At 42.8% G+C, this 144,179-nt stretch overlaps 2 protein-coding genes and 1 long non-coding RNA gene across 7 annotated transcripts; 1 reads left to right on the plus strand and 2 right to left on the minus strand.

The window, feature by feature from the left end:
* Positions 1 to 2,734: 2,734 nt before the first annotated feature.
* On the minus strand, positions 2,735 to 101,742 carry CAMK2A (calcium/calmodulin dependent protein kinase II alpha). 3 transcript variants are annotated; one of them, XM_007473866.3, is made up of 19 exons: positions 100,487 to 101,742; positions 83,519 to 83,613; positions 74,166 to 74,225; positions 65,310 to 65,364; positions 63,814 to 63,879; positions 63,370 to 63,442; positions 56,600 to 56,702; positions 55,262 to 55,345; positions 52,557 to 52,651; positions 46,569 to 46,691; positions 45,428 to 45,511; positions 43,868 to 43,910; positions 40,516 to 40,556; positions 35,830 to 35,862; positions 34,687 to 34,735; positions 24,086 to 24,161; positions 20,184 to 20,278; positions 17,365 to 17,593; positions 2,735 to 8,473 (listed from the first exon to the last, which is right to left on the minus strand). In XM_007473866.3, exons 1-19 carry the CDS (start codon positions 100,546 to 100,548, stop codon positions 8,470 to 8,472), a joined length of 1,470 nt encoding a protein of 489 aa, XP_007473928.2. In that variant the 5' UTR covers positions 100,549 to 101,742; the 3' UTR covers positions 2,735 to 8,469. The 3 variants fall into 3 exon arrangements, with proteins under 3 accessions (XP_007473928.2, XP_007473929.2, XP_016283681.2); XM_007473867.3 differs by lacking the exon at positions 35,830 to 35,862; XM_016428195.2 differs by lacking the exons at positions 2,735 to 8,473; positions 20,184 to 20,278 and having other exon boundaries at positions 17,375 to 17,593; positions 100,487 to 100,995.
* LOC103100240 (uncharacterized) lies at positions 36,831 to 38,916 on the plus strand. 2 transcript variants are annotated; one of them, XR_457757.3, is made up of 2 exons: positions 36,831 to 37,842; positions 38,672 to 38,916. It is a non-coding gene; the product is annotated as an uncharacterized LOC103100240 (long non-coding RNA). The 2 variants fall into 2 exon arrangements; XR_008915135.1 differs by having other exon boundaries at positions 37,072 to 37,153.
* An 8,133-nt stretch (positions 101,743 to 109,875) lies between the features above and the next one.
* On the minus strand, positions 109,876 to 121,985 carry ARSI (arylsulfatase family member I). 2 transcript variants are annotated; one of them, XM_007473869.3, is made up of 3 exons: positions 120,687 to 121,985; positions 113,077 to 114,440; positions 109,876 to 111,892 (listed from the first exon to the last, which is right to left on the minus strand). In XM_007473869.3, the coding sequence occupies exons 1-3, from the start codon at positions 121,016 to 121,018 to the stop codon at positions 111,843 to 111,845; spliced, it is 1,746 nt and encodes a 581-aa protein (XP_007473931.1). In that variant the 5' UTR covers positions 121,019 to 121,985; the 3' UTR covers positions 109,876 to 111,842. The 2 variants fall into 2 exon arrangements, with proteins under 2 accessions (XP_007473931.1, XP_001378869.1); XM_001378832.4 differs by having other exon boundaries at positions 109,876 to 114,440.
* Positions 121,986 to 144,179: the final 22,194 nt, after the last annotated feature.

The following is a 144,179-nucleotide window of genomic DNA, read 5'->3' on the forward strand; positions in this document are numbered from 1 at the left end:
TAGGTTGCGTTGGGAGAATAGAAACATGCATTCATAGCATGTACCAGTTAAAGGAGACCTTAGGCAGCATATAATGTGATCGTCTCATTTTACAGAGGGTAAAACTAAGGTCCAAAGTAATAGAAGCATTGGCCCAGAATAGGGAAGGTGGCCTTGGTCTGACCCTACCCAATGAACCATATTTGAGAAGCTAAGGCAGCTAGGTGGTGTAGTGGATAGAGCAGCCCACCTGGAATTAGGAAGATTTATCTTCCTGAATTCAAATCTCACCTCATACACTTACTAGCTGTGGGAAATGGCAAACCCTCCAGTCTCTCTGCCAAGAAAACCCCAAATGAAGTCGTGAAGAATCAGACACAACTGGATAACAATTGACAAGCTGTGGCCAGAGAAAGGTGAACAGAAAAGGTAGTGAGGGGGCTTTCTAAAACCATATGCTATGACAATCACTTGAATGAAATGAGTTAGCCCCAGAGAAGATCTAGGAGGGACATGATCACTACATGCAAGCATCAAATCATGTAGGGGAGGCTTAAGAGTTTTTCTGTGTGACCCCAGAGGGCAGCACTATGCTGCAAAAGTAATAGGGAGAGAGATTTCAGCTTGATAGAGAAGGAACAACTTCCCCAAAATTGGGACTGTCAAATGAAATGACCTGACCTGGGAAATAGTGAGATCCCCATTACTGGAGGTACTCAAATAGAGGCCATGATATCCCGGAAGAGATTCGATTCTACAACCTCTGAGGTTCCTTCCAACTCTAAGATTGCTCCAATGTTCCTTCAACTTGATAAGCTTTTACATATTTAAAGGCAGCCTTCAGCCTCTCTAGAGGAAGCAGCTAGATGACTCAGCATTGATCCTGGAGTCAGGAAGACCTGAGTTCAAACCCAGCCTTAGACGCTGATCCTGAGTGAGTCACTTAACCTGTTTGCTTTAATCCACTGGAAAAGGAAATGGCAAACCACTCCAATATCCTTTTCAAGAGGTTATAAAGAATTGTACACCACCGAATGACTGAACAACAAAAAAATCATTCCTTCCTTTTCCCTTTCCCCCAAGCTTTCTCTTCTCCAAGGTAAACACTCCGAGTTTGTTCCTCTAGCCACTTCTCATTATCCACAGTTTCTGAAAGATTACTCAAAGTAGTCTGAGAATCTTATTTCTACAAGTTTCTTCAAGGTCCTGGTAAATAATTCATGTGGGCCAAAAAACTGACTTCATTTTACAAAGCTAGATGAACCCTCCCTTGGCTCCGGTTCCCTTGGATGCCTCACTGTGGCAGGAGGGCAACCTTGGGTTCTCAAAGCCCCATTCCAGGGCTACAGAAATGGAACCGATGATTGGTCCAAGATCTAACCTACGTTCAGAGTTATTAGGTTAGCCACCAGATCATAAATTTGGGGATGGAGCAACTTATAAAACTATTAGCTAAGTCGTGGACAGACTCCTATATCATTAGTGGCAATACCCAAAATGATGAAATGACCAAGCTATAAAGGACTGAACTGTTGGAGTAAGACATGCCCTTATTGGCTGACCTCCTGTCTTAGTCTTGTTTCCTTCTGCCTCTCTCTATTGTAATCTTTTGTTGATTTTATCTATTCATTGACATGAATTATTTTTCTAAATTTCACAATACCTCTGGAAATCACTAGTGTTATATAATTAAAGCTCACAGCTCTGAAGCTCCAACTGGCCCCTTCCCTTTAGATGGCAGCTTGCAAAAATCTGGTCTCATGTTGCCACCTGCTGAAAGAAGCTTGGAATAGTCTCCGCATCAAAGCTGTAGGGAGCATTGAGCACAGAACAAGAGATATCAGAGTTGGAGGGGGACTTAGAACATAGAACAGAGACCCCTGGAGCTAGAAGGAGACTTAGAACAGAGAAGACAGAACGTCAGAGAAGGAAGAGGCCTAAAAACCAGAGAATATTATGGCTGGGACAGATTATTTATACATTAAGGCACTTTAGAAGTCTCAGAGAGGCAGCATGATACAATGTAAATTCTCTGGATTTCAGAGTTAAAGAACTTGACTTTGAATCCTGACTTTGCCACTTACTAGCTTTGAGTCTTTGAGTAAGACATTTAACCTATTTGAGTCTCAGTCTCTTTATCTGTAAAGAGGGGGTGGGTTAGATGGGCTCCAAGGCCCCAAGGTTCTAAATCTATAATACTAAAATCAACTAATTCAATCCCTTCATTTCTTGAATAAATGACTTGCTCAAGGTGACAGAGCTAAATAAGAGCTAGGATCTGAACTAAAGTTGTCTATCTCCAAATTCAGTGCACGTGCTCTCTCTGTCTCTCTGTCTCTGTCTGTCTGTCTCTTCCTCCCTCTCCCTCTTTTTCTCCCTCTCTTTCTCTCCATCTCTCTTTCCTTCTCTCTCTCTTTCCCCCTTTTTCCTCCATCTCTGTCTCTCTCTCATTCCCCCTCTCCCTCCCTCTCTGTCTCTCTCTGTCTCTGTCTCTCCCTCTCCCCCTCTTCTCCCCTCCCCCTAATTTCCTTCTAAGACATTCTTCAGTGTCTACCCCATTATTTCCCTACTCAGCTGCTTTTGGATGATATCTAACAGCTCTGAGAAGGCCAACAGGTCAGGTAGAGGTTCTCCCTTGCCAGATAATTCTCTAAATCATGATCTGGCATAGAGACTAGCTATCAAGATGATGGTGCCCTAGTTTCCCCCTCTCTCCATCTATTTAGATAACCAGCAAGACAGAGACAACCAAGGCTTGTCATGCACAGAAGTTAGTAGCTCTTTATTGCACTGGAAACATCAAGAATAAAACAGACAGCACCCTCACTTCCTCCCTCCCCACCAAACAACATAAAATTTAAACAGTGATTATTATTCAGATCACAACCACAAGTTCCCAACCCCACCCCCCAAAAACCCCAGTAACAATGCAGCAGGGCACACTGGCAAACATGTCCCAAATGAGGTCCCCTCAAGCCTTATCTAGACCAGAGAGAAGCAGGGGCCAGGCTTTGCTCCATGAGCAGGGAGGTGAGGGGGGGGGGACTTTAAATATATTTTAAAAAATATATCCTTGGATTTTTTTTTTTTTTTGCAATTACATGAGCTCTAGAGTCCCACATACAATGTTCGGGTGCTTGGGTTAGGGTTTGGGTCCTGCCCATTTGAGCAGAGATTATTATGCCTCTAAAATGTACAAGAGTTAGAAAAGAGAATGCCTATCCCATACCCCTTTGCCTTACCTCCCTTTGTCCCACCTTCACCAGCTGACTCCTCTTGAAGAGCAGAATGAGAGGCAAAGGGGTCTGTCTGGCACAAGAGTGCTAAGGATAGAGAAGGAAGCTCACCTTAAGAAGAGAGGGGCTGGATAAATGAATGGGCATTGAAGGAAAAGTAGTTGCTTGGTCATATGCTGATAGGATGTCAGAGCTGGAAGGAAGCTTAGAAATCTAGTTCAATATGCTCTAGTTTTAATCGTTGGAGAAACCGAGGCCAAGAAAGGTTAAGAAATTTGTCCAAAGTTCAGCTAAGTAGCACACAGCTGGGACTAAAAATTCAAGTTTTTGTGTTTCTGACCCCAGCTATGATTCTTCCTATTGTTACTCTGCATTGATGAATGGCTATGCTTCTAGGGGATGGCCAGAGAGCTCCATGGTCAGAGTAGGTAGGACTAACAGGGGTCAAGGGCTTCTACTGCCCTCAAGGAGCTTGAGTGAAGACTGCCCCGACACTCATCTGCTATGTGCCACTTCTCTTCCATCTCCAGGGAATTCCTGGTGTCACTTTATCTGAGCTAGCCACCAAGAAGGACCAAGATTCAAGGCTCTCCTCTAATCCCCAGTCAGGGAACTTTCCTCAACACATCAGTGAATGGGCTTGGGGATAGGGAGTGGGGCAGAGAAATGACCCCAACAGAAGAGAGTCAGGTTTCCTTGTCCCCACAAACTCTAACTTATCTATAGGGATTACAGCCTGAGCTGAGGGTGACCCAGAGGGGTGGGCCACCCCATTACCTGAGGGTGATTAATTGGGGGAGGGGGAAGGGATGATCCTCACATATGCAGACACAAACATACTCATACATGCCATTATTCCAATGACACTAGGATCTAGAATCACAGAATCTCAGAGCTAGAAGGTACATCAGAGACCTTCTAGTCCAACTCATACCTGAGAAGGAATTCCCTCTATAACATTCCTGACAATTGGTCATCTAATTTATACATAAGGGCCTCAGATGACAGATCTCATTGCCTCCCAAAGAAGCACATTCCGCATTTGGATGGCTCTAATTATTAGAATATTTCCCCCCTATAAAGCCAAAATATTCCTTTCTGCAACTCCTTTTCATTGTTCCTAGTTTTGTCCTCAAGAGCCAAATAGAATAATCCCTACAGATATGTGAAGACAGAAATCAGATATACCCCAAGCCTTCACCAAATTCAACTTGGCCAATTCCTTATAACCATCCTTACATAACAGGATTTTAAAAGGCATTCAAAAGACACAGGGGCACGTGTGAAGTTGGAAATGACATAGCCACCTGATTCCATTGTGAGCGGATTTTCCTGCCCATCTAACTGTTTTGGAAGTTACTATTTAAAGCAACTGCAGGGGGCAGGGAGAAGAGGGGTAGAGGACAACTAGTCCCCAAGCCTATAAGGCACTAAGGGGTGGGGTGACTTGGCTTTAGAGGGGGTAGATGGACAGGAGGATGGCTGTTCCTAGAGTTCTATTTGGAACAGACATGGGGACCATTCTTTAGTTTTCTCATCTAAAACTGAGGTGACCATTCCTGCCTCACCTCCTGCAAAAGGCAATTTGAAAGATAGAATCAGATAACAGATGTATAAACTCTTTGATAAAGTAACAGATCATCATTGGCAAGGGAATAAACATCCCTATGGCTCAGTTTGCTAATGTGGACTAGAACATTAGGACTGGAAGGAACCTTGAAGCTCATTTGGGCCAACTGCCTACTCTACCTTCATCTTACAAATGAGGTGATTAAGGCCCCCAAAGGTAAAGAAGCCAGATAGGGAGTCTTTCATTGAGCCAAAACTAGAATCCAAGTGGGAAGGGGGAGGAGGAAATCCAAAAAGATAAATCATAAAATTCCAGGTTTCCTTCCACTGTCAGGATACCAGGTAGTTGTTGGGATACCTAGAAAGGATTTGGGGTTGGAGGAAGGAAGGAAGGAAGGAAGGAAGGAAGGAAGGAAGGAAGGAAGGAAGGAAGGAAGGAAGGAAGGAACGAAGGAACGAAGGAACGAAGGAAGGAACGAAGGAAGGAACGAAGGCAGGAAGGAAGGAAGGGGGAATAAAAGAACCCCTCTTCTCTTCAGTATCTAAGAGGAGTCTAGAGTTTCTCTAGTGGACCCCTCCCAATCTGCTCAGGGTCCCCTGGGGGACCAGAGGTAGGAGATCATAAGCTTTAAAATAGTAAGGAACTTCAGAGATCATCTGATCCAACCCCATCATTTATAGACAGGGAAGCAAGCTTAGAGAAAGGAAGTGACAAGCTCCTGCAGCCTAATCCATTGGGTCGATGGGATGGTGAGCATTTATTCTGGGACAAGGGAAACAACATATGATTAAAAAGTTAGCCTGGGAATAGTGGGCCCTGAGTAAGCTTGAAGGAAAGCAGACTGAAAAAGTTCTGGTCAACTACAGAGCCCAAGAATACAGTCAGGGAGAACGGAAGAGCTTTCAAAAAGGGAAGAAAAAAAGGGGGGGACCATTGGTGAAAGACCATTTAGATTGCAAGAACTAATCTGGGGAGCCGAGTGAGAAACCAGAGACATTCTCTTACCTGAACTCCTGGAAGATATTCCCAATAAAACACTGGGATTTGGGACCAGTATCTGCTCACTGCCATAGTCAATGGTACCAAAGGTTGGCTAGACTCTGACTCTGACTAGTGCATTTATGTATTCCCTACCTATTTACCCCCTACCTCAGTGCCTTACAGAAGAGACCTGTAGAGCAAAAAAGGACCATGACTTAATGTGCTGGCCCAGTGATTTTGGGAATAACTCTTGTTTAGTCCTTCTTTCCTCTGTTTTCAGTGATCCAACTCATATCCCCAGGAGCTCTAGTTATCCTGCCTCTAGCTATAGCTGGTACCTTCTTCTACTTCCCCATCCTTGGTGACACAAAAGGACCCAATGAACCCAAAGGTGCTGAGGAAGGACCAGGGGATTGAACACTGTCTGTCATTCTGCAGATCTCACTCACATGGAAGTCAAGCAGGGAAGACTCAGAAAATGCCCAGACTGGAAATCATTTGATAGTCCTATGTCTACCCTCACTCCACATGCAGGACTCATGTGGAGGTCAGTGGGCTGGATGGGAGCCATCTCCCAGAGCTCAATCTTTGACCCCTCATTGGGGGGCCCTTCCTCTCCCAAGATACTCAGGAGAAATGATCTTTGCTCTGGCAAAACATGGCCACACAAAGTCTATGAGACACAAGAAAGGCAGCAACACAATTCCAAATGGAACATGAAGAATACAACCTTTTTTCTTTTTTCTTTTTTCCATTTTTCTTTTTTTTCTTGTCCAAAACACATGATTGTTTTTGTCAATAAATTTACTGCATATACAGTGTTAGGTCATGCAAGGAACACAGTGCAGACACAGCCCTGCTGGAAGGGCCAGGGCATCTTACGTCAGTCAATCCAGGGAGAAAGGGAAAAAAACCAAGGGAGAGTAAGAGCAAGAAAATGCAGGAAACTGAAGGGTGAAATAAACATTAGAAATACCATCAGACCCCATGGGGAAAGGCCACATAGCATCAGGCTATGTAGGGTCTCTCTGACCTCTCCCATCCACTGCTGGAATGCCCTGTTAAAGGTGAGGTCAAGAAGGGTCCACTGAGCCACATAGATGACTTGGCTCTTCATAAAGGTCCAGGGAAAACTTCTGGTGGGGATCCAGGAGGTCAAGACATTTCTCCATTTGGCCAAGTTCTCCCTTGTCATTTCTGACATCCTTCATGGCCAATTGTGGTCAGATGTAGCCAGCTGTTTCAATATTCACATCAGCATGCAACGCTTCTCCCAACTCCAACTATCTCAGCAAAACAGAAGGGAACCCAGGGGGGCTGATGCATAGGAGAGGGTAGAAAGGAGAGACTCCCCCAAGGATGAGAGGTAGTGCTCACCTATACCGCAGACACCCAGTCGTTACACATTTAGCTTCAGAAGTTAAGGGAAAAAGAGAGAAAGCGAGAGAAGTGAAAGAAACAACTACCCTACCCTAACCCACCCTTCCCCCAAAGTAATAAGATGTTTAGCTATTACATAAAGACCCATTTCAGCAAATACATGAAATCAATTTCCCAAATACACAGAAGTTTGGATATCAAAAGGCATGCGGTCAAAGTAGAAGAGATTCCTAAAAGTTGCTTTTAGCTTTTCTTTTTTCCCCCCAAAAGATGATCAGCTTTTCTCTCTCAAGTGTTACTAAACTCAATCTATGCTGGAAGAATGGGTTCAATGAAGTCAGTATTTGAAGCAAACGGCCCCATCAAATCAAAAGGAAACGACAAGTACCCTGATCTAGCACCAGTGTTCTTAACACTGCTTGTTTTCCCAAAAATAAAATAAATAAACAAATAAAGTACATTTCAATTTTCAGAGGGAAAAAAAAGGCAAAAAGAGAACAGCAGGAGAGGAGAATGACAACTCACTAAGGGAAGGAGAGAACACAGAAGGGAGTGATAAAGGCAGTACCTGTATTTGGATACCCAAGGCAAAGAATCTGGCTAATTCATGCTCACAGCCAGATTCCTCAGTTTCCCTTCTTTGCCATAAATGACCTTCTCTATTGGGTCAGCTGCCCTTCTCCTAAAAGTGCCTCAAAAGAGAGGCAGGAACAGAGAAAGCTCCTGAGACATCAGGAGGGCTGGCAAGCAAAGAACTGCTCACTATGCTAGCTAGCAAACAAGGTCTGGCATCACCATGGAACAAGCTTGATTTCCCATCTACCCATCTCTACAAAGAATGGTAGACTGTAGGAAATAAGCAACACATCCGGCAGAGAAGAGTGAGCACTTGGGAAATTATTAGCTCCCAAGCTTGGGGTGAGGAATATGGGTTGGAGATGGGGGTGGGGGGGAATGGTCCCTCCACATTATTCTCTGTCCCAAGTGTTGGGAGCAGCTGACCCAGGCAGAGGAATGCCAGTCTGGACCCCTGGGCCTGGCTCATGCACACAATCAAAAAATTAAATGACAAAGCAAAACAGAGAGAGAGAAAAGGGAAAAAGAAAAGTAAATAAGTAACTGTGGCCGTTTGTTCTCTGGTGCGTAATGGCTTGAGTCGGTTGGCAGATTTTCTTGGCTTTTGTGAAGAACTTGGTGGTGGTGGTGATGATGATGGTGGTGGTGGGAATTCCAGCACATGGTAGAACCAGCAGCCACATGCCACAGATGAAGAAAGATGGATCTCCGTGGTGCAGCCAGGGAGTATACAATCTGATCACAACTTCAACTGAAAAATAGAAGGTGAGGAATTAAGAGAGAAGAGAGAGGATGTTCAGGGTGATAATAATAGGTAATTTATGCTTAAGATTATAGACAGGAATATAAATTTATAGCTAAAAGAGACCTTAATGTCCTTAAAGTCTGACTCCCACACACATATTTTGTAGATGAGGAAACTGAGGCACAAAGAAGTATGTAGGTAATATGGTATTCACCAAGTCACACAAATCTTCCCTGTTTCTTTTTTTTTTAATAATATTTTATTTGATCATTTTCAAGCAGTATTCATTAAAGACAAAGATCATTTTCTTTTCCTCCCCCCCAAACCCCATAGCTGACGTGTGATTCCACTGGGTATCACATGTGTTCTTGATTCGAACCCATTGTCATGTTGTTAGTATTTGCATTAGAGTGTTCGTTTAGAGTCTCTCCTCTGTCATGTCCCCTCAACCGCTGTAGTTGGGCAATTGCTTTTCCTCGGTGTTTCTACTCCCACAGTTTGTCCTCTGCTTATGAATAGTGTTTTTTCTCCTAGATCCCTGCATATTGTTCAGGGACATTACACCGCTACTAATGGAGAAGTCCATTACGTTCGATTGTACCATAGTGTATTAGTCTCTGTGTACAATGTTCTCCTGGTTCTGCTCCTCTCGCTCTGCATCACTTCCTGGAGGTTGTTCCAGTCTCCATGGAATTCCTCCACTTTATTATTCCTTTTTGCACAATAGTATTCCATCACCAACATATACCACAATTTGTTCAGCCATTCCCCAATTGAAGGGCATCCCCTCGTTTTCCAATTTTTGGCCACCACAAAGAGTGCAGCTATGAATATTTTTGTACAAGTCTTTTTGTCCATTGTCTCTTTGGGGTACAGACCCAGCAGTGCTATGGCTGGGTCAAAGGGTAGACATTCTTTTATCGTCCTTTGGGCATAGTTCCAAATTGCCCTCCAGAATGGTTGGATCAGTTCACAACTCCACCAGCAATGAATTAATGTCCCTACTTTGCCACATCCCCTCCAGCATTCATTACTTTCCTTTGCTATCATGTTAGCCAATCTGCTAGGTGTGAGGTGATACCTCAGAGTTGTTTTTATTTGCATCTCTCTGATCATAAGAGATTTAGAACACTTCTTCATGTGCTTATTAATAGTTTTGATTTCTTTATCTGAGAACTGCCTATCCATGTCCCTTGCCCATTTATCAATTGGAGAATGGCTTGATTTTTTGTACACTTGATTTAGCTCTTTATAAATTTGAGTAATTAAATCTTTGTCAGAGGTTTCTATGAAGATTTCCCCCCAATTTGTTGTTTCCCTTCTGATTTTAGTTACATTGGTTTTATTTGTACAAAAGCTTTTTAATTTGATGTAGTCAAAATTATTTATTTTACATTTTGTGACTCTTTCTATGTCTTGCTTGGTTTTAAAGCCTTTCCCCTCCCAAAAGTCTGACATGTATACTATTCTGTGTTTACCCAATTTACTTATGGTTTCCTTCATTATGTTTAAGTCACTCACCCATTTTGAATTTATCTTGGTGTAGCGTGTGAGGTGTTGATCAATTCCTAATCTCTCCCACACTGTCTTCCAATTTTCCCAGCAGTTTTTATCAAATAGTGGATTTTTGTCCCAAAAGCTCGGATCTTTGGGTTTATCATATACTGTCTTGCTGAGGTCTCTTGCCCCCAGTCTATTCCACTGATCCTCCTTTCTGTCTCTTATCCAGTACCAAATTGTTTTGATGACTGCTGCTTTGTAATATAGTTTAAGGTCTGGGACTGCAAGGCCCCCATCATTTGTGTTTTTTTTTTCTTTATTTCCCTGGATATCCTTGATCTTTTGTTATTCCAAATGAACTTTGTTATGTTTTTTTTCTAAATCAGTAAGGAAATATTTTGGGAGTTCAATGGGTATGGCACTAAATAGATAAATAAGTTTGGGTAGGATGGTCATTTTTATTATATTGGCTCATCCTATCCATGGGCAGTTAATGTTTTTCCAATTGCTCAAGTCTAGTTTTAGTTGTGTGGAGAGTGTTTTGTAGTTGTGTTCATATAGTTCCTGTGTTTGTCTCAGGAGATAGATTCCTAGGTATTTTATTTTGTCTAAGGTGATTTTGAATGGGATTTTTCTTTCTAGTTTTTGCTGCTGAGCTGTGTTGGAGATATATAGAAATGCTGATGACTTATGTGGGTTTATTTTGTATCCTGCAACTTTGCTAAAGTTGTTGATTATTTCAATTAGCTTTTTGTTTGAATCTCTAGGATTCTTTAAGTAGACCATCATGTCATCTGCAAAGAGTGATAACTTGGTCTCCTCCTTGCCTATTTTGATGCCTTCAATTTCTTTTTCTTCTCTAATTGCTACTGCTAGTGTTTCTAGTACAATATCAAATAGTAGAGGTGATAATGGGCATCCTTGTTTCACTCCTGATCTTATTGGGAATGCATCTAGTTTATCCCCATTGCAGTTGGTATTAGCTGATGGTTTTAGATATATATACTGTTTATTATTTTTAGGAACGACCCTTCTATTCCTATGCTTTCTAGTGTTTTTAATAGGAATGGGTATTGTATTTTATCAAAGGCTTTTTCTGAGTCTATTGAGATAATCATGTGATTTTTGTTGGTTTGCTTGTTGATGTGGTCAATTATGTGGATGGTTTTCCTAATATTGAACCAGCCCTGCATCCCTGGTATAAATCCTACTTGATCATGGTGGATGACCCTTCTGATCACTTGCTGGAGTCTTTTTGCTAGTATCCTATTTAAGATTTTTGCATCTATATTCATTAGGGAGATTGGCCTATAGTTTTCTTTCTCTGTTTTTGACCTGCCTGGTTTTGTAATCAGTACCATGTTTGTGTCATAAAAGGAGTTTGGTAGAACTCCCTCTTTGCTTATTATGTCAAATAGTTTGTATAATATTGGGATTAACTGTTCTCTGAATGCTTGATAGAATTCACTGGTGAATCCATCAGGCCCTGGGGATTTTTTCTTAGGAAGTTCTTTGATGGCCTGTTGGATTTCATTTTCTGATATGGGATTATTTAAGAATTCTATTTCTTCTTCTGTTAGTCTAGGCAGTTTGTATTTTTGTATATATTCATCCATATCACCTAAATTGGTGTATTCATTGCCATATAATTGGGCAAAGTAATTTTTAATGATTGCCTTAATTTCCTCTTCATTAGAGGTGATGTCCCCCTTTTTGTCTTTGATGCTGTTAATTTGCCCTGTTTCTTTCTTTCAACGACTATTCTTTTTTATTTTTTAAACCCTTACCTCCGTCTTAAAATCTATGCCAAGGAAGACAGAAAAGCAGTAAAGAGCTAGGCAATTATGGCTAAGTGACTTGCCCAGGGCCACACAACTAGGAAGTATCTTAGGTCAAATTTGAATTCAGACCTCTCCCAACCTTGTCTCCCATTTCCCAGCCTGGCTCTCTCTCTACTGAGCCACTTAGCAGCTCCCTGACAAAGGCTATTCTTCCAAGTTTTCTGGTTCATAACCTAAGAGCCGTCCTTGACTCACTCTCACTAATCACCCATTTTTAACTAGTTGCTAAATCTTGCCATTCTATCTCCACAACATTTCTTGTATCTATCTTTCTTCTGTTCACACAATCACTACTTTAATTCAGCATCCTCTCACTCTGTCACCTGTTGCCTAGATACTGCAACATCCCCCTAATTGGCCCCCAACTCAAGTCCTTTCCCATTTTGGTCTATCCTCTCCTTAGTTGCCAAAGGAGTTTCCTTAAGCTCAGTTCTGATTAGGTTACCCAAATATACTCAAGTAGCTTCCTACTTGCTGATTCAGCTTCAATTTACCTTTCCAGCCTCACTGTCCAACTCAACTGGTCACTTTTCCTCACCCATGTCACTCTGTCCCATATCTGATTGGGTATAGGCTGTTCCCCAAGCTTGGAATGTATTCCTTCCTCACCTAACCAGCTCCAGGACCACCTTCTACCTCCTGATCCTCCCCAATGCTAGTGTCTTTCCATCCCACCTACCTTATGTTTATTCTATTTATTCTGTATATACTTGGCACATTTCAAAGGTCTCAGTGTAGCATTACACTTTAATAGCTAGGTGACAGAGTTGATAGTGCACTTAGCCTAGAATCAGGAAGACCTGAGTTCAAATTTGACTCAGGCAACTATGTGTGTGACTTTAACTGCTGTTTGTCTTGCTTTCCTCACCTGCAAAATGGGGATAATAACAGCACCTACCTTGCAGAGTTGTTGTGAGGATCAAATGATATAATATTTGCAAAAAAAACACTTAGTATAGCACCAAGCACATCATAGGAGCCATATAAATGCTTATTCCCCTCTCATTCCCTCCCTAAAGCACTTAGCATAGTGCCTGGCCTACACAACAGGCACATAATTAATGCTTGTTCCCTCCTCTCCCTCCCCAAATAGAATATAAATTCCTTCTGAATGGAGAATGTTTTATATTCCTTGTCTCTGTATCCCCAGGGCCCAGTACAAAGGCATTTAATAACAAGGTCTGATTGACAGGTTAAAGTGTATGAGGCAGAAGTTGAACCCAGGTACATACTGCTACAAGTCTTATCTTCCATGGCATTGTTATTGTTGTTCAGTCATTTTTCAGGCATGCTTGACTCTTTGTCACCCCATTTCGGGTTTTCTTGGCAAAGATACTGGGGTGGTTTGCCATTTCTTTCTCCAACTTACTTGACAGATGAAGAAACTGAGGCCAAGAGGGTTGAGTGACTTGTCCAAGGTCATACAGCTAATGTTTGGGACTGAATGTGAACTCAGGTCTTCCTGACTCCATGCTCAGCCAAGTATCCATTATACCACCTAGTAGCCCTATCTCCTGGGATCAATGATGGTGAACATTTTAGAGATGGAGTACCTAAATTGCAACCCTCACACCACATGTGAGATGCCCCCCCTTACCCAAGGCAGGGGAGGGAGGAAGTGCTCCCATTGGGCTGCTGGGCAGAGGGGAAGGTCATCAGAGAAATGTCCTCAGGCACAGTGAAGAGGAGGAAGGGAGCAGTCCCTTCTGGCACACATGCCATAGGTTTACCAACATGGTCCTACGGTATGCTGCCCCTCAAAAAGGCAGTGTTTAAAAGTTTGCAAAGTGCTTCTACCTAAATAATTTCCTTTGATCCTCACAATATTTCTTTGAGATTGATATTAAAAATATGTTATTTTCATTTTACAAATGAGGAAATTTAAGTTTTGAGGGGTTAAACTGCTTACTCAGAATTGCCCCAATAATAAGAGTCTAAGTTAGGATTTCAACCCAGGATCTGGGTCCAGCTCTTTCCATTGTGCCACAGCTTGTACCTTGGACAAGTTGATAAGGAAGGACATGGATATGCTTCACTCCTGTATGTATCTAAATTTGCATAAAAAACTCTGGATCTAAATTTGCATGAGTGACCCTAAATCCTACCTACCCAGTTATTTGCTGGAATGTTGGCCACAAAAGATTAGTTATAGGAGTAATAATGTTAGCTAGCATTTATATTATGTTTTTAGTTTTACAAAGCATTTTTACATGTTATCTTATTTTTTCTTCTTAGCAGCCTTCTGAGGTAGGTATTCTTATTATCCCCATTTTGTGGATAAGAAAACTGAGGCTTAAAGAAGCTAAGTGACTTGCTGGACTCCCACAGTTAATCTAGCAAGCTTCCATGTTCATAAAACCTCTGATGACTAAACCCCCTCCCCATTCCCCTTCCCTGGGGCTATGCGTAGAGTGCAAATGTTTGATTAAATGGTTACATTTATCCATTGTGGAAAAAAAAAAGGTCCATGTCTTTCTACCCACTAAGCTATAATACCAAGAAAAAAAAAAGATCACAATCAACATTTAACGAGCTTTCTTTCACATATATGGTTCCTATACCTCTTCCTAGATCCTGAATATAGTCATTCCCCCAACTTTCGGTGCTTGGTCCCCCTCTCTCTCTGTGGACAGTCTCCCTTGGCAATCTCACTCATTCCCACAACTTCACTTATGTTCTCCATACAATGATTCCAAAGTCTTTCTACCTCTTACTGACCTGCCTCCTGACTCTAGACCCATATCCTCAACTGCTATGGGACATTTGTATTTGCACATATCCACAGCCTGGTGCCATCCTGTCTCATTCTACTTTCTACTCTGTTTAAAATGGACAACTGGTCACTTCCTCTACATATCATCATATATTTTCCCAACTCAAAGCATGGGCCCATGTTATTCTCTAAACCTAAAAGGCCACTGCCTCCCAACCCGATAGATAAATTCCTTACCTATCAATATTAGAAAGCCCAAATCAAAAGCTGCCCCTTCCAGGATGATTTCCTTAAAATTAGAGTTGGTAATTACCTTTCAGACTTCACTCATTTAGCCATTTGAACCTCTCTAGTGAAAGCTATATATGTATATAACATATGTATACACACATATTTACAGTAGGACCTCATTTTATACAACTGATATAGTCTAAGACCCTTCACAAAAAATCAAAGCATAATAGCCAACCAGTTTCTTAACCAAACACACCTAGGCACTTCATGACTTTTCTTAGGCTTATCAGGGCTACCAGCATCACTACAATTGTACTCTTTGGGGCTGTTATTAATAACTATATAGTATTAAACAAAGAGAAGCACTCTCTGATGTGGACGCGACTTGTTAACGAAAGAACTCTGGAAAAAACAGATGTGGGAGCTAATGTTTGGAGCAGAACAATGCAATCCATTTTTAGAGCAAAAATGAATGTGTTTGGGTGAACTACTGTGAATTTTTAATTAAAATTTTCATTTTATATATTTTTGCCTTTTTTTTTGGATTGGCATGTATACTTCAATTTGAGTATGTAGACTTCAAGTAAAATGAAGTCCTACTGAGGCATGTTTTATTGAATTCTGTGTATATATTATGGCTACCTTCTAGCCTATGAGTTCTTATGAGGGGAGAAATCATACCTCATCTAATCTTCATGTCTCTAGGCAAGGATACAGCGGGCCTCTTAGTAGGAGGTCCTTAATAAATGTTCCTTTGAATATTGCCATTTAAAGGAATTGTATAGTGAACCCTTTTTGCATAGTGAAACAAGTTTTTTTATAAATTCAGCTACACTACTTAGTTGGGTCAGCTAGACAACCCAATGGATGGAGCTCTGGGTCTGGAGTCAGGAAGACTCATCCTCCTGAGTTCAAATCCCAGACATTTACAAGTTATGTGACCCTGGGCAAGTCACTTAACCTATTTGCCTCTGTTTCCTTATCTGTAAGATGAGCTAGAGAAGGAAATGGTGAACCCCTCCAGTATTTTTCCTGAGAAAACCCCAAATGAGTCAGACAAGCCCAAAAAAGGATAAAGCAACAACTCAGTAGCTCTGTGACCTTAAGGAAGTCATATCACCTTGTGGAGCCTGCTTTTCCTCAAATGTTAAATGGAGATAATGACTACACCACCTACATGACTGATTGTTGTGAAGCAACAAGTTGACATTTGTGTTCCTTAAAGGACTAAAAATGAAATGTGTGTTCATCATTATGTGTCTAGGTAGAGAGAGTACTTTACCAACATCAAGGCATTAAATTCTTGTGAATCGTTATTATTAGGTGGCTTGGGAGGAGGGGAAGGCGGAGATGTGGGGGAAGATAGGGGTGGGAAGGGGAGGGTATTGAAAAGCCACAGAAGTGTGACCTCTGAACATTTTTTGGAGGGAAATAAAAGACAACAATCGGAATAGTTCTACTATAGAAAACATGTTTGAAATGTAGAACAATTAGACATGTATTTTTAATGTCAACCGTATAATTATTTGGGCTAAACCAACAGGATTCATAAAAGATAAGGCAAATGCCTTTTTCTTTTTTAGCTGAGTTTGGGAGTATGAAGGAGTAAGGAAGGGTGGAGTGCAGCTTTTATAAATGTTCCTAAATTCTAGTTAGCTTTGAAAATCCTAAAATCCTGTGGGGGTTGGACTCTAAAACAGACTCCCCAACAAGGAGATGTGGGTTCACCTGGCTCTCCCACATATTGTATGACCTTTGACAAATCCCTCAAACCTCTGGGGTTCCCTACTTTGTAAAATGAGGGGATTAGAATGTCTAATCTCTTCCAGTTCTGAAATTCCGTGTCCCACGATCTGAAAAGCATCTGGGGTAGTAGAAGGAATACAGAAGACCCTGCTCTGGTGATCACTACCTGTGTGAGTCACTTGATCTCTTAGGGCCTTGGTCTCCCTAGTTGCAAAATGAGGGGATTGAATTCATAATCCCCTCTCAGGCCTTTTCTGCTTTAAGTCCTATGATCTCATGTCTAAGATCCCTTCTATCTCTAACATTCTTTGTCCTAGAGTCCCTTTCAGTTCCCACACTGTATTCTAAGGTCTCTTGCAGTATAGTGATTCAGTGTTCTGAGTTTCCTTCCAACTCTATAGATTCGTTTATATATTTATAATGTGAAATATTATATATAATATATATTTAAAATATATAAAATAACATCTTACAATATGGCTTATACTTCCTGTCTCACACAGAGTTGCTTCAAGGATCAGATGATATAGTGACTATAAAATTACTTATTAGCTACAGAGATCTAGAGAAATGTCAGCCATTACAGTGACTTCAATTATGATTATTTCTAATTATTAAAAATAATCTGAAGAATTATAGACTGTTTTGATACTGATGCATCCTAACCTAATTAGAATGACTGGGTCCAGGGAAAGTGGTTCTGTATTAGCAGAAGATTGCCTATCTGGGAGATAATGACCTAGATTTTGCTCCAATATCCAAGCAAACCACAGCTACCCTTCAAAATCCACCGCTGGGAAGTCTCAACATAAGGGGTAGCCTGACATGAAAGGAAGGAGGGGGAAGAAAAGAAGGGATCTTACTGTGGTAGGACTGAAGGTGCTCCTGATCTGTGGAAGTGGACGATCTGCCATTTGCCATCCCGGCGGTGCCAGATGCGGGTCTCCTCTGACTGAGCAGTGCGAGGGATCCCACCAGCATCCACGTACTGTGTGATGCGGATGTAGGCAATGCAGGCTGACTCATCACCCATCAGGTGAATGTGGGGGTTCAGGATGGTAGTATGGACAGGCTTGCTGTTCCTGGACCACACTGGAAATCAGGCAGCAGGGAGTAAAGGTGAAGAGAAAGAGAGACAAGGAGTAAAAGTGGAATGGAGCCATGGGATTGTACATGTATTGAAAGACCCTAAAGTTTTTCATCATTCTCTTTCTTTCACCAGCTCCCCCCCAAAAGCCCCTAACGGAGGAGACCCACTGCTTCCATTAGTCCAGAGTTGGAAACTCAACCATCAGGCCCTATCTTGCTCCTCAGACATCTGGGAATCAAGGAAAACTTTCTAGGGGACATAATACCCTCCCATTAGAGAAGTTTCAGGGAACTGAGACCACTTTATCCCCAGAATGCTCTTCATGAGTGTAGAGGGGGCAAAAAGTTTAGGAAGAATTACTACTGTAGAAAAATACTTTTCATGTCAAAGGAAAAGGTTTCTCTGCAACACATGAGGCAAGGAACACATCATCCCTGCTTCAACATCAGGCTGGTCTGGATGGCAATATTCACATAGATCCCCACAGCTCAAAACAATAGCATCTCACAGTTGGAAGGAACTTCAGGAAGCATCTAATTTAATCAACCCTTCACCCAGTGCATGATTCTATTCTACAGATAGATCCTTGACAGAAATCCACACAAAACTAGGAGGATCCTTAGAGATCAGCTACATCAATCCCTAATATTTTTCAGGTTATGACAACAATTCCCCTTTCCACTGCATTTTCTGGTTTGTAAAGCACTTTGCTCATAATCCCATGAAGCTGAAAGTTCAAGTACTCCCCATTTTAAAGAGAAGGCAGCTGAGAATCAAAGGAATAATTACTTGCTCAAGTTCCCATGGTGTGCTGCAGAGCCTAGACTGTAGGCTAGAACTTCTGACTCTCAGTTCAGTGATCTGCCTACTGTGTAACACTCTGACCCTTAAGGAACTAGGGGTTCCTGGAATTGTCCTTCCAGGGGCAGGACAGGACTAGAAAGGAGTGTTCAGGCAAATTAGCATAGAACCATCTATGAGAGGCCAAAAAATTGAACTTTAGGTAAGGTTGAACTTTAATAGCCCCAGAAAACCAAGTCCCAGAGGATCTCTTTGGCTTTCCACCAATGGCAGTATATATGAAAAAAACTAGAATCTTTTGCTATTAGGGTGAAAGATGGTTTTTATTTCTCTCTATTTTTTCATATGGCCATGATAGAATGAAGGCTTCCTGATTCACTTTCCTATGAAGAAGAGATAGCATGGGTTAGGGGGAAGGAAGAGGGGAAGATACTGAGATCAGAGAAAGATCATTAGCTCAGAAGCTGAGAGATGAGTTCTAACCTTGCCTGCCTCTCACTGGCTGGGGGTGGTTAGATAAATCACATATCTAAGTATGCTTCTTCTTTAAAATGTGGGTAACCATACTTATCCCACCTACCTCACAGGGTTGTTATGAATAAATCAAGCAATCATTTTTCATATTTGTTTATTTATATTTATTTAACAATTTCAAATATGATTTTATATTGCAATGATACAAAATATATGTTTATTAAGTACCTACAATATACTAGGTTCAGTACTTAGCACAGTGTCTGGCATATAGTAAGCACTTAATAAATGTATTCATTCATTGAGTGAAAGGGGATACAATGACAAATGTGGAATCAACCCTGTCCTGAAAAAGCTTCCATCTTTTTTTTTTTAATTCTTACCTTCTGTCTTAGAATCTATGCTAAGTATCCATTCTAAGGCAGAAGAGCAGAAAGGGGTAGGCAATCAGAAGGTCACAAAGCCAGGATGTTCCTGAGGTCACATTTGAATCCAGAACCCCCCATTGCTAGACCTAGATGACTCCAGGAGTTTCTATTCTGTAGGAAAACGCCCAGAACTCTCATGGCACTATAAAAATGTAAGCTGTTATTATCATCCTTATTTTCCCGGTGGTCCCTGGAAAAGTCCCTTCCCCACTCTGAGCTTCAGTGTTCTCATCTCTAAAAATGAGGTTGGGCTTCCTGACCCATTACGGTTCCTTCCAGCTCTGAGACTCCAGGAGGGCCCCTTAGGATGACATAGCCAGGGGAATTTTCAGAGCCAGTAACAGGGGGGAACAGGCAAAGGCAGAAACAGTCCTGCGGAAAGCCCCCGATCAGCCCCCACGTATCATGCCACCCCTGCTGGCGGAATGCACAGAACTAACAGACATGGAAAACAGAGACCCAGCCGCGTGGCACACAAACAGGGGCGGGGTACAGCAGTGTGAGTTCCTCCCTCGCTCTTGCCCACTTAACGAACCTCAACCTCCCCCCAAACGCCCAGCCAGCCGGCTTGGGAGATCAGGACCTCGCCTCTTCTGAGGGACCCTCGGGCGAAGGCTGTCCCTCTCGTGAGCCCCTAAGTCCCTGCCTCTAGCTAGTAACGGGGAGGGTTAAGGGAGCGCAGTTTGCCTGACCAAGGTTAGGAGAGGGGTCTGAGATGGTACCAACCCACGTTCCGCACGGGGCTTCCTGCAGGCTTCTCAGGGTCTTGAGTTGCCCGGGGGCCCTGTCTGTCACACTGCTATTCCCAGGAGGCTGAGACACGATGCCAGCGGGCAGGACAAGCAACGAGAGGAGACAACAGGCACCACGGAGGGAAGGAATTGCTCACGGTTTTCAAAGTAGAATCGATGGAAGTCCAGGCCTTCAACCAGGTTTCCCAGAGCCTCAGGTTCAAAGGCTGTCATCCCAGGGTCACACATCTTCCTGGAGAAAGTAAGAGCAAACAGGAACCTCCCTGGGCCTCAGTTTCTTCATCTGTGGAATGGGGATCCTGGGGCAGGGTTTACCTACATAATATCATCCCTGAAGGTCCCTTCCATGGATCCCTGATTGTCTCTTTTCTGAGATCCTTTCAAGCTCTGACATCCCATGTTTGATGTTCTGTTCTTCCAGCTTAGGGGTCTCCTCCCATCCTAGCATTTTATTTTTGTATTTTATTAGCTCATCGATTTAAATGGAGACATGGAGGACCCAAGAGTCCAAGGCAAGACATGCACCCCACAGGGGTACTCTTCCTTTCCTTCCTTCCCTCTGCTAAATGCTGGCAGAATCTTGGGATAGGCAGGCCATTTTGGCCCCTTGTACATTCACTTCAGGGGCTTCTTTTACGTACTCTGAGATATGCAGAGGTCCAAGTAAACACTGATATACTCACTGGATACATACACAAGCAGGCACACTTAGGGCTTCAAAGATCCTGTGCTCCATGGAAGCAAAAAGTATCCCCGCTGACTCCTAGGATCCTAACTGGATCCTTCTCCATAGTCGGCACATAAACTGGGATTTGCTCATTTGTTCTCTTTCCCCAGGAGAGAATGGCATGGAGACCACCCCAGGTAGTCTTTCCACCCTAGGGCTATTGAGAGCCAAAGCCCTGCACACAAGTAGCATCAACTCCTTCCCAGTGAACTCTGGGCTTTTAGCCCAGGAAATCCCATTCAGTAATACCAATACCTTCATCCAGCCCTACATTTGTCCCATCTAACTGACTGTTTTGTTGTCTTGACTCCCAGGGGCCATCAGCCAATCCCCAGCAGCAGAGTGGCAAAAGCAGAGTGGAGAGAGCCGTCCTTTCTCCTTCGGGGCCAAGGGCACACTTTCCCTGTCTTACAGGGATCCTGTGAGAGTCTGCCTGAGAGGAATCACCTTTGACGTAGCCCTAATCCCCCTAGCTGAGCAGCTGCCAAATATGAAGATGCTACCCCCACACAGTCTCCATCCTCACCACTACCCCATCAGTCCAGGCTTTATTTCTTCCCTGTGGCCAATTGGACTAGCTTCAATTGGTCTCTCTGCCTCTAGTCCCTGCACTATCCTTGATGCAGCTGCCAAATAAATCTCCCTCATTTGTGGTTCTAACCAGGTCACTCCCCTGGTCAAAAAAACCTTCAGAGCTCCACACAGTTTACAGGAGAGATGATAACTCCTTAGTCTAGCATTTAAAGCCCTCCTTAATCTGGCTCCCTTTTCCACCTTTCCAGATTTAATTCACACTGAATGCCTTCACATGGTGTCAATGCCCGACAAACCCAACTCATCATTGATGCCCAAGCTCCTCCTGTCTTCTCCTGAATTCATGCACTGATGAGGGCCATCTCTGTACCCAGAATAGGCTCCCTTCCTTCTCCTTCTTGTTTCAAATTCTCTCTCCCTTCAAGGCCCAACCCAGGTGCTGACTCTTCCATGAAGCCTTTTTGGATTCTTCCAGCTCAAAATGGATTTCTAATCTTATCTAGAATGTGTAAATCTCTGTTTTGCCTTTTTTGAATTCTGCTTTGCATTACACACACACACACACACACACACACCTGTTATTTCCATGTATCTTTCCACTCCCCCAGTGACTCATAAGCTCTGATGGCTTGGCATTTCATTTTGGTACCCCAGCATCAAGCACAGGGCCTTGCACACAGTAAGTAAATAGCTGCTTAATAACTATTTATTGAATTAAATGTGAGAACCCAGTCTAGGGCCTAAGCTGAACAAGGTGAAACCAGTAGGGAGTCCATTTAAAAAATGAAGATCATTTCACAACAGTAGTTCTCAAAAGTTTGGACTGTGGACCATGGTCTATTGGTCTGGGGTTCTTCCAAGTCAAAGCTATTTTCATCGTAATACTATGATGTCAATTGCTTATTAAAGTACTTTTCCCCTTTTCCAACTATCTGTGCAAGGCTAGATTTTCTTCTCACACTTCATTCAAAACAGCAGATTGAATACCGAAACATATGAGAAAATCTAGCTCTCTTCCATTTAGCCAAACATTTTTTAAAAGTACAAAAATATGTAAAACAGACCTGAGAAGAGTTACATGAACTGATGCAAAGTGAAGTGAGCAGAGCCAGAGATCACTGTACACAGGAACAGCAATATTGCACAATGATCAATTGTGAGTGACTTATTCTCAGAAAAACAATGATTCAGGGCAATTCCAAAGGACTCATGATGAAAAATACCATCTGCTTCCAGAAAAAATACCTGATGGAATCTGAATGAAGATTGAAGCATACTTTTTTTTTTACTTTGTTTTTCCTGGTTTTGGGGGTGGATTTCTTAAATTATGTTTTTATTTCACAACATGGTTAATATGGAAATAGGTTTTGCAAGATGACATACATATAATATAATCAAATTGCTTGCCTTCTCAAAGAAGGAGGACAAAAGAGAGTTGAGGAAGAGAATTTGGAACTCAAAAACCTTTTTAAAGAATGTTAAAAACTGGTTTTACATGTGATTGGAAAAAGTAAAATATAAAAAAATATGTAAAACAATGTCCCTTTTCTCATTACATTTTTTCTTTTGGAAAATAGTTATTTTTCATAGAAAGGTTATTTATGATAACATGTCAAACTGGTTTATTGTCATTTTCAATGAATTTGATATTACATAAATAAATGTTTTGTATGCTTTAAAAAGAACAAATATTTGTTAAATTGATTTTATCTTAATTTTATTAAGTTTTAAAATTTCAAATATGGTAAATGTTAATAGATATAACACACACAAACATAAGCTCTTTGAAGTCCTCGATCATTTTTAATAGTGTAAAGGAGGGGTAGCTAGGTAGCTCAGTAGCTTGAGAGTCAGACCAAGAGATGGGAGGTCCAAGATTCAAATATGGCCTCAGATACTGTCTAGTGTGTGGCCCTGGGCAAGTCACTTAACCCCAATTGACTAGCCCTTACTTCTCTTCTGTCTTAGAACAACACTTGGTATTGATTCTAAGACAGAAGGTAAGGGTTTTACTTTTTTTTTTAAGTGTAAAAGAATCCTGGGACCAAAAAGTTTGAGAACCACTACTTCACAGAATTCTCACCATTGACAGCAGCATGGGTGGAAAAACACATTATCGCTACCCTCCTCTCCAGGGATCATCCAGCTGCAACCCCTCTACCCCACAACACATACACACACCCACACACACAATCCCAGAGAGCCCAGGGAACTCAAGGAAGAAATAAAAACATTTTTTCCTTAGGGAAGTAAAGGACCATTTGGCAGCACAAAGGCAGAGTCCACAGGGAATGAGAGTTAGAAAGGCGTGGGGGAGGAGGCAGAAGAGAAACACACATCAAACTGCAGAGAGGAAAATTATAACCAAAAGAAAAAAGTTGAAAATGAGTTTAATCTAAATGCAAAAGAGGAGTTTGCATTGATCCATCCCTCCCCAGACCTGTGTAAATAAAAATGAGGCGAATATAGGGATAGGTTTGGGATTGGCCCTGTGATTTTGTTGGTTAAAGGGAACTCCCAGGTGAGGAAGCCCCTTTACCATTGTAGGTTGATCACTTCCCTGAAATTGATGATCTTAAGTCACCAAGAAATTAAATTGCTGGCCCAGGGTCCCACAGTCAGTATGGGTTAGAGATAAAACTTGAGCTCAGGTCTTTCTGACTCTGACACTGACTTCTCTCTGCATTATGCCGTGCTGGGATTGAATCATTACCACTTCATTTGGCCCCTTCCCTCCTCCTGTGCCCCATGATTCCCAAGAGCACCCATTGAACTCACGTGTAGGACTCAAAATCCCCATTGCTTATTGCTTCAATCAGCTGTTCTGTCACCTTAATGATTTCTTGCTTTCTCACTGTAGGGCAAAGAGAAAATACAAAGAAACACAAAACACAAAAGGCATTTGTAGCTTGACCTGGAGGAGTCATCAGCAATGGTCCCGGGAAGCCACAAAGTTGGGGGCCAATTTCCAATGGCCAAATGGTGAGCCCAAAGATCTTGGCTCTGGGCTAAATTTTAAGGAGTATCCACTTGACAGTGGCAAGACATGACCCTCAGAAAGAAGGAAGATGAAGCCTCTCTCAGTCCCAGAGCCCCTTGTCTACTAACTGATACCCTTTGCCTTCAGGCTCTACCCTCGCATTATAGCCCTCACACTGGTACCAAGAGAGTCTTCTAAGGCAGATGTCTCATCAGCCTCAGCTTCTGTTTCTTTTTCTGACCATCCCTACCAGGCCTGTACCTTTCAGCTAATGAGCTCTGCCCTCTCCTGTCTCTTTGCTACTGTTTTAGAATTCTCTGCTCATAGCTTCCCCTACCCTCCATCTATCCTAAGATTCACTTAAAGTCCCTTAAGGGTACTGAAGCTGGCATAGAGTAACAGGTGCATATAATTCCCACCCACATTGAGGGGAAAGGACATTTCCTATTAATAGTTCACATTTATACAGGTCTTAGAGCTAGAAGGGACCTGAGGGCTTCTCAGAGCTTCTTCACCTGGGTCCATGAACTCTTTAAAAAATTATATATCTATATAGATATAGATATAGATATGTAGATACACACACACACACGTACACACATATCCCTTCCACAACTCCGGGTTAGGGGAACAGTGTGTCAACGATCTAGAAAATCCATGTAAAGCATTTTAGCCCTCCCTTCATACCAGAGAAAAAGTCTGATTTTTTTTTCTTTTTCTTTTAAGGGGGTGTTTAGAGTGCCTTATTATAAAATTGGGGCTAAATATTTGGTCAGAGGCTCTTTTATGTCATTTACTGAACTTTGTGTGGCATCTGCAAAACTCAAAAAATTTCCATTTAATTTCTTATGCTGACCTGTGATATTTCGAAACCACAATGGGGATAGTTGCAGTGTGGTAAGGGATACCCGTATACATAACTGTATTTTGACATAATTTTTTCTTTATATTTTGTGCTTTAAAAACAAACTGAGGATAGCTCTTTGGCTTTTACCAGATAGTCAAAGAAGTCTCCAACAAAAAAAGGGGTAAATAATCCATGATCTAGACCAATTCTCTAACTTTACACATAAGGAAACTGAGGTCAGGAGAAGTGACTGAAAGGTGAAAGTTCTTATGAAATAATTCTTGTAAAAAATGCTTAATACCATGCCTGACACATTACTTAATAGGCAGCTGGTTGCAAAATGAAAAAAGCCCCCCAAAAGTCAGGAAGATCTGAATTCAAATCCAATCTCAAACACTAGTTGTGTGCCCCTGGACAAGTCAAGTAGCCTCAGTTTGCCTCATCATTTCCTCAACTATAAAATGGGAATAATAATAATACTTACCTAGAAGGGTTTTGGGGAGGATCAAATGAGATATTTGTAAAAAGAGCTTAGCAGAGTGCCTGTTATTTAGTAGACACTATATAAATGCTTATTCTCTTCCCTTCCCCAAGTGAAACAATGAATAAGTAAGAGTCAGGGCTTCAAACCCAGGCCTTCTGATTTCAAATCATGCCCTCTTTCTACTTCTCTACTTCTTTCTACTTCTCAGATAGCAGTTTGCCACTAACAATCCTTTGAGTGGTGTAGGATGAGAATTATTAGCTCCAATATACAAAGGAGGTGAAATGACTTGCCCAGTGTTTACACAGCTGGTATAAAAAATTGGTCTGCAACCTAGGGCTCCTGACTGCAAGTCTAGAGCTCTTTCTGAGACCCCAACCCCCACAGAAGCACTGGGACTTCAGTGGCCAATCCCTTCTACATCTACAAGTGGTCATTACCACCTGTCAGAACCTTTAAGACAGTCAGAGGATAGTATCCCCCTGCTCTAAATTATGATCTAAGGGTGGGATACTTGGTTCTAAATAACAGCCAGAGATTGGAACCTGTCTTTAAATCACAAGCAGAGGATGGGCTCCTTAGGAAGTCTTGAGTGATGAAAAGGGAGAACCCAATATGAGTAATGAAGTCCCAGGAGCCAGCTGGCCTTCAGGCAGGGTCTTAAATATCTTGCCCTCAGCATTTTTCCACATGGAAGCCTGAAAGTGAGTCTGAAACCCTGGATGAAGATCTGGGACTGGAGCTGATGAAAGTTGTTCTGCCACCATCTTGTGCCCTCTACCCTACCTAGCCCATCAAGTCACTTGATTCTAGACATTCAGTTAGGCTAGGGTCATGCCTCTTATGGGTAGCATAAACTAGGGCCCCTGTGGACTACAATTATGATAGTTCATGTTCTTATAACTGTATCCTGTTGACCAAACACTTTCCTTAGAACAGCCCCCCTAAATATAAAAAGACAAAGTATTTTCTATTTTACAGATAAGGAAACTGAGACTCAAAGGGGTTATGGACCTTCTCCATATTCAATGTGGTTAATGTGAGACCAAGATTCCAACTCTAAGAAAAATCACAGGGTAAATGACTTAAATATAAAGAGGGAAATCATACTCAACAATCAGGACACTCCTGAAGGACTTATGGGAAAGAATGCTATCCACATTGAGAGAAAGAACTATGGGAGTAGAAATGCAAAAGCAAAACATATGACATCACTTGTCACATGTATATATGGGTATATGATTTGGGGTTTAGGTTTTAAAAAATCACTCTACAGCAAAAATGTATAATATGGAAATAGGTATCAAGTGATAACATTTGTACAACCCATTGGAATTGCTTATTGGCTCTGGGAGGGGGAAGAGGAAAAGAGGAGGGCAAGAAAAGGAAACATGGAAACATTTAAAAATTTAAATTTTTAAATTTTTAAAAGAAAAATAACAATATAACCTGAAAGAGAAGGGGGAAAGCATTTATTATATGCCTATTAGGTGCCAAGTACTGTGCTAAATGCTTTTACAAATATTATCTCATTTGATCCTCAAACAACCCTGGGGAGGTAGATGCTGTTATAATCCTCTTTTAATACTTGAGGAAACTGAGGCAGACAGTGATATGCACAGGATCAAGGAGTTAGAAAGCATCTTAGGACATAGTTTAACTCGTATCTTCCTGATTTCTGGCCTGGCACTCCTAGTGCCAGGTATACTGGTACTTCCTAGATGCCTCAAGTTATCACCTAGCTACCAGAAGGATGAATCATTTATGTAACAAAATAATAATATTATTAACATAACAGTTTTACAGTTTGCAAAGGATTTTAATCTATTATTTCAGCAACTTATTGGTCAGAACCCGTGATTTCATAGTTGTAAGGTGTTAACTTAGTTCCCAGTGAGGAACAACTTTTTTTTAAACTCTTATCTTCCATCTTAGAACTAATAGTTAGAAGAGCAATAAGGGCAAAGCAATGGGGATTAAATGACTTGACTACTTAGCCAGGAAGTATCTGGGACCAGATTTGAACCAAGAACCTACCATCTCTAGACCTGGCATTCATTTTCAGTGAGCCACCCAACTGCCCCCAAAGAACGTCTTTCTACCAAAGCATATCACCTGCTCTGTAACATATGACCTTAGAGAAGTGATGGTGAACATTTTAGAGACCAAGTACCCAAACTGAAACCTTCATACCACATGGAGTCATCTCCTTACCCAAGACAGGGAAGGAAGGAAGCACTCCCATTGGGCTGCTGGGCAGAGGGGTGGGTGATATGAAAAAGTGTTCTTAAGCTTGATGGAGAGGGAGAAGTGAGCAGCACCCTCCAGCACATGTGCTATAGGTTTGCCAACATTGCCTTAAAGAGTTTTACCTGGAGCACTGAGAATGACTTGCCAAGGACTGCATAGTCCATATGCATCAAATGTGTCATCCTGACTCCATTACAGCTCACAAGAATTCTGTGGCATAGGCTTTACAATCCCAATTTTACAGATGGAACAATTGAGTTTCAGAAAGATGAGTTACTTGCCTGAGTCAGTCACGTAAGTAAGCCTATGGCAAAGCTTAGCCTAGAACCTTGAGCTTAAAGATTCTAAATCCAGGGTTCTTTCCACTACTACGTCATATAATAATAATATCCTAGATCATTGGTTGTACATATTCTATTTGAAAACCTTTAGTGGCATCCCCATGTACTTAAGATAGGCCATTTCATTATTAGCTCCAATTGACTTTGACTTTTTTTTTTAAACCCTTGCCTTCAGTCTTAGAATCAATACTATGTCTTGGTTCTAAGGCAGAAGAGTGATAAGGGCTGGGCAGTGGGAGCTAAATGACTTGTCTATGAAGAGTCTGAGGCAGGATTTGTGCCCAGGACTTCCTATCTCCTGGCCTGGCTCTCTATCTATCCACTGAGCCATCTAGCTGCCCCCTCTATTTGACTTATTTTTGAGCCTCAGTCTACATATCAGTAGCTTCTGTCTATAGTTAGGGCAGCTAGGTTGGTGCAATGGAGAGAGTTCTGGACAGAAAGACTCATCTTCCAAAATTCAAATCTAGCCTCAGACACTAACTATCCTGATCCTGAGCAAGTCATTTAACTCTGTTTATCTCAGTTTCCTCCTCTGTCAAATGAGCTGGAGAAGGCAATGGCAAACCATTCCAGTATCTTTGCCAAGAAAATGCCAAACAGGATCACGAGGAGTCAAGATGTGGACTGAAATGATTAAACAACAAAGGTGTCCACCTACTGGTCTTCAGAATGTTCACCAGTGCCAAGCAAAAAATGTCTCCTCATTCCCCTATATGAGCAATCATCAAGAATTTATTAGGCTCTTAACTATGGGCTAGATACTGTGTTCAGTGCTGGAGATACAAAGACAAAGCAAAAACAATCTCAGTCCCTCAAGGAATTCTACACTCCATTCTATATTACATTAACCTAATAATGCGTATCAAGTGCCAAGCACTGGACTAGATACTGGGGCTATGAAAGCAAAAATGAAAGGGTCTACCCTCAAGGTACTTATGTATCTCCTGAAAATATGTGGAAGATAAATGGGAAGGAGAGCACTAGCAGCTAGAGGAATACGAAGAGGTGTCTCATCGATGTGGAGCCGAGTTTAAAAGGAAATTAATGGCTTTCCCTGTGTCACAGACTGTGTGTGTGTGTCAAAACTGAGACTCAGGCTTGAGTTGTCCTAATTTGTAGACCACCAGCTCTCTGTCTACTCTCCTACACTGCCCTTCTATGAACATCATTATATTCTCAGGTCCTTAAATCCTTTCTCAAACGGATTCCTATATCTTTTCAGAAACAAAAAACAAACTAACTTTGGGCTGCTTAAATGACTGCCCCAGGCTTGTCGACATCCCTCTGTCCAGTCCAAATATGTGGGAGTCCCTCCAGCAGCCTTTCAGAGGCAACAGGCCAGATCCTCACTTGGTTTCTGACATTTCACATGTATGGTTACCATCCTGACCTCCTGGGAGTACTCCTTTTCAGAGGGGAGGAGCATGAGGCACTAAGAGTTTAAGCAACTTTCTTAAGGTCAGATAGTGACAAGAGGGCCAAAAGAGGACTAAGTTCCCAGGTCAGTCTATTCCTGTTAAGGGCAGAGCTGCTACCTGGAGGGAGAAACCTAGATTCAGATGCTGGTTCCCACACTAAGCAGATTTCTGTGACTCTTGGCAAGACCCTTCACTCTCCTCACCTGTAAAATGGGGATCTTCGAAGGATCATAGCTCTTGCTCTAGAAGGGACTTCCAGCCTATTTGTCTACTCCTTCAATTTAGAATTAATTTAGAAATGAGGAAACAGACACAAATTAAAGAAGCTGCTCAGGTAATGATCCTTATATGCTCATGAACTTGTGGGGAAAGTCTGAGAAAGAGGAATTATTTTCATGGTCTCACCATGGTTTCACCACCACTCATACCCCCGTGGGCATCCCAGACACTCCTCAACCTAGTGTTCTTATTACATCAACCACTCCAAAAAAGATGAGTAGAGGGGATCAAGTAGGAAGACATATTAGTCTGTACTTTAAGAACTTCTGCACACACACACACAAACACACACACACACACACACACACACACACAAAGTACACACAAATCCATTTTGTATACTCTGTAAATTGGGAGTAGTAATCTCTTCCTTCCTATCCCCTGTGACTCCCTCTTGGGGCTGTCAAGATCATGAATGTAAGAATATTTTGAAGAGGAATAACTAAATGGCTCAGTGGATAGAGAGCCAGGCCTAGAGAGAGGAGGTCCTAAACTCAAATGTGACCTCAGACACTTCCTAGCTGTGTGACCCTGGGTAAGTCACTTAGCCTCCATTGCCTAATCCATATCCTTTTTCTGCCTCAAACTAATACTTAGTATCTATTCTAAGAGGTAAGGGTTTTAAAAAGTAACACTTTGACAAGTTAAAAATCATTATGCAAATATAGGAAAGGATGATAATCTGAGGGCTGCATTGTGCCCTTCCTACTCTAGTGATTGACCTTCTCAGCTTCAGGGGGGAAAAAAACACCCAAAGTTTGCCTTTTACCTTTGTTCATTTGCCTGCTATTATAGCCCCTTTTGTACCTAGAAGCCTCAGGTCTGGGAGGGACCAAAGGGATTACCTAATCCAACATCCCTCTCATTGTATACCTTTACCTTTCTTTGAATCCCCAAAGCTAAATACAGTGCTTGACATATAGCAGGTACCTTATAAATGTTTATTGACTAACTGAAACTCAGAGAGGATTAATTTTTCTCAAGGTTATACAAGAAATAAATTGGAATTCAAATCTGGCTCCTCTAATTCCAAATTCCTTATTTTTTTACTATCTAAATTTAAAAATATTTATATGTAAATGTGTAAAATCTAAGCAGCTAGGTGGCTCAATGGATAGAGTACCAGGCCTAGAGTCATGAAGATTTATCTTCCTGAATTCAAATGCAACCTCAGACATAAAATTAGTTACATGACCCTAGCCATGTCACTTTAACCCTATTGACATCAGTTTCCTCATCTGTAAAATGACCTAGAGAAGGAAATGGCAAACCACTCTAGGATCTTTGTCAAGAAAAATCAAATGGGATCAAAAAGAATAAGACATGACTGAAACCCAAATATATATATATGTATATATATATAGAAATATGTATATGTAGGTATAGAAATATGTATATTAAACATGAAATATTTATGTATAAATATTTACATGTAAATATATTAACATTTTTATATAGACAAAATATTTCTCAGTAAATTTATAAAAGAATATCATTTTATCAGTGGAAACGACAGTAAAGAAGAATTAAATATCTGCTTTTCCAGTGTATCCAGTGTACCTTCTCTATATGTTATCTCCCAAATCAGATATGGAATTCCATGAGAGCCAGAACCATCTTACTTTTTATTTGTATCTCTAGTGGTTTTCAAAGAGCAAGGACTTAATGCTTTATTCATTCATTCATTCATTCATTCATATACTGCCCTACCTCTTTGTCTGTTCTTTGCCCTGGGAAGCTAATATCATGGAACACCAAGGGACACAAATACAAACAGGAGTGACAATCAAGCGAAATCCCTCCTTCCTGCAATATGTGATGGCAGAGAGAGGACTGACTCTGGAAAAAGAGGATTCTATTTCAATTCTGCCTCTGATGCTATTATGCGACTTTAAACTAGTCACTGTATATCCTTGAAACTCAGTTTCCTCATCTGTAAAATAATGGAGTTGGCTTTTTGTGATGGAAAAGAATTGGAAATTGAGGGGATGTCCATCGATTGGGGGATGACTGAACAAATGTGTGCTATAAGTTGGTGATGGAACATTATTGTGCTATAAGAAATGATAAGCAAGATGGTTTCAGAAAGAGCTGGGAAGACCTGCAGGAAATGATGCAAAGTGAAATAAGCAGAACTGGGAGAACATTATATGCAGTAACAGCAATATTGTACAATGATCAATTGTGAAACCTTGGCTACACCTCCAAAGAAAGAACTGGTGGAGTCAGATGGATACAGATCAAAACACACTACCTTTCACATCAGTTTATTTTTGGTTTTATTTTGGAGTTTTTGTTTTCTATGAGTGTGCTCTTACAACAGTGACCAATATGGAAGTATGTTTTGCATGATAATATATGTATGGCCCAGAAAAAAAATAAAGGAAAATATAAAAAGAAAATAAGGGAGTTGGACCAGATATTCTCTGAGGTCCCTTCCACCTCTAAATCTATGATCTTATCAGCCCAGAAACAATTGCCCTCTCATCCCATCATACCTCTAAGAAGAGAGGCAGAGGTGGGAGTTTATGCCGAATAGAGAACCCTAGTCAGGAAGGGAAACTGGCCAGAAACTCCTAGGGCTCCTCTGTCTTCTCTGCTCTGCCTTGTTCTACCACTACTTGCCAGGATCTTATTTTGTTTGGGGCATCTTTCTTCAGAGGCCCTGGCCCCTTTCTCTTTCAAAGCTTGTGTCCTTTCTGGCCCCGTATCAAACCCCAAGATCAGAACTCTCTGATAGCTGCACCAAGGCACTATCCCAACTAACTAAATCATAGATTAGCTGCCTCATCAGAGAAGTATTTGCCAGAAGGACTTCCTCATTCATAATACCACACATTTAGAAACAAACACATACTTAAATTGTATAGTTAGCAAAAGGTCACCCAAATTAAAATCCCAGTTCAGCCATTTACTGCCTGGCTGACCTTGGACAAGTTACTTTAACAAAAGACTTCTCAAAAGGGGTTCTGAAAACCATTTATCTAACCCAACCACTTTATCTTACAAATAAGGAAACTGAAGGTAAGAGGTTCAATAACTTGTCTTTGGTCACACAGGTAATAATAAATGATAATAACTAACATTTATATGGACCACAAAGTTTGCAAAATATTTAATGTATATTAATGTCTTTGAAAATGAGGTAGCAAGAACTGGGATTGAAACCCAAGTCTTCTTTTTTTCCTGTATTATTTCCACTAGGTTACAACCATTCCAGCAATTCCCACCAATAGTAATAAAAGGAACTCTCTAGAGGATTGATAACCCTTAGGTTTTATCTGTTAAGTCTGTAGGAGCCAGAGAAGGCTCTCTTTCATCCTTGGGTCCAATAAGCCCTCCTACTAGCTGAAGAGAATCATACCACAACTTCATCCTCCTTTCTCTGCTTTTGAATAGATGTCATTGATAACCTTCTTGTTGGCCTCAGCCTCTCACACACACCCTGAGAAGGGTGGTACCTACCAGGGTGTCAGTCTTGGACCCAGGTTGGCAATTAAACCAATCAACTGTCCCAAATTTTTTTTCTTAGAAAGAAGTCACCTTATCTAAAGGTTCCGGTGGCTCAAACTGAGTGTTAGGACCTGACTTTTCTCTGACTTTCACTGTTAAGCCCTGTCCAGATGGTGACTGGGAGGAGTACAAATGCCAAAATGATTTGCTACTGTTTGCAGATCTGCCTCTTTAATCATTATGAGGATTTCCCAAATGGTACCAGATCCAAGATTAAGGCATTTAAAGGGATCATGGGAAATCAGTGGCATCACCTCAGCTGTTCAAGCTGCCAACTATAAAGAAACATGTTCTCTCTATAAATATTGAAGTATCTTGAGGCACTGAGAAAACCAATAGGATATCTCTTGGGACAAGGATGGTGGTACAGGGAGAGAGATCATGAGTAAGACACCAGGCCCAACTGTGGTTCAGTGATAAGAGTGGGAAGGTCTTTGAGCTTCAGAATGGGCAAGGCTAGGCACCAGAGATTAAGTAAGGCAGGAGGCAGATTAGAATGTGGCCCTTGAATTCTTGGTTAGTTGAGACTTTAAATCATGTCTCTAAAGTGAACCTTGGAAACTGACCTTGGGGGTGGGGAGGGTCTTCTCAATTCAGAAGGATGCCATTCTTGAATAGAGGAAAGCTGAATTTCTGGGCATTTATCCTAATAAAGTATACTGCCCTTTTCATGAAGGATCCAAATCCCAGTTCGACTCAGATCGGTTTATTCTTGTACATCTGTGGTTACTTATAATTTTCTCAAAAATATTTCTATCCCTCATTCTTCTCCTTGTGTATCTAGTTGAGTGAGTGTGTTGTGAGGGGCAAAGGAAAGAGAAGATACTAGGAGTAGTAAGTATCTTATGTATCATCAAGGGATAAATGGGGATCAAAGATGGAAAAGCAAAAAGCAGTGAATCTAGTATGCTCTCTTGTAGTTAAATCAAAGAGTGGCTTCTGCCCAGATAAGGATCTGAAGCCTGGGAATACAGATTAAAAAGCCCCCAATGACTACTACAATTTTGCTCCTTGAAACAGATCTGAAATTACTCCGTGGAATCAAGCACCTCAGTCCTATGGGATTTTCCTTATAGCAAAGAAACATACATCCAAATACTTAAAATACTTTTGTCCTGCTCTGATTAGACAATCCCTCTAGGCAGACATTAGCTTCAGCAAACAGATTCTCATTACAAAGGGACAGACTAAACTGAATCAGGCAAGGCTAGAAAGGTTCAAGCATAGAGTCTCCCAGAAGGGAAAATGGAATCATCCCTCCTACCTTTGGTGTCTTCATCTTCAATGGTGGTATTGGTACTCTCAGAGGATTCCTGGGCAAAGAACAGGGGAAAAAATAACAAGAAAGAAATGAACCCCAGGCTGACAGTTAAGGCTAAGGAACCTGCCCAACTGATGGCAAACATAACAGCTTTTACCAACCCTGATCATCAAAGAACTTGGCTGGTTGTCCTAGAGCCACATGGGCCCCGGAGCCCCGACAGAGCAGCTAAAACTCCACCTGACTTTCAAACTCAGGGGGCAATTAGGAGGAAGAGGAGAAACAGGAAAAGGAGGAGAAGGGAAGAAGGAGGGCTCAGTGGAGGGGCTGTGTCTGAGGTATCTTATGGGAATGGAGACATAGAGAACTCCCGCCTCTGCTGTGAGATGGGAAGAGGGTTTAGCCAGAAGAGAGTTGAAGGAGTTGTAGTGAGGAGCAGAGTGACACCAAGTTGAGTGTACAATTCAGGGAGGGGGAGAAATGGTACAAATTTATAGGGGAAATAAAAAGAGAAGAGGGAAAATTAGGATGAGGGAGTTGTGCAGAAGTAAGAGTGAACACATGAAACTACAGTCAGGAAAGAGATGCACAATCACACAAAGCGCATTTCTGAGTCCCAAATGCACCCACTGGTTACACTGACAGGCCCTTGGAGATGTCGAGGAAGGCCAGGGCTGAGGTTTGCTCTGCCCAATGCACACTGGGTGTCTCACTCCACAAAAGACCCTAGGTAGGGTCCCTACACTGCCACACCCACCAGCCTATCTCTACTCGCCACCGCTGTTTCATCAAATTTTTAAAAGTTGGGTTTTAGGGTAAAAGCTAAGGGCTTCAGGCTGGAGAATTCCAGGGAGAATGATTCAAGAGAATCAGGCTAGGAAAATATCCTGGGAAGTCGGACAAGGTCCATGTCAACCACTGCACACAATGGGTCAATATTGGTCTTATACTATGAAATGTATTGTTCCAGAAGGTATTAACATAAACACACAAACAACATACATGTTTGTCACGCAACACACACATACCACGCACACCCTTGGCCCCCTCTCCCCACCCCGCATTCCCAGTATAACCTCTAGGAGCAAGGCGGGAGTGCGCTGAGGCCCAGCATTACCGGCATTTGGGAAGACGGCAGACACTCACCATTAACTGAACACTGGAACTGGACTTTCTTTTCTGGAAAAACAAGGAGAAGAGATGGGACAGGAAGAGACACAGCGGCAAAACGGTAGAGAGTAGTGGGGAGAGGGAAGTAGAGAGGAAGGAGTGGCCCCTGGGCCAGGCTTGAGGGTACTTCAAAAGTGTTGAAATCTGGCACTCAGAGAAAGAGGGTAGTGCCCAAGGTATGGCATTGCCCATGAGCCTAAGCACACTTTCCCTACATACCATAACTCTGAAGACCAGCCAAGCTTGGGGCTTTACCTAACTTTGCTGGGCCTTATCTTTCAAATCCTCCTAACTCTGCCTAAGCCTTGCCCTTCAAATCCTCCAAATCCCAGTGCAAAGACCTTCCTGAACCAAAGCTACCCACTACGCCAAGCTTTGGTGAAATAGGGGGTATGGTGCCTTGGATACCAGTCACTCCCCAGCAGCCAGGTTGAGACTGTCACAATTTATTGGTCTTCAAATGAGAATTAGACTCCAGAGAATTGAGAATTGGTGCTCTCTGACCCACCTGGGGTTTATCAGAAAAGGCCCTCAGTTGCTAATAGTCTTAGGACTTTCTTAGCCTTCTAGAAAAAAGAGCAAGAAAAGCCTCAATGAAGTCTCAGAAAATTGGGATAAACTGGTTCCAGATGCCAGTCTCAAAGAGATTCCAAAGTATCTGAGAATGGCTATTAAGTGCCTCTTCATATTGTTTTTCCATTTTGCACTAATTGTAAATCAAATTTGATCTCCACTTTTTTTCTGACATCTTACAAATCTTCTGCAAAGAGCATAAGTCAACCCCATTTTATAGAGACATTGAAGCCTAGGAGAGTTAAATGACTTGCCCAAGGTCATCTAATGACTGCTATAGCCAAGATTAAAACATGGCTCTAGCCATTTGACTATTCCAACTCTCTGAAGCATCTGGGCTTTTTTGTTTCCTAATCCAAAGCCAAGAGTGGAAGGAGAAGAAGAGAGGAGAGGAAATTGGGGTGGGAGAAGAAGGAAGCAGAATGGGAAGATGGAGGAAGAGAAAGCACGGCTCCGAATGATTTTCTCTTTCTCTGACTGCTAAATCAGAAATCCAGATATGGACAAAGTCCCTTGTGTGCCTGAGTGAAGTGGCACTGAGATGTCTCAAAAAGCTAAAAAGGGATATCAGTGAGCCATGATATCATAATGCCAAAGCTCACTGATGACTCATGGAGTGTTGCCATCCTGGTGGGGTGAGTAAGAGCTTGGAAAGCAATTTCAAAAGCCCCAGTGTTCAGCTCTAACTCCATCCAGGGACACCTCAATCTTCTTCCCTAATGACTTGGTTAGCATTCCTTAATTGAAGAAAGTCTACTCTCCTGTGCCTGGCTGCCCCTTCACCAAGATCCCTTCTGGTCCAGGCTCCCCTTCCATGGCCACGGTCCTCTAGATGGCCTCCATGCCATGATGCAAGCCAGCAAATAGTGGGAACCAGAAGGCTTCTGGCAGGGGTGGGAGTCCAGTAGCTGTTCTGTCTTCAGCTATAACCCAAAAAGCCAGAGGGGCTGAGAGACTTGGCTTTACTCACTCAGGTCTGTCACATGGGGCAGACTTTTCAGACAAAAAACATGATGCAAACACAGAGCAGCGACTGTACTAGTTCTGGACGCACAGTAACAGGATGGGACACGGCGGGCAGTGAGGGGGCAGGGTGAGAGCACTTATCACAACAGGACAGGATGGGACACCACATGTTGGGGCAGTGAATGGCTTTGGAAGCCTCTTCGAGGCAGAAGGGTGGGGGTGGACAGGAGAGAGGCCTAACTTTCCTCCCTCCCTCACTGTTATGTATGCAGAAAGGAGGATCTGGAGGCTGAGGTGGAGCAGGAATCAGGAAACTCAGGCCCTCTGCCTAGATGAGCACAGGGTGTAAAGATAAGAAGTTTGCTGAATTGTCCTTAAGTGGATGCCTCTTAGGGACAGGAGGAAAAGAGACAGGAAGAGGAAGTCTTTCTCCCTGATGTCCCAAATCTAGTATGTAACCCTTCTGGAATTTGTCTATAAAGAAACAAAAGCTGGCATATGCTGGCAGTCCAAAGCCTGACTTCCTCTAATTTGGGAGATGGTTTTCATCACAGATTTTCATTCAAGAAAGGGAAGTCTAGGCTCGTGCAATCTGAGGACTCCAAAGACTGGCAAAGGCTCCTTGGGCATTCCTAGTCAAAGCTAGAGTCCTTTCATCAACCCATTCCCTCCTCCCCCTGAGACTGTCAGAACAGTGGAAAGGGTGGTTGAAGCACCATCAGAAGGTGAGGGTGGGGGGCCTTCACCTGACACAGCATCTCAGGATGTTGGCCTTCTTCTGCCTTCCTAATTGTCCAGGAGGCATAAGATGGTATCCCTAGTCTCTGTTCTGGAATAGGGTGAACAGGGCAGTATTTTGGTTTACCTGGGCAATGCCAGCTCTGCTGCCCATGAATGACAGACTCCAGATTCCATCTACTGCCCCTCCAGCACTGAGGCTCCTTTGTCTCTTGCTTCTCCATCGCTCTGACCTCACATACACAGAAGGTCCAACTTTTAAGCCAATTTACAAAAGCTATCTTGTGGCCTCAACCCTCAGGGGTGCAGGTAATGGCTGAGATTTGGTATGGGAGGTCCTAGTTATGAATCAAACTATCCCTCCCCACACAGCAGAATTCCTTGGAATTCCTCAGACTGAAGCACCTTTGTCCCAAAAGCACACCAAAATGACCAAGCCTGAGCTCTGCTCCCTCAATCCCTAAAGCAACTCCTCCTTAAAATCTGCCCAAAGCTCATCAAACTCCATTAGAACTTTCTGCTCTTTGTCTCCTATCTTCAGTACACAACCCAACTAGAGAACTTGGCTTTGGCCACCAATTCAACTTTGGGCCACCTCAACATCAGGCCTTTTCCAGGGAGGCCGTGCACCCAGCTCAACAACCAAGGACGATGGCCATGCATCCAAAGTCAGTAACCCCTACTTGAGTGGGTATTCCAACATAGCCAAATCTCAGTGTCCCAAGTGAACATTGAGAAGTGACAGCAGAGAAAATATATTATCATCTAGAGTCATCTCTAATTGAATATGGGGAGCAGTGTATGTGTGTTTGTTTTTTAGGGGTGGAGTTCTTTCATCTTATTAATTAGGTTTGACTCAGGCCAATAATAAAATGAATCTGGGTATCTATCACTATAATGATTGGGGCAGTCACTGGATTATCCAGAAAAGCCAGCCAATCTAACACTAGAAGCATGACAGACTAATCCATTTAGTTTGGATTATTGTAGACTTCCTATGAATCGCATTGTCTTACTCATTTAACATTCCATCATGGCACATAGCCCATGTGCTGGAAGAACTAAGTGTGGTAAGATGACAAGTCCTATCCAGAAACAGTGACCTTGTGGTGGAAGGAAGCCAAGGGCAGGGAGGAACCAGTATGTTTCCTAAAGGCACGAGCACCATTCACCAGAGAGAAGAGGAAAAGGAGAATAGAGAAAAGGGAAGAAGTGAAGATAAGGAAATATCATTGAGGGATTGGCAAACAGCATTGTAGAAGGGTAACGTGGAGGAGAAAGGCATTTTATGACCATTGTGTAGAGGGAGGAGGTCAAGCCTTCTTTCCCTTGTGAAGGGGACAGATATTCTTCAGGTTGGTTCCTTTAAGCCTTGGAACTCTTCCAGGGAAACATGATAGGCTGGGGATATAATAATTGATCAGGGAGCACCTTCACTAGGCCACTGACTCTGTCTTTGGGAGAAAAAAAAAACCAGGAAGGACCATTTAAAGCCTGGATATCCTACATTTCTGGTGAGTCCTTATCCAGTGGGGCCAGAGAATTATTCCAGACAAATGGCCCTAAGGGAAATGGAAGGACATCATTAACTACTTCAGTGGAATTGGGGAAAGAGGTGGAGGTCAAAGCCTATTTGTTCATCCTAATATATGAGGGAGTCTTCTCCCAGTGACCAAGACTTATAGACACCTACAAGTTTCTATGGAAAAGTATTTGTTCTTTCTCTTAATTCCTGAGCACTCACTCATCCTCTTTTTCTCCATCACTTTGAGTCACTGGGAGGATTAAACGCTTTCCCTTTTTTCTTGGCCTCTTTCTTTCCCCACATTCAGACTCTTTTGTTTTTGTATCTCCCTGACTTCTGCTCCCAACCATCCCTGTGCCCTCAAAGAAGAGCAGTGCCTGGAAAAAGGGGCACCCAATGGTGAGATGGGGAAGAAGAGAGGCCATTATTCCAAGGGACCCATTTCATCATAGAATAATCCATGTGACTTGATTCTCACCAATAGCCAGTTGGGGGTGCCCCAACGCTGGTACTGTCCTAGATGATCAGCCTTATGAATAAATCACCCAGAGGGGTAGGAGCTCCACCCATTATATACACACACACACATACACACACACACACACACACACACACACACACACACACACACACAGTCTGTTATCATAGCATCATAAATTTAGAATTGGTAGTAACCTTCATTTAATCCATCACTCTCATTTTATAGATGAGGGGATGAAAGGTCAGAGAACTTAAGTAAACTACCCATAGTCTTAAATAGTATGTAGCATTTGGGATTCAAATCCAGGTTCCCTCTGGTTCCAAATGCTGTGCTCTTTTCCACCACTCTGAGGCCCTTTCAGGCATCAAGGGGAGCTTACCTTCACACCATCATTCTTCTTGTTGCCCCCACTCTTCCCGCCTGTGATGGAAACAAAGTAGAGAGTTAATAGTACAAGACAGGGCACCAAGGCCCAAAGTGTGAGGAGGAGCAACATCCGAGAGCAGCGAGGCAGGGGATGAGAGGCTGGGGTAGAGGGGCACAGGGCAGACTGGATCCAGAATCTTTAAGAAAGACACCCTTCTCTTCCTCTTCTTCCTCCTTTTCCCCACACCAGCGTTGGCCCCCCCAGGGGAAGGAGGAGTTTTCCCCTCTCCTTGGGCCACAGGACACTCTGGCACTTCAAAGAAAGAGAACTCCTCCCCCAAGGGTCCTAGCCACAACACCACCACAGGGGTCCCCAGTCAGTCTTGGGGGATTTCCTCTGAGCCCCATTCAGTCCCAAGGCTAATCCCAGATTCTCAAACTCCTGGGACAGTGGCAGTTTGTACTCTCTCCCTGCCTCTGCCCCCTCTCTAATTTTAGCCCCATGCTGCCGTGGTCATGTGTCATCCGATCCTCCTCACTGGACAGCTGCAGGCCCCATTTTGGCAATGAGAAGAAGCAGATGCCCACCCACTGTTAAGGTCCTATCCCAGGCCCCCCTCCCAGGGCCAGACTAGTGCCTTCTAGCTATAATAGCCCATCCCTAGACTCTCAGCTCCGGAAACCATGCCCAGGGTGGGGGTTGGTTCCTCAGGCAGCAGCCAGAAAAGAGGTAAACAGCTGCCCTGGGACTCCTGCTCCAAAGGAAATTCCCAGAGGCCTCTACCTTTCTGTCATCTCCTTACCACACACCCCTCCTGGATACAGTGCTTATGTTTGGATACCAGCCAGAAAATGCCAGAATACCCATCCCAATTAACATTCTGACTGAACCTTTATCTAGGTGTCAGGGAGAGACAGAGAAGAAAGAAAGTGTGAGAGAAAGGAAGAAAGAGGAGAGAAAAAGAGAAAGAAGGAGAGAAAAGAGAGAAGGAGAGGAGGGAAGGAGAGAAAGAAAGAAAGAGAGAAAGAGAAAGGGGGGGGAGGGAGAGGGAGAGAGATAAACAAGAAAGAAAGAAAAGAAAGGAACAAAGAAAGAAAGAAACAGTCAGGAATTTAATCCTGACTACTCAAAACTGCTTTAATGAAGCATAGTGAGCCTAAAAGAGTGAACATCTGTCTCTACCTATCTTGGTCAATATTCAACCCTACCCCAAGGCCTACCTACAGCAGCTGTTGCAATCTTACCTGACTCTCTAGACCCTGTTCTCTCCCTAGATTCCCTAACCTATGCCATACTCTGCACACTTTCCCAGCTCAGACTCCCCGGGGCTAAGAGCTCCACAAGGTTCCTACTACACACCCTTGATACCCTTTTTTAATTGCATACCCATGATGCCTTGGAGCCTGGAATGAGAGGCACCATTTCATTCCTCATGTTAGTATTGTACTTTGTAGTTCCCAAAAGACCCTCACCTCTAGTATCCTACTTAGTCCTCACAAATCTGTAATATAAGTGGGGCAGGAATTATTATCTCAATTGTATTGAAGACTGGGGTTCAATAAGGGAAAATAAGTGTCATAGAGAGGAAGAGATCCATGGATTACCATCTCTTTCCACTATGCCTCTCAGTGTCCTGTCTTTGATTACTTACTATCAGTATCTTGTTTTCTAAGACTCTTAAAAGACACCAATATAGTCTTTTTTTAATAGGGAAGATGTTTCATAATCAATTTCTTGGCCCTTAAAGTCCTGTTTAGGGTCTCTAACAAAGGGAGTTCAACAAGTCATCAGACTAGAGAAGGCAGAGGATGTAAAGGAAATCCTGACAGCTGGCACGCTCCTAGCTTTGAGGGTGAACAGACAGGGTGGTGAATAGATAATAAGGCTTCATGGTTAGTGATAGAAAGAGTCATAGATTCATAGGGTCAGAGAGTTAGAGCTGGAAGGGAACTTCAAGGTCATCTAGTCCCAAGTCCTTCATCTTAAAGATGAGATAAGTCAAGCCCAGATATGAATAGATTGACCAAGTTTTCATGGGTAATTCTTACAATGGAAGAGCAAGGATGTGACCCCAGGTTCTCTAATTCTGAATCCAAGGCCCTTTCCATTGTACCACACAGCCTAGCTTGCTAGACAAAAGCATTTTGTCTGTCTCTAATTAGCAGCCTGAATAGTATGCCATATCCATGGTATGAGAAGGAAAGACACTCTTGGATGGGTCTGTTGGGGCCAAGAATGGTTCCTCTACTGATTGGGCCTCTGGCTACTGCCCAAGTTGGATAAGATTCCATGCTTCCTGGAAGTAGGGAAATGGGATGAACCTTCAGACCCAGAGCATACAGTATCCTTGCCTGGTGATAGGTGGGACCAGGAAAGAGAATTGAGCTTACACTACAATGCAGAATCACTCCAGAGACCCCACCGTTGGTATGAACTTTGCTGCCTGAATTCAGCTGTTTTTTTCAGTCCTCCCAAACACCTGGCATCAGCAGCTAGACTCTGGTAATGCTATCACTCATGTGCCCTTAGACAAGGGTCACCTGTTAAATTCAAGTTCCTGTCCCTTCCCCCTTCTCTCCCCACCCCTCCACTTAATTGGGAACTTCCTACTCACCCTCACAGGAAGTCCCTGGAACTTCTGTAGGCATCTCCCACTACTTCTTCCCTCCTAACTATCCTCCTTTGGACCAACTGAGGAAAGCTCTAATCTAGGCCTCGACAGCTCCTTATGTGAGTCTGCTTTTAATATCAGGGCTGATGCTGCCTCTACTCCCAGCCCAGGAACCATTCTCACACATGGCACAGAGAAGAATGATCAAAAGACTATTTTACATTCTTAGAAGCCTTTTAGAGCTTACAAAGTACTTTCCTCACAACCACCTCGAATATAGTGTTATCCCCATTTTACAGGTGAGGAAAGTAAGGCTTCCAGAGGTTTAAATGACTTGCCCAGGGTCGTACAGCTAATTAAGTGCCAGAGTCTTGAACCCAGGTCTTCTGTCCAGAATACAAGTTTGTGGCTTTAGCCAATGGGCAGCTTGTTTAGGGACCAACATCCGTCAAGTCCATGGGATTTTTCAGCACTTGGTCAGCACCCTATGTTCCTCTTCCCCCTCCACCCACCCCTCAGCTGTCACCCCAAGTCTTGCCAAAGGACTAGCTGCCTCCGTGTATGTGTATGCTGAGCAGGCAGTGATGGCAGTGGGTGGGGACCAGAGAATAAGTTCCTTGGGCAAGAAGAGCAGGAATGTTTTCACCCCTGCCCTCTCCTGCATCCTTAAAGTACCATGAGTACAAAAGCCTTCAATGCCAGGGCTGAATTGTGTATGACAAATCCTGAGTACCAAAGGGTCCCACCACCTACCAGAGAAGTTCCTGGTGGCCAGCATGGTGGTAAGGATAGCTCCCTGAAACAGACAAAAAAAGAACAACAAGAGAGGGGAGGGTAGGAAGAGACACCAGGGAAGAAAAAGGGAAGGAGGGAGGGATAAGAAAATGTGGAGAGTGGGTAGAGGGAGAGATTGTATTCTGAGACCAAGCCTCCCATTCTCCCCCATCCCTCTGTCCATCTGTCTTTAGCAATCCCAAGAAAAAAAGAGATTGGCTGGGAAGGGTGTTAGGTGGGCACAACTCCAGGGACAAGATTGTGTTGGACAAGAGTATTAATAGGCAGCTCCAACCTAAGCCAGGGTTGCTGGCTAGACTCCAGAAGGCCTGCCAACTAGGTCTCCAAAAGGCCATGTAAATCTCCTGCCTGAGTCAGGGAGGTGGTCACTTTCTCAACCCTCCTTCCTCTTTCCTCCCCTGCTCTCAGCTTGAGTTAACCCTTTCCTTTTGGAGCATTCAGTGCTCTCTTTCCAGCCAGTCTATTATCTCACTAAGGAATCCCAGGCCATCAGAAAAACTTTCCATCCCCTCAAGTTCCACTTCAGTAAAGTGAAAGGATGGAAGAATGATTTCTAAAGCCTTTTCAGTTCAGATATCATCTTGTATGATAAGGTTTCTGGCTCCTGCTTCAATTTCTAAGATCCCTTTGGGCTCAACTATCCTCAAGATAAGTAGGGTCTTCTCCTGGGATTTCGCCAGCCCTTTGGTGCCAATATCCCTTAATTAATGTAGTCTTCTGCTCTTCCCCTCTACCTCCCATTATTGGAGGCTAGAAGACTCTTGGGAACAGTACATACGGGCAAAGAAAGAGATTACCAGTGAGCTCAGCATGTCTAAAATAAATCATGCCTCAGCTCCATGTAATCTTGGGGGCTCATAGTCCCATTTAACTGGGTAGGAAGCATACTTAACTCCTTCCTGTTCTGACACAACCCACACTGAGGGGCACAGGGTATTCAGGAGCTATTATTCTAAATAATAATAATATTTTTGTCCAGACTCTTGATTTCATCAATATAGAGAATTCTAGGTGAAGAAAATCTCTCTAAAGAAATAAATTGGCACCTGTTTTGCATCTTATAGTCTTAGAGAGTTTCCTTTAGAGTCATCCAGTCAAATGATGTCATTTTTATAGATAGGGCAGCTGAAGCCTAGACAGGCTGAAAGGAATTACTCTGTCATCAGCTAGTCATGCCTGAGGCAAGATCCAAACCTTTGTCTTTCCGACTCTAAGTTCCACTGCTTCATGACCCCCAGTCTAATGCCATTTAGACTCTAATTATGTGGTGTCTATGTCTCCGCTGCTTCCCACTGGAAGGATGGAGGAAGAGGTGGGCTTCCTCCCTAGTCAGCCACTCACATGCCTTTTCTACTCTCCTGTGGAGTGCACTGTTTGCTCATAGCCTAGACAAGGTCTGAGAATCTCCCAGGTCCCCACGGGGCTCGCACCCTGTCTTGTCTACTATTCCTCCTGACAGAAATGTGGACCATTCAAGAGCCCAGCAGTCTCAGAGAGGAAATCAGGCCAAGTCGTTACCTTCAGTTTCCTTCTGGCATTGAATTTCTTCAGGCAGTCCACGGTCTCCTGTCTGTGCATGCAGGAGGCCACTGTAGATCGGTGCTGGCAAGAGAAGAGAAGAAGGCCATGAACAGGAAGGATGAGGAGCTGGGGGTAGAACTTTTATCTCAGGAAAGTTTCACTTTCCAAACTTCTGGGGTGGGGGGCTCCCCTCTTGAAAACAGGCAAATAGGAGCAAAGGTGTGATGTTGCAAGGGCCAGCCTAACAAAATAGAATAAGCAATAAATCCCTATTGATGCAAGTTCAATAAGTTTGGAGACCTAATTTTAAAAGGGGAGGAAGCAGTAGAAAAGATGGAGCCACATTAGGGGGCTAGGGCTTCTCATGCTTGTTTGGTTTTTTACATTGTAATTTTACCTTACATTTACATTTTATATTGGTAAATTTTTACATTTTACATTGGAAAATTCATTTCCATGTTTTATAATTTACAGAGCATTTTCCTCACAACAACCCTGCCACATAAGCAATGCAAGCATTATTATACCTATTTATAAAGAAACTGGGGTTCAAAAAGGTTGAATAATTTGCCCAGTCACACAGCCAGTAAATGCTAGGTCCAGAAGCTAAACGCATCTTTTGACATAAAATCCATTGCTCTTTCTAGTACAACATGGATAGAAAACTGGATCTGGAATCAGGAAGAACTGAGTTCAAATCCTGATTCAGACACTTACTAGCTAGCTGTGTGATTCTGGACAAGTCACTTTGCTTCTCTTTGCCTCAGTTTCTTCAACTGTTAAATAAGGATAATGATAGCCCTACCTCACAGGGTTTTAAGGATCAAATGAGATGATTCTAAAGCACTTTACCAGTGCCCAATATAGAGTAAGTGCTACATGAATGTTAGTTATTATTATTAATTATTGACTTCCAATTCATTCCTCCTAACGAGTTTTTTCTGGGACAGGGACAAGGGCAAGGGGTATAATTTGCAAAGTAGTGTTGCATAATTTTCTAAACACTCACCCAGGAGCAATGAGAGTGCTGAATGTTCTTTGGTCCCTTGAGAAGCAAGCTATCCCCGCCATGTGACCCAAGTCTCTATGCACACCCCAACTCTGGCTATCAACCCCCCACACCCAAGGCATTACTTACAGAGATCCAGGGGTGCTTGAGGGCTTCTGCAGCTGTGATGCGCTTGGAAGGGTTGATGGTGAGCATTTTGTTAATCAGGTCCTTTGCTTCTGGGGTAACTGTGTCCCATTCCGGGGATGGGAACTGAAAGGGGCAAATGGGCCAGGTTTGGCTAGCCTGCCACAGGCCACCCCCTGCAATCAAAACAACTCCTGCCTGGCAGGGGAGCAGGCATAGGAGAGCCATGGCACAGAGAGCCTTCTTGTTTGGGTCTGCCAGAGATACAAACAGTGGCCACAGAGCCCTTCGCCTGCCTGAGCAAGGTCAGAGTTCCATCTCTCTCAGGGGGAGCACTGGGTACCAATGGGAGAGGGGCAGAGGGGTTAAGCCATCTCCTCTCTACATGAACCCTGACCTCTAGGATCCACACTTTAAGAGCTACCATAGTCTATCTGGCATCTGTCTAACTGAGGGTGATCAGAGCTGTGAGAAACACCAGGAACAATATGGCAGATTGATTGAAAGACCTGGGGATTTTGAGCTAAGAGAAGATCTGAGAATGACAGTCTTCAATGTTATTGTCTGTGATTTGGACAGATAACCAGATGATGGAATCAGGATATTATAATAACAATAACAATAATAGCTCACATTTCTATAGCATTGAAAACATCCAAAGAGGTTTGGGGAAATGGGCTGAATCAAATAATATGAAAATAAATAGAAAATCCTCCATTTGAGTCCATAAAATAAAAAGTACAATGTGAAGGGCACCTAAATGGCTCAGTGGATAGAACACCAGACCTGGAGTCAGGCAATCCTGGGTTCAAATGTGGCCTTAAACATTTCCTACTATGTAACCCTGGGCAAGTCAATTAACCCTGTTTGCCTAGCCCTTGCCCTTTTGTCTTAGATTTATTACTAAGGTAGAAAGTAAGGGTATTGTTTTTTTAAAGCACAACATGCATATGTAAAAGACCTAGGGGTTTTTGTGAACCAGAATCTTCATGCAAGTCAACAGTACATTATAACTGCCAAAGAACCTAATGGGATCTTAGGTTGAATGAATGCTATTTCCTTCTATTCAACAATAAAGATGTATCAGGTGCCTATTGTGCGTAAGGAAAGAGAAGTCCAGGGACTCCATCAGGGAAGGTGATGGTAGACAGCACCCCGAGCACTGTGAAGCATCACATATGAGGAGGAAAACTGACAAAAGAGAACGTGTCCGGATGATGAGGAAGATATGAGCATATAAGCAATACAAGCAATGATGGAAAGAATTAGGGTTGTTTAGCAGGAAAAAGAGAAGATATAGGGGAGACATGATGCATGGCTTCAAATGCTTGAAGGGCTATCATGAGGATGAGGGATTCAATTTATTCTATGTGATTCCTTTCCCTTCAACACAAGGAATAACTTTTCTAGGAAATCAATCTGTCTAATAATGGAATTGCTGCCTCCTGAGGAAGAAAACTCACCATCCCTGAAGCTATTCAAGCAAAAGATGGATAACATAAGGACAAAGTTTATCAATTGAAGGCTTCCTGCAAGATGTAGGAAATTGGGCTACTTGACTCCCGTGGTCGCTTACAATGCTAAAATTCAATGAGTCCAAGATCTGGGTATATTAGTCCTGGCTCTTACTCAGACTTAGCTTTGCTACCTGAGGCAAGCTATTTCTCTTTTCTGCACCAGGCCTGGAATCAGAAAGACTCCTCTTCCTGAATTCAAACCTGGTCTCACATATTTACTAGCTTTATGACCATGGGTAAGTCACTTAATTTTTTGCCTCAAGGTTCCTCATCTATACTATGAACTCGAGAAGGAAATGGCAAACCCCTCCAGTATCTCTGACAAAAAAACAACTCCAAATTGGATCATGGAGAGTTGTCCATGACTGAAAAATGACTGAACAATAAAAGATGAACTCAGAGGATTATAGAATTTCAGAACTGAAAGTCAGTACATCAAGTCAGTAAGCATTTATTAAGCACCTACTCTGGGTTAGCTAAGTAACACAGTAGATAGAAAATCAGACCTGGAATGAAGAGAACCTGGGATCAAATAAAGCCTCAGGAAGCAAGTACATGGCTCAGTAGATTGAGAGCCAGGTGTAAAGATAAGAAGTCCTGGGTTTAAATCTGACCTCAGACACTTCCAAGCTATGTGACTCTGGGCAAGTCACTTAATCCCCATTGCCTGGCCCTTACCACTCTTCTGTCTTGGAACCAATACTTAATATCAATTCTAAAACAGAAGGTAAGGGTTTAAAAAATTATTTTAAAAGTGCCAGGCACAATTCTAGAAGAAGGTGATACAAGGAAAGGCGAAACCAGTTCCTGTTTTCAAGAATATCCCAGTCTGATGGGAGAGACAACATGCCAACATCTATCTGCCAACGAGATCTATACAGAATAAACTGGAGGCAATCAGCAGACGCAAGAAGGCACTGGTATGGAAGAGAACCAGGAAAGGCTTCATGTAGAAAGTGAAATTTTAGCTAAGACCTGAAGGACTTCGGGGTTAAGCCAAGGAAGGAGGCAGAGATGAAGAGGGAGAGCATTCCAAACATGGGGAACAGCCAACAAAAATACCCAGAATTAGGAGGAGTGTTATGTTCAAGGAACAGCAGAGGCCCATATTAGTAGGTCACAGAGTAAGTACATGGAGAGGACAAAGATATAAGGAGACTGACATGGTAGGAAGGGGCCAGGTTATGAAGAGTTTTACACATTAAATAGAGCTTTATATTTGGCTGTGGAGGTGATAGGGAGCCATAGGAGTATCTTGAAGCAGGGAGAAGGGAGGTGGAGGTGATTTTCTCAGTCATACAACTAGTATGTGTCAGATGTGGACCTTGAATCCAGGTTCTCCTGATTCTGAAGCTAGGCTTTATATCTATTACACTACTCTACCATTCATAAGAGAAAAATATCAAAATATTAATAATGACAAGAGCTCTCACATTCCTACTGACAGATACTAGTTTTAATGGTTTCCAAAGTGCTTTTCCAGTAGAAGGTAAACACCCTGAAGACAGAGATGGCTTCACCTTTGTCTTTTTCTGTGTAGTGCTTGGCACATAGCAGGCACTGAATAAATTCTCCCTAGATTGAACTAATTTATTGAAATGGAAGGGCAAGGGTGCTTGGAGAAAAGGGAAGTATCTGGATTATCCTCTGGATGATCATCATCTTATCTCTAATACTCCCTCCATTTCTAAATTCTATATTATAGCTAGATGATCGCATTATTGTTCAGTTGTTTTCAGGCATATCTGATGGTGACACCATTTGAGCTTTTCTTGGCAAAGATATTAGCATGGTTTGCCATCTCCTAGTAATTGTCTAAGGCCAGATTTGAACTCAGGAAGACGATGACTCTTCCTGACTGCAGGCCCAGCACTATATCCACTGTGCCTAGCTGTCATTGCTGAATCTCAGGCTAGATTGATGACATGTGTGTGTACATAGGAAGGAAATTAAAGTCTCTTCCATATTGGATTGGTTCTGTGCAATGGAATTTACATGTAGCCAAAAGGGTTGATCTCTCTCTCCTTCTCCTCCCCCCCTCCTCTCTTCTGATGGTTTTAACTCTCATCTCTCTGCAGATGACTCACAGATCTCTCTATCTAGTCACAAACTCTCCCTAGCTCTAGTCTCACATCACCAACTAGATAGTCAAAACTGGGTTGTCCAAGAGACATGTCAAACTCAATGTAGCCAAAACAGAACACAATGTTTTTCTTTGATTTTAAAAAAATACACATTGCCTTGTGTCTTAGAATCAATACTAAGTATCAGTTCCAACACAAAAGAATAAGGGCTAGGCAGTTGGGGTTAAGTGACATGCCCAGGGTCACACAGCTAAAAAATATGAGGCCACATTTGAACCCAGAACCTCCCATCTCTGGGCCTGGTTCTCTATCTACCAAGTCACCCAACTGCCCCCAGAACACATTATCTTCACTCCACTTTCAAACCCATTCCAAACCTTCTTATTTTTTCCAATTGTACCATCATCTTCTAGTCTGCCACATTCATAACCTTAGCCTTATCCCTGACTCTTCACTCTCTCTTACCCCACAAATCCAATAAGCTGCTAAATACGTCTGACTCCACATCTCATCTCTTCCATCCTACCCTTTTTCTCTATTCAAATAGCTAGCACCTTAGTTCAAGTTCTCATCCCCTCTTACCCAGTTAACTACATTAGCCTCCTAACTGATCTCCTTGCTTCATTCATTGACGTGGGGAATTTCTGGATAAAAATTCTCTCTACCATTACATGCTGGCACTTTCTCTAAAACTCATAATCTTAGAGAGATCCTAGAAAGCAGAGGTTAAATGACTTGTCCCTGGGTACCAAGTCAGTATGGGTCAGAGGTAGGATTTGGACTCAAATCTTCCTGGCTTCAAGGCCAATGCTCTGTCCAGTCTCTATGCCAAAAAAAATATACAAAATAAAAACAAAAGGGAGTGGGGGCATAGGGGACACAAGCAGCAAGGGAACAAAGATATAGGAATCCTACTTGGAGACTCACATAACCAACCATGTCCCTTTTCTCCCTGACCCTCCTCCAGAACCTTGAAGGCAATGACCATGTGCCCCTTCTTCTCTTCTCCCAAATATTTCCATTCTTCCAATCCTTTCTTCTATGACTTAATGTCTATATTCTTTACATTCTGGGGGAATCAACTTTGGCTGGGATAGTCCTTTACTTGGGGGAGGACAATATTTTTCTGTGCTTGGGAGCTATGCATGATATAATGAAATTATTTTTCCCTTCCCATTAGTAAAAATGGTGTTCTTCCTTCTCCCTGTACTATTTAAATGCTTGCAGATTTATTAAAATGTGTTCCATTGAGCTTTAGAGATTCTGAAATTAAGAGAAGGAAGGGAGTGAAGTCCCAAAGAAAGTGGGGAGGGGGGGAAACTCATATTTAGTTAGTAAAACCAACAGTTGGTCCATTGTTCATAAGTTAGCTTAGCTTTGCAAATGAGCTAAGGTAGAAAAGGGGCAAGGCTGGAGAAGAAAAGACCAACTTTGCAATGAAAAAGAAGGCTGAGTTGAATTTAAGTGCTAGGGGAGATATTCATGTTTGGTTCCTGGCTGAGGGAACATTCCATATGGCTGCATGATGAGGTGAGGCCCAAATGCTTAATTTGATGAGAAGGGGAGAAACTAGATAGCCCTGGAAACTGTACCACCCAACAGGGTAGATTAGTCATATTTTAGAATGAGATTCCTGAATTCTCTTTTTCAACAGTTCCATGCTCTATGAACTAGTTTTGTTGTATGGGTCTTTCTCTTCGTTGCTAATAAAGTCCTCTTGAAAAGAAGAAAAAGGTAACCCCAGTCTTGAATGTACTAAGGGGAACAAGGAAGCACCCATACCAAGATCAGTAGAAGCTAATGGAAATCTGGACACCAGAGAGCAGGTGGAGATGGATAACACTAGAGAGAGGGCCTTCATCCCTTTCTTCCTTTTTTCCTCCCACATGGATCTGAAGGATGAACCATTAGAAAGAAGCCTCAGATGGGCCTGGATCTGATATTTGGATGTGAGGGCTGCACCCACCCTACTCCCAGTACAAATATTATTTACAAAGGGATACTAAATTCTTGCTATGGCCTTTCCCCCACAATCACATTAAGGTTGATGGTGAGATACCAGCCCTGGGTTTGTCAAGGGCCATTTTTATTTCGTTGGCATTTTTTTGAGCTTGTTATTATGTTACTTTGCTATTCTAACTTCTAAAATAACATGTGTCCACGACATATACTGTGTGCCTAGAGCCATAGCAGCCTTTAAGAACCAAGATATAGGAATCTCTGTGCAAAGGCTGAGTTGAGCATGGCAGAACTCCTGTCCATAAATCCTACTAAAGAGGACATTTTTGGTTGAGAAATAATAGAGAAAAAATAAGGAGGACCATCCAGGCCCAAAGTTCTAGGAGGGTCAGGAAGCAGCAGCAGCAGCAGAAGGATTAAGTAATACTCACATCATAGGCTCCAGCTTTGATCTGCTGGTATAGTCGGTGCTGGTCCTCATCCCAGAAAGGAGGATATCCCACCAACAAGATGTAGAGGATGACCCCTGGGGAAAAGGAACAAAGCCATGAGATGCTGATGTCAAGAAGACTAAGAAATGATGAGGATCACATTTATAGATGCAGTAACTGTGGAGGCAGCAATAAAGGAAAGCAAAGCTAATAACTTTATTACCAAATCCAGTGATATTATCTCAGTCTTCATCTTCTTTGACCTCTCAGCAGCAAAAGACATTCCTTCTGGATATTTTCTTGGTCATTAGTATACTACTTTCTCATAGTCCTCTTTATCCAAACTGTCTTTATCTTTTTTAATTCTTTCTCTTCTTGCCTCCTGAATACAGGTATACACCAAGGCTTTAGTCCCAAGCCAGCTTCTCTTCTTTCTTTCTTTACATTCTCTCTGTTGGTAATCTCTTCCATTGCCACAACCGCATAATCACTCAGAAGTGAAATGGAATGAGCCTTGAAACTGATATCAGAGGACCTAGGCAATCACATTCTTTCTATGGGCCTCACTTTACTCCTCTGTAAAATAGAGTAGACTAGATGGTAACTAAGGCCCCTACCAATTCTGTCTTATCTGTGATCTCAGCAAAGATGATTCTTCAAACTACATCTTCCAAGCCTGTAATTTTCTCACAAGCTTCAGATTCAAATATCCAAGTGCCCATAAGACATCTCTATCTGGATATCATTATGATCTCAAGTTCATTATCTTTAAAGTTGGATTCATTGCCTTCCTTCTATACTCCATTCTTCCTTTTTCTCTTTCTTATTTGTGGCAATAGCATTTCTATTCTCTAAGACAATCCTCAGCTCAAACGCTGAGTCATCTTTCATAATTTCTTCTTGGTCTCACAACCCAAATCAGTCTCCAAGACCTGTTGACTCCTCCTTCAAAATCTCTCATGTTTACCCTCTTTTTCCATTTCCACTGCTACCACTATGGTTTAGGACCCAATTACTTCATACTTGGGTTACCATAAGAGCTTCTTTACTAGTCTATCTGCTTCTAATCCTTTTTCATCCAATCCATTGATTATATTCTAACAAAATAATCTTCCTAAAGTTATCATAATGTCCTTGAAAATCTAGGTCTTGGTTCCTTCATCTGAAAAATAATGTGGATAGATCAAATGATTTCTGAGTTTCTTTTTGTTTCTAAATCCCATGATCCTATGTCATTTCTTTGCTCAAAAATCTTAAATGGTTCCCTATTGCTTACAGTTTCAAATCCAAATGCCCTTCCTACTCCCTCCATCTCCAGCTACCAAAATTCAGCCCCAAACACACTTCTTCCAAGAAGCTTGCCAGGTTACTCAAAGAAGATCTCCTCTCTTTCCTCCTCATCTGAATTCCTCTAGCACTGATTATCTGTAACATTCATTTTATTATTATTGTATCCTGCCTTCAACTACAGCTATTTGTATGTGTACATCTCCTTGACCAAAGCAAGTTCCAGATCATACCATACCCATTTATTTGTGTATCTCCCCCAGGCTTTAAGTGCTCTAGATGAATAAGGGAAAGGGAAACCATTCCAGTCAGCATCATTGCCAAGAAAATCCCAAAGGATCGTGAAGGGTCAGACACAACTGAAAAAAATGACTGAACAACAACATCTAAGCACTCAGGAAATGTTTATCGAATAAATGAATGAATGAAGATGGTAACAGTACTACAACAGAGATTTTTGGAAAAGAAATGATAGAGAAGGAACCTTTATCTGGCTGACATGGTAAGCAATGAAAAATGAAGGAAAGGGAATGAGGAGATTCTGGGGGATTCACTTTGTCTACTCAGGTCAGCTGACCTGGGCACATCTCCTTGTCACAGACACATGGACAACTAACAGGGTCTTTCAGGAAAAGAAATTTTTGTTACCCCCTGCCACCAACAGATCTCAAGGTCCTTGTATGGCAGCCCCTGGATCCCTGTGACCTAGAAAACTACAGTCATCCCACAAGATTGCTAATGCTGCTTCCTACCCACAGGGAGAGGGTTAAAACTGGTATATTAGGTGCATTTCCATGAATGCCTCCTCCATATACGCCCTCCCTAGGAGGTTGTGCCAGGCACAATAATGGCCCAGAAGGAAATGGAATGCCCACATGGCATGGTGTTCTCCTGGAATAGAGGCTTCTGAGAAAGCTAAGTGGATTAGTGGACCAGACATTGTAAAATCTAAGGCTGAATTTGAACTCTAGTAAATCTGACTTTAGACAAATCTTTGTAAAACAGGGACAATAATAGCACCTACTTCACAAGGCTGTTGTGAGGTTCAAATGGGATAATATTTGTAAAGTGCTTAGCCTAGTGCCTGGCACATGTTGGGTGCTTAATAACTACTGGCCATTATTTCTATTATTATGACTTCCCTCCAAATGGAGTTCTGACAAAAAGAATGGGTGGGAGACAGGGAGCTCACAAGAGTGTGTACCAAACAATACGGAAAGCTTATCTGGCTTAGTCTGGGTTACATAGATGATTCTTGTTGGCACCTGGAACCTTCTGAGGTACCTGGTAGTCTCTGCTGTCATAAGCCAGGATATAGTATTCGCTCACCTGATCCATCATAGGATAGCCAGAGAGCTCTGTTGTCATGATTTCTTCTACCTTTATTTATTGCTTTTGTCTCTGAAGGTCAAACTTACCACATGCCCAAAGATCCACAGGTTTTCCATAGGGGTCCTTTCGGAGAACTTCTGGGGAGAGGTACCCTGGTGTCCCTGCAAAGCCTGTTCCCCACAGACCAAAAAGAAAAGGAAAGGAAAAAAAAAAAGATGGGCAATGATTTGATCTTAGCATCTAGGAAATGTTCCTACTAAGACCATGAGGGATGAACTATCAATGACTTTTCTTTTCTATTCCAATGGTTACTACCCTCATTTATTCCCATTATTTAATATGTGGACAATTACAAAAACCTCTTTATTATTTTCCCTACCTTCGGACTCCTTCACCTTTCCATCCTGCACATTTCTAACATACACCTCTAATCTTTTTACTATCCCTGCTCAAAATCTTTCAATAGCTCCCTATTACTTATAAAATAATAGTCTCAAATAATTGATCTGGGAGACACCCTTTACTGAAGTTTACTCACACACACACACACACACACACACACACACACACACACACACACACACACTTCAGAAATATCCCCAGAGTTTGATATATGATAGTACAGTCTCTGAAAATTATAGTTGGGAAACTTTGATCTGTTCATGGACAATAGAATAGATTAGAGAAAGGAAACCCAAAGTAGAGAGAATTAGATCATTTCCACTCTGAATTTCTTTGTCCCATCTATGTTCTTGGAGATAATGAATATTATCATGGTAGGAGTATGGGGAAAAGAACCAGTGCAGAAGGGAAATCTACCAGAAGAGGAGACCCTTTGCCCCATCCATTCTTCAGTTTAGGAACAGAATTTGTCCTTGGTCTTAGTCAAAGGAAACTTCTAAACTGAGGCCTAGGCATCTGCCCTATTCCAAGTCTCCTATGACTCATACTATGGCACTGGGTTTCAATTCAGAAAATTGGGATTCTAGCCCCAGCTTTACCACCAACTCACTGTGCTGCCTTGGGTAAGTCTTTTTTCCTCTGCAAGCCTCTATTTCTTCCTCTACAAAATGAGGATAATCTTACTTGCATGACTTACCTCACAAGGGTATTGTGAGGATCACCTGAGACTAGTTATGAAAACACTCTGAAAAGAATAAAGTATTATGCCAATGGGAGGAATTATTACAAAGTTATTACAAAGCCCTCAGTAAGCTATTCTAAGCAACATGGGCTAGAGGAGATGTTAACAGCTGAGACAACTGAGTTGGTTGGGGTGCTGCATTTACTTCCTGGGCCCTGGCCAGATTGTGAGAGCCTTCCAGTCCTTTGCCATCCTTCCTTTTTCCATTTTCAGGGCAGGCAGAGGTGAGAAGGCCCTTCTAAACCACACCAACTCCATCCTCCCTCCAGCACCCACTCACCGAACCATGCCTGCTGCTCTCCCTCCACCTCGATGGCCAGGCCAAAATCAGCCAACTTCACTGCAGCACCCTTCAACTTGGATGCCAGGAGCAAGTTCTCTGGCTTCACGGGGGAGGGAATAAAGGGAGAGGCAGTCAGTCAAGAAGCATTTAATAAGCATTTGCTGTGTGCCACAGCATTTACTGTGCCAAGTTCTGGGGACATATAAAGAAAAGTAAAAGCAGGGGCATCTAGCACAGACTGCCAAGCCTGGAGTCAGGCAGATCTGAGTTCAAATTTGGTCTCTGACACTTCCTAGCTGTGTGACAAATCACTTCATCCCAAATGCTGAGCCCTCACCACTCTTCTGCCTTAGGACTGATATTTATATCAATTCTAAAATAGCAGGGAAGGAAGGAAGGAAGGAAGGAAGGAAGGAAGGAAGGAAGGAAGGAAGGAAGGAAGGAAGGAAGGAAGGAAGGAAGGAAGGAAGGAAGGAAGGAAGGAAGGAAGGAAGGAAGGAAGGAAGGAAGGAAGGAAGGAAGGAAGGAAGGAAGGAAGGAAGGAAGGAACAAAGGAAGGAACGAAGGAAGGAACGAAGGAAGGAACGAAGGAAGGAACGAAGGAAGGAATGAAGAAACAAGGGGAGGAACGAAGGGAGGGAGGAAGGAAAGAAAGGAGGGAGGGAAGGAGGAAGGAAGGAAAGAAGGGAAGAAGGAAGACAAAAACAGCCCCTTACCTCAAAGGAGCTTACAGTCTAAGGTGAGACAAACAACATGTAAGTAAATAACATGTATACCTAATGAGTAAGTAGATAGTAACCTTTGCGTAGAAAGGAAAGAGAGAGTAGGAGAAAGGACCAAAGAGAAAAAAATAGACTGAAATCACTATGGCCAGGACCAGTCAAGATCATGATTTCAAGCTGAAGACTAAAAGAAGGGGCATCTGGATAAGCAAAGCTAGAAGTACCTTCAGTGCCCCCTCCCCAAACACCAACAATGGCAGTTGATTTCTCCCTTAATCTTCAGCCTAGGAATTGTGATGCCATTCTCCTCCAAAAAGTTGCCCCTTATCACACTTAGGCAGCGAATGACCTTTCCCCTGAGATTTCACATAGGAGTTTGTTTAGTGACTTAAATATGTTTATTACATATCATTTCATATTCTCTATTTCACACTTATTCCCCCCTCCTACCCCTCTTGACTATGAACTTCATGAAGGTAGGGCCTGAGTATTATTTATTTGTTGAAAATTGGGGCTTTTAAAAATTCATTTAGCACCTAGCACAGTGTTTGGTACATAATAGATATTCAATAAATTTATTGGATACTTAATCTCTTTCTCCCAGTACTCAACACATTTCCCTGAATAGGCATTTAATAAGTTCTTGTTAGATTAAAGTTGTTCAGTGATATCACCCAAAAATAAATGGGTTCTAGGGTCCATATCCAGTCCTGATCCAGAGCTATAACTAGAAATTCTGGCACCCAGGGAAGGTTCAGGTTTTTTTGGAGGAGTTGGGGGTAGAGGCTAGAAAATCCATGCAATGACTAACAAATTATTTTTTCCTCCTTTCCAAATCTCTGTCACGTAGAGTTATAGGTTGATTAGGCAAAAACTTCCTTTACCCTACCACCACTTCCCAATCCTTCATCTCTGGCCTTCAGCCCTGCCCCTTCAGCATTCCCATACTGTTCTGTTTTCCACCTTTCAAATGCATTCCATTGCTGACAAACTTCCCATTGTTTTGTGTTTCTTCCACCTTCTCGCTCTTAAGGTAACCTGGCTTTTACCAGATGACACCATCCCTTGGTTGCCCTCTCCAGGGTTGAATGTACCTTCTCTTAAGCCCATTAACACAGAGAGCTAGAAGGAAGAGAAGTGGGAATATTCCTCACTCCTCTCTATCACTTTCAGACCTCTCCTCTATTGCCATCACTTAGCAACCTCTTGAAGTTTGCTCTATCCTTCTACATATCATTCTGTCTTGACCATGAACGTCATTGTTCAGTCGTTTCAGACTCTTCATGACCCCATTTGGGGTTTTATTGGCAAAGATATTGAAAAGGTTTATCATTTCCTTTTCCAGCTCATTTTACAGGAAACTTGGGCAGAGTTAAGGGATTTGCACAGGATCACCCAGCTAGTAAATATCTGAAGCCAGATTTGAACTCAGGAAGATGAGTCTTCCTGACTCCAGGCCCAATACTCTTTTCCTTGCACCTAGTTGTCCCCCAGACCATGGTTGCCCCCCCCAGACCAGTACCTTGAAAATCTATGAGTACCCAGGTTATTTTCCTTCCTTTGTCATGAAGTTCAGTGCCTGAAACCCTGTCTTCTCCACTTCTACCTCTGCTCTTATGCTTATAAATTTTAATAAACATGTTCCTTTAAATACCCCCACACTCTCCAGGAATTTGGCTTCTGGGAATATCCTCTCTCCATTCACAAAGACTGATTGTACTATAAATTGAGTCTACAGACCTCTCCTCTCTTTGGTCCTTCTATGGGCAATGGGACTGCTCTCTAGCATTACAGATGACAAAAATTGCAGAGCTGGAAGATACTTGAGAGATTCTCTAATCCAACCCCATTATTTTACAGTTTAGAGAAACCAAGGCCTACAGAAATGTAATTAACTTGGCTAATATCCCACAGCAATTCAGTAGTTATCAAAGATCACAATGGAGATTGTTTCCCAGCCAGAGAAATCTGTTGGAGGAGTCAGAAGGAAAATGACTGGATCCGTATCCATAGAGGAATCTAAGAGCTCTTGGCTCCTGGGATTCAACCCCTATGTAATTACTATTGGCTATAAGGAGTAGGATGGTGAGCGAGACCACTGGCCTCCAGAATTAATCATTCACATGATACCTGCAGCTTCCTAGGGTCATTACTGATGCAGGTGTCTTCTAATACATAAATAAGGTCAGCTGGCCCTTAGAAGTCCCTCTGTCATCACTGCTTTCATCATCAGTGACTCCATTAAGAATAGAGTTCTAGAGCTAGAATCAGGAAGATCCAACTTCAAATCCAGATTTGGAAACTCACTAGCTCTAGAACCTTGGAACAGTTAAGTGGTACCATAGCGCATAGGGTGCTGGACCTGGAATCAGGAAGACTCATCTTCAAGAGTTCAAATCTGGCCTTAGACACTTCTTAGCAGTGTGATCCTGGGCAAGTTGCTTACCCCTGTTTGCCTCAATTTCTTCATTTGAAAAAAAAATGAGCTGGAGAAGGAAATGGCAAACTGTCCCAGTATCTTTGCCAAGAAAGCCCTAAATGGGGTTATAAAGAGATAAACACAACTGAAACAACTAAACAACAGCTTTTCAACCATGGACAAATTGTTTGACCTTTCTAAGTCTCTGTTTTCTCATCTGTAAAATGGAGATCATAATACATGGAGTACCTACCTTAAGGAGATGTTGTGGAGTCCAAATCACATAGTACATAGTTCCTTTGTAAACTTTAGAGTACTAAATAAATGTCAGTTATTATAATTACATTGCCCCTACTTCACTGTCTTCATTATTACTTGCTCCATTCCATATCATCCCTGCCTCTATCATCATGGCCTCTATCACTACCTTCCCTAGCTTATTTGCATTTATCACAATTTCTATTATCACTATCTCTGCCATTCCTACTTCTGTCATCACTACTTCCATCATTACTATTTCTTTCATAATAATAGCCTTCATTTATATAACACTTAAATGGTTGCAAAGCCCTTTAGTCACAACCACCCTGCAAAATAGGTAGAGTGTTATTATTCCTACTTTCCAAATGAGGATACTGAGGCTTTTGCCACTATACTACATCATTTCATTCCTGTCTCCACCATTTCTGTCTTTGCCATTACTGTCCCCATCATTACTGCCTCCATATTCTCTGTGTGCACCATTACTAACCCCATCATCTCTGCCTTCATTCATCATTGCTATATCCATCATGACTGTATCCATCATTGCTGTCCCTATCATCTCTATCTCTTTCAGTACCATCCCTTACCATCCCCTTGTTTCTGCTCCTCAATCAGCCCCCAAATACAGGTCAACTGAAATGCCTGGAGGCTCTCTCTCCTGTAGGCACAGCTAGTACGTGTAGTTCCCTGTGGCCTAGCATACAACCACAGGTCTGCCAGATGTCACCTGGACTGTGAGTCCCTCTTTTCATTCATCAGCAGCTCTGGAATCTGGATGGGTAAATTAAGAGCCCCAGACCCTTAGGAGATGACATAAGCTGTCTTACTCAGTCCTGAGGCCTGAATGTTAGTCAGATCTTTCATTGAGACACTTTCCCCTTTTACTTTTGGAAATGGGTTTTTTTAAGCCCAGGTGGTTGATTTATAATTTTTCAGTGGTTGGTTTCTGATTTTGTCTTCTGAGTTTCTGAGTGGACCAAAGCCTGACCTTCCAGCTGCCCAAAGATAGACTGGCCTCAGCTAAATATAGTCCAGTCTGCTTCAACTCACTAATGGCTCATTCATTCTCCCAGGACAGTGTTCCCAGAGTCCCCACTCCTGGTGCCGGAGGTGCCCTGGTTTGATGAATGTGCCCCTAATTATCTCTCTGAAGTGGCCTAAATTTGAGCTGCCTTTTCTTCATTCCTTCTCCTGAGCAACAGGCTTAAAATACCAGGGGAATGGAACCAGTGGGAAGGCTGTTCTCAGTTCTCACTTGCTCAGCTTCCTGATCTGAGTTTTTTGAGGGGGACACCCAGGCCATAGGGCTGTCAGGGAAGCCCTAGGCTCAGTGGCAACAATCAACACCTTCTAGCACCTGCATTCTTAGCCAGTTCTAGGCACCACTTTTGAGAGCAATGGTGATAAGCTGTCACCCATGTTCCCACGGGACAGCAACTAGGAAGAGCAGAGAGATCTTTAAACCAAGATCACAGGATCAAACCTCTAGGGATGGAAGGGACCTCAGGGGCCATGTATTCCAACATTCATTTTGGAAAAACTAGAAAGCATGTGGACCAGCATCACACCCTGATACTAAGATTAGCTCCAACAATCTCATTTTACAGTTAAGTAAATTGAGGCCTATGGAGGTTAAATGATTAGCATGTGGTTGAACATATGAGTCAGAATTAGGAGCCATGCCCCTAATAAAATCAATGAAAAGGTCTAGCCGTAGCCTGGAGAAGAGAATACGTGGGGCATGGTGCAGGAAGGGATTAGAGAGAACATAAGCACAGTCTTTTAGTATATGTAAAGCTGTTATGTGATTAAACTTGGCTTGCTTAGCCCCCATGGGGAGAACTAGAACTAATGGGCAGAAGTTTCAGGTAGATAGAATGAAATTCAATATTTAAAACGAGCTTTCTAACACCAAGAGTTATGCAAAAATGGAACAGATTTCCTCAATGGGTAGTGAGCTAATTGTCATTGGAGGTATTCAAATAGATATTCTATAGAAGATAGACCTGCATGGAGGGAAAGATTGGACCAACTAATCTCTGAGGATGCTCCCAGCCTTAAGGAATCTGGGCTTCTGGAATTTTATGTTATAAGCCCCAGGAATTCAATATAAGCCCACTGAGAATTCAGAGTAGTGAGGCAGGATTGTAGAGTGGAAACAGTGCTGAGTATAGGTTCAGCAGATGTGGTCTTAAAACTCAGTTCTGACACTTATTACCCATGTGACTTTTTACAGAATAGTCACCTTCCTTGAGTCTTTATTCTCCTCACCTGTGAATGAAGGGGGTTGGACTAAGGAATTTTAAGGTCTCTTCAGGCTCTAAACCTATGTTCCATTAAATCCATCTCCTCTCTTTCTCCTGACATGCCAAGACCAACAACCCAGAAGGCACATCCCTGCAGATTTCTGCCTGGGCCAAGGGGATGGAGCTAGAATCAGTGGGGCAGAAGTTAGGGAGAAGACAGATCTCATCTAGATAGAAGAGAAAACTGGCCAAAATGTTGAGATCCTGAAGAGAAATGGGCTGCTACTAAAACTCTTCAGGAGGGAGCTAGGGGCAGCTGGGTGGCTCAGTGGATTTGAGAGCCAACCCTAGAGACAGAAGGTCCTGGGTTCAAATCATTGCCTAGCCCTTACCATTCTTCTCTTAGAACCAATACTTAATATTCTAAGACAGAAGGTGAGGGTTTTTAAAAAAAATGGAGGCTTGAGACCCCTTGGTGGGGATGCTATAGAAAGGAATGCTCCTCCTCAGGAAAGGGTTAAATTAGCTGTTGCCTCTGTCATAACTGCCTCTAATGTTCCTCCTTCCCATTCAGCCCTAGCAGTGCTGATCAACTGAGCCACTGGGAAGCTTTCTCACCACCAGGTACCTCCAGCATGTGTAGTTCTCTGTACACTAGCCCACAGCCACAGAGCCACCAGACGCTGCCTGACCTGGGAGGACCTCCATTCGGCTTTCAGACACTAGAAAGCTGTAAGACATCCTAGGCTTCGATGTCTAGGTCCCTGCCCTAACTGAGTTTCATGCACCACCATGTCTCCTTCATGTACCCCTCCAGGGAGGTGCCACTGGCAGCCAAGACTCCCATCAACCTGAATCAGAACTGTGGTCCTGGCCCCATGGAAGGATATCTCTGCTTGGATCCTTATCCCTATTTCTATGCAATGGATTGTGCCCAAGCTCCCTCAAGCCTCACTTTCCTCATCTATGACAACTATATTTCTGTGTGGTTTATGAGCTTTATTTCTTTTTTTATCAATGAACAAAAATTCACCATGCCTACCAAATGAAATCCTGTAGCCTAGGCTCGTGCCCAGGGCTCCCACCCCATACCACCCACCTTCTTCCTCATCTCACCTTCAGGTCTCGGTGTACCACTCCCATCTGGTGACAGTGCAGCACAGCCTCCAAAATTTGCTGGATACAATGACTAAGGAGAGCAAAGATAGATGGACAGATAAAAACTCTCTGACAAAGTCAGACAGGGAACACATTCTTGGGGTGGAGAGGGGGATCATTCATGCATGAAGGTCCTGAAGACCTGTTCAAGGCTATCTTCTTACTTGGAAAATACAGAGTGAATGACAGAAGACATTCAGAGCAGAGGCTTAGCTGGGCAGCATGGGCCCTGGGACACCAGCTCTAGTCACAACAAATGTAGGTAGGAGAGAACTTCTGGCAGCATGGACCAGCATGGACAGGAGACGAGCTTCCCACAAGACTTCAGAGGCTCCAGTCCCCTGAGATCAGGTAGGGTCCAGACAGTCTGGCAGGAGCCAAAACTACTTCCCTCAAGCTTACCTGGCATCAGCCTCACTGTAGTACTCTCTGGCCACAATGTCCTCAAATAGCTCCCCACCCGTGACCCTGAAAATGAGGAAGACCCAGAATCAGCCATCCACAATTTGCCCTCCTAAGCTCCACATACTAATGACAATGGCAATTTTAGCAAATCTGCACAAACCCAACCTTGAGTGCTCTCTCTCTCTCTCTCTCTCTCTCTCTCTCTCTCTCTCTCTCTCTCTCTCTCTCTCTCTCTCTCTCTCTCTCTCTCTCTCTCTCTCTCTCTCTCTCTCTCTCTCTCTCTCTCTCTCTTTCTCTCATCTCCTCCCCACCCCCTCCAGTACACCAACAAAGCGTACAAAAAAAAGGTATACAGCAAGAAAGCCAAGAATATATTCTCTCTCTCTCTGGCTCTTCATGCTATATGGTTCTCTGGAGCAGCAGAAATGTGTGGAGAGAGCTCCCCACTTGCAGCAGTGGCTACAGAGTCCCTTTTTCTTAAATACAGTCATGACCCAATGTAATATTTCAGCAATGTTTAGAAACATCAAGCTACCAGGGGACAGCTCTACTCCCTTCTCACCTCTGGGGCTCAATTCTTTTGCCTCTCCTGTGATAGTAATACCCTGGTGAACTGGCAGGGCAAACAAGGCTTGTATTTCCCAGGAAAAATATTTTTTCAAGCCTAAAGGAAATCATTTTTTCTTGAAACCAAAAAGAGTACAACCCCCTCCCTCCTTAGTACTGAATCTTCCCTGTATTCCTAGTCTCCTACTTAAATATATTTCAGGCTGCAGGTTTGTTCTTTTAATGAAAAACCATTCTCCAAACTTGCTAGCTGTGTGAGAGTGGGCAAGTCATATAACTCCTTTCTGCCTAGGCTCTCTCTTATCTATAAATGGTGGCGGTTGAACTCCACAACCCCTAAGGTCTCTTCCAGCTCTAAATTTAGGTATCCCTGAGCCTGGGAATTTCCCAGGTCTAAGAGATAAAGAGAAGGCCCTACAAGCATATCACACATACACACACACACACACACACACACACACACACACACACACACACCACCACCACCACCACCACCACCACCACCACCACCACCACCACCACCACCACCACCACCATACAGAAATAGAGAGGAGAGGAAGCTGGCCTGAAGCATGGAACGCAGAGACATACATCTAAACCACAATTAGCTCTTTAGTTCTTATTTTCCCAAGAAGCCCCAAACTGAACAAATCCACTTGCCCCAATAATTATTAGTTATTGACTATAGGCAAGTCACAAATTCTCTGATCCTCATTTCCTCATAAAAGAACCCCAAAACCCTTGGCTCTACTATCAGGAATACTTCTTAGGACTTCAAGGTCCTAGATGGATAAGAGCCCAGTTAAACACACTGTTTAGTTCTGTCACGTCCCTTTCTGTCTCTACTACCTGGCCTTGCCCAATGCCCTGTCTAGCCTAGGACTGATACCAGTGAACAACAGCAAAGAATTCTGGTTGGTACTTACAGGTCAAATATCAGGTAGTGATGCCCCTCCTCTGATATGCTGTCATGGAGTCGGACTGTAGAAAGAAGGAGAGAATGACCATTTAGTAAGCACTTAGTCCTGTGGACTAAGAACTTTACACATGGTTATGCATAACCTCATTCCTCTATCTCTCCTGCTTTGCCTTTCTCTCTTTTTTCCCTCAAATTAAAAATAAAAAAGCCTATAAACATTATTTAGCATAAATGTAGGACTGGGAAAGCAAGAAGGGATTGGATCAGGGTCTATCCACTGTAAAAACAGTCTGCTGTTGTGAAAAGTATGGTGGATCTACAGTCAAAGGAAGTGGTTTCAAATTTTCTTTGCTTCTTATTACTAGCTGTATGACCTTGAGTAAATCATTTCACCTGGGCATCAGGTTCTCATCTCTAAAATGAAGAGGGTTGCATTTGATGACCTCAAAGGTTCCTTCCAGATCTAAATCCATGAGTCTATGATTAAGGTCCCTTTAATCTCCCAATTCTATCTGTGATCCTATGTGGTGCTACCTTTCATGAATGAGGCTGGATAATTGCCCAGCGGGGGATGCTGAGAATTGAGTCTCCAATGTGGACTGAAATCAGGAAGCCTCACCTTTCTAAGTTCAAATACAGCCTCTGACGCTTACTAGAATGACCCTGGACAAGTCACTTAACCCCACTGGCCTCAGTTTCTTCATCTATAAAATGAGTTGGAGAGACTCATCCCCATAACCTCATTTGACCAAAACCGTCCTCCCTAGACACGGCTCCCTTATATGTGTTGTTTCCCACTATTAGAATATAAGCTTCTCAAGGGCAGGGACTGTTGCTTTCTGGATTTTATATCTACAGCATTTAGCATAGTATCTGACACATAATAGGTGCTTAATCAATACCTTTTCATTCAAAATAAAATAAAATGAGTTAGAGAAGGATATGGTAAACCACTCCAGTATCTGCCAAATGAGGTCATCAAGAGTCAGATACAATTGAAAAACAACTGAAAAACAATAACAAAATTACTCTTTGCCATCAACCCCCTTCTCACCATTAAAGCTATCATCTGTAGCCAAGGAGCAGGGCAAACCCACCTTGCTCCAAAGCTTACAAACTGTGTGAGCACAGACAAATCTCAACCTCACTAAGCCTTGGTTTCCTCCTCTCTACAATGTACCATCTACCTCACAAGATGATTGTGAGGGAAGTAGTATGTAAACTTTAAAGCATTATAATAAGGTCAACTATTATTGGTACTAGTCTCCCCTTGTCTTGCTGGTGCTCTATACCTCCACCTGTTAAAAAGCATCCACTGGGAATCCATGACCCAGCACCTCAGACTTTCAGGATTCTCAGGATCAAAGACAGCAGGGAGGAATTGTGGGCCTCCAAGGGGATCTGTGTACAGTCCCCTCAGCAGAAAAGGAGGAGCATGGAGAAGATACATACATACATACATACATACATACATGGGTACATAGATGCATACTTAGATACAGATAGATAGATAGATAGATAGATAGATAGATAGATAGATAGATAGATAGATAGATAGATGCAAAATAAAATGAGCTGGAGAAGGAAATGGCAAACCACTCCAGTATCTGCAATATATATATATATATATATATATATATATATATATATATATATATATATACATATATGGTTTTTTTAAGAGGAGGGATAATAGAACTGGCTTCCTCTCAGGGATGGAATTGGACTGGAGGAACTTGGGTTGGATAAGAACCTGACATCTGTTGTGGGTCCCCTTCTTCTAAGAAGGGTCAGGACTTCCAACTCAAAGAGTTCGCAGTATATATTCCCAGTATCCACTGAAAGCTTTGTGGAAGGCCTGGTTGGCAGCCCCCTAACCCTTCAGTAGCCCAGAGTGGGTTGAGAAGAGTCTAACACCACATTATTGAGAAAACCAAATCTTGTTCTCTTCTCTGAACAACCCTCAGAGTACCTGAGTACTCATTTGTACTAGATCAGATGGTTCCTTATTCTCTGGCATCAAAGGTATACTGTCTAGGTTCCTAAACGAAAAGCAAGAGATGAATGGAGGCCTGATTAGAAAAATATGTCTCACATGGGACACAGTCTGAGCTGGTTTGAAGCCTAATTTCATTTAGGTGTGAATAATTCCTCTCCTAGGATGTGTAAGGGCATTGGTTGAGCTGCGAAGATTTGGGAATATTAAGGGCTGTGGTGGCAGTAGCCCCCTTCTTGCCAGGGCAAGTCCCTAATAGGGCTTCAGTAAAGAGTCAGAAGATAGGGAATTTAAATCAAACTCTATTTACTTTCTTTGTGACCTTGGGAAGTTCACTTATGGGCCTCAGTTTCCATCTAAAAAACAAGGGAATTAGACTAGATGGCCTTCCAGCTTTAAATCTGTGACCCTATAGCCTTTTACCTTCATTAAAGCCCTCCTCAGATGCCTTATGGTGGCATAGTGGGAACCCTAGAGTCTCAAAGGCCATTCAATAGTCTTGCATAGCCATGAACATCATACTCTTTAGTGCTCAACTAGTCAAACCCCTTCATTTTATAGAGGAGGAAACTGGGGCCCAGAAAAATAAATTCAAATCCAGATCTTCTTATTCCAGTCAAGAGTGTTTTCCATGTGCCATGTATAAGGCAGAGGGAAAACAAACCAGAAAAATTTCAGATATTGTCCCTGGGCTGGATGGTGGGTCTCTTCTCCAGACACCAACCTTCAGCTAAGCTTGGTGAGGCTCAAGACCAGTGAACGGGGAAAATTCCACCAGCCCTTGGGGCTTTTTGTTTAAGTTACAGCAACTCCTAAACTGTTTACTCCTAAGCAGGGAGGGGTTTCAACCTACATCCATGGTGAACGCACCCACACTGGTGAAATCATGAAACTTAAGTATGATATTTATGGTATTATAAACCACCCAGATTCTTGCACGGGGTATGTGGGGGGAATAGAGATGTAGGAACTTGGGCTAGATGCCTTCTATGACTCCTTCCAACTCTAAGGCTCTAAAATTCAGAGGATTATGGATTCAGAATCCAAGGACCTTAGAATGAATCTAATCCAACCCTATCATTTTACTAATGAGGAAACGGAGGCCCAAGGAGCAACTTGCCTAAAGTTGCAAAGGTAGTAAGAAGAAGAGCTGGCATTTGAACCCATAGGATCATAGATTATTGCTGTAAAGAATCTTGGAAGCCATATGATCCAACTCTCATATATTACAGAAGAAGAAATTGAAGCCCAGGTAGGCTAAGTGATTTGTCCAAGGTCACAGAGGTAATAAGAAGCAGTGATAGGATTTGGACCCAGATCTCTGAATCCAAACCCACTGTACCACACTGTTGTGGAGATTCCCAATCGAAGGGAATTGTCTTTGGACCTAACCCTCCCACCTCCTCTTCTTCCCCACCTCTGCAGAATGCATGCTACCTTCTGAGTTGGTAAGAATAAGTATAGCTGGAAGCTCTGATCCTTTTCAGAACATCTGTCCAATTCTTCTTACCCAACCCAGTTCTCTCCAATCTAATTTCATCCCTGTTAAGAAACTAGCTCTATTTCCCTTCCCCCCAAGAAAATGTGTTCATGGACCTGGTCTCTTCCTTATTACCCCTTCTCTCCTGAGGTGGCTACCCACAGGTCTCCCTGGTGGCCTACAATTTCTCTCTATCTTCTTTGATCCATGCCCTGGCAACACAGCCTTGTCCATCAATGAATAATCAGGCTGTTTGTGCAGCTTCATTTAGCTGTCCTAGCTGTCCTCAGTCTCTAAGCAGCAGGGAAGGGGAGTGGGGGGGATGAAAGGAGGTGGAAGTGCATTCTGGGTATAAATAGCTGACAAGAATTGTCACCCTCAAACACTGAAACCCTTCTGGGCTCCATCTCCACGCCCCCAGTTACCCAGGCTCAAATAATACTCAGTCATATTTTTCTTCCTTTCCCCAAGCAATTCTATCTCCTCACTGTTGTTTTTTTTAATCTGTCCCTTTCTCTCCCTCCCTATCACTGCCTCAGTTGCCTCTTGCTCAGACTACAGAAATAACCTCCTAACTGAGCTTCCTGTCTCCTTTCCAACCTATCCAATCCATCCTGCAAAGTCTGCCAGATGAATCCTCTAAAGAGCCAGGTCTGACCCCATCTCTTCCCTAGTCAGAAATCATCAGGGTCTCCCTATCAGCTACTGACTAAAGCCAACTTCTCAACCTGGCCAATCAAAGCTTCAAATATCCTGGCCCCAACCAATCTTTCTAGCTTTGTGGCATATTATTCCTCCATATAGAGTATCCGCCAAATCTTAGCACACAAAGCTTTAAATTGCATTGAGACTTTGAGGATACCCTGTATCAGCTCTCCAGATAAATTCTACTATATACTTTGTCCCAAGCATCTGAGAATGTCCTTCCTATCTTTATCTTCACCTATTGACATTCTATCCATCCATTAAAGCCCAGCTCAAATGTATCTCCTACGAAAATGGCAGAGTGCCAGGCCCATAGTCAAAAAGACCCATGTTGAAATCCCATTTCAGGGGGCAGTTAGGTGTCTCAGTGGATTAAGAGCCAGACCTAGGGACAGGAGGTGCTGGATTCAAATCTCTCAGACACTTCCAAGGTGTGTGACCCTGGGCAAGTCACTTAACCTCCATTGCCTAGCCCTTACCACCCTTCTGCCTTAGAACTAATACAAAGTACTGATTCTAAGATGGAAGGTAAAGGTTTTATTTGAGAGAGACAGACAGACAGAGAGACAGAGACACAGAGAGTGAGGAAGGAATGGAGGGAGGGAAGGAGGAAAAGAAGGAAGGAAGGAATCCCACATCAGACACTTAGTAGCTGTGTGACTCTGGGCAAGCCACAACCTCTATCTGCCTCAGTTTCCTCAACTATGAAATGAGAATAATAATAGCTCCCCCATCTCACAGGGTTGTTTTGAGAATCAAATAAAATTTTTGCTTTTGCAAAGCATTTAGCACAGAGTCTAGTTTCTTCCTGTGTAAACTAGGGATAATAAAGGCAGCTACTTCATAGTCTTGATCAAATGACAATGCATGTAAAGCCTGATGTTCTCTATAAATTTAAGCTATCTTTATTTCCTGATTCCTCCAAACAGGTGTGATCTTTCAATCCCTAAATCCCTTTATATTCCTTTCATGCCTTTTTTCCATTCCAATTTGTAACCTAGTTATATGTTTTATCCAGGTAAATGCTTCAGCCTGCTCTAATGGACTTGTGAGAACCAGTTGTTAAATGGTCAACAGAAGCATTTATACCTCAGAAAATGGCTACCACTATAAATTAGGCTAGCTTTTTTTCTCTTTGTAAATTGTCCAGATTTAGGAAAATGAGAAGAAAATATTAATAATGTAGATTAAACTTAAAAACGTACATGCCTAGTTTTTTGGTTTTGTTTTCCTTCTGGAAAACCCAGTTATTAAACATTTATCCAACATTTACTCTGTATTGCTCCCTAAACATTGAGCTCTGCAGGAATACAGTAGAAAGTTCAGGGAATTCTTTTACTAGCAGACCGAAGGCCTGGTGACTGGAGGTTAATAACAATAATATGATAACGTTCATCTATATAGCATATCCATTACTTCATCCGAGCCTCACAACACTCCTGGCTTTGTCCTCCCAACATATTGGGAACTAGCTCACTGAGGAGAGATACTGTCTTATTCATTCTGGGCCCTTCCCCCACAACACCTTGCCCAGGGTCTCTTCCTACACCACACCCCCAGCCCCATAAATATCTTCTGAATGAGTGGCTAAAATTAGGAGAGTAGGAACAAGGATAGGAGAGAGGGAGACTGGGAGGAGCCAGGAAGGAGGCCAGCCAGCATAAGGGGAGCTATAGCTATGGCAACAACTTGCCAGGGCAGTGGGCATCGCTAGTAGACACCCCAAGACAACGTTGCCTGGAGCACTGGGACCTTAGCACCTAATGATAATAATAGCCTCACATTTATGTAGGCTTTAAAACCTGTAAAAAAACTCTATGTATGTTATTTCATTTAATCCTCAGACCAGCTCTGTAAGGTAGGTGCTATTATTATCCTGATTTTACCAAGGAGGAAACTGAGGCTAAGAGAAGCTAGGATTTGAATTCAGATCTTCCTGTGTACTACTCCAAGCACTGTACCAACTAGCTGGTGTTAAGCCTCCATAGGGAAATCTCAGAAAATTAGCCAGAGAAAGGCAATAAAGGATTGGGGGTGAGAGTAGAGAAGGAAGGCTGGCTCTTTCCTGTTCTTAGAAGCTCTTTTTTCATCCCTGGTCTTGGATAGCACCTTTCAGAGAGAGCAAGACTTTGTCCTGTAGGTCCCATATGTTGGTTGAGGCAGCAAGGTGGTAATAATACCCAGAGTGCTGAATTTGGAGCCAGGAACACTTGGGTTCAAATCCTGACAGTTACTTAGCTGTATAACCCTAGGCAAAATCACTTAGACTCAGTTTCCTCAACTATAAAACGGAGACAATAAGAGTACCTATCTCACAAGGTTGTTGTGAAGATCAAATGAGATTTTACATACATAAAGCTCTTTGTAAATCTTTTTTTCTTTTTCTTTTTTTTTAACCCTTAACTTCTGAATTAGAATCAATTTTGATTCTAAGGCAGAAGAGCAGTAAGGGCTAAGCAATTGGGGTTAAGAAACTTTTTAGGGTCACATATTTTATTCATTTTTAGGGCTAAGGTTTTGTCAGAGCTTTGGAGATCTTGGTACCACACGCCACAAGGACAGGGGTTTGGCTATGAGAGAAGGGAAATTGCATAGGCTGCTGCTTCTTCCTACTTAGCCCCTCCGTCTATCTCCACTTTCTCTTTTGTTCTGATCTGATGCATGGGAAATTCTTTGTATGCACCTATTTTCAATAAATAGGTTTTTTTAATTTTTATTTTTAAATATTTTTTCCATGTTTCCATGATCCATTTTCTTTCTCTCCTGTCTCCCCACCCCAGCCCCAGAGCCGACAAGAAATTCCACTGGGTTGTTCAAATGTTATCACTTGATATCTATGTCCATCATTAAATCGTTTTAATGGTCAAAAAAATAAAAATGAAATTTTTTTAAAAGCTAAGAAATATCTGAGGTCAAATTTGAACCCAGGTCCTCCTAACTCCAGACCTGGTACTCTATATACTATGCTAGCTAGCTGCCCCTGTACGATTTTTTTTTTAAAGCTTTACCGCCTATCTTAGGATCATTTCAATGATAGAAGAGCGGCCAGAGCTAGAAAATCAGGGTAAAGTGACTTGTCCAGTGTCTTATAGCTAGGAAGTGTCTGAGGCCACATTTGAACCCAGATCCTGCCAACTCCAGGCCAGGTGCTCTATCCATTGAGCTACCTAACTGCCACAATGCACTTTGTATATCTTAAAGCATCATAGAAGTGCTAGCTTTTGTCATTTTAAAATCTCATAGAGTCTTTGATTTAGAACTGGAAAGGACTTTATGGGCCATAGAATCCAATCCTCTCTTTTTACAAGTGGGTAAACTGAGGCACAAAGAAATTAACTTGTCTGAGTCCACACAGTTATTGTCAGAGGTAGTATTTGAACCCAGAAATTCTTGACTCCATGTCCAAGACATTACATACTACTCTACACCACCTCCCCCCTCCTCAGGGTTGCCTCAGATTTGGAGAACAAACAGGGGAGAAATTTGTGCAGGGAAAGGGTGAGCTGGGTAATAGGGAAATCCAGACAACTCAGGGCCAGAGAGGGAGCCTGTGTGAGACACCTTGTTTTGGGAGTTAAGAGCAGGTCATTGGCAGAGATGGGGAATTGACCTGAAGGAACAAATCAGGTGAAAAGATAAGACTGTCGAGGCTTCTTCTTTGCCTTCCTCCGGACCCACCTTAGTCATCCTGTTGTTAGCTTCGAGTGTTATGTGGGGGGCTCTCCAGCCCTACATTTATCCCTAACTTGATTATGTTGGTAGGAGTAGTGGAAAGAATATTCCATCTGGAGCAGGGAGACATGGGATTGAATGCTGCCTTTGCGGCTATGGGCAGACGTTCCCTGGTACTCTGTTGCCTTGGCTGTAGAATTAAGGGGTTTAGACTAGAGAGTCTAAACTGTCTCTCCTGGCTCTAAGAACTTGTGCCCCAAGGTCTAGGCAGACCAAAGTTCTCTCTCCAAGCCTGTCAACTTGAGATAAGGCCAGCAAGGACAGGTTGGGAGTTTTCATCCTTGAGTGTCCGACTTAAGAGGGTCCTATTCTTGTCAGGGGTCCCATTCCTGGTCTGAGAGGCCAGGACCTTCTGGGCACTTCAGGTAACATGACTTCCCCTGGATAGTGGCCACCCTACCTGCCATGATCTCCTCATACTCCCTCTTGGGGGCTGGGGTCTTGCTGCAGAGCTGGGATGAGGAGGGGTGCATGTGGGGGTGGGTGACAGATTGACTCAGCATCACTGTTGGTGGGTTTGTTGTGTGTGGGGGTAAAGGGGGGTACACTGGGAATTTTTCCCCATTGGGGACTATTTTAATCTTTCTCGGAGCTTCAGGAGTTTTCCTGAAACAGCTTTTCTGAAGGAGGCTGCCGGCAGGCGTAGGCTGGGCGGAAAAGGCCTTCTCTTACCCCCCCCCTCCCCACCCCCACCCCCAGCTGCTCCTTGAGGAATGTGGCTGCCCTCCACCCCCACCCAGTCCCCTCCCTTCCCCCCTCCAAAGTCCAAAATTACCTCCACACCCTACCCCGATCACTCTCTCTGGAAGTCACCACTCACAATACCAGGAGACACAGGGACCATCTTCACCACCCATCAGCACCCCATTCCTGATCCTCTTCCCCACAAGTGCAGCCCCTCTTTGTCATCCCTCCCTTGGTGGCCAGAGGGGAAGGGCAGATTCTCTTACCAATGTTCGGATGCTTTAGCAGGCGGCAGATGCGGGCCTCTCGCTCTAGCTTCTGATGATCTGAAACACAAGGATCTCCAGGTCAGAGATATATTGGGTTGGGCTGTGGGAATGGGAATGAAATGGTCCCCTCCATCTTCTCTCTGAACCCCCAAACTCTCTGCTTCCCTTGGGTGGGGTAGAGAGAGGAACCTGCCTCATCTGCAGAAAAGAGGGGCTCGCATTAGATCGTCTCTGCCGTCCCTTCTGAGGTCCCTTTCAGCTCTCACAGTCTCTATTCCAAGGTCCCTTCTTATCACAGCCTTCTTTGTTCTGAGGTTCTTTCCAGGTCCAAAACGATATATTCTACCTAATTCCCAGTCTACTTCCCCCAGTCTCTGTCCTAAGATCCTTCTAGCTCTCATGTTCTGTGTTCTGAGGGAACAGATATTCTGCAACAGTGTCAGGATTAATGTAACTAAAGACTGCAAAGGAAAGAGACCTTTTCTTTTCTTAAAACTCGACTGCAAACATATTGGCCAAGGCCTTCTCCGTTCTCTAACAGTCCTTGTCCCAGAGCTACTGAAGCACCTTCATTCTGGTAGGGCCAGCCATTAGCAGGCCATCTCCCAGTGGTGAGGCCTCGTCTGGGTTCTGGTTAGATGGAGCCAGGATCAGTAAGCCCAGGAAGCTACATAATCTCTATACCCAAATTAGGGAGGGTCTCGGATGAGATGTATCTCTGAGGCTAGGGCTGGGGGCCATAAAAAAGAGTGGGGTCAGGCCTACCTAGCTTTTTTAAAAGAAAAGCTCAAGGAAAATGGTTCTAGACTATAGCTTCAGAGCCTGTACCCCCTCCTACCTGAGAATATTTCAATATTTACTACCATTTTTGGAGGGCAAAGTTGATGACGTCAAAAACAAAGGCTTGGATCACAAAATGTGCTAGTTAATAAGACACAAAGCCACAGGTACCCAATTGATGAAAATGTGGCAGGCCCCAGACATCGGTACTTATAGCATCCTTACTCTCAACCGTAATCCTTTCTGGGGAGGGAAGGCTGGGATAGGGTGGGGAATTATGGTCGAATTCCTTTTTCTAGAGCTTCTAACTCCCACATGTCTAGCCTTAGCACAAAAGTGAGGATGGGGCTATTTCTCAATCCTGGATAATTACAAAGGGGAAAAATGATCTAGGAAATTGGAATGGGGGGGGGGGAATAGCTTTTATATGGGGGCAGAGGATAGGGAGCCTCAAAGTATTGGGGAAAGGAGATTTCAAAAAAGATGAAGCCAGGAACTGCAGGAACATTTCAGGTATAAGAAATAGTAGGCAGAGAAACCAAAGAGGGCAGGAGGACATGAGAGACAGTGGGTCTGGCTGGAATGTAGAAGGAAGAGGTAAGGAAAAGAGTAACATAAGTTTTTTCTTATCAACCCTTCAAAGCCAACTGTCCCCCCCACCCCCACCCTCAATTTCCAGTCCCACCTAGCAGCTCAGATCCCCCCCACCTACAACTCTCAGAATTCTGGAGGGCCATAAAGCAATACCAGTATGTCACTTTTCTATTAATCAGACAATAATAGTTGCTTCCCAGGTAAACTTTTCAGCTGCCAGGAGTGGCTATGTAGAAGGGGGGAAATCCTTGACCTTTCCCCATCCCCTTTTCCAAAGGAAATTACGTCTTAAAGAAGGGAAAAGGTTCTCAAGCAAAAAGATAGACCAACCCAAGAGCAGCTAAGAACCACAGGCCAAGTCCTACTGATAGAGAGATGGCATAATAAGCAAGGAATCTCTGAGAAGAAAAATCAATTTATTTATCTGCCTAGTACTTAAGGAAGGAGCTAGCTAGCTAGCTAGAAAAGATGTTTAGGAACAAGCTAAAGAGAGAGGAATGGGGAAAGAATTGGGGAAAGGAAGAAGTGAGGAAATCTGAATTCTACATTGTCAGAACATAATTGTCAAAAATTGCTTCTACATGTAACTGAAAAAATAAATTTTTGAAACAATTTTTAAAAATACTCTGTCCAGTCCTGGGTCCATTTTCCTTTCCATTTTTATGTAATGCCTACTGTTTGATATCTTTTAAACTCAAGCAGATTTCTTTCCATCTCTCGACCTAGTGACTTTGGCTAAATAGGAAATAGCTCTGCCAAGATTGCAAGAGATAATAATTTTATCTTTGAATCCATCCTTTGTTTCAAAGCATCATGGAGAGTGCTAGATTCGGAATGAGAAAGAACTGAATTCAAAACCAGTTTCCTACTCTTACTGGCTCTATAACTATGAGGGACATTGACCCTCTTGGAGTTTCAATGTTCCCTTCTGTAAAAGGGAGCTAGGAAGAGCTACTGTTCTAGCCTCCCAGGGTTGTCCTGAGGAAGGCACTACATTAACTTTAATTTGTTATATGAGCTATTTTACATTCACATTTCACTGGTGTTGGGAACTCCTCTCAGGGCAAGTCCCTTTACCAATGTAGATTTGGTGCCAGTTCAACAAAGGTGTCAGCAGAAGCATTAAAAGGTCAAGCAATTTGATTTGCCCAGTGTCGTACACAGGACTTCAACTCAGGTCTTTCTGACCCAAAGGGTGTTTTTCTATCTGCATACCTCTTTCCCCCTCCCTTGTTCAATTAATTACTAGAGCCACAGAATTAAAGGCTTCAGTATCATAAGAACTATCTAGTTCAATCCTCTCATTTTAAAAATGGGGAAACCGAGGCACTGAGAGAGGCAATGCCTTGCCTTTGATCGCACAGCAAATTGCCAGTAAGTCCCAGGACTAAAACCCAGGTATCCTGACTCCCAAGTTCTGCCCAGTCCATGTCCAACCAGAATAGAAAAATTCTAAGCATCTAAAACCCAGGGAGATATTCCCCAACTTATTTTACAAATGAGAAAACAGCCCGGTGACTTAAGAGTCAAAAGACCAGACAAGAATCTGGAAGCAGAGAAAAATATCCATTCTCACACCTCCATTTCCTTTTCTCCATCACTTCAAATGGACCCTACTTGTGTGCCACCATTAAAAAGTAACCACACTGGGGATACCTGAGTAGCCTGGTGGTTTGAGATCCAGGCCTTGAGATGGGAGGTTCTGTGTTCATACCTGGCTTCAGACACTTCCCGAATATGTGATCCTGGGTAAGCATGTAGCCCCCATTGCCTAGCTCTTACCACTCTTCTGCCTTGGAACCAATACACAGTATTGATTCTAAGATAGATGGTAAGAGTTCTTTTTTTTTAAGTAACCACACTAAGGCATTTGGGGATGCCTGAATCCCACTTGGAAGTCCCACTTTTGGGCTGCCACTTGAAAACTCTTTCCTCTGACCAGGAACTCACATTTTTTGATAAACTATAATTTATTTTTGGATCCCCATTAATATAACATTCTTGAATGTGACCTTCACAAAAGTGCAAAGAGAAAGGAAAAGAAGCGAAACCGGAGATGCTGAGCTGATAGGTTCCATGCTTGTTGAGACCTTGGATTTTGGTCACAGAGCTTTTCTTGTTCCCTAGAAGGGCTGAGTGCCAAGGGAACCACGCCTCCCCAACCCTGTTCCCAAACATAGATGAAAACCAGAAACCAGGAGCCAGGCACTACCACCATCACTACCACCTCCCACAATGACCCTGGAGCCTTCCAAGCCCCTTCCCCCCAGAAGGCCAAAGGCAAGAGACATGGTAGAAAAAGAGAAAGTACAGAAAACCTTGGTTCAAAACTTGGCTTTTCTGCTTATTTACTATATGATCTCAGGGGAAGCCTTTCCCACATTTAAGCCTTGGTTTCCTCATCTGTAAAATAAAGTCACTGAGTGAGATTTCTCAGGTTCCCTTCTACTCTGAACCTATAGGACTACTGTTCTGATTGAGCAGCCAGGAGCAGACTCCCCAGAGAACTATGGATGCCTGGAGTGATTCCAAATACTCTCTGGATGAAGAAGCAAGAAACTCTTGGGTTTGTTTGTTTGTTTGTTTGTTTTAATTTGTTGCCAGTAACTGAACGGTCAGCTGAGAAATCTCAGAGAAACTGTGTCAAACTCTAATGAGACTTGGAACCTTGAAGGTAGTAGGACTCAGTTCTAGATGATGCAATAGATAGAGTCTGGACTTGAGTTCAAATCAGCCTCTGACCTATCTTGGCTGTTTGACTCTGAAAGTCATTTAACCTTTCTTCATCTCAGTTTCCTCATCTATAAAATGCAGACATTGGAAAACAGTATGGGAGATATTAGGTTTAGATCAACATCTGACATCCTACACCAAGATAAACTCAGAATGGGTGAATGACTTGAATATAAAGAAGGAAACTATAAATAAATTAGGTGAACACAGAATAATATATTTGTCAGATCTTTGGGAAAGGAAAGACTTTAAAACCAAGCAAGAGCTAGAAAAAAATCACAAAATGTAAAATCAATAATTTTGATTACATCAAATTAAAAAGTTTTTTTACAAACAAAACTAATGCATCCAAAATTAGAAGGGAAGCAACAAAATGCCTCTTCAGATCCTAGAAGCAATCCACTGGGTTTTATGTCATCTATTGCTCCATCCAAGCCCAGAGAAAATAAAAGCTAAGCCACATACTGCAAGAGATGGGTAGGAAGAGAGTTCCAGCATCAATCTGAAAGTAATGGAATACTAGTAGCAATGTAATGATCCAGAACAATTTGGAGGGACCTATGAGAAAGAACACTATCCACATCCAGAGGAAGAACTGTGGGAGCAGAAATGCAGAAGAAAAACAACTGCTTGATCACATGGTCGATGGGGATATGATTGTCGATGTAGACTCTAAAAGATCACCCTAGTGCAAATATCAATAATATGGAAATAGGTCTTGATCAATGACTCATGTAAACCCAGTGGAATTGCATGTCAGCTATGGGAGTGGGGGGGGGGGAAGAACATGAATCATGTAACCATGAAAAAAATATTCTAAATTAACTAATTAAATAAAATTTAAAAATTAAAAAAAAAAATATATATATATATATATAATGGGGACAATAACAGCACCTAACTCCTAGTCTTGTTGAGAAGATCAAATGAGATTGTGAAGTACTTAGTATAGTTCCTGGCACATAGTAGGTGTTATATAAGTGTTAATAATTATTTTAAATGGCCAAAGGGCTAAGTGACATAACAGGAAGGATCCTTGGAGGTCATTTCACCCATTACCCTGCCTCTGGGCAAAGTTACCCCTGAGGAACCCTAGTTATTTAACTCTCTATCTGCATTATTCAGCAACCCCAAAATAAGAACAGAATGTCAGAGGCTCCTGACACATCTCCCCTGGCAGTGAAGGCGATGAATGAAATTTCTCCTCTTCTTTTGGGAAAGGCTAAGACATGTAGGGGAAATGAACTTATCCTGGCTCACACACTATGTCAATGACTAGAAACCTCCGTTACTGATGTGGGAGTTTAAAGTAAAGAGTGCCTGGATCTGAAATGAGGAAGATTTGAGTTCAAATCCTGTTTCAGACACTTACTAGTGTGTATGATCCTGGCCAAGTCCCTTAACCTCTCCATATGCCTCAATTTCATCATCTGCAAAATGAGGATAAGAATAGCACTTTCCTCACAGAGTTTTTGTGGAGACCCAATGAGATTTTATACATATACATATGTATGTAGGTATGTATGTCTATATACACATATATGTGTATACACATATGCATATAGTGATTAACGAACTTTAAAGCAATATGAAAATGTGACCTCTTCAGATCCTAGAAGCAATCCACTGGGTTTTATGTCATCTATTGCTCCATCCAAGCCCAGAGAAAATAAAAGCTAAGCCACATACTGCAAGAGATGGGTAGGAAGAGAGTTCCAGCATCAATCTGAAGACTTTTTTTATCTCTGAAGGACAGGGACAGAGAACTGCCCCCTTAACAAACAGGACTGCAAGGGAGTTGGGACAAGCATTGGGTAGAACAGGAATCTATGCTGAGCAGTGTCCTTTTCTGCCACTTGCCTCAGGCCTTGGACCACTCCTAGGAGGATGCTTCTAGTCATGTTAGTTCATTGGGGTTGTATAAAGCCCTGATCTACATTTTACTCATGATGTGTCAATGAACCGGGATGAGAAAAATTATTCTGTGATTACAGGAGGGTGGAACTAACAAACTGACAGACAGACACACAGAAATCCTTTTGCTGACCAGTGACAAAGTTTAATGATTTGGGGGTACATAGTTTATAGGAAAAATGACACAGGCTAAGGGATTAGGTAAACCTTTTGCAGGGACAATGGTTAGAAATGATTTGCAAGATAGAGACAATGAATTTAGATTACCTCAGTGGTTCTAAACAGAGTTTTCTATAGGTGATAATTCAATATGTCAATGTGTAACCATCTGGCTAAGTTTCTCATAGAATTTCTGCACCAGTGATTTCTTGGAAGAACATACAGTATTTGTGATAGGGAAAAGTTTGTTTTTCTCATACTTAGGAGCAGGCTACATGTTTGGCAATTCCTATACCATGGCTGTGATTTTTCTGGGTCTACTCTCACTGCTGGGGGCTACAGGGTTGGTCCTATTGGAGGAGCCCCATGCAGTGGGGAGACTCGTGAGTTTGTTGTTGTCATTTAGATGATTAGCCATGTTCAACTCTTCATAGCCCTATTTGGGATTTTCTTGGCAAAGATACTGGAGTGGTTTGCCATTTACTAACTAGTTTGACAAATGAGGAAACTGAGGCAAGCAGGTTTAAGTATCTCACCAAGTCTGAGGCCAGATTTGAACACAGATTGACTCCAGATACAGCACTCTTTCCACTGCGCCACCTCACTGCCTACAACAGGGTCATCTTCCCAACAACCATTTTTGGGCCAAGGGAAGAAGTTGAGATTTTTCAACAGACTTTTTAGGCATTTCAGATCCTGGGAGAAATGGGAAAGTTTCTGGGAAAGGGTAGAATAAAAACCTTGGTTCAAGTCAGGCCTGAATGTGTAGAGTACGGACCACCATGCTTTCAGCAGCATCTGGTGCCTGGTCCTGGTGAGATTCCACAGAGATGAGATCAAATTCAGAAACTGCCAAATGTCAATATTTCCAAGCCTCTAACAAAACACAGTCGTGCCATGCCTAATTCCTGCCAGTCCCAAACAGGTCTATGATGGTCAAAAGGGGGAGGAGGTAATTCCTCCAGATTCATTGGCACAGAGACCTTTAGGCTATTAGTATTAATCCCAGAAGAGTAAAGAAGAGTAAGAGGTACAGGAGACTGTCAGGCCTGCCCTAACTCAGAGAGGCACCCTAGAGGCTCCTAGGGAAAAGAAGGTGGGTCCTGGGGTCAGAAGAGACCCAGGCTTGAATCCCAACTCTGACCCAAGGGATGTGGCCCTCGGCACATCCCATGACCTCTCTGAGCCTCCATTTCTTCTCCTACAAAAAGTAGATAATAATAATAATAATAATAATATACCACCTACTTCACAGAGTTGTTAGGATGAAATGATTTCAAAAACTTAAACTACTATAGGAATACAAACACAAAATGCATCCCTTTAAGCAGACAGGACCCTCCATTCATGGAGAGGAAAGGCCAAAATCGAAGGAAGGCTCAGACTGGGGAGCACCAAGCCGCTGCAAATCTTCCTGGTACTCTAATCCTGTTTATATTCCAAAAAGTTGTCAAATCTTGTTGTCATTGTTCAGTAGCTTTTCAGTCATGTGCGACTCTTTGTGACCCCATATGGGTTTCTTGGCAAAGACACTGGAGTGGTTGGTTGGCTATTTCCTTCTCCAACAGATTAAGGCAAATAGAAGCTAAATGATTTTCCCTACACAGTGTCTGAGGGCAAATTTGAACTCAGATCTTCCTGAGTCCAGGCCCAGAGCTTTATCCGCTGAGCTACCCAGCTGCCTCCTTAAGTCAAATCTAATAGGATGAAGTACTCATCAATATGTTAAGGTCTCATTGGTGTGAGAAATCCCTCCAACAATGAGGATTTTAACTTGTTTATTAACTTAGAAGACAAATTCCAGTCACACTGTTTCCCACTCCTGGCATTCATTTCCTCTGTCTGCAGTTCTGCCCAAGTGGAATCTACTCCCTCCTGCCATCAGGATCCTTGACTTCCATCAAGACTGAGTTTCAGTGCCTCTTCCCACAGGAAGCCCTCCCTAATTCTGCTACTTTGTCCTTTTTCTCTCCATGGATGATCATGTATATTCTTGGTCCTAAACGTGGAAAAGTTCCCTTTCCCAAGAGAACATATGCCCCTTGGGGACGGGGAATAGTTTTAGTTTTGTCTTTATAGCCTAAGTGCCTAGCACAGTGCTTTGGGCATGGCAGGCACTTAATAAATGCTCATGAGATTAAATAAATATTAGGGGAGTGTTTGTGGCTCAGCAAGATGAAATGAAGTAGCCATTAAGTATGAAATGGAAGATTTGAATTCAGGATTTTTTGACTCTATATCAATTTATCCACTATGTCATGATAGCTCTAATCAAATTCACTAAGGATAGGGGCAGCTGGGTAGCTCAGTGGATAGAGAACCAGGCCTAGAGATGGGAGGTCCTAGGTTCAAATCTGGCCTCAGACACTTTCCCAGCTGTGTGACCCTGGGCAAGTCACTTGACCCCCATTGCCTAGCCCTTACCACTCTTCTGCCTTGGAGCCAATACACAGTATTGATTCTAAGATGGAAGGAAGGGTTTTATATAAGAAAAAAATTTTTGAAGAAAAGAAATTTAATAGGGATTTAGGCAGTAAGGTCCTGCCCTTAAAACTGGCTCAGGAAGTGGGGATGGGGAAATGAGGCAAAGAAGAAATGACCCTATTCTTTTCTTGGGCCTCTATGTACCTAGAAGGAAAAAGATGTACGCAAAGCCACTTTTTTTTTACCTGTAGCCTGGAGAAGAATAGAAGCAAATATTAGCCTAAAAAAACCCCACAGCAGGTCAGATAAACTGCAGCCTCTAGCATCCACATCCTTCAGAAAGAAGCAATGGTATGATTTCAAAGTGCAAGCAGAAATGTATCAAATCCTAGGATTTGGAACTGAAAAGAGCTTGAAAGAGGGACATACGATCTAAAATCCTTTTATAGAGGAGAAAGCTGAGGCTCAGAAAGGTTAGGTAATTTTCCCAAGGTCACACAGCTAGAAAGTAGCAAATAGCCAAAAATCAGACCCAGGTTCTCTGACTCCAAATTCGGGGCCAACCAATGAGCAAGGCACTAGAATCAAAGCAGTTCCCCATCCTCCCCCAACAACAACAACAACAAAAGCCTGCTCCACCCAAGTTCTTCTGAGGCCTGGCCATGACCAGAGCCCAGCTAATGGGATAGGACAGGGGAAAGAAGAATCCCAGGAGGGAAGGAGAAGTCCAAAGCCAAGTCACTTACCTCGAGCTGAGAGCTTCTTAGTGTTGATAATCTTGGCTGCATATTCTTGACCTGCTAAAACTTTCACACACCTTCTCACGATGGAAAAGGCACCCCTGGAGAGGAAGGGAAAAGAAACCAGAAGGAAATGAAGGTCCAGAAGCAGAGCCCTAGCCACAGGGATACCTGGAGGAGTGTCTCCCTCTGGGCCAGGAGGAAGGAGAAGAGGCCCTGCTAGGGACCAGGGCCACGGAGACCTTGGGGGGGGGGGGGAAGCTTAGGGACAAGGGCTCAGAACAGTAGAATTCTGGGACAAGACTTTAAAATGGGAGAGCTAAAAGCTCCCAGTTGAGGGCATTAGCTCTACTGCCTTCATATACATATGGGGAAACTGAGGTCTCCAGAAAGGAAAGGATTTGCCCAAGGCAACACAATGAGATCATACAGACATGAGATTATAACCCAGGGCTCCTGACAATGTAGCCCAGGACTTCTTCCAACCCACCATGCTGTCAAGCTGTAGTCCCCACAGTTGGGGAGTCTATAGCCTAATTTAGGTCATAGGGTCACAGGATTGGAGCTGGAAGGGTTTGCTTTATAAACTTTCAAGTGTTATATAAAGACTAGTTATTAATTCACAAGGCTTCCTCCCCTGGAATGTCTCCAGGGATATACTTTACAACTATAGGAGGAGTTAGTGGTCAGAGTGGTCTGGTACAATGGAAAAAATGCTGACTCTGTAATAAAAAGATCTGGGTTCCAATCCTGCCTCTGCCACTTGCTGCCTGTGTGTTATTAAGCAAAGTCTTGGAATCCAAGCTCTTCATGGGACTGGATGGCCTCTGAGATCCCTTGCAGTACTAAATCTGGGAAGGAAGGAGGGAGGGAGGGAAAGAGGGAGAGAGAGAGGGAAGGAAGGAAGGAATGAACAAACAAACGAAAGAACAAAAGGACAAATGAATGAAGGAGGAAGGACAGAAGGAAGGAAGGACGGAAGGAAGGAAGGAAGAAAGAAAGGAGGGAGGGAGGGAAAAAGGAAGGAGGGAGGGAGGGAAGAGGGAGAGAAGGAAGAAAGGTGAGAGGGAGGGAAGGAAGGAAGGAAGGAAGGAAGGAAGGAAGGAAGGAAGGAAGGAAGGAAGGAAGGAAGGAAGGAAGGAAGGAAGGAAGGAAGGAAGGAAGGAAGGAAGGAAGGAAGGAAGGAAGGAAGGAAGGAAGGAAGGAAGGAAGGAAGGAAGGAAGGAAGGAAGGAAGGAAGAAGAGAAGGAAGAAGAGAAGGAAGGAGGGAGGGACGGAAGAGGAAGGGAAGGAAGGAGGGAAGGAGGGCAGAAAAGGCAATGTGATATAGTAGAAAGACCATTAAATCCTAGGTCCTGGGTTCAAATTCTAGTTTTACTACTTAAGTCACAGAGAGTTAAATCTAGAAAGAAGCTTAGAGATCCTATCAATGAGTGCCTCATTTTGTTGATGAGAAAACCGAGGCTCATCGAGAAGTAGTAGAGATAAAGCTAGATTTCAAACTCAGGTCCTCCTCACATTTTTCATTTGTTTTTGTTGCTGCTTCAAAGGCACATTTACAGGATTATCTCCCAAGCAGCCTGAGAAGCAGCAGAAAAAAAAATCTCTGAAAACAGCACAGACAACTCACCCCTCCACCCTTGTATGGGGAAGGAGCAGATGGCTGGGGGTGTAGGAGAGAAGAAGGGTGGCTAGGGAGTGGGTGAAAGGACAGGACAGGGGCTGGGGGAAGGGGTAGATGTGGGGAGGTTCAAAGGGAAATATGAGGTTAGCAGAATGAGACCCTACTGAGGGAGGTAAGAGGGGGTGGCAGGTGTTAGAGAAAGAAGCCCAGATCTTGGCTCAGACTATATAATAATAATAGAATAATGTGGTGCTTTAAGGTTTACAAAGTGATTTCCCCACCTACATCAACCCCATGAAATAGGAATTATTATTCCCATTTTACAGATGAAGTAACTAAAGGTCAAGGAATTTTTCCATGACTTCCCCATGGTTACCCACTATAGGAGCCAGTATTCAAATCTGTGTCCCTGGACTCCAAGTCAGGCACTCTTTTAAGCTGCCCACTCAGACACAGCCACCTTCCTAATATTAGCTCACCATCCTATAGTTGGTTTACCAAGCACTTCCCCCTCAACAACCCTGTGAAAGAGAACGAAAGCACTAGGATCCCTATTTTACAGATGAGGAAACTGAGCATCAAAGAAATAAAGTGACTTCCTCAAGGCCACATGACTAGCATTGGAGCCAAGATGTGAGGGCCTGATTGTGCCACTGAAGGGCAGACTGTTCCTGGTGTCCACAGTATGGTGCCGGGGGGAGGAGGGGGGGAGGATATCATCCAATGTCACTGAGGCAAGGGAGAAGAACAGACTGAGATGCTTCCTTGCAGGGAGCAGATAAGACAAGAAAGAACAAGGAGTTCCTTTCATAGCTGGTCTCCATTCCCTTCCACTTGGCACCACCCAGATGGCCCTGGGTTCCCAGGAAGGAAGTAGGAGAAAGGAGAGGCGCAGACAGATGGGCTGGGAGCATGGGGCCCATCACTGAGAATGTGGAAAACTGTTAATGGCCTGTGAGAAGGAACATGGGCCTCGCCAGGACCTGGGCATCCAGGGAGTTATGCTGAGAAAATGACTTTCTCGCTGCCTGTTGAGTGTCCTCTTGGGAGCCAAGTGCAAAGCTTCCAGTTGGGAGATGCTAACAGCAAAGTTGCCTCAACTAGAGCCTTCTAGATTTCAATCTTATTAGTCATTACTCTGGGCTAACTCAACCTGGCTAACCTCACCCACCAGGAGCATTGTCTGTCCTGCCTCCCACCAGAAATGCTGCATGCGAAAACTTCCTAGTCTTGCACCTCTCGACTCTGGACTCTGGTTCAGCCAAGAAATGCAGATTGGGCTGTTATAGCCCAAAAGGCAGCGTAAAAAGAGCTTCAGTGTCAGGAGGCAAGGATACAAGTCCTGGTTCTGTGACTTTGGCAAGGTCATTTAAATTCTCTGGACCCCCTTTTGGTCATCTGTAAAATGAAGGGGCTGGACTCCCTCTCTAAGATGCCCTCCACCCAGGACCTTTGATCTTTATGGACTAAACGAAGTCAGACCCTTGGACTGTGACTCAGACCTGCACCCAGGACCTGTTCTCCTACAACTAGCAGCACTGAAGTTCTTGAGAGGTAGACTAGTAACATTCTACGTTTGCCAGACCTTTTTCATAATACTCCCAGAAGTCATCCATTATCTCTATCAGATTAGTTAATGAATTACTTTTCTAGGCTTATTAGGCATTCTTCCTGTTTGCATACTCTATGGTGTCTCCTTCTTACTGTTCCTCACACACCCTCCCATCTTAGAATCCTTGCTTTCCTTCAGAGCTGACCGGAAGCATCTCCACTGAGAGGAAGCCTTCTGATGCATCCGATGGCCAAGCCCCTCTCCCCACTACCTCAAAATTACTTTGTATTTTTTGTTGTTGTTCAGTCATTTCAGTCATGTCTGGCTCTTCATACCCCCATTTGGGGTTTACTTGGCAAAGAACCTAGCATGATTTGCCATTTCCTTCTCCGGTTCATTCTATAGATGAAGAAACTGAGGCAAACAGAGATTAAGGTACTTTCTCAGGGTCACACAACTAGTAAGTGTCTGAGGCCAGATTTGAACTCAGGAAGAAGAGTCTTCCTGACTCCAGGTCTTCTTTACTTTGTACTTTGAACATATATGCAGAGTATATGTTTTCTCCCTCAATAAAATGTAAACTCCTTGAAGGCATGAACTTTGTCATTCTTGCCTCTGTATCACATCCCTAGAACTTTTTTCTGGCAGATAAGTTGGTGCTTAATAAATGTTTCAGTGCTTGATTGTTTCTTAAATTTATTGTCAACACACAGGACCAGAAAACAAGGTAGACCGATAATCTCATGAGAGTAATGGAGAAATGGATAACCAAGCATGGAACCCACATGATAAATTGAAAGACCTCCAGCATGTTAGACAGTCCCTCAGAAAACTGTGGAAGAAAATCACATAGGATGAGAAGGCTTGGTTGGATTGCAATCTGCACTGGTGTCAGTCAATAACATTTCTGAAATGCCTGCTGTTTGCCAGGTACTACACCAAGTACTGGGAATGCAAAGAGAGGTAAAAAAAAAAGTCCCTGATCTCAAGGAGCTCCTACTCTAATGGGAGAAACAGCATACAAATAATTATGTCCAAAAAGCTGTGTACAATGTAATCCGAGTTAATCAACAGATGGAAGGCAGTAATACTAAGGAGGAAGTGAAAAGGTTTCCTGAAGACAGTGGGATTTTAGGTGAGATTTGGGGTAAGCCAGGAGAGGCAAATGAGGAGAGAGTGCATTCCATACATGGGGGAAAACAACCAGTAAAAATAACTGTAGCCAGGAAAACGATGTGATTTGGACAAAGAGCAGCAGGATGTCTGTTGTTCTTGGATTAAATAGTAGAGGGGAGGGAAATAACATAGAAGAAGACTAGAAAGGTGAAGGGAAAGGGATGATCATGTTATAAGGCACTTTGAATATCAATGGGGCAGCTAGGTGGTGCAGTGGAGAGAGTATTGGATGTGGAATCAGGAGGATTCATCCTGAGTTCAAATCCAGCCTCAGTCATTTACTAACTGTATGTCCCTGGACAAGCCACTTAACTCCATTTGCCTCAGTTTCTTCATCTGTAAAAAGAGTGGGAGAAGAAACTCCAGTACCTCTGCCAAGAAAATCCTAAATAGGGTCATGAAGAGTGGGACTCTAAAAATGACCAAATGATAATTGTCAAAGGATTTTATATTTAATCTTGAAGAGGATAGGAAGTTGCTGGAGTTTATTGGTTATTGACATGGTCAAAATTGTTCTTTTTTTTTTAACCCTCACTTTCTGTTTTAATATCAATTCTATAGCAGAAGAATGGCAAGGGCTAGGCAATGAGGGGTTGTGACTTACCCAGGTCAGACAGCTGGAAGAGTCTGAGGCCAGGTTTGAACTCCTGACTGTAGGCTGGGTGCTCTCTCTGTTGAGTCACCTAGCTGTCCCTAGATTTGCTCTTTAAAAAAACTAATTTGATAGCTGAGTGAAGGATAAACTGGAATGGGGAGAGACTTAAGGGCAAGGAGACTGACCAGTGGTCTATTGCAGAAGTCCAGGCATGGTTGATGAGGACCTGCTCCAAGGTGGAGGGAAGACTCATGCTGATGAGATCACAGATCTTTTGAAGTATAAAAGCAAAAAGGACAATATCAAACCTGGCTGACCAGGGTCTGATCAGAGACTAATGAGACCAGAGAGAGGAGTAATGTAGCAAAACTTTATTTGGAGAAAAGGAAGGGGCAGAGGAGGATAGGAGACCAATGGCAGTAGAAGTAGCAGTGGAAGTGGGGGGGGGGAGAAGAAGGAGAGTGGGGGGGAGCCCTAAACCTGTGGATGGCTAGAGGTCTCCCCCTGGGTGGGGAGGGGGCAATCTTTTATAAGGTGGTCTGGGATGAGGTAACCTGTGTTCAGTTTACTGGATGGCCCTAAGGGGGTTGGGAACCTCTGTCTCTGGGTTCGGAAGTTCCCAGACATGGTGGTCAGTGATTTGGGAGATCATTTTTCTAGACTTGACAGCAAAATCCTGATGTTCTGCCAGGTGCTACTGGGGCTTTGTTTCATGGTTTGGACAGGTGCTGGGGTTGGGCAGGACTATTGGTCTCAGTAGAAAAGGGAGGTTTTGGCCTCGGGATCTATCAGACAATAAATATTTTCTGAAGTCTGGACCTCTGTGTACTAAGGTTCCCCTGAGGCTTGAGACCAGCCACTATAATTTGCCTGGGGACCCTGAGAAATTAAGCGACTTATCCATGGTCACACACTTGTCCACAGTTGCACAGTCCATAGTTATACATGGTCAGAGGCAAAGCTTGAACCCAAATATTCCTGATTTCAAGTCTGGTCCTTATCCATTGTACCAAACTATTTCTCTCTAATAATCATAATTATACAATGTTGACATTCCATCGTTTCCAAACTCTCCATGACCCCATTTTGAAGTCTTCTTGGCAGATACTAGAGTGATTTGTCATTTCCTTCTGCAGTTCATTTTACACATGAGAAAACTGAGGCAAACAGAGTTAAACTCAGAGTCAAATAACAAGTAAGTATCTAAGGACAAATTTGAACTCAGGAAGATGAATCTTCCTGACTCTGTGCCCTGTGTTCTAGCCACCGGGATGCCAAGCTGCCTTTTAACAATAACAATAATCCCTTATGATTAAAGAATTATTTGTGCTTTTCAAAGCCTTTTGATATCCCATTGGATCTTCCCAAACTGCCCTGTAAGAGTCAGGACAGTAATTAATTAGGTTGCCCATTTTACAAGGGAGGAAACAGAGGTTTAAAGAGGTTAAGGTAGCTGCCCCAAATCACACAGACAGTAAAAAGCAGAACTGGTATTATAATCCAGGTCTCTTGACTCCCAGGGCAGGGCTTTTCCTTCCCCAGCCACCACAGAGCTTCGCAAGCCTGCTTGGCACTGCACCTCCCTCAGTCATGGAGGCCCTCTCTACCCCAATCCAGTATCCCTCTGGCAGATGCCACGGGGACATGATGTATTGGAACTGTCTCAGCCCGGAGCCCTGGCCCACACCAACGCAGCAGCAGCACAGAGGGTACACAGAAGGCCTGGGAAATAGAAGATTCTGTTTGCTGATGATGAACACTGAGCCAACAGAAGTTCCAACATATTCCTTGTTTTGGCTGCTCTTAGGTTTTTCTTGAATGGGTTATTAAGAGAGAGAGAGAGAGAGAGAGAGAGAGAGAGAGAGAGAGAGAGAGAGAGAGAGAGAGAGAGAGAGAGAGAGAGAGAGAGAGAGAGAGAGAGAGAGAGAAGACACAAAACAGAAAGATCCCTTCCAGCTCAAATGTTCTGATTGCTGATAATTGCTGCTCGGAGAAAGTCCCAAAGTCCTTCTGGGAGGGGTTGGGTCAGTGGTGAGCAGCACAGTGAAACCAGAGGAAGCCAGGAGGTTCCCCTTTTTGACCTCCCCTCTTGGAGACTATTTTGGCCTCACTAGATCTTACTTCTGTGAAGATCAGCAGCAAGAGTGCAGTTGGCTACTACTGCTGAATAGTGGAGTCAAATTGGAATCTGAGGGGCCAGGTTTGAGTCCTGACTGTCACTGACTAGCTTTATGACTTCAAGTAAGGTACTTAAGCTTCTCTGAACCTGTTTCCTCATCTGCAAAATGGGAATAATAATTATATTACCTAATGGTGTGACTTGATGATCAAATCAGATGATGTTGACAGTGTTCTTTGCACACCGATATATTCCATATAAATGTAAGCTATTACTAAGGTGCAGGAATCCTTTGGGCATAAGAAGGGATGGAAGAGCCAGAAGGGGCTGCATTTTAAAGGAGAACCTGAAAGTCATGCTTAATTTACAGAAAAGTCTTGTTAAGTAATGGTGGACTTTCTGGCACCAGGAAGGGCTATTTAGATGTGGAGGTCGGTCAGGGATTCTCTTCCTAGCATTTCTGAAATGCTTTTAGTTCACATATATAGATAGCCCTTTACAGTTGACATAGCACTTTAAAGTTGTTTACATAGCACTTTATATACATTATCTCATTTGAAACATACCATGGAGGGAGTCATCTATTCTTCCTACACACAATACTGCCTGTTCCTCCTTTTGGAGATTAAAAGATCATTTAGGTTATTTGGGGCTGTGGAAGGTTCATGTTGCCTAGGTGAGCAATGGCCCTCATGGGGGGGGGGGGGGTACTGTGGGTCTTTTAAGTACCAAATGGAATGAATGAATCAGAGGAAACCAGTAGCTATTTAGCTACATTCCTAGCCAGGATCTAGATCTGTTCTTGGACTGAGTGAAGGACACAGTAAGCCTTTGTAGAGAAAGACTAGAGTGTGTAGCTAGGAGAGTGGAGGAGAAGAGAAGCAGGTTGAAGGGGTAAGCTCTGGCTTTTGAAATCACAGAATTTCAGATCTGCAAAAGACCCCCAAATGCATCTGCTCCAATCTCTGTGTGAAGCAAGTATCCCTGGGTTTCTTTTTTTAATATTTCTATTAACGAGGAACTCATTACCTATTCAAACAACCCATTATAATTTTGAAGCCCTTAGAAGCAAAAGAGACTGAGCTTTCTAAGCAATCAGTCAATCAACAGCATTAAGAGCCTCCTATGGTGTAGCAGTTACATGACTCAGTGGATAGCAAGCCAGGTCTGCAGTCAGGAGATCCTGGGTTCAAATCTGGCCTTAGATACATCCTAGCTGTGTGGCCCTGGGCAAGTCACTTAACCCCCATTGCCTAACCCTTATTGCTCTTCTGCCTTGGAACAATACACAGAATTGATTTTAACAGAAAGTAAGAATTATTTTTTAAAGACTATTATCTGTCAGAAAACTCTGAAAAGTGCAAGAGATACAAAAAACAGTAAAAAAGCCTTGATGCCAAAGCACTCACAATTTAATGGGAAAGCCAATTTTAAAAAAATAAATATGTGCAAAAAATGCTATATACAGGATAAAAGAAATAAATCACAGAGAAAAGGAAATAGAATTCAGGGAGGTTGACTGGGAAAGGCTTCCTGGAGAAGATGGAATTTTAGCTGGGACTCACAGGAGTAGATGGAGAAGAGGAGGGAAAGAAAGGAAATGATTTAGCAAGATTAATGGACATACAGACAACCTCTTCCCCTTTTGCCCCTCTCTCCTCCCACCACTACTACTTCCAAAAACCATTGCTGCTTCCTCTTCCCTTTCTGGAAAGTCTATAAAGGACGTGTTCTTCGTTGAGATTTCAGGGTGATATCCCCATTAGGAAAAGACAAATGAAACTGCCTAACCCAGACCCCTCTTGTGGATTTAGGGGCTTAGGATTTTGAACTGGAAAGATCTGAGAAATTCTTTTGGCCAACTCCCTTATTTTAAAAAGAAAGAAAATGAGGCCCAGAAAAGGGCCATTATTTGGTCAAGGTAGTACAGACAAGTTTGGCAAATCTTGGATCTGAATGATGGTCATGAGCTCTCAATCCAACACTCAAACTCCCATTGGCATAGTGGGCTAGCGACAGTACTGGAGGGCTGAGAGGCTTTGGATTTAGAATGTTGTCCATAAACCAAGGTCCATATTCCCCCTCATGTACTAGACTTCCTCGGTTTACCCATTGAAGTCATTGTGATCACTTACATCTGTGACTATTTCATGATTAACAAAATGCACTCATTAAACTATGAGCTCCTTGAGAACAAGAACTGCCTTTTATCTTTCTTTGAATCCCCAACACTAGGCCCAGTGCCTGGCCCATAGCAGGTGTTTAATAAATGCTAACTGACTGACTCAATATCTGTAATCTCTTTGGGCCCTCCCAAGTCCCCTGCGAGAGAGGACAGAAATTATCCTCATTTTTCAGATGAGGAAACTGAGGCCTGTAGGGGGCAGGTGATTTTCCCAAGGGCACAGAATCTCAGAGTTCTATGAAAAACTCCAAAGTCATCTAATTCAGCCTCTTAGCTAGTGCAAGAATCCTTTCTACAACCCCTTCAATAAGCGGCCATCCCACCTCTCTGATGAGTAATTCAGTCTGGAAGCATCTCTTTCTCCCGTGGGGCAATGCTACTTGCTAGGACATTTTTCCTTAGAGGAGGCCAAAATCAGCCTCTCTCTAACTTCTCCCTGCCAGTCCCAAATCTGTCCTGTGTGAGGAGTGGAAACCAGAGAGATGATTCTCCTCGCTGATAACCCTTCAAATATTTACAGACCTCACACGTATGCCCTAAGTCATACTTTCCTAAATAGATCCAATTCTTCATTTGAATGTGGGACAAGGTTTCTAATGCCCTTCTTCACCATTCTAAGCTGACTGCATCCTCTGCAGGAACCCCACCCTAGTAAAACAGAAGCATTTATTCCAGAACACAGTTTAAGAAAGTTGCCTAGGTTCACTGTCCCATGGCCAGTACTCATCCAAAGTGGGATTTGAACACTCAACCCCGGGGCTGGATCTCTTCTCCACTACTCTCTGCTGTTTCTCTGGGCTGCCCTTCCTCCAACGTGGTGCCCAGGACTAGAAATGATCCTCTAGATATTCGAGGGCCAGTGGAGAGGGCAGTAGAAGTATAACTTCCTTTGCCCAGTTCATTAGGTTTCTATTTATGCAGCCTTAGACCTCATTAGCTTTTTCAGCAGCCCACATCTCCCCCATTGTATCTCAGCTGATTTTTCTTTTTAATTCAAGTGCAAGATTTTACATTTGTCTCTATTAGGTTCCACCTAATTAGATTAGGTCATCTGGCTAGTAAAGAGGAAGCGCAAGGATAAAGAGCATCAGGCCTCCAGGACCCTAGTCCAACTGCAGTCTTTTTCTTATCCCAGGTGACTTCTGCCCCCAGGCTATTGGGAACAGCCCCTCTTGGACGGAGAAACCCTCTTTGCTATAGTGCCTGGAGGATACAGAAGGTTTAGAACTAGAGGAACTTCAGGGACCATCAAATTCAGCTCCTACATTTGAAAGACTGAGGAAACTAAGCCCCAAAAAGGTTGTCATTTGCCTGAGGTGGGGCAAAAAGCCCTCAAAGGAGTAGACAATAGGGAAGTAGCACCCTGGTGGGTGGCTGGGTGCCTGTAGAAAGGTGGAGATGTTGGCACACTGTTATTTTTTGGTGGCTCTCCACAGGCCCCCTTTGTGAGTGTGTGTGTGTGAGAGTGAATGTGTGTGGATGTGTAAGTGTGGGGGAGTATGTGTATGAGTGTGTGTGGTGGGTGAGTGTGGGTGAGTGTGTGTATGAGTGTGATTATGTGCAATTGTGTGTAGGTGTGATTGTGTGTGTGCAATTGTGTGTTTGAGTGTGTGTGTGCCTAGCCTGGTGTGAAGGTTCTGGAACAGTATACTTATGGGCTTAGATCTCTGGAAAAGCAGTCTGTGAGTGTGTGCCTGTGTGTGTGTGTCCACTGGCTCTGGGCTGGGAATGTTGCATTTTGTGGAAAGCAAGCTCCCCCAGGGGGTGCTGCAAGAAGAGCTTGATGCAGGGGTTCGGGGAGAGGGCGTGCACTCGGCTTGCTCGAAGTCTGTGGGTCCCAGATTGCAGGGGGAGTTGGCAGGAGTGTCAGCTGTGTGTTGCCAGGGCTCTATCAATTGTCAGCGTATCTCAGCCTGTGTGGGGGTGGCTGAGGGGGCGCCCAAGCCATGCTGCATGCGCCAAAGCCCAGTCTGGGAGGAAACTTGACTTTCCTTCCCCTCTCTGGAAGGGTGGCTCAGACTGACAGAATCATAGAACCTGGAATGTCAGTTCTGAAGCAGACCTAAGGACGAGGAATGCCAGAGTTGGGGGGCAGAGGGGGGGGTACCTTAGAACAAAGAATGTCGGAGGTGGAAGGGACTTTAGGATGTAGAATGTCTGACCCAGAAGGGACCTCATAATGCTCAGGCAGTCTCGGGCCCTATCTGCACCCCTTTGCCCCATTCCCCTGTACCCCTCTGTCACCTCCCTCAGGGTTTTTTTACCCAGTGCTCACAAGCTGTTCCAGGAAGAAAGCTTCTTATACATTCTTGTTGGATGTAGTTGGAAATTGAGTGTGTTCTGCTTTCCCTCCCCCCAGGATTATTTGCATAGTTAAAGTGGAATCTTGGGATAATAATATTGAACTCAAAAGGGGGTGGGGTGGGGGTAAAAAAAGATCTAAAAGGGTTTTTGAAAGCCAAGAATTCAGAGCTGGATCTAGAAGGGAGGAGGGAAGAGGCTCTGCTATCCTTTCCATTAATGGAGATAAGCCCTGAGGACATTCATCAATGCCGTAGGCAGCCCTTAGCACCACCTCTCATATCACCAAGACCTTTCTATGAGAAAGATGGATTATTATCATGTACTGATTATTAAGTCCCATAATGTCATGAGACTGGTCTAAGGACTAAAAATAAAATATTAATGCCTTATTATTGCTTCATTTTATCATCAAAACATCTTTGTCAGGAAGATGTATTCTCATTCTTATTATCAATATTATATCCATTTTATAGATATAAAACCTCAGGCCCAGAGAATGCAAATTATATTAAAGGGCACACAGTAAATCAAAGGGAGAGGTGGGATCACATCCCAGGAAAAGGGAAGCTCCTTGAGGCTAGGAACTGGCTTCTTTTTTTAATCTTTGTACACAGAAGACACTTAAATGTTTCTTGAACTGAATTGAACCTAGATCTTCAGACTCTCAGGAACCTTCTAAAAGACCACACACACACCAGGGAAGCTGTCCACGCCATTCTGCTGAAGGTTTTTTCTGTGGGTTGAGGAAGGTGGGCAGTATGCAGGCTCTGAGTAAGAAGACACCTCCATAAGGAGCTAAAAGTCTTTGTTTTGCTCTTTCACACCTTCCCAGCTGAGGCAGCCCCTGCAAATATCCAGCTTGTTTTAACCCTCTTCCTCCCCCCAAGTCAGTCAATCTTCAATCTCATTTCCAGAAAGAAGTGGGTTGCATTCTCTCTCTCTCTCTCTCTCTCTCTCTCTCTCTCTCTCTCTCTCTCTCTCTCTCTCTCTCTCTCTCTCTCTCTCTCTCTCTCTCTCTCTCTCTCTCTCCCTCCCTCCCTCCCCCCCTTTTCTTCTTCCTTCTTCCTTCTCTTCTTGATGCATCTTTCCTCCCTTTGTCTTTTCCTCTCTCTCTCTTTCCTTTTTTCTCTCTCCCCTCCTCTTCCTCCTCCTCTTCTTTCCTTCCCTTCTCGATGCACCTCTCTCCTTTATTGTTCCCTCTTCGTCTCTGAATCTGTCTCCGTCTCCCTCTCCCCCCCCCCCCATTTTTCCCTCCCTCCCTCTCTCTCTCTCTCTTTCCCTTTCTCCTTCTCTAACAAAACCCACTTCTGAAGCTCTTTTTGAGCAATGCTGATGATTACACACTGCCTAAGGATAATTTCCTTCCTCCTTTCTATAACCTGTCATGAGGGTGGGATCTAAAGCCTCAGAGAATGTCAAAGCCACAAGGAGGCATCCCTGCTACCCTCCTCCTCCCTGGTAAGGAGTATGTGGTTCCCCATTCTCTTGGAGAGCCTAGCCACTCACTACACCAAGTAAGGTACAGCTCTTAACCTGTGGTTCTAGCTCAGACCCAGGCCCAAGCCCAAGCTATCCACTTGTCTCCTGGCTCCAATGAGGAGGCAGGACCCTTCACATCCTTTAGACCATGAGACTACTCTGGATTTCAGCTTCCCTGCCTTTCTACAGCTCTGCTCCAGGATCATCCCACTTCCCCTGACCAGACCCCAGGTTATTCCTGCTAGCTAATCATAGCCCCCATTTCTGCAATGCTTTGGAGTTGAGAAAGTACTTTCCCTGCCACAATCCTGCTAGGCATGGAGTGAAAGTTTTGTCACATAGCCAGTCTTGGCTTACTTGAACCCAGATCTCCAGCCTTTAATTACAGGCTCCACTGCAGAATTCTGCCTAGGGGTATGTGTGTGTGAGAGAGAGAGAGAAAGACAGAGAGAGACAGAGACAACCAAGGCAGAAGAGCTAGGGCTAGGCCACTGGGTTTTAGTGACTGGCCCAGGGTCATACAGCTAGGCTGTGTCTCATGCCATATTTTAACCTAGGACCTCTTGTCTCCAGGCCTGGTTCTCTATCCATTGAGCCACTTAGCTGCCTCAGGCATTTTCTTTTTGAGTCTTCCTTTTCTTACCCTAGAATGATCAGTAAATCAAGAGCTAATAATTCATCTAAATTTATTTAGGTCCACCTCACCTTGATGGATTCTAGTTATCTCCTTTCCTCTGGTCTAGTCCCCAAGACTGACCAGGAGAACTTTTGGCTCCACTACATCTAGGATTCAGCTCTGGCCACTTTGCCTGCCTCCCTGTTGATAGTCCCTCCCTAAGGACCACAAACCTAAGAGTCATCTCTTTTACCCAGGTTGGTGCCAGAGGATTCTAATGCCCATCCTTAGTCCTGCCTCTGGCTACCTAAGGATTCAAAGGATTTATATTTTGAAATCATCTAGTTCTACTCTAACCCATTTATAAGCCAAAGGAAGGGAAATGACTTGCTCAAGGTGACACAGCTTGTGTCATGAACCTTTGGACTTTCGTCTGGTTCTTTGGCAGAAGAAGCCCATACAGATCAAGCCCCTAAAGCTGGACAAGTGAAGCAATTAAAGCAATGCTCATAGAGAACTGCAGAGAGAATATGATCAGGTCAGGATGGAAGTCAGAAATGAGATGACTCTAATACTCTCACAGACCATTACTCTCTCCAGCCAGGACATTGGTTTTCTCTTGTATTTTGAGCCAGTTCCTAGAATGGCTTTCCCTCCCAGCTGCATGAGCACACACACACACACACACACACACACACACACACACACACACACACACTCTGTACCAATGTCCAGCCTCCTTGACCAAAGCTTAGCCTCCACATGCCACCCCATACCCCTTCCACAGCTTCCCCACTGTGGCAACACCCTGGCCCAGCAGCACCTTGCACCAGGGTACAGCACACCCTAAAAACCAGCAGCAGATATGTGCCTGTGAGTGCCAGGGGCCATGGAGGAGAAGTCTCTAGAAGGCAACATTCCCACAACACCCCCACAGATCCCCAAGATTCAATGATATCCTTCTCCTCTTGGGGCAAAGCATCACTTTTACTTTCACTTAGAATGACTGAGTCACCTCCCCCTTCCCTGACACTACTGATCCATCACCCAGCCTTACAGTCCCAGAGAAATGGAAAATGGGTGCACCAACACCACCGGCCAGCCAAGAGCAGCGAGGTACCAATACTTTCACTCCTGCCCAGCAGGATTGTGACAGGGAAAGTACTTTCTCAACCCTAGAGCAATGCAGAAATGGGGGCTGTGATTGGCTAGCAGGAATAGACTAGGGTCTGTTCAGGGGAAGTGGGATGATCCTGGGACAGAGCTGTAGAAACACAGGGAAGCTGAAATCCAGAGTAGCCTCATGGTCTAAGAATGTGAAGGGTCCTGCTGAGAGACCATGCCCTTGGCCAGCTGGATAGCTTGGGCCTGGGCCTGGACCCAGATTAGATGAAGGGGCCAGTGGCTAGAGTTAGAGCTAGTTAGAGGCAGCTGCTTACTATTAGCTGGAATTACCGAACCTCCTCAGTACTTTCAGGGGTAGCACAGACCCCTTGCACTCTCTGAGCAGAGGGGCCACATTCCCCAAGCTCCCCAGCTCTGTCCAACCCAGGGAAGAAAGGAAGTATTTCTCAGTCTCCCCTAGACCCACTTCAGATCAGAGCCCACCTTGAATATGTTTGGATACACAAATCTCTATGTCCCCTCCAGATATTCTCAGAGCCTTGTATTCTACATGGACCTGCTGTTATTGGTGCACACGTGTGTGTGTGCGCGCGCGCCCACACACACACACACACACACACAGTTTTCCTGCCCAAATGCACATAGCCAGCCTCCCACACATGTGCACCTCATACAGCCAGGTCCTGTGCACACACCCCATACCAGCATGCCTTCACCCAGACCCAACTTCCTCCCTTATACATGTACGCACATTCAGTAAGTCCTCATGGATGCACACAGCCTAGATTTTGACCCAGTCCATTGCAGGCACACACCAGCATGCCTTTACATATGCCCATACTCAGGCAGACACATGCATACATTCACACATGTTCATACATTCATACTCCCACACAATGCACATGCAGACACAACTCAACAGCCTCTCAGAGATTCACACAAAATGCATGTAGATGCACAGAGAGATGCACAATCCCCTACACACACACACACACACACACACACACACACACACACACACACACAGCTGGCTGGAACCCAGACTCTGAATGTCTAGTACCCTTCTGCCTTGCAAACACTAGCCATTGGCAGAAAATAGTATTAAATGCTAAAGGAGGCACTGTGGAATAGTGGAATGAATATTGGAGTCATAGCCAGATCATGAAGGTTCAAATCCTGCTTTACCCACTTAAAACTTACATGACCTTGGGAAAGTCACTTTGTCTCTGATGATCCGTTTTTTCATCTATAAAATGGGAGGCTTGAATTAGACAATTGCCAAGGTCCAATCCAACTCCAAACCCCAATCCAGACGCCTCCCAACCTACTTCCTATAAGTCATTAGGGTTCTAGGCCCCCTGAACATGGTGCCAGTGGAACACCTTATCCCTACAGCTTTTAAATACTGTGGGGAAAAAAACCAAACAGGAAAGTCAACTTGCCAACCTAATCCCAATTCCTTATCCTTCTGTCCTCTGCATTGACCAGCTGCAGTCAACATTCATAAAACCAGGTTAAATACCAGAATTTGGCATTAACCAGCCATACCAGGTACCTCTCTGTCTTCCCCTACCTTGTGAGCTATACAAGTTCACCCAGGACAGCTGGGCCTCAGATCCCATGGCTCTGCCCCTCCCTGTCCCTACAGACCCAAGTGCTCAAAGATGCTTTCTAAGCATCGTTCCCTACAACCTTCCCCCATCACCATAGGGCAACTGGACTTTAGCCCTGAATAGACCAGTCTAAGTACCAAATAAATGTTTATTTCCTTCTCTCCCTTGCTCACACCTGGTCCTCTGTGGTGCTAACTTTGGCTGGGAGGAGCTTCCTCAGAAAAGTTGGCCACTCTCCACGGTCCGGGCAGTGTGGGCATATGTGTGCTCACATTCTGGTATGTACATGAGGGTGCAAGGACATGTTGAGTGTTTGCATGCATTTATGAGCAGGGGTGAGCTCAGTAAATATGCATGGGTCATGTACCTGGATGCACGCACGCATACACACATACACACACACACACACACACACACACACACACACACACACACATACACACACCACAGATGAGATTCTTTGGGAGCCTAACCTGAAATACTCCTCCATCAAACCAATAAACTGCTTTGATCAGGCATCTTCTCCCTTTCCTACCTGGGAGGAAGAAATCAGCCTGCTTCCCACCCCTCCCCAATGGAAACTTACTTGCCCAGTTCTTCAAAGAGCTGATATTCCTCAGTGAAACGGGTGCAGGTGATTGTGGCCATGCTGCCCAGCAAGGCGAGGAGACAAAGCCAGGTAAGGAGAGCTGTGGAGCTAGAGAAGAGCCGGGCTGGAAGGCAGGCGACAGCTCACAGCTCACTGATGCCACTCCTCTACTCGGCTCCTCTGGGGGCTCCCAGCTGCTCGCTTTCCCGAGCAGAGGGAAATGAGGGAATGGGTTTGATTGGCAAGCTTGGAGATAATGATGAGGGCAATTTGTCTCCTCTAAGCCTCACAAGCCTTCGTCAGCATCCAGGTTCCCATGGCAACCACCTCTGAAACGCCCTGTTTCCGTTGCCCCAGCAACTGCCTTCCAAACACCTGCAGGCCATAGGGCCCAGGTCGGGGGCGGGGGAAGGGGAAGCCAGAACCCAGGGAGACTTGGAGGGGGGAAAGAAGAAAAAACTTACTCCCCAGATAAAATAAATAAATAATCTCCAGCACCACCCAGAACGCTGGGGTGATTGAAGCAGATGGGCTAGGATTAAGTGGGGCAAAAAAGGGTTGTCATGGCAACTACCCTTTCCACATTTCAGGAGGTCCCTGAAAAGACAGGATGCTGTTGCCCTAGCAACTACATCTTATCCTCCAGAAAAAACAGGTATTGCCCTGTTGCCCTGGCAACATTCAAGTTCCAAGATTTAGAGAGAAATGATGTCTAATTCATCCAGACCCACATATATCTCTTTCTCGTTTCCTTCTCCTTTCTCCCTGCTCATCTTTCTTCTCGTTCTTTACTCTAACTTCTCTCTCTTACCTCTATCATTTCTTTTATTCTCTCTCTCTTCCCTCTTACCTTTTTCTCCGCTCCAATCTTTATTTCCTTTCATCATTCACCTCTCACTTTTCTTTAATCTTCTCTTTCTTACTCATCTTTTTCTCTTCTCTCCTTTCTCATCTCTCCTTTCTCCCAAATATCTTCTCTCCCTACTCTCACTCCCCCTTCTCTACTTTCTCATCTCCCTTGTGAAGATTGGATTTGGCTCTCCCCTGATTGTAACAATGAAGGTACTTAGCTCTTCCCTGATTGTGATTTCCTTTCCTTTCATTTCTGCTCTCTCCCTTCTATTATGTCTCAATTACATCATCTTTTTTCTTCATTCTTCTTCCCTATCACTCATTCCCTCTCTTCTCTCTCTCTCTCTCCCTCTCTCTCTCTCTCTCTCTCTCTCTCTCTCTCTCTCTCTCTCTCTCTCTCTCTCTCATCTGTTTCCCCTCCCCCCACATTCAGGAACTATTAAGTTCCTGCTGTTGTACTGCTGCACACTAGAAGGAGTGCAGAGGAGAAGTCTCAGATAGGGTTGGGTTTGTTTTGGTTTTTTGGAGAGAGCCATCCCTTGTGACCCAAGACATGAGTTGATCCTCTCCCAAGGATCTTCAAGTGGACATTGGACTCTGCCCCTCTCAGCCCTCCTTCCTTAAAGGAATCACCAAGTTGCTCTTTCCTGTGGGCCCTGTCCTAGTTTCTAGATTTTTTTTTAATATCTTAGGAGTGGGGGTTGGAGCATGAGCAGCAACCCAAACTAGTAGAAACAGAACTGGAATTAGAAGACCTGAGTTCTATCCCATCTTTGCCATTATGTGACAAAGTATTTTCTCTCTTACAGATTGTTTCCATGTTTAAAATGAAAGGGTTAGACTAAGAGACCTATAAGGTCCCTACTAGCTGTAGGAATCAATCCCCACCACGGCACCCATGTCCTCCTATGTGCTTGGCCAAGCCAGTGGGGATAGTCAAGGACTAGGGGGCTGAGAGGGGAATGAAAGCCAGGTCCAAACTTTCATCCTATTTTCCCTTTCCTGCACTTCCTCTAACCAACCATATCTAAAAGAGTTAGCATTTGGCTGGAAAGGAATTGTAGAGCATTCTCACCATGGAAAAAAACTCATTTTTATCTCCCTTGCCCACCATTAGCACCTCCCATCACCACCTCTTAAAGAGCATAATCCCTTCTTATTTTTATTTTCTTGTCCAATAACTGTAACTCAGGACCCCTTGACATCACACACTCTGATACCAAGCATTCATCATCCTAGCTATCACCCCATCTTTCTAGAGGAGATAAATGGAGATCCAGAGAGGTTAGGACCACAGTTCTATCAGAGACTAATTTGGAATACAAATTATAGAACTATTCAAAAACATAAATGTCTAAATTTTTTCCTAGGGGAAGAGAATACCCTGGTCCCAATTCTCACCCAGATAACCTGAAACTCAGATAATTGTCTTTCAGTGAGTCCAGAGCTACAAAAAGGAAAATTATTTCAAGCATCTACATCATCCTCCAAGATTTTCCAATTTCACCCCTCCCAGTTATCAGTAGTGCTAACCTCTCGTATAATGGGCATTTCCCAAACTCTAATGACTTGCTTTTTTTTTTCTTTTTCTCCAAAAACCCTTTGTCTATTGATATTCTATGCATCTAGAATCCAAATGCTCTCTCTCTCTCTCCCCTCCTCCCCTTCTCATTTTCTCTCACACTGTCTCTCCTTTCCCTCTTTCTTTCTCTTACACACACACACACACACACACACACACACACACACAATCCCACACCCTCCCACTTCCATTTTTCCCTGGCTGCAGGAATCCCTTCCACTTGCCCAAGAGCCAGAGATAGGAACAGAGAATAGCCTAACCCCTGAAGAGACAGGCTCCTCCAGGTGGTGAATTGAACTCATCAGGTATAGCTGCTTTTTTCAAAGGAAAGAAATCAAAGAGGGCGGGGGAGATAGAAAGGGAAAGGAGAGGAGAGAAGCAAGGAGGGAGGTGGAAAAGAGGGAGGAGGTAATGGCTCAGCCATTAATTGCACCATCACCACCTTCAGAAAAAGGAAAAACTACTTGGTTTTGTTTTTGCACACAATACACTTTCCCTTCTCCCGCCAACGTAGCAATTCAGAAGCATAAAGGAGGACCCTCATGTGCCTGGGCACACAGGACTGCCACCCAGCTAACCGGCAGCCAAGCATTGGATATGCTATTACATCCACCTTCAGTACTCACCAGGAGCAGGACAGCTGCCCTTTGGCAGCATGGGGAATGGAGAGAGTGGGTAAGGGGGTGGGGAGGAACTGAACTAAGAGAACAGGGCTTGGCAGAAATATCAGCCACAGAGTGAAGGCCCCAACAAGATGTCCCATGGTTCCCACCTCCTCATGTCTTGGCTCCTCCACCTGAATTCCTTCTTCTAACCACCTCCATCTTTTTCCACAGATGCTGTGCCTTGCAAAAATGCCCACCCAGAACAGGCTCTTTGGGGCAGTGGAAGGGCTAGAGAGGGGGGCCACTGTGGGAAACAGAGCAGTCACAGAAAACCAAGCCAGGAATGGGATATTCTGTTTTCCTTATATCTACAAATCCCCTAAACTGAGCTTCCAGTCCAAGGAAGCAAGCATTTGTATCTCACAGCTCCTCAAGTGCCTAATAACTCATTTCTTGGCTTTTCTGAAGGGATCATATCCCTTTGTGTGCACCTAGAAAACCAGGAGGCTGGAGATTTTTATCAGAATATAGAATTTTAGCAGTAAAGAGACTTTAGATCACAGAATGTTAGAATTAGAAGAAATTAGGAGATTCTAATTTTACACAAGAGGAAACTGAGCCTAAGAAAAGGAAAGTAACTGCCCAAAGTTATGTAGCTATTCATTGGTAGAGCTGGGGCTATAAACAGCTATGGGCTGGAAAATGTTTCATAACCACCAAAATGACTTGCCCAGGGTCACACAACTAGTAAGTGTCTGAGGTCAGATTTGAATTTAAGAAGATTTCTTAATCAGATGCTGATTTCTGTTATCATAGAATATATTGGGAGGCACATTGGCAAGGTATCCAGAGAAAAGTCACCAGGATGTGAAGAAGCAAAAGATAGTACCATAGGAGGATCAGCCCAAGATTAAGTGGGCTGTGGTCACTACCTTCAAGTATCTGAAGGAATTCAACTTTTTCTGTTTACCTCCAAAGAGATAACAATGGAGAAAAGTTGATATTGAACTGACTTCAGATCAATATAAGGAAAAACTTTCTAACAGAGATGACAAACAATGGATTGTGCTGTGTTCTGAAGAGCTCCCCATCAGGTATTTAGACTGAGGTCATGCCTACATTGTAAAAATGTTGCAGAGACCGAAACATTTTGTAACTGAGCTACAGGAATGTAATTCTTCTCTCCTTACTCTCCTTTCTGCCTCGATGCTTGAAAAGATCCTCCTTTCGGGGGCAGCTGGGTGGCTCAGTAGATTGAGAGCCAGGCCTAGAGACAGGAGGTCCTGGGTTCAAATCTGGCCTCAGATACTTCCTAGCTGTGGCAAGTCACTTAACCCCCAATGCCTAGCCCTTACCACTCTTCTGCCTTGGAACCAATACAGAATAAGACAGAAGGTAAGGGTTTTTTTTTTTAAATCCTGCTTTCTTTCCCGAGCAATGCCAAGAGGTGACATGGGGAGGGAGGAAATGAAGGGTGATGGAGAAGAGGGTAAAGGAAGATGTTGGGGTGAGGCAAAAAGAGGCTCCTGACTATGTTACCTTGCCTGAATCCCAAGTCTTCTAGTGAATGTGGGGCAGAAGTAGGAGGAGCTTGAGGGGAGAGTAAGGTCACTAGCAGATTGTAGTTTTTTAAGCCCTTACCTTAAAATCAATTGTATATTGGTTCTGAGGCAGAAGAGCAGTAAGGGCTAGGCAATGGGGGTTAAGTGACTTGCCCATGGTCACACAGCTAAGAAGTGTCTGAGGCCTGGTTTGAACCCAGGACATTCCATCTCTGGGTCCAGCTTTCTATCCACTAAGACACCTAGCTGATCATCTTCTCACTCAAAAAAAAAAATAATAAGTGAATTCTCATTTACAAAAGGCAGCAGAAGGAGACTGTTCCTCTAATTGGCTCATCATTTCCTCACCTTTCTGTATAATTACTGCCCCTGATAAAGAGATATTACAGCAAGTGCATAGCATCCCTGCCCACCAGATCCATGGGACAGAGAGAAGATGGGAAGGAAGGGAAAAGAGGAGGGCACCGTCAATTGTGCCCAGTGGCCCATGGCAGCAGTGAAAAGAAGACAGCTTGTGTTTGTCCATCAGTGAGAGCAGGAAAGGATGATTACAGCCGCTGGCACTCATACCCACATGCATGCTGACATCTGGCACACATGTATGTGGCTGCCTGAGCATGCGCATGATGGACCAACACCCAGAAGCACCTAAGCTGGCAAAATTCCTACTCTGCCATGCTGGTATGCAGGCCCACATACATGCTAAGCTTAGTGTCATGGCTATCTGGGCTTCCATCTGTGCCCACGAACAGCCTTTGAAGTCAAAATAAACATGCTTCCTGGCTTTTGAATCACATCAGTTTACAGGGGCAGGGAAGTATAAGTGATTTCCTATCAGCATGACAATGCAGAGATATGCATTTGGTTCAAGGAAGAACCTCTGCACCACTGGCCAGGATGATGGCATGTGAGGGATACTGAGTCTATCCCTCCACCCTTAGATAAATATCCCCATGGGCATGAAGGAATGTACTCAAATGGCCAGTCTCCTAGACCTAGAGAATCTGCTCTCTCTTCCTGCTCCCCTGATTCCTCCCTGCACTTAGAAGATCTCCTTTCTGAGTCTAGTTAAAAGGATGGCTAGCAGAATGAGCCAGTAAGCAAGAGCTTATTCTATTGATCAATTTAAAGAATGGGGTTTAAAATAGGAGAAAGAAGGATAGGATGGGGCATCCTGAATGGGGCCCTGATTCACCTACTGAATGGAGGGGCAGTTTGGGACAAGTTGTTTTGGTCTTGGAGTCATAAAACTTAGTTTCAGTTCCTGGCTCCAATCCACTATTACCAGCTATGGGACCCTGGATGACTCATTTCACCCCTCTGGGCCTTATTTGTTTCTTCTGTAAAACTAAGGTAATTATACTTACACACAGGTTTTTGTGAGGTTAAGATTTTGCAAATCTTAAGCCCTACAGAAATGTGAGCTATCATTGTTAGCCAGAGAGAATCACAGAATCTCAGATTTGGATGCGATCTCAGATGCCATGGAAAACAACTCAGCTAAACAAGAATGCCCCCCTACAACTTAGAAAAGGAATGGTCATTCGGCCTTTGCTTGAAGAACTGCACTCAGAGGGAGCCCTTTCTTCACCAAGGCAGCCAGGAGTATGCTGATAACTGTTTAAGGACCACCTCTTCAGAGATTAAAAAAAAAATGGGCCAGTTAGGTGGCACATTAGATAAAGTATCAGGCCTGGAATCATGGAGGACCTGATTTCAAATCTGGCCTCAGATACTTCCTAGTTATTTGACATTGGGCAAGTCACTTATACCCCATTGCCTAGTCCTTGCCCCTCTTCTGCCTTGGACTGATAGTGTTGATTCTAAGACAGAAGATAGGGGAAAGAGGGAAAAGAGAGACAGAGAGAGGGAGACAGAGAGAGGAGGAAGGAAGGAAGGAAGGAAGGAAGGAAGGAAGGAAGGAAGGAAGGAAGGAAGGAAGGAAGGAAGGAAGGAAGGAAGGAAGGAAGGAAGGAAGGAAGGAAGGAAGGAAGGAAGGAAGGAAGGAAGGAAGGAAGGAAGGAAGGAAGGAAGGAGGGAAGGAAAGAAGGAGGGAAGGAAGGAGGGAAGGAAGGAAGGAAGGAAGGAAGGAAGGAAGGAAGGAAGGAAGGAAGGAAGGAAGGAAGGAAGGAAGGAAGGAAGGAAGGAAGGAAGGAAGGAAGGAAGGAAGGAAGGAAGGAAAGAAGGGACTACCATGCTCCTATTAACTCTTCTCTCCAGGCTGAAGATCAACAGATCTTTCTATGCCATGATACCCTTCTCTGGTTTATTAATATCCCTCCTAAAATGTGATGTCCAGAACTGAATCCAGTACTCCAGTGTCGATCTGACTAAAGCAAAGTATACCAGCATCCCTCATTCTGGACATTATGACTCTTGTGTTGGATGATATTATCTTTTTCTTTTTCTTTAAAACCCTTACCTTTTGCTTTAGAATCAATACTGGTTCTAAGGTAAAAGAATAATAAAGCCTAGGCAATTGGGATTAAGTAACTTGCCCAGAGTTGCACAGCTAGGGAGTATTTGAAGCCAGATTTGACCACAGAACCTCAGGCCTGACTCTTTATCCATTGAGCTATCTAGCTGTCCCAGTATTATCTTTTGTGACTACCCTATCACACTAGTGGCTTATATCAACCTTGCAAACTATTAAAAATCTTCCCCCCCTCCAATAGTAAAAACATCTTTTTCAGACAAACTGCTATCTAGTCATACCTCTCCTGTTCTGGCCTATATGTTAGCTACCACTCCTAACTTGGTGCCATCTCCACATTTCATAATCACTTCTTCCTGCTTTTATTCAAATAATTGATAAAAAAATATTAAATAATACAGGGCCATAAGCAGATCTCTAACACCCTCCATTAGATATCGCCTTCCAAGCTGGCATGGAACTACTTTTTGTAATCAGTCATTTAGTTGGTTCCCAAACCACCTGAATCATATTCTTTGTAGCCTACATATCTCTACCCTATCCACTAAAAAACAGCACAAGAGATTTGGTCAAATGATTTGCTTAATTCTAGGCAAACTATATGTATGGCATTCTTTTAATCTAAAATAGGAAATTAAATAAGTCTGACATGTACTCTCGAGAATGCCATGCTGACTGCTTGTGATTGCTGCTTCTTTTTTCGCCATATTCATTATACTTGGCCAATATATTTGACAATGTAAGTAGAAAGAACAACAATAAAAAATAAAATACAATCTTGAATACTATTATTATAATGACCAAGTTTAACTCTGAAGGAGAGAGAAGAAAATACAACTCCCTTCTTTGCAGGGATGAAAGGCCTGGGAGTATGGAACAGAGGATCTACTATCACACTCAGTTGAACCAATCATTAATTTTGCTGAACTCTTTTCCCCCTCTTTCCTGGTTAAAAAGGTAGCTTGAGGGCAGATGGGTACTTTAGTGGATTGAGAACCAGACCTAGAGATGGGAGGTCTTGGGTTCAAATATGGACTCAGTTACTTCCTAGCTGTGTGACCCTGGGCAAGTCACTTAACCCTCATTGCCTAACCCTTACTGCTCTTCTGCATTAGAACCAATGCACAGTATTGATTCTAAGAAGAAAGCTAAGAATTTTTTTTAAAGCCCTCTGGAGAAACAAAAATTAATTCAATGCCTGTCTTTTGCCAGGCATTGTGCTAAGCACTTTATAAATATTAGCTCATTTGACTCTCACAACAATCCTGGGAGGCAGGTGCTATTATTATCCCCATTTTACAATTGAGGAAATTGAGGCAGATTATGTGGTTTGCCCAGGGTCACACAGCTAGTAAGCATGTAAGGCTAAATTTGAACTTAGGTCTTCCTGACCCCAGGCCAGCTCTATCTATTGCATCATTTAGCTGCCTCCCAGAAGAGGGATATATTTGAAATTAAGCTGATGAAAAAAAAATGCCAATAAAATATTTAAAGATAAACAAAAGAAATATGCTCTAGAATTTTTCCATGACTCAAAGGCAATCGCATTGACCTATATATAGTGTGCACCTTCTATTCTCATTCTTTAAAAAAGGAGTATTTGTTCTTTTCCAACATCTATTCCATCCTTCAAAGAGAAAGGGATTCTATATCTAGAGATGGAAAAGAATTCCAAGGTCATCCATCCAGTTCCCTCATATTCTATATGAAGAATCTTAGCCCTGAGATATAAAATGACTTGCCCAGAGTCCTATCGGTAGTAAGTCAGAGAGGCAAAATATGAACTGAGGCTTCAAGTCCAGCATGCTTTCCACTGTTGCCTCTCTGGAGTGGGGATGGGGAACAAGGAAAAGTGAAAGAAGTTAAAAGTGGGAGAAGGCTGAAGACAGCAATTCCACTAGGTGGCACCATAAAGGAGCCACTATATGGCCAGGCCACTGCCTCTGCTCTCATTTGGCTCCTTAACTTCCAATGGGAATGACTATCAAGAGTGGGCATGAGGGGGGCCCTTATCCTAAGCCCAGTGGGGGGTCTAGCCTCAGGAAGCCAGATCACATTACTGAGAGACCTGGGATGCAGGCCAATTCTAATGTCTAGGACAATTTCCCCAAGCTCACAGAGTGTAACGCCCAAACCCCTGAGTAGAGGGAAGGGAGGCAGTGAATGTGCCCTAGGAAACAGGACTCAAGTCACCCTTCTCAACTCCCTCTCATCTCTCTGCCTCCTTTCTCTATTTTCCTTCTCTCTTAGCAATTCTCTCCACATGCACTATGACATCCTGCTGGCTCTTCTCCTAAGGTGGCCAGGTTGGCACCTGTTGAGACCGAGGGAGGGAGGCAGAGAAACAGTCAATCAATAGAGTAAATATTTATTCAGCAGCTATTATGTGCCAGGCACTGTGCTAAGCACTGGGGGTACAAAAAGAGACAAAAGACAATTCCTGTCCTCAAGAAGCTCACAGAAAACCAAGCTCCCTTCAAACACACTGAGGTTCCATCTCCTTAGATTGTACTTGCAGAAGTTGAATTGGTGGATTAGTGGGAAATAGTTTAATTTAAAGGGTTAGAACCCAGCTAAGGATGTGGCCATCTCTTTGACCTCTGTGCCCTCTCATGGCTGGAGAAGCTATTTCAAGGACTCACTGCCACCCAGTGGCCAACACGAACCATAAGAGTGCCAGGAAGAAACCTCTGTGCAGCCCCAGAAGACATGCCAGGATGGACCTCCCTGGTGAACCAAAGGGTCATCTATCCTGCCCTGGGGACAGGGGACAGTTGAGAAAATGATAACTTGTGACATTTATTTGAGCTTTCCAAACACATTTCATTTGAGCCATACAACAATCCTGCGAGGTAGTACTACAGGTATTTTTCATCTCATTTACAAAGAAGGAAACTGAGCCTCAGTGAATTTGAATGGCTCATCCATAGTCACATTGTTAAGCGTTAGAGGTAGGGTTGGAATTCAGTTCTTCTTGACCCTGAGTCTAGTGTCCCAGCAGATCTGCTTCTTCTGAGGGGGCTGACTGGAGTCACTCACCTCTAAAGTCAGTCAGATTTGGGTCCAGGGGGATCTGGCTGCTAAGAATGGCAGGGCTAGATAGGGCCCTTAGAGATCATTTCTATTCCACTCCTTCATTTTACAGATGAGGAAAGGAATTCTAGAAAGGGAAGCAGGGTGCCCAAGGTCACCCCGAGGCAAGGGCAGGGCAGGACAGGGCAAGGCATAGACCTCCTGACTCCCCAAAGAAAAGCCCTATTTCACTGTGTATTCCTGTCTCCCACACACTGGGTTTCAGAGTAGGAGTGGAGGGAAGAAGGGAGAGAGAAACGGTTCCCTCCTCTCAAGGTAATTCTCAGTTGTCCAGTCCAACGCAACATCCTTGAGGGACTGGGCAAGGCCTCTTTTTTCCCTGCTTCCATGTCCCCAGGACATACATAATTTAATGATTTACATGTGGCAGGTGCTCCATGGTTTTGGACTCTTTCCATAGGATCAGAGGTAGGTAACAGTGGCCATTAGGACAATACTGATGCCACTCACTCTTCCTGAGGGCAAGGAGGGGGACATTATTAAAGAGAACAGGGGGAGCAGACTGCAAGAACAGAAGAAAAGGGTTGGTCATCCAGGTTTTATTGAGCCTGTGCCCTTCCAAGGGACATTAACAACATTGTGACAAGCTTAGCAAGTTCAGGATGAACCAGTGAGGTTTCAGGAAAAGACAAGCTGGCCAGAGCAGGCCAGAGCAGTTAGGAGCCCTGGTGGGGCTGCTCTAAACAGAACCATCATTTCAATAAGAAGCCCTGACTCCCTAGAGTGACCCCCTCCCTCCTGGAGCCACAAGCGGCCACTCTCAGGATGCCATAATCATGGGGCTCCTCCCCAGTCCCCCAGGAGAGCCTTCCCACCTCCAGAGACTGTACCCATGGTGCCACAGTTGGACACAGCAACCCCTAAAAAATACCTGTCTTTGCCCCAGGTGAAAAAAAAATCCTCTTAGATCCAAATCCTTCAGCTCATCCTCTAGCCCTGGGGCAAAGCCAATCTAAGGCTTCACTTTAGGGGGAAGGGAGATGGAAAGGGGGAGGGAAGAGGAGGGGCCCCTCTGGCTCTCTCCCCATCCTCCTTAGGCCTCTCCTGGCTGCCCTCTATTTCCCTCGGCCCCTGGCCCTTAACCTGTGTCAAATCCTTTGGTGGCCAGCTCTAAATGAATGCGATTTTGTGACAGCAAAACCCCTCCCCCCCCACCCCCTGCAGCTCATCCCTGAGCTGACAAGTCCTAACAGGCCTCATTTGCCAGAGACAAAAATAACTATTTTCAAAATTCACAGCAGAGCCATCGCCTACACATGCAGCACCGACTGGAACCTAGAGGGAGAAACACAGAACAGGCTGTGCAGAATGAAAACGCACTGTACATTAGAGGCTCTTAACCCCCACGCCCCTCATGCCCGCACCTCAGGGTGTGTGTGAGTACACGTGTGGATGTGCACACATATGTTCACACCTGCATGCATGCATACACATACTCTCTCCCACCTCCACTCCCAGACCCCCCCCCCATCCCCAGCCAGACACCAAACAGATGTGTGTGACACATATGTGTATCGGGAAGTATCAGTGAATACACCTGGCCATATTTACACTCACGTACACAATGATCCAACCTGTATTTGTGCTCATGTGTTCCTAATCATTCACTTAGCCAGGTGCCTAGTACACAGTAGGTACTTAATAAATGCTAATTGACCTGCAAGTTTGCCCATGCCAGTCACTCGCTACCACTGCTGCCACCAGCACTTCATTTGCTGGATGAAGGAAGCTCCCAAATCTTAGACTCATAGATTCTTAAAAGATGATAGAGATGGTAGAGGCCACCAAATACAACTTCCCTCTCCATATACGAGACCTCCTGTAGCAAGCCCAGTGGTCATTCACCTACCTAGGCATGGCCACGTGCTCCATGTTCTCCCTGCTCCTTCACGCCCTCTCTTGGCACCAACCTTGCTCTCATCAGCAAAAGCTGAGGGGAAACCTTCATTCGGGTGGGGCCAGGGAAATGGGCACAGAGGAAAACCCTCAATTCTCCCTCCAAGTAAGCTAGGGTGGTACCAGGAGGGCTCTAAATGGCTCGAAGGCAGGTCCTGAACCCACACACTTAGCCCTCAATCTCTGCTGCTGAGCTCCAAAAGCACTGTTAGGAAATTGAACAAATTGGGAAGTATCACCACCAATCAGGTTGTGTCATCCCAGCCCTGAGCCTAAGGGATATTCCCCTTCATGGGCTGTCTCCAGTTCACTTTCAGGGTACAGCATACCCTCCCCTAACCCCAAACCAGCCGAGCAAGCTTCCATTTTTCTCTAAGAGAATGCAGGTGGTCAGATAACCGCCAGTCTCTTCTCTAAGGATTTCCCAGTCATGAATGGATACCAGCCAGAAGAAGCCCTAGTAGAAGAGCTGGAATTAGAGACCCCACCCGAGCCTGCCCCAAGTCAGATGCGGTTGGACATCAGCCTGGTGTTGAGCTTACGGAAGAAAGAACGAAGCTTACAGATTTTGCACTTCTTTCTGCCCCGGCGAGAACCCCGGCCTCTCCCTTCCCTGGCCTCTTCCTCTTCCTCCTCCTCTTCCTCTTCCTCCTCCTCTTCACTAACCCATGGGCCCCAGGCACCCCCATTGAAATCAGGGTGGGCTCGGGGATTCTCAGCAGGGTAGCGCACAGGGATGGCTGTCCGGTTGTAATATACCAGCCGGGCCAACAAGGAACGGACCACATCCGGTCTTTGGGCTGCCAGATCCTCACGTTCGTAAGGGTCAGCGCTAATGTTGAAGAGCCACACAGACTGACGGGTGCCATCTGCCAACCGCTCCAGGTTCCACCAGCTGCCAGGGAAGTTGGCAAGAGTCTGCGGGGGGATCCAGTCACTGTAGCCAGGGTCCCCCGTCAGCAGCTTCCATTCACCAACTCGAATCGAAGCTTGAACAGCAGTATTCCAAATGCCAAAACCACCTTCGAGGGAACCATGCTTGGCATGGTTGTAGAGAGGATCAATGTTGTGGAGGATCTCCATGCGAGGGGAAACCTGACCCTCACTAATGGCCGGCCATACATTGTAGCCATCCAGCCCCTCTGCCTCTGACACGCTGCCCCCAGCCAGCGTCACCAGTGTAGGGTACCAGTCCGTGATATGCACCAGCGCCCGGCTAGTCCTTCTCTTTCTCTTGAGCAGGGGGCTATGAACAAAGCCGATGCCGCGCACACCACCCTCCCAATAGGTGCCCTTGCGGCCCCGCAGGGGCCAGTTGCTTCCTCCAGAGAAGGTCTGGCCACCATTATCAGTAGAGAAGATAATGACGCTATTGTCATAGTAGCCATAACGTTTCAGGGCCCAGGTGATATTGCGCACGGCCTCATCCATACACGTCACCATGGCAGCATATTTGCGCCGAGCTACATTACCCATGGTACGGTAACGGTACAGGTACTCACGGGGGGACTGCAATGGCGTGTGCACAGCCTGGAAGGCTACATAGAGGAATAGGGGCTGGTGGGGACTGTGACTAGCCAGGATTTGGCTGGCACGCTGGGCATACAGCAGGGTTGAGTACTGGCCACTCTGCTCCCATGCCACATTCTCACCCTCATGAAGGTCATAGCCACACACGCCAGGTCCATCACAGTTGTCATATGTGTAATAGTCCACGTTGCCCGTCAGCGAGCCCAAGAAGGTATCAAAGCCACGCCGTGTGGGTAGACATGCCTTCTTATAGAAGCCTAAATGCCACTTGCCCACCATGTGAGTGGAGTAACCCACCTCCTGCAGTTTTTGTGGCAGTGTCACCTGATCGAGGGGCAGGCAGCTGGGCTGACGAGGACGGATGATTGAGTGCTGCAGTCCTGTGTGGATCTGGTACCTGATTGGCAGAAGGAAGTGAAAAGGGGGAGAAAGGTAAAACACGAATATGTTAACATGAATTGGACTTCTCCTTTATTTACCTCAGACCTGAAGGTGGAATAAATGAATGAATGAGAATTTATTAAGAATTTATAAAAGATTAATATGCAATCGATAGAGTGCTGGACCAAGGTTAGTTCAAAACTGGTCTCAGACCCTATCTGAATGACCTGGGTAAAGTCCCTTAACCTCTGTCTGCTTCTGTTTTCTCATCTGTAAAATAGGGATAATAGCCCCTATTCCCAAGAGTTGTGAGGACAAAATAAGATAATATTTATAAAAACTTTGCAAACCTTAAAATGATATACAGATGCTAGCGATTGTTATTATCACCATTACTAAGCATTTGTTATGTACTTAATTTAGCTAGGAACACAAATAGAAAAGCAAGGTAGTCCCTGTTTTCAAGAAGCTTACATTCTAATAATGTTCCTCCCTAAATAAAAAAGGAAAGCCTGGGACAGTGGAAAGACTACTAAATGGGAAGTCAGGAAACCTAGGTCCTAATCATAGCTGTAACACTAACTAGCTCACTCTGGTCCTGGGTTCGTTATTGTTGTTTAGTCACTTCAGCCGTGTCTGACTCTTTGTGACTCCATTCAGGGTTTTCTTAGCAAAGATCCTAAATGGATTTGCCATTTTGTTCTCCAACTCAATTTACAGATGGGAAACTGAGGCAATCAGGGTTAAGTGACTTGCCCAGGTCACACAGCTAGAAAGTGTCTCAGGTTAGATTTGAACTCAGGAAGATGAGTTTTCCTGATTCAAGGCCTGGTGCTGTATCCACTATGTTGCCTAGCTGAGTTTCCCCACCTGTAAAATGAGGGGATTTAAACTAGATAAATCCCCCATTAGTAAACTAAGGGGGTATGATTAGATAAATTCCCCTTTAACAAATTAAGAGGATTTGACTACGTTCTCTTCCAATTCTGACATTCTGTGTTCCATAGTCTTTTTTAGTTCGGACATGTCATGGTTTAATGACCTTTCATGCTCTTCTTTTCCATATTCTAAAGGTTCCTTCCAACTCCGATATTCCAAATTCTATGTTCTAAGGTCTATTCTGGCCCTGACTTTTTATGTTCTAAAGTCTTTTCCAGTTTATTTTATGAGGTCTCTTCCAGCTTTGGTATTGTCTGTTCTAAAGTTTCTTCCAGCTCTAAAGATGAGAAGAATGAGAGGAGGGAGTGGTGCTTTTGGGGAGAGGGGGAAAGTAGTAGTAGCCTGAGCCCTTGGATCTTGGAAATGTTACTCATTCCAGTGAGTTCCAGTTTAGACTACATCCTCTTATTCATTCCACAAACATTTATTAAGTGCTATCATGTCACCTCCCTCCCTTCTTTGCAAAAGTGGAGGACTACAGATATAGAATGCTGCACATATTATTAAACACAGTTGATAAATGGGTTGGTTTTTTCTGAATTGCTTCATTTCTTATTCTTTGTTATGAAGGATAACTTACTGGAGGGGGAAGGGTAAGGAATACATTTAGAATGAAAGCGACACTAAAAAACTATCAATGTATTTTTTAAACACTTTCTATATGAAACACCTCATGGTAAGGGTTATGGAGGATAATAAAGCAGTGTCCTTCTACTCTCTGGAGTCAATTAAAGGAAATAAAATATAATAACTATAATACTTATACATCAATAATCCACAGTTCTATCAATGGGAATTGATTACCTACAGCCAACCAGGTAATGAGCCTCTCTGAACTTAGACTGAGTCTCAGAGGACAGATATAGTATCTATTACCAAATCCATACTGAAAGGCTTCCCAGCATAGGATGATTTGCCTTAACTTGCTCTCCACCAGGATAGTCTGAGATAACCCAGAGTCACTTGTACAAAGCAATGAGTCTTTAAAGAGGATGTAATGCAAAGTAGGATAAGAAAGCATATATATGTGTGTCTGTGTGTGTGTGTGTGTGTGTGTGTGTATGTAAGAAAGTAGAATAATAATGCATATGGGAAAACATTTTAAAGGCAGTTTCTCTAATAAAGGTTTCATGTCTCAAGTATATAGAAGAGTTTGTCAAATTTATAAGACTATGAATCATTCCCCAATTGATAAATGGTCAAAGGCCATGAACAGGCAGTTTTCAGATGAAGTAATCAAAGATAGATAGATAGATAGATAGATAGATAGATAGATAGATAGATAGATAGATAGATAGACAGACAGACAGACATATGAAAATGCTTTAGATCATTATTGAATAGAGAAATGCAAATTAAAACAACTCTGAGGTATCATCTTACACTTATCAGATTGACTAAAAAGAAAAAAGAGCAAAATGACAAATGTTGGAGGGGATGTGGGAAAATGGGGATACTAATACATTTCTGGTGGAACTATGAACTGATCCATTGTTGGAGGGGATGTGGGAAAGTGTGGATACTAATACATTGTTGGTGGAACTGTGAATTGATCCAACTATTTTGGAAACCAATCTGGAATTATGCCTAAAGTATTATAAAAAGGTATATATTCTTTGCCCCAGCAATATCATTACTAGTTCTGTTTCCCAAGATGATCTGAGAAAAAAGAAAAGAACCTATATTTCTAAAATATTTACAGCAGCTTTCTTTGTGGAGAAAAAAACCTGGAAATTGAGGGGATGCTCATCAGTTGGGGAATGGATAAACAAGTTGTGGTATATGATTGTGATGGAATACTACTGTTGCCAAAACAATGAGCAGGTTAATTTTAGAAAAACATGGAGGGTCAGTTTAGTGGATAGAGAAGCAGGGCTGGAGTTGGGAAGACACAAGCTCAAATCTGGTCTCAGACACTTCCTAGCTATATGACCCTGGGCAAGTCATGTAACCCCAATTGTCCAACTCTTGCTCTTCTATCTTAAGAGTTGTCACTAAGCCAGAAATTAAGGGTTCAAAATAATTTTCCCAGGTTCACAAATCCAAAATATACCAAAATCAGCATTAGAACTAAAAGTCTCTATCCTACTCCATATTGCCTCTATGATATTATTACTTTGTTTTAGGTTGGGGGAGGGGGGGTTGGTCAAGATTTTCCTTATTTTATTCATTTGGGGAATTCCCACTGTATAACCCTACCCCATTCCTCAACCGCTGCAGATTGGCAAGTTGTCCATTAACCATAGTCTTAATGGACCATCTGGGGACACTAAAAAGACAATGACTTAACCATGGTCACATGGCCAGTATGGACCAGGATTTGAACCTACTTCTTTTTGACTCCAAAGTCTGTCCTCCATTGACTACACTTCTCAATTATGTAATATATTGTGTTCTATTCTGTTATACTGTGTCATGTCAGTCAACAAGTATTCTACTAGATGCCAGGTAGTGTTACCAAGTTCTGAGAATACAAGAGCAAAGAATGTAATGATCTCTACTCACAATAAGTTTACATTTGGGTGCAGCAAGGTGGCTCAGTGGATAGAGTTAGGAGTGAATACAGGAAGTTCTAGGTTCAAATCTGACCTTGGACATTTCCTAGCTATATGATGAACCTGGTCAAGTCAATTAGCCCCAGTTGCCTAGCTTTTGCCCATCTGTCTGAATTGTCACTAAGACAGGAAGTAAGGATTAAAAAAAGAGAGAGAGAGAGAGAGAGCACAAGTTCTTCCAGGTGCTGCTGGAAAGGTTATAGACACACGACTGGTGTGTGTGACTGGTCTGGCAGTAACCTAGATAAGATTGGAGAGACTCATTACCAGAGAATCAGGAATTGTTTGGCCATAACACATCTACTAGGACAGAGAGGGAGTTTAATCTGTGACAGAGGAAAAAGTACTTCCAAGGATGAAATCCTGTCTCTTTCAAAGCCTTGGGTATAGCCTGGGTCTGTATGTCTATATGTGAAATGTGGTCCTGAAGAAGAAATAAAATGAAGGAAGATATGAGAAACAAAGAAGTGGTAGAGGAAGAAGTGGCAAAGGAAGAAAAGGATGAGGGAGATCAAGGGAGAGGAGGACAAATGACCAGAGCAACTGGGCATAAGATGAAGCAATTCCCAAGAAGCAAAAAACAGAAATATAGGGGTTTATTGAAGCTGTATCCAAGTTGAGGAAGCCTCAGTGGGGTCTGAAGATAGAGTAGAGAGGAATAAATGCAAGCACCCTTCATCAGTCTCCTCAGGATCCCATATCCTCCCCTGAACTATCCCCCAATTTTACTCTCCTTGACATCCTTCTCCAAACACTATTCTCCTTAGCCATCCATCCCACTACTTGGCCTTTCCTCTTCTTCTCCCACCCCTGAACTCCCAGAGGATCACTCCTCTTCCCAAGCCTCAGAGTCTCCCCATCTCAGCAGATCTCCTAAATCCAGATCTACATATTTCTCAAAATCTTTTCATCTCACCTTCAAATTCCCTTCTTGGTTTCATTGCATCATCAATGCTTAGCACAATGCCTGGCACACAGGGTTTTTTAATAAACATTTGTTAACTGACTGAATTCCTGAGCCTTGAAATCTCCTACTTCTCCACCTCTTGACAGCATTGGGCTGGAAAGGGGTCAGTTCCTATTGACTGCCCCTTTTTCCCCTCCATTTAAAAGTTTCACTTATTTATTTAGAAGATTTTTCCATGGTTACATGATTCATGTTCTTTCGCTCCCTCCTCCCTCCCCCTTCCTGGAGCCGATGAGCAATTTCCACTCCCTCCATTTAAAAAAAATAATTTAACAAAGAAATTATATGGAAGGAAGGAATTACATGGAAGGAAGGAGGGAAGGAAGGGAGGGAGAAGTGAAGAAAGGAAGCACTTTACACATAGCAGGCTCTTGATAAATGTTTACTGGATTGAATTGAATAAATGTAAAGTCCCGCATATGGGCTCAAAAATTCATTTGCACAGCTTCTAAGTGAAATAGATATAACTAAAGAGTCACTCATATAAGAAAGACCTAGGAATATTGGTTGACCACGAGTTCAATATGAGTCAACAGTGCTACTTGGTTGCCAAAAAAAAGCTAATGTGATCACAGACAGCATGAATGGAACCACAGTGTCAAGATCAAAGGAAGTGATAGTCCTACACTCTTCTATCCTAGCCAAACCCCATCTGAAGAATTTTGTCCAGTTCTGGGCACCACATTTTAGGATGGATATTGACAAACTGGAATAAGTTCAGAAGAGGATAACCAGAATGGTGAGGCAATGAGAATCCATGCCACATGACCAATGGTTAAAGGAATTCAGCTGGGGATTTTTAGTCTGGAGAAGAGAAGGCTTTGAGGGCCCTCTTCGAATGGTTTGTTATTTGTTTTTTTTGTTATTTGTTTTTTTTTTGTTGTTGTTGTTGTATGGATGAAAGTTTTAACTTTGTTCTAACTCCAGAAGACAGAACTAAGGCCAGTGGGCGGAAGTGACAGACAGGCAGATTTCTGCTTCCCATAATTAATCAATCAAACAAGCATAAGAAAGAGCCTGCTAACAATTAGAGCTATGGGGGAACAGAATAAGAAGCCTTTTGAGGTATTGTCTCTGATGGAAGGATTCTATAGAAAGCTGGAATGTGATAGAGAGTATTCTTGTTCTACCTGTACAGGGTGATTGGAGTCTTAGATGACTTCTAAGATCTTCTCCAGCTCTGAGATTCTATGACTTCATTTTGTCTCTACTACTAAATACCTGTGTGAACTTGAATAAATCTTTAAAATGAGGGGAGCTAATTAACCAAAAGGTCCTTTCCAGTTCTAATTCCCAGTTCTAAGATCCCTTCCTACTTCTAAGGGTCCCTCTAGATCTATTGTTCGGTGATGTAGTGGAAAGAATAATAGAAATGGAGACAAGCCCTATGTTCAAATCACTACCAATATCAGAATACTTAATAGCTCTGTGACTACCAGCAAGTGACTTACTACCTCTTCTTCTCTCTTTTCAATAAAATGGGAGAGACCTATATAGTAAGTACTTACCTCTGAGGGTTGTTGTGAGACTCAAATGAGATAATGCACCATAAAACACTTTGCAAACTTTAATCTATATAATTCTACATTCATTCACATGCAAGTGTGGGCGAATTAATATATGCCTCCTCCTTCTAAGAATATTTGCACTTTAAAAGAAGAGCCTGGAGGTGACAGGGGAATGCACCACTAAAGAACGAAAGGCCAGCAAAGGTAGAGCAAATACTTGGTGAGGAAGGTCTTCCCTGGGCCTTTAGCTCCCTGAGCCCATTGTTATCAGGGCAGAAAACCAGTCTACTCACCTGCCAGTGAGGAGCTGACTTCGAGAAGGGGTACAGATGGGCTGAATGTAATAGTTCTCTAGCTTTACGCCCTCGGCGGCTAGTCGGTCCAAGGTCGGGGTCTGGATGTCTGAGCCGTGGTAGCCCACATCGTGGTAGCCCTGGTCATCAGTGAGGATGAAGATGATATGAGGCGGAGATGAAGACACGGACTGCGAGGGAGACGGGGGAGGCTTGTCCCCAGAGGCCCGAGGCCCATCAGCCTGGTGGCCCGGCTTGACCCAGTCCCATGAAAGGTAGCCGAAGCTGAGGAGGCTGACCAGAGAGAAGCCGGTAAGAGCTGACACCGCCATGCTGCCCCCAGGCCAGCGGCGGCTCAGCTTCTGAAGCAGGGCCAAGGTCACGGCCGCCAGGAGCTTTAGGCTACCGGATCACCGCGCCCCCCAGGCGCTCCCTCGCCGCTTAAGAGAAAGGAAATTGACTCCAAAATTACTTTCTTTGACTTTTCTCCACTAGAGTAAGTCTGTAGAAAAGAGGGAGAAACTACCGAATTCTGTGCCCGGAGGGAGTTGAGGGGGCTGCTTCCCTAGCCTGAAAATCCGAGCAGTAGAGAATAGATCAAGGCCCCTCCCCCTTAAAGACTTGGGTCCAGCTGTGAAGTTTAGGGGGTCCTTCTTCACAGCCGGAGCCTAGCCCGGCACTGCTGGGCGCCCTGAACAACTCTTGAGAAGCTTTGAGTGTTGGCTGAACTAGGGGTCCCCGCCGCTTTTCTTTCCTGACTTTTCTCCTTTTTCCCCTCTCTCTCAGCCAGGAGAGCCCCGGACCCGCCTTCGCTGCCTCCCCAAAGATCTCTTTCTCATTCTCTGGTACCCGCCCTCCTCCCCAAATCCGCTCCTTTCTCTCTATCTCTCTAGCCCTTTCCTCTAGTTCTCGCCTCCCCGTCCGGCCCCGGCACGCCTCTCGGCAGTTTGAACTTCAGTCTGGGTTCCGTCAATCTTTCTTCGAGATCCTGGTCGCTGCCAAGTCCAGTTCTCCGCAAGCCCCTGAGCGAAGTGAGCTGGGACCCCAGAGCGAGGAGAGAAAGGCTGAATGGGATAGGGCGGAGCGGGACAGCAGGGCGGAGCTGGGGGCACCCCGAGGGAAAGAGGGAGGGCAATCTCAAAAGTTTTTACTTCAGCGGGGGCTCCCAGGTGGAGGGGAAGCGCGCACAGCTGTGGCTCCTCCTCTTATGCCTCGCGGGAAATAGGCCTCGTGGGGGATGCAGTACCAGCCCCAGCCATGAGATAGAAGAACTGGCCAAGCCCGGGGCTCTAGAACAAAAGTACAATCCAGAGCACTACTAGAGCTATCTGGAACACGGAATGCCAGAACAGAAAAGAATCTTGAGAACATCCGACGTCAAAACTGGAAAGAACTTCAGAGAATGAGCATAGACTGATAGAGATGAAAGAAACATCAGAGACCTGCTGCTCCAAATCCTTCAATGTACAGATGGGGAAACTGAGGGCCACAGAGGTTAAGTGACTCATCCTAAGATACCCAACTAGTTTGCATCACAGCAAGAATCTCAGGCTAGATCTGATACCTAGTATAATACTCATCATTTTTTTAATAGAAGAGAAAGATCTTTTATTCAGGTACCTTCTTCCAGCTTTGGTTAGGAGGAGAATTTTCAACCAAACTAAAACCCATTGTCAATGAATAAAGGGTCCAAGGATATGAATGGCAGATCTTGAAAGAAAATCTGCAAGGGGGTAGCTGGGTAGCTCAGTAGATTGAGAGCCAGGCCTAGAGATGGGAAATCCTAGGTTCAAATCTGGCCTCAGATACTTCCTAGCTGTGTGACCCTGGGCAAGTCACTTGACCCCCATTGCCTAGCCCTTACCACTCTTCAGCCTTAGAACCAATACACAGTATTGACTCTAAGAGGGAAGGTAAGGGGTTAAAAAAAAAAAGAAAATCTGCAAACTGTTAATCACACTAAAGATTGCTTCACATCACTAATCATAGGAGCACATCAAAAACTACTTCAGGCTTTCCCTTACACTTAGAAAAATGGCAAAGATGATGAAAGATAGTCTTAGTCAGTGTTGGGAGAATTTCAGAAAGTAAGACACACTAATACATTTTTGGTGGAATTCTGAATTGGACTAGCCCAGTGATGGGAAACCTTTTAGACCCCGAGCTAGGTCCCACCCAATCCACCTCCCAGACCCAGTGCCCTGCCCACCCCCCACCAGAGACAGAGTGCCATGTCCCTTCCCACCACTGAGTTCTGGGCATACCCCCACCCCTTACCCTAGGAGGGAGAAAACACTCCCATTGGACTCCTGGGTGGAGAGGTGGGTGAAGTGAGGAATGTCCTAGGCAAGTGGAGAGAGGTGGAGAGGAGTGGCCTGAGGGCTCTGCTTCCCTCCAGTTCTGCCACCTGTGAGCCACCCACTTTACTCCCTGTGTGTTCCCATTGGGTTGCTGGGCAGAGGGGCTGGGGATATGAAAAAATGTCCTCAAGCACAGTGGAAAGGAGGAGGGGAGCAGCTCTGCCCTAGTCCCTCTGCCTTTCTAGTAACAAAGAGGGGAGGAGAAGAGAAGTGAGGGCAGCCCCCTGCCCACAGAGAATGCTCTGAGTGCCATCTTTGGCCCCCATGTCATAGGCTCATCATCACTGGTCTAGCCATTCTACAAAACCTCTTATACTTTCTTTAAAAAGTGACTAATATTTTTTTAATCCAAAGAATACTGCTGGTATATATATCCCAAGGAAGAAAAACACAGAAAGGTTCCATATACAACAAAACATTTATGGCAACATTTTTTAACTGTAGCCAAGAAATGGAAACAAAATAAGTGTGCAGCGATTAGGGAATAGCTAAACAAATTCATGCAATGAAATATGACTACACTATAAGAAACAAGCAATATGATAAATACAGAAAATCGGGAACAAGTACAAAATGAGGCAAGCTGACTACAGCAATGTAGATATAAAGAAAAACGGAAAAAGGAATTGATTCTGGACCCTATGGAAAGACTAAGTTTGACTCTGAAAAGGAAATGAAAAAATACATCCCCTACCATCATTGCTGGGAGACTCTGAGAATGGAATATTGTATATTGTATCAGACATGGATGACATATTGGGTAGTTTACTTAGAGACTTTTTTCCCCCTCTATTAATCTTTGATAAAAGATAGCTTTCTGGTTAGGAGAGAAGGGAGGATATTTAGAAGTAAGTTTTAAAAAAATATTGGCAACAAAAATTAAAATAATTATTATTATAACAAATTTTTAACTTACAACCTCCTTACAACAACCCTGTGAGATGGGCAGTACATATATTGTTATCCTTATTTTACAGAAGAGGAAACTAAAACTAGTGGAGATAATGTAGTCTTCCCACCTTAGATACAGTCAAATAGTTTTGAATAGAAACTAAAACTAGAGCTTCTGATTCCAAAGCTGCCTAGTGATGAATCTTATACTTACTTAAGTGAGTTTTCAACTTACAAACACATAATTTGGATTGGGTTGGTTTTGGGTTTTTTTTAGTTGGACTTTGGGCAACGAGGTAGTGCAGTAGATAAGAGTCCTGGACCTGAAATCAGGAAGACTTGAGTTCAAATGTGGCCTCCAACCTTTCCTAGCTAGGTGACCCTGGGCAAGTTACTTAAACCTGTTGGCCTCAGTTTCTTCATCTGCAAAATAAGCTAGAGAAATAAATGACAAGCCACTTCAGTACCTTTTTTTAATATTTAAAATTTTATTTTTATTGTCATGCAAAACACTTCCATATTGTTCATTGTTGTAACAGCACAGTCATACATAACCAAAATGCCAAAACAAAATCATAAATACACTGATGTGAAAGACAACTCCAAATTTCCTTTCTCTGAAGGTGGAATCTCTTTTAGGATTATCCCAGAACACTGAATTGCTGAGAGTAGCCAAGTTTTCACAATTGATCATTGTACAACATTGCTGTTATTGTGTACAATGTTCTCCCAGTTCTCCTTATTTCAATCTGTATCAGTTCCTGAAGATCTTTCCAGCTTTTTCTGAAATCATTTTGCTTATCATTTCTTATAGCACAACATTATTCCATCACCAAGATGTATTACAATTTGTTTAGCCATTCCCAAATTTATGGGCATTCCTTCAATTTCCAATTCTTTGCCTCTAAAAAAGAGATGCTACAAACATATTTGTGCAAGTAGATCATTTCCCCTTTTTTCTTATCTCTTTGGGATATAGACCTAGTAGTGGTATTACCATATCAAAGAATATGCACAATTTTAGAACCCTTTGGGCATACTTCCAAATTGCCTTCCAGAATGGTTGGATCTGTTCACAACTCCACAATGAATTAGTGTATGAATTTTGCCACATCCCCTCCAACATTTATTGCTATCTTTTACTGCCACATTGGCTAATCTAATAGATGTGAGCTGGTACTTCAGCATTGTTTTAATTTGCATTTATCTAATCAAGAGTGATTCAGAACATTTTTATGTGATCATTGATGGCTCATTTCTTCTTATGAAAATTGTTCATATCCATTGATCATGTCAATTGAGCAATAACCTGTATTCTTATAAATTTGACTTAGTTCTCTATACACTTGAGAAATTAGACCTTTATCAGAGACATGTGTTATAAAAATTTTCCCCCAGTTTGTTTCCTTTCTAATCTTGATTACATTAGCTTTGTTTCTACAAAAGCTTTTTAATTTAATATTGTCAAAATTATTCATTTTATATCTTATAATATTCTCTATTTCATGTTTGTTCATAAATTCTTCCCTTCTCCAAAGACCTGCCAGTTAAACTATTTTGTGTTCCTATGATTTAGTTATGGTATCACACTTTACATCTAAATCATATACTAATTTTGACCTTATTTTGGTATGGGATGTGAGAAATTTCTTCCTAAAATTGCTCAAATTTAAATCAAAGTTCACAACAATAACTTGCCCCCCCTGAGGTGAATAATAACAAACACAGGGATCACTCAGGGATGCATGGCTGTGTTATGAGGTATATGAATTAATTTGCAAAAGAAAATTAAAAACATGAAAAAATCCAAATAATAGAGAAAAATAACTTGTGGATGAAATACAAAATGTAAAAGTCTTATGTCTAACAAAAAAATCTAAGTAAAGGAAAAACAAATCTATAACAGGTGCTTGAATCAGGGCCTAATTAAAATGATTTAAGCAATTATGCATTTGCCCAATCAGTAGCCAAGACTACAGAAAGTTTGCCACACCATGAAAGACAGTAAAGGGACTAGATTATAGGAGCCAGGTAGGAGCCAAATTTGAGAAAATTGGTAGAATGTGGGACAAGAAAGACCTGCCTTTAACACATGTTAAACAGCCGCAACCTGGAACCCCAAATCAAGTCCTCTTGTCTTGGATCAAAATTAAATCAATCCCACCAGGACTGTTTGGTCTCTTTGACCTTGTGCTTGATTGGCACTATGCAGTTTAGCTTTGTGTTTCTTTGGAACTGTGCAATGGCTCTTTTTGTATTCCTCTTGTCCTGGAATCAGACAGAATCATTAAGCAAAGTCCCATAAATTTTTTTAAACAATCAAGGACATCATTTTTATAGTCTAAAGTTTTTTGGGCATGCATGAATATTAGAACAAATGTATTTAAAACTTATATTACTGCAAAATAAAAAAATTAAATAAAAATCTTCTCAATACTGGTGACATGTGCTTCAAATACAAAAAGGAGAGAAAAAATAAAACTCAGATACTATATTGCACATGCAATAAAAAGTCAAAGTTTATTTTTTTAAGTTTTAAAAATAAAAAATATATAGCTTAAAATAAGTGACACACTGTGTCAGTCATGTGAGTACAAATGATTTTCAGAATAAAACAGTAACACAGTAGATAATGCACATTTAAAGAAGTTCCAAAGTCCCCAAAATTCACAATAGCACAGTTAATTACAATAGCAAACAAACCCACTATCATATTTCACATAAGTTGCTTTATGACATAAAAAACTTATGAACTGATAAATATTTGTCACCATTTTTACAGATGTAGCAAATCTTTGAACCTTGGCAAACATTTTTTTAAAAGTAAAACTTATTTGGGTCTAGAACATCTTCAAGAAATCTAGATTGTCTACATTGTCCTGAGGGCAGTAAATTAAAATGAAGAATTTTGCAGGAGCTCTTTTTTCTGACTTCCTGATGCATATAAACACCTTGGTAGGAACATTTCTTTGGTTCTCTACCTTTAATACAACATTCTTTATAATATATATAAATATAAATATATCATCCATTCAGAAACCACTAGTTATGTAAAACTATTTCTGAAGACCCCTTAAAATTACAATTAAATTCTTATCTTATTAAATTCTCTAAAGGTTGCATTTAGTTTTTAACCAGTTTTGTTGAAATCCATCCATCATCATCTATGTGACAATTAACAAAGGCAACATGGGATCTCAGATGGATCTAGTGACAAGGGTTTGGGCAAGATGTTCATGGGCTTATACAGTGATATTTTGTTCTTCAGCAGAGGTAAAGGTACAAATTAAAGATATCAATATAGGTAAAACATAGTAGTTTAAAATGATTCAGTATAACAAAGATATTGATTAAATTAAAACAGATAAACTAAAAAAAATTAAACAAAACAATCAGTAAATACAATAATATAAACCAATGAGAAAGTGCAAATAGGCAATGCAGTCAAAATCCTTTTCACCAATTCCAATAGACTTGTTCACTATTATAGGAGGAGAATAAACTCAAAATAGCAAGAAACTTCCAGATCTCTTTTAAAGTTTCCTTGCTTCCCCCAGTATTTATTATCCATTTAGAATTCGTTTTTCAGAAGTCTGAATTTCCTCATAGAAGCACAGGGAAAAATCTTCACTCTGCATGAGAGCAGTTGGGACTTTTAGAACTCTGTCAAAATGTTTCAGGTTGGTTTGTAGTTGAAGCAGCCTAGCTTGTGGCATATTCTTGAGGAGAAGGAGATAAAGTGGGAAATATCCAATGAAAATAAAAACTCCCAGGAAAAGAATTAAGCATATCCAAACTGCACTTTTTAGCTCTACCAACTCAAACTGTTGTTTCAGAGTTTCAAGCATGCTTTGCAATAGCATTTTCCCTGAAAGAGGATGAATGGGGTTTGTTTAAAGAGTAAACATAAAGAAGCAAAACTTTGAGGGAAAACAATAGTGTATTTGCATGAGAGAAAAAAATACTTCTCCTTGGTATTTTGGGTCAAGAGAAAGAAAGACAAAAAAACAGTCTTATTCCCCAAAACTGACTTTAAATCTACAGATTTGGAACTAACTACCCTCCGAGTGAAAAACCTTTAGTAACAGCCTTCTAAACTAAAAGTCCAGGATCAGTTTTTTAAAAAATCTGATTGAAAATTAGAAAGTGTGGGGTTCTTTTTTCAGCACTGAAAAATGGCTATGGCAGAGTAGAAACACACACATGGAGTGTGAAAAGGGATTGGGGCAGAAAGATTATTATACATCACTCTCTGTAGAAAAACAATGGCTGGGATTGGCAGGCTCTTGTGGTGGGTCTGGTCTAGGCAAGAGGAGGCTCCAAGCTGTGTGAAGAGTGTTGAGGAATGCTGGCTGAGCAGATGGACAGGAGAAACAGCAGGCAGTGACAGGCAGCAGGGCAGGGCAGGAGTGCAGGCACACCCCGCCACCAAACCTCGTGGTGGGCAGTGACCAGGCAAACTTACTATCTTTATTGTAAGGCTACCTGCTCAAAAATATTTGAGAATCGGTAATCATTTTGTGGTAAGTCAAAATGTGAGTTTTTAAATTAATAATCAATAACTAAGTATTATATTCTATAAAGTTTTATTAATAATAATGAAAACAAAAGAACTGCCTGACTTCTGACTTGGGGGGGGGGGAGTTACAGCCACTTAAATACAATCACAAAACACAGGGATGCAGGAAAAAGAAAAGAGGATTGTGGGAAATATTAAGGGACTTCTGGGGGATGAAGTAAAAAGATTCAACATCTCCATTTATACACTACCCATGGAGCAATTAATATTTTTCCAATTGTTTAGATATGACTTTATTTGTGTGAAAAGTATTTTGTAATTGTATTTATAAATTCTTGGGTTTTCCTTGGCATAGATTTCCAGGTGTTTTATATTGTCTAGGGTTTTGGTAGGAGCTATTTCACCCCCTTATAGCGTGGAAATGCCCAAATCCCACCTTTCTTCAATGCTGTACCCTTCTGTGGATCCCCTTCACTAATCTGAACTTGATTTTTTGTCCTTTTGAGGTAGTCTATATCTGTCAATGGTGAGGAGAGGAAGAGCCCTGTCTCTACACTGCAGCCATCTCAACCCAGAAGTCCTATGTTGTCTAGTTATTTCTTTCTCTTGCAGCTGAACATTGTTGGTGATATAGAAAAATGCTGATGATTTATGTACATTTATTTTGTATCCTGCAACATTACTAAAGTTCACTCTAGTATCTTTGCCAAGAAAATCCTAAAGGGAGTCAGAAGAATTGGACATGATTGAAATGCCTGAACAACAGCTTGAAAGGACCTGCCAGAATTTTCAATCTTCTGGCACAGCCTTTGAGAACCTACAGTCATCTCTAAAATATAGTGATACTTTAGAGAAGGACTTGAGGGAGAGGGTGGTGATAAGAAGCCAAGTTTGCTTTCTTTTCTGAAGATAAGCATCTTTATGAAAATGGCCAATATACACATTGAGGGCCTCCTTGATGAAAATATGAAAAGGAAAATAGGTAGCTTTTAGTTGATGATTTTCTACATTAAACTACATCTTGACAATAATTTAGTTGACTGAGAGGTCAAGAATATTCTGTACTCCATCAGTGGTACAAGAGTAGATAAAGGATTGGTAGAAACTTGGAGGAAAGAAGGGTACACAGCACCAATATTTGAAAAAGAGCCAAGATCACAGAGTACTAAGCATACAAATCAAACACCCCATTGTCACTAACCACTGTTCTAATTCTCTCTAACTCCTCTACTACTTATTACTTCTATGACCTTAGACAAATCATTTCTTCTCGTTTTCCTCAGATTCCTTACCTGTAAAGTAAGGAGACAGACTAGACTGGGGTCATAGAACCCAAATAAAAATGAAAGCTACTAATCTGTGTGTAAGGATCCCTACAGACCCCACATTGACTTGATTTGAAAATATAATGTAATATTTGTTTTATTGTATTCTTACTTATTTTATTCAATATTTCCCAATTACATTTTAGTGTGGTTCTAGTAATAGTGAAGAGTATTGGCTGCATGGGCCAGCTGACTACATGTTTAACACCTCTAGACTAGATGATCTCTCAGGTAAAGATTGTCCACTGAGCCCAAGTCTTATGAGCTTGCTCAGACATTATGTAACTGGTCCCATTCCCCTAACCATGTGCTGAAGCACATTTCTTAGGTAAATAGAGGCAGATATGTGGCTCACTGAATAAAGTGCTGGGCCTGGTGTTAGGAAGACTTTAATCTAAATCTGGCCTCAGTCACTTACTAGCTGTGTGACCTTGAACAAGTTACTTAACCCTATTTACCTCAGTTTGCTCAGCTGTAAAAAATGAGCTAGAAAAGGAAAAGGCAAACTACCCCCAGTATCTTTGCCAAGAAAACCCCAAAATGGGGTCAGCTAAGTGACTCAGTGGCTAGAGAGGCAGACCCAGAGATGTCCTGGGTTCAAATGTAGCTTCCAACACTTCTTAGCTGTGTGACCCAGGGCAAATCACTTAATCCCCAATGCCTAACCCTCACCACTCTTTTGCTTTAGAACAAATACATAATGTCAATTCTAAAATGGAAGGTAAGAGTTAAAAAAAAAGAGATGACTAGACAAACTGAACCCAACCAAAAAAAAAAATGCTAATTGATGCTAACTGGCTAAGTGGAATTAGAGCACTAAATCACAGTAGGGAGGGAACAAATCAGAATGAGAGCTCAAGCCAATAGCATTAAAGAAAGTGACCCTACTGCCCCTCAGGTACCCCTAGGACCCTAAAGGGGAAATGTAGACAAACTCATTCTGGGAGAGCATGATAAGTGTACTAGGATTCTTTGGCCCCAGTCCTTGTTCTTGTTCCCTGATATTTTCTACCAGAAGAGGGAACAGAATGATTCTAGGCAGAGAAGAAGCAAAGTTTAGCTAGCAAGTGACTGCCCTAGTTTTAGCTGGATTGTAAAGTGTGCAGACAGAAGTAGTAGAAGTGTTAGAGACAGAAGGTCTAATCATGTCAAGGTGGCAATAAGGAACTACTGAAGGTTTGAGTGGGGGCATGATGCCACCATTTCCATGTAAGGAAAAGATCAGCTTGGCAACCTTGTGACATTGAGTTTGGACTGGAGAGAGAGTGGATCACCTTGCATTTCTTGTTGTTCAAATATTTTAGTCGTATCTAACTCTTCATAATCCCACTTAGGATTTTTCTGGGCAGAGATGCTAGAGTAGTTTGCCATTTCCTTCTCGAATGCATTTGACAGATAAGGAAACTGAGGCAAACAGGGTTAAGTGACTTGCCGTGGTCAAAAAACTAGGAAATGTCTGAGATTGGATTGGAGCTCAGGTCTTCCTGTCTTGAGATTCAGCACCCTAGATTCTGTTATTCTTTCTCCTGTTTCTTCCCCATATCAAGTCCAGGGTTAGGAGTACAGGGTCAGTAAAGACTTGGTGACACACTCAAGGAATTATGAAGAGATAGCCCCTACTTTGCTCCATATGGGGAACTTCCTTAGCCTGGAGCCCCAGTCTTTACCATCTCCCTGATCATCAGCTAATCTTTGCTCTCTACCCCCTTTAAGCCCCTCGCCATGACTTGTGCCTAATGTGAATATATTATGAAGGTAGGCATAGCCATGTCCTCCTTCTGGTGCTGATTTTGTCTTGCACAGCGGAGGTCCATTCTACTTGTTCCCTTCCTTATGGATGGCTCAGGAGAGATAATGTTGGGTCTGGAATCAGGTAGATCTGTGTTCAAATCTGATTTCAGATACTTTCTCGCTTCGTGACTTTGGGCAAGTCACTTAACCTCTGCCTGCCTCAGTTCCCTCCACTATAAAATGAGGGAAATGATACTGTCCTCTTTGAGCATTATTATAAGGATAAGAAGAGACAATACTTATAAAACCCTGGTTTAATAAATGCTTGTTCCCCTCCTTTTCCCTTTTCTACTCTAAATTCTCTGATCTTATGATTCTTTTTCACAGCCCAATACACAATCAGGCACTTAATATTCAATCATGCTTTGGAAGATGATATACAAAATACATTCATTTTTTTCTCCCTGATTGATAAAGGGACTTCTCAAGGCAAGCATGTAGTCATCAGACATTTATTATCATAAAGGCACACAAATACAAGCAAAAAGAAAGTCAGACTTTAGACTCAATGGGCTCATATTCTTTTTTTAATTCATTAATTTAGAATATTTTCCCATGGTTACATGATTCATGTTCTTTCCCTCCCCCTCCCGTAGCCAACATGCAATTCCACTGGGTTTTACATGTGTCATTGATCAAAATCTATTTCCAGAATATTCACATTTGCAATAGAGGGGGCTTACATTCTAATGGGAGGAAGACATATAAAAGGAAGCTGGGCTTGTGAGGGAGAGGTACCTTCACAGAGACACAGTAACAAAGTCTGGAGGATAAGGAACACAGCCAGGAGGGGAATGAAACATGGCCAGCCTGAGGCTTTCCTCAGAAAGAAGGTTCCCAGAAGAAACTCTTCAATGGGAGAAGGGTTTCTGCAGAGGGACAGTCAAGGGAGAGAAGGCCAGGAACTATGGGGCTTTCAAAGTTACACAACAGAATTCCATCCTAGAGGAAATTAGTTCTTATCCCTTCCTCTGGAATAGCCCTAGCCACCCATCTGGCAGTTTCCTCCAGACCTTCTCCTCTTAGCCTGAATTCCCCCTGAGCCACTTGGGCTTAGAAATCAGAGCCCTGGCAGGTAACATGAACCAGAGAGGAGAAGACTGTCCAGAAGCTATGAGAGGGGGCCCCCTGGAGCCTCGAAGGCCAAGCCTAAGCAGCTGGAAGTCCCTGACATTTAACCCTCCAAAGTTCACTAGTGCCATGAAGGAGGTGCTATTAGCAGCAGATTATTCCAAGCAGAACTCTGGGGCATACAATGGAAGCTCTGTATAGAGCACTGCTGTGCCCAATCTGTTTGCCCAGCCTGCCTGTGGCCTCACCTCTCCCTGTGTTCCCCACAGCCTCCACCCACCCTGACCCCAGCTCTACCCCTGAGCCCAGCTCAAAGACGAATCATATGAAAGCCCTTTGAAAATAATCATTTTTTAAACTTTCAGAAGTTCCTTACCTTTTCCCTTGGCCCCAGGACAGGACACAGGAATCTCACCCCCATCCATGCTCAGTCTGAGCCATCCTGCCTTTCTGATGCTACGGATATGGGAGGATTTACTCACACACACACACACACACACACACACACACACACACACACACACACACACACACAAAATATGCATACACATCACCCAGGCACACATACATAAATAAAACATATGCTCCTCAAGGGTAGCAATGTTCTGATTTTTTCCTTTGCTTCCCCAGAACTTAGAACAGTGCCCAGCACACAGTACACATTCAAATTGCTGTTGTTCAATCAGGTCCGATTCTTCACGCCTCCATTTGGGGCTTTCTTGGCAAATCAGTGCTGGAATAGTTGGCTATTTCTTTCTCCAGCTCATTTGACTGATAAGGAAACAGGATTAAGTGACTTGCCCAGGGTCCTACAGCTATTGTGTCTGAGGTCAGATTTCAATTCATGAAGATGGGTCTTTCAGGCCCAGTATTTTAACCAATGAACCACCATGTTTCTGAAATTGAACCCTAAAAATAACAACTAGCATTTAGGTTTTTTTAAGATATTTTATTTTCCCAGTTACATGTCATAACAATTTTCAACATATGTTTTTTGAAATTGTAAGATCCAGATTGCCTCTCTCTTCCCTTCCCTCCCCTTTCTCAGAGATGGTAAGCAGTTTGATCTTATTATCATGTAAAACATTTCCATGTTGGTCACTATTGTAAGAGAATACTCATAAAACCAAAGACTCAAAATAAAAACCCAAATACCACTAAAGTGAAAAATCGTATGTTTTGAACTGCATTGTGACTCCAATAGTTCATTCTCTGGAGGCGGACAGCATTCTTTCTCATAAGTCCCTCAGAATTGTCCTGGGTCATTGTATTGCTGAGAGTAGTCAAGTCTTTCACAGTTGACTATTCTGTAATATTGCTGGTACTGGGTACAACGTTTTCCTGGTTCTGCATATTTATACTGGTTTCTACTTATCCACTCTGCTGTTCATATAGGTCTTGCTAGCTTTTTTCTGAAATGATCTTGCTCAACTAGTATTCCATCACCCTCATATATCACAATTTGTTCAACCATTCCCCAATTGATGGATATTCCCTCAATTTCCAATTCTTTGCCCCACACACACACACACAAACATACATTTTTAAGGGTGGAGTGATTGTTCTCTTCAAAGTTGCTAACAATATCTAAATTTTCAGTTAAAGGTCTCTTCTCAATTCTAATAATACTTCTTGACCTTTCTGATCATCTTCTCTGATACTTTCTTCTCTCTAGGTTTTCTTGAAACTACTCTTTCCTGGTTCCCTTCCTCCTAGCTGACTGTTCCTTCTCAGTCTTCTTTGCTAGATTTGCTCTCTCTCTCTTGTTTTACATAGTTGTTTTCATGTTGTCTCCTCCATTAGACCATAAACTCATGAAGAGCAGGGACTACTTTTTGCCTGTCTTTGTATCCCCAATGCCTGGCACATGGCAGGCACTCAATAAATGTTTATTGATTGATTATAGCCTGGCTAGATTTAACTAAAAGCTAGTTAAGGGTGGTTGGCCAATTGATATCATCTGATAATCATGGATGAATGGCTGTGGTAGGAGTCCATGAGTGATACTACTAGAGAATGCCTCAACCCCTCAGGGACCCCTGAGGGACCTAATCAGTCAATGGGAATGGGCAGTAGGGATGGTAACTTCAGAGCTTTTGCTAAATGCTTAGTGCTTTAGGATCTATAATGCTCTTTCCTCCTAAAGGCCCTGTGAAAATGGTAGCAGACATATTACTATCTCTATTTATTGATAAGACAAAGTGATGCTCAGGGAGGTTAAATATCTTATCCTGGGTCATACAGTTTGTGAGTATCTCCCTTTGAGATAGATAGATACATAAATACATACATACATACATATATGTATACTTATGCACACATTCATTATATCCACATATAAGCATATACATAAATATATTCTACATGCATTTGTATTCATTTGTGAATACTTAAAAAATAAACACATCTCTACATACATATGCAAAATTCAGACATACAGATTGGAACATTTAGTGGAAGAGATCAGAGAATCTTTTTTCAAAGCCTTACCTTTTTTTTTCCACCATAGCATCATTTTTTACCTTTCATAATTGAAATTTTTTATTTAATTAATTTAGAATATTTTTCCATGGTTACATGATTCATGTTCTTTCCCTCCCCTCTTCCTACCCCCCCACCTCCCCATAGCCTATGCACAATTCCACTGGGTTTTACATGTGTCATTGATCAAGACCTATTTCCATATTATTGATAATTGATCATTTAGAGTCTATATCCCCAATCATATCCTCATCGAAACCATGTGATCAAGCAGTTGTTTTTCTTCTGTGTTTCTACTCCCACAGTTCTTTCTCTGGATGTGGATAGTGTTCTTTCTCATAAGTCCCTCAGAACTGACCTGGATCATTGCATTGCTGCTAGTAGAAAAGTCCATTACATTCAATTGTGCCACAGTGTATTCATCTCTATGTACCATGATCTCCCGGTTCTGCTCCTTTCACTCTGCATCAATTCATGGAGGTCATTCCAGTTCACATGGAATTCCTCCAGGTGATTATTCATTTTAACACAATAGTATTCCATCACCAACATATACCACAATTTGTTCAGCCATTCCCCAATTGAAGGGCATTCCCTCATTTTCCAATTTTTTGCCACCACAAAGAGTGGAGCCATGAATATTCTTGTACAAGTCTTTTTCCTTATAATCTCTTTGCGGTACAAACCCAGCAGTGCTGTGGCTGGATCAAAGGACAGACAGTCTTTTAGTGCCTTTTGGGCATAGTTCCAAATTGCCATTCAGAATTGTTGGATCAATTCACAGCTCCACCAGCAATGAATTAATGTCCCAATTTTGCCACATCCCCTCCAACATTTATTACTTTCCTTTGCTGTCATGTTAAGCAATCTGCTAGGTGTGAGGTTGAGAGTTGTTTTGATTTGCATTTCTCTAATTATAAGAGATTTAGAACACTTTATCATGTGCTTATTAATAGTTTTGATTTCTTTATCTGAAAATTGCCTGTTCATGTCCCTTGCCCATTTATCAATTAGGGAATAGCAAAACCTTACCTTCTGCCTTAGAATCAGTACTAAATATTGGTGACTTTCCTAGGGTCACATAGAAGGAAATGTCTGACACCATCTCCAGGCCTGACTCTCTATCCACTGAACCACCTAGCTGATCTGAGGCCCAGAAATCTTAAGAGAAGCAATTAAAGAGAATAGACTACAGATTGAACAAGTGGAGGGGCATAGTTTTGGGATCCCCAATCTCTTGAAGGACAGAGTAATAATCAGACCTTTACTGTTGTCAACATTGAATCTAGGAATCCCAAACTTGTTACCTAGTGAGATCTGATGAACCCCAATTTTCAGGACTAGCTTGTATATTGGAGACCCCAAAGCTTGTACTTGTTCCCTTTTCCCATGGAATCTACCCTGAAGGGAATCCCAAGTTAGAAGTTTCAGATTGAGTGGGGGACCCTCAGGGAAATCACAATCCTGGTTGGGTGAGATAAGCATATGCTAAGGACCCTCTTTGTTTTAGGGAATCTCCCCTATTGTATTAGAACCTTTTCCAGGAAAGATCCACACCTGAGCAGGAACCATCCTTTAGTATCCATTGCAGCTAGCTATGATTCCTTTCCCAAGCGTGATTATATCCTGTCAGTATAGCTAGAATACTCCCATTTCTTTTGTAGCTATATGATGTCAAGCATCTTTCCCTGCCCCTGGATTTCCCAAATTCTTTTGTTCCTCGGAGTCCATCCTGAGTCGGTGGCACTCCCTAGGGATAACATCCCCAGAGTCCAGGGTTTGCACCCTGAAAAGGTTGTGGCGCTAAACTCTGAGTAAAGGGCCAAATTGGACTTATCCCTATCCAATCCTGATTAAAGACTTGGTTTTTCTGACTATTTAATAATTCTGTGTTATTTCCAAGTTAACACTATCATTGCCTGAGAATGCAACATTCATTTCTTGTGTCCTATTCTGTGTCCTGTGCTCATCCTTTTAGTACACATTTACAGCATCACATTCTCAGACCCTTTCTTTTGAGAACAACCAAGGCCCAAGGATTTCTAAGACTTCATTCCTATCCAGGTCAGTAGGGAACAGCATACAAAATAGAGAAACATTTCAGCTTTGCTTCACTGAAGAGGTAAGACTTAGAGATCTCTCAATCTAGTTCCCACAGACCAGCTGGACCAACTCCTACTTGGGAGTCTCTTTGTTTATCACCCTGAAAATTGCCTGTGCTCTCTAGACCCTGTGAGCTTCCCTTTTCATGGTGTACACTAAGTTTTCCTTGTTTCTCTGTTGGTCTTTAGTTCCTAAAATACAATAACCACAACAGCACATTGCTTCTTTCACCAGCCATTCTCCTCCTCCAGTTGGGATGCCCAGTTTCTTTTTGAGCCATTATTTTCTCATGTTAGAGACATTTGAACCCCACCTCACCCCTGCAGGACCAGGAATTTTTTTCTTGTTCACCTTCAAACAGATGGCCACTTGACCTGAAGAAATCAGAATGATTTCATCAATGACTTCCTCAGTAATCCATGTTTATATTTATTCCTGTTATTTTTAATTACATTGACTTTAACTCACTAGTTTGGCCAACCAAGGTCTTTTTATATCCCAAATTTGTCATTCAGGGTCTGAGCTGTCTATCTCAGAGTCATGTCATCCAAAATCTGAGAAGCAGGCCGTTTTTATTCAATCCCCTGATAAAAGGGTTATAGAAAATAGTGCCATGGGGGCAGCTGGGTAGCTCAGTGGATTGAGAGCCAGTCCCAGAGATCCTAGGTTCACATCTGGCCTCAGTCACTTCCCAGCTGTGTGACCCTGGGCAAGTCACTTGACCCCCATTGCCTAGCCCTTACCACTCTTCTACCTTGGAGCCAATACACAGTATTGACTCCAAGACAGAAGGTAAGGGTTTTAAGAAGAAAGAAAGAAAGAAAGAAAGAAAGAAAGAAAGAAAGAAAGAAAGAAAGAAAGAAAGAAAGAAAGAAAGAAAGAAAGAAAGAAAGAAAGAAAGAAAGAAAGAAAGAAAGAAAGAAAGAAAGAAAGAAAGAAAGAAGAGAGAGAGAGAGAGAGAGAGAGAGAGAGAGAGAGAGAGAGAGAGAGAGAAAGAAAGAAAGAAAGAAAGAAAGAAAGAAAGAAAGAAAGAAAGAAAGAAAGAAAGAAAGAAAGAAAGAAAGAAAGAAAGAAAGAAAGAAAGAAAGAAAGAAAGAAAGAAAGAAAGAAAGAAAGAAAGAAAGAAAGAAAGAAAGAAAGAAAGAAAGAAAGAAAGAAAGAAAGAAAGAAAGAAAGAAAATAGTGCCAAGGGAGCAGCTGGGCAGCTGGGAAGCTTAGTGTATAGAGAGCAAAGACTTAGAGACAGGACTGGTCTTGGGTTCAAATTTGAACTCAGACCCTTCCTAGCTTTGTGACTGAGCAAGGCATTTAACCTCAATTGCCTAGCCCTTATTGCTCTCTTGTCTTGAACCAATACTTAGTATCAATTCTAAGAGAGAAGGTAAAGGTTTTGGGAAGAAGGAAGGGGGGAGGGCAAGAGGGAGGAAAGAGGAAAAAGAGGAAGGAAGGAAGGAAGGAAGGAAGGAAGGAAGGAAGGAAGGAAGGAAGGAAGGAAGGAAGGAAGGAAGGAAGGAAGGAAGGAAGGAAGGAAGGAAGGAAGGAAGGAAGGAAGGAAGGAAGGAAGGAAGGAAGGAAGGAAGGAAGGAAGGAAGGAATTAGGACATTAATTCTGATTGTTGCCATTTCTTAGAAAAATGTATCCAGTTTAACACAATTAACACTGCAAAAATGCCAAAAAATTTCAGAAGCCATTGTAGTCAACAATTTGATCTCTTTGTCAAGTCAACAAATGAGATGACCAAAGTCAACATCCAAATTACCAAGTTAGAATATAAACCTATTTGTAAAACACTAAGGAAATGCATGATTATATCACTTTACAAAATGGTGACAGTTGATAGGAAAATAAACCTGCCCAAGAAGATCAACAGGAGACCCAACTGAACAATATCATTGTGAGAGCATATTTAGATGAAACTGGAAGGAGATCAAGATTTGAAATGGAACAGATGTGATGGCATTACAACAGGAAGCTATTTTAATCATTGATGACAGTGGATTCATCAGCTTTTTATATCTACTATTGAGTGGAGTGCTTAGAGCTTGGTCAGACATCAAAGATGCCATGGTCATCCACTGCATCCTGGATTCATTACCTTGACTTTTGTCATGCCACTGGATTTTAATGCCACTTGAAGAGAGAGTGATACTGATGACTCTGTGCAACACTGCTTTACTTCAATCCAATTCACATACAAGTCAAGACATCACCTCATCATACCACTTTGTCATTGTTAAACAGTTCTTAAACAAAACAACATTCTCTAATACAATCTAGTATGTGAGAAAAGTATAGTCCAGAAAATAAACCAGGAAGAGTAGCTGCATCTGAAAAATTACAAAGGAAATCTGTGCCCCCAAAAGGGCACAATTGCAAATACAATACTAATACTAATACTACTCACTAGCATATAGCATATCGAAGTTTGCAAAAATATTCACATGATTATTTGATTTAAAGGTAGAAACTGATTTTCAAATTATCACAAGGAGGAAACTATTCCAAAAGAATTGAGAAGATGAAGAGTATCCTCAAAGAAAATATGAAAAGGAAACAGATTTTCACTGATGATTCTCCACAGCAGTATATATCTTTACAATTATAAGAATTAACTAAAGGGTATGGAGAATTAAAGATCAGATTATATTTATTATTTTCTTATTATAAGATAAAACATTTTAAGCCATTCCAGGAAGCAATTTGGAATTATGCAAAGAAAATAACTAAAATGTCCTGGATATCCCTTTGCTTTATATATTCTCCCTAGAAGAGCAATGATAAAAAGAAAGGCCCCACACCAAAATATTTAAAGCAACACTTTTTTTTGGTAGAAAATAATTGGAAATAAAGAAGATGTGCACCAACTAGGGGATGGTTACAAGTTTTGATACATGAATGTGATGGAATATTACTATTCAGCAACAAAAATGATATTATAGAGAAGCATTAGAAGATATATGACCTGATGCCAAGTGAAGTAAGTAGATCCAAGAAAACAATATACTCGAAGAAAAACAATAATATGAGTGGAAAGAACAACAATACAATAGAAACTGAACACTGTGAAATTCTGATAAACAAAGTTGGCTCCAAAGAAGAGATGTTCAAAAGTATACCCTTCTCCTTTATACAGTTTAGGGATTGTTGCTCTGGAACACTATGTATAATGTCAGACTTTTAAAAATATGTCTATTAGTTTTACTGAATTTTTTTCCTCTTTTTTTGTTCTTTATTATAAAGAACAGCTCTATGGGAAGGGATAAGACAAGGATGCCCTAAAAAAATATAAAAGCAAAATATATTGCTAAAATGATTTTTTTAAGAGACAGGTCAACTAAACCACACAGAAAGGAAGAATTTAACATATTAAAAATAGATGTTGCAGAAATTGAAGGGATGTCCATCATTTGGGGAATGGCTGAACAAGTTGTCATATATGATGGTAATGAAATACTATTGTGTTGTAAGAAATGATGCACAGGATGATTTCAGAAAGAACTAAAAAGACCTTCATGAGCTGATGCTGAATGAAATTAGCAGAACCAAGAAGACATTGAACACAGTAAGCAATTCTGTACGATGATCAACTATGAAAGACCTAGCTACTCTCAGCAATAAAATGATCCAGGACAATTATGGGGGCAAAGGATGCTATCTCCTTCCAGAGAAAGAACAGTTGGAGTCAGAATTCAGATCAAAGCATGCAATTTTTTGCTTTAGTTTATTTGGGTTTTTGTTTAAGGGTTATGGTTTTATATAATTATTCCCTTACAAAAATTATCAATATGGAAATTATGCTCTGGATAATAATATATGCATAATCCAGATCAATTTGCTTATGAGCTCTGAGAGAGGAGAGAGAAGAGAGGGATCAAATTCATATAATTGTACATATATTATGGGTAGGCCCTGAATTGAAGAGTAAGAAAGGAAATTAGAATTACATTTAAAAAATTTCACACTTTTTATGCTATTTTAAGTATTAAAAAAAACTCATTAATGCCAATAGTCTACCAGTGATACTATGTGGCCAAATATAATAAAATCCCACAGACTCAGAAAAATTAAATTGCCAGTGACCCAAAGAGCTATAGAAAGGCCTCTAACAGGAAGAAGTAGGCTGTAGCACATTACCAATAATAATTTGTACAGATGGAGTTTTGTAAAAAATATCATTGAAACCATGTATAACCAGAAAAGACCTTCATGTGACAAGAATGAGGTACATCAGACTAAGAACCCAAATGTTGCCCAAAGATCTAAAAAAAATATTAAAGGGTCCAAATAAAGCCTCCTGCACATTGGATAGATCCTCTGGGAAGAAGTGATGGGAGAATAGGGAGAGTGGATAGAAGGACATGAACAAGAATCGCGCAGGATTAAGAGGGATGGATAGGTTGTTAGGTTGGGATATGTACCAGTAGTTGAAGTGTTTATAGCCATGAGATCATAGATCCATTAGCATTATATGATATAGTATGATATTATGCATAGTATAATGCAATGGATCTTAACACAACACAACACAGCACAATACAACACAACACAACAAAATAAAATATATGCCACAGCATCACTCTAACTCTTGCCCTTTGATTGGTTCCCCTCTACTTCTGGCCATTCCAATGAATAGGATGGTAAAATTAGGAATAATTGGAATTCCACATCCATTGTTGATATGAAAGTTCTCACAAGGGGGCAGTGGTCATGAGGATGATTGCATCGTGAATTAAAATGATTACTCTTACTTAGTGAAAGGGGAGGTAGAGGGGAGAGGAAAATGTTGGGAGGGGAGTACACTGAGAACTGAGAGTAGCCTAGTTTTGATAGAAACTGCCCAGTCCTTAACCCAAAGCTAACTTGGCCCCCATCTGTCCTCTACCAGGACTGCGTTCCCATTACCAGTACCCTCACCCCAAACCCTGTCACCCACTTCCTCCCCCCACCTCACAGCATCCCCACCCCCTCACAGGCGATACCACAGCAAAGACAGCCACAGGTGGGTTATTCTTGGCCCGGAAGCCGAAGGGCCTGCCGGGTGGGCAGATTCCAGGAGAGTTGCTGCCCACTGGAGGTCTGCACAACTCCCCCATAAGGCGAGCTGAGGTATGTAATGCCTGCCCCCACCCAGGCCAGGCACAAGGAGCCCTTTCTAGCACAAGACCCCAGGGTGGGGCTTTATGGGGGCTGTGGGTCACCTGACGCCTGGCTGTTTATTGCTCTAGCCCCAGACCCTGCATAACTCTGAATAAAAAAAACACACCTGTGAGCCAAAGCCTTAGGCAGGCACCTGCAGCCAGGGGCATAAAAATTAAAGCCTGGGTTGCTGTTGATTCCTCCCCCTACCCAGGGGTCCTTTCTGCTGATCCAATGGTTCTGGCAGCAGTGAGAGGAAAGGAGAGAGCCCTTAGAAAGTTTAAGAGAAAGGGTACTCTGAATAGTGCTGGAGTCACCTCTTAAAGGGTCAAAATCAGCCCAGCCTTCCAACAAGACTCAGGGCCAATTATTTGTTCTTTCGTTCATTCATTCATTCAATAAGCACTTATTAAGCACCTACTGTTCCGTAGAGCAGCACTGTGCTCCAGGTTGGAGAAGACCCATCATTTAGATAAGGCAAATTTTAACTTCTGGTCCAGCAACAAAATAGAAAGTTCCTAATCACTTCTCTCCCCTACTCTGACCTGGGGGGATAGTGACACTGGTTCTGCCACCTCCTCAGGGAAGCCTGGGTAGAGCAGCAGAGTTGGGAGGGTCATGAAGAAGTCCTTGGGTCTCTCACCTCACCTATGCCCTAGACATAAGCATATCCCCCCAAGGATTTCTTGTTTCTAATGACCTCCAGAGAAGGCAATTCCATTATTGCCTTTAGCTGCCTCCTCCCCATGTTAAACATGTGTGACTGAACTATTTCTCTCTTTTAATAGAATGACAGACCTGAGAGGTCATCAATCTCCTCATTTTCCAGATAAGGTCATTAAAATTCAGTGAGAAGGGGTGACTTGAACAAGTCACACAGGTTGTAAATGAAGATCAGGACTCCAGACTGTGAGCCTTTTTTACCACTTCATGCTGCCTTTCTCTCTCCCTATCTAAATCCTACCCATCCTTCCAGAACCAGGCCTGGACCCACCTGCTCAAAGCCTCTCTTCTCTCCAAATCCCAGGGATCTTTCTTTCCTGAGTTCCAGGTAGTTAGATCTTTTAGTACTTATTAATAATGGGGCAAGGCAAGTGGGTCCCACTCCTACAAACTCCTATAGCAGTTCCCACTCCTATAAACCCTTTATGATTCATAAAGTCCTTTCTTAACAAAAACCTCAAGACAAGAAATCAGAAGTCCATACAGCTTCAAGATGTCTTGTCTCAAGTCCTAATGGTAGAAAGTGTCATAGTGGAGAATCAAAACCTGGGCTCCCTGGGTATTTGCCACGGTGCTACTCATCATCTTTATCACCTGGTTTATTACATACTAAGCATCTATTCTGTGCAGTTAGAAAATGGTTGGAGAATTGATTGTATGAATTCATACACTATCTTGAATTATCCTCATGTTATAATTCAGTGTGTTTATTTTTGTCTTTGTAATAAAACTGAAAGCTCACTGAAGACAGTCTTAGCCTTCTCAGTCTTAAAATTATTTTGTATTGCTTTCTACAAGCTTTGTATTTATTTCTTTACATACATACCTTGATAGAGTGCTAGACCTGAGTCAGAAAGACACATTTTCTTGAGTTCAAATGAGTGCAAATCTAAGTGTCTGGCCTTAGACACTTGGAAGCTGTGTGACCACAGGCAAGTCGCTTAACCCTGTTTGCCTCAGTTTCCTCATCTCTAAAATGAACTGGAGAAGGAAATGGCCAAATGATATCATAAAGAGTCAGACACAATTGAGAAATGGCTGAACAAAAATACATAATATGCATAGTGAATCCAACCACAAGAACAGAAGCTC

The sequence above is a fragment of the Monodelphis domestica genome, chromosome 1 (assembly GCF_027887165.1).
Source record: "Monodelphis domestica isolate mMonDom1 chromosome 1, mMonDom1.pri, whole genome shotgun sequence".
Lineage (NCBI taxonomy): Eukaryota > Metazoa > Chordata > Mammalia > Didelphimorphia > Didelphidae > Monodelphis > Monodelphis domestica.

Excerpts from the sequence above, each read along its gene's own strand:
- CAMK2A (XM_007473866.3), bottom strand. The coding sequence starts at position 100,548 with ATGGCCACAATCACCTGCACCCGTTTCACTGAGGAATATCAGCTCTTT. Across the intron at positions 46,692-52,556 it reads TCAAAGCTGGAGCCTATGAT|TTCCCATCCCCGGAATGGGA; the intron begins GTGAGTATTACT and ends TGCCCCTTTCAG. Across the intron at positions 24,162-34,686 it reads TGAAGATGAAGACACCAAAG|TGAGAAAGCAAGAAATCATT; the intron begins GTAGGAGGGATG and ends TTTGCCCTACAG.
- ARSI (XM_001378832.4), bottom strand. The coding sequence starts at position 121,018 with ATGGCGGTGTCAGCTCTTACCGGCTTCTCTCTGGTCAGCCTCCTCAGC. Across the intron at positions 114,441-120,686 it reads AGTCAGCTCCTCACTGGCAG|GTACCAGATCCACACAGGAC; the intron begins GTGAGTAGACTG and ends TCTGCCAATCAG.